This window comes from Prionailurus bengalensis, chromosome E4, assembly GCF_016509475.1.
Source record: "Prionailurus bengalensis isolate Pbe53 chromosome E4, Fcat_Pben_1.1_paternal_pri, whole genome shotgun sequence".
In the NCBI taxonomy this organism is placed as follows: domain Eukaryota; kingdom Metazoa; phylum Chordata; class Mammalia; order Carnivora; family Felidae; genus Prionailurus; species Prionailurus bengalensis.
In genome coordinates this window covers 59,448,833-59,592,263 of record NC_057360.1, presented here as the reverse complement: position 1 = coordinate 59,592,263, position 143,431 = coordinate 59,448,833, and the positions used below count along the sequence as shown (strand labels likewise).

Genomic DNA, 143,431 nt, shown 5'->3' with positions numbered 1-143,431 from the left:
ACTGTGGATTCCAGTCTGGTGGTGACCAGAAGAGCCCAGGGACACTGGGGATATGGCAGAAACAGCTGAAGGCATTCAGACGGGGGTGGGGGGTGGGGGGAGCACCCCGACAGTCAGAGACTGCGGTGGTCAATGAGGAGATGGCGTGAGCTCCCTTGGATCCGGCCACCCTCTCTGGCCCCTTCTCCCCCATTCAGTGACTGGCTATGGAGTCCTGCACTGGAGCCCCCAGGGCGAGGTCTCCTGTCGAGTGGAGAACACTGGTTCCCATCAAGATGCAGAAAGAGGTCACGGAAGCAGACTGAAGCCATGCAGGAGCACAAGCCCTGCTGGAAAGAAGAGACCTGGGCAGACAAGTTTCATAATCCCTGCAACCCCCCCAGGGAGTCAAGGCAGCAAGGCCCTTGGGAGACAATGGGCTCTGTCCTGGTGGGGGCAGGCGGCACTAAGACCAGACCTTTGGCAGCTATCTGCTGGAAAACGGTCACCAAAATATACAAATCCCCTGCGGATTGTGATGTGAATGGCACCTCTAGGTTATGCAGCATACGGTATGCAGCAGCCACTGCCCCAGGCTGCCCTTCCAGGGGCCAGGGTATTTGAAGAGGATCAAGGCCTTGCGCAAAAGGACATCATGGCATTGCCCACTGTAGGTAGGAAATAGGTATTTTTTTAGGGGGGTGTCTTAGTCTGTTTGGGTTGCTCTAGCAAATTACTACAGACTGGGTGACTTACAAACAACAGTATTTATTTCTCATAGGAGGCTCGAGAGTCCAAGATCAAGGTGCTGGCAGACTCAGGGTCTGATGAGGGCTGATTCCTGCTTTACAGACAGCCGTCTTGCTGTATCCTCCCATAGTCAAAGGGACCAAGGAGCTCTATGGGGCCTCTGGCATAAGAGACCTGCCCCATTCATGAGGCTCTGCCCTCATGTCCTAATTACCTCCCAAAGTACCCCTTCTCTTTTTTTTTTAAATTTTTTTTTCAACGTTTATTTATTTTTGGGACAGAGAGAGACAGAGCATGAACAGGGGAGGGGCAGAGAGAGAGGGAGACACAGAATCGGAAACAGGCTCCAGGCTCCCAGCCATCAGCCCAGAGCCCGACGCGGGGCTCGAACTCACGGACCGCGAGATGGCGACCTGGCTGAAGTCGGACGCTTAACCGACTGAGCCACCCAGGCGCCCCGAAAGTCCCCCTTCTCTTAATGCCATCACATTGGGAGTTAGGATTTCAACATACGAATTTTGGGAAGACACAAACATTCATTCAGTCTATAGTGGGGAGTGGGGGTGATTGTGAATGCTGGCAGTGGGGTTCCCTGGGGCCCCTGGAAGAAGACCACGGGTGTCATTAGATGCGTGTAATGACAAGAATACAGCCTGGGGGATAGAGGTCTTCACTGGTGATCTGGTTCATTTATGCTGCTCCTTGGATCAAGGGTCAATGGCAGTCTCTGAGTGTAGAGCCAATATTCTGGTGTGGGAGTGTTGGTATGGCAAATTTTAAAATGACTACAGAACTGTGTGTGTGTATGTGTGTGCGTGTGTGTGTGTGTGTGTGTGAGAGAGAGAGAGAGAGAGAGAGAGAAATTGCGGTTGTAGCCTTGAATTAAGAGACACTTGAGCACCAAGGAGCTCACAGGAGGTAAGAATAGCTCATTGCTGTCTTGTGCACACAGTGTGGGAGACAACACAGAGCTAGCGACTGCTGAGACTCAGGAAAGGCAAACCCCGCAGAAAAGGCAAGTGGGAAAAGAGGAAATGTTTCCAGGCCGGAGGAGGGAGGAGACAGTTCCATTTGCTCATCCAGCCTCTCAGCCAGTGTCTAACAGAGCACCTTCCTCTGGAGCCTTCTCCCGCCGCGTTCAGGACTCGTACAGCGGGCACGAAGGGGGCCCGGCCCACGGCCCTGCAGTCAGGTGGCTGGGAGGTTAGCATAGCGCGGCCACTTAGCCACTTACCGTGTGCTCTGGGGCGAGTCCCCCACCCCCGCCCCGCGCCAGCCAGCCTCAGCTTCCTGACCTGTAAAATATGTAAAGCGGTCATTCTGTTACTTGGAGGGTTGTCCTGAAGGCAGAATGAGGGGCAGCTGGCACTTGCAAAGTCCGGCAGGCGTATTTTTCAGTGTTTCTTGAAAAGGAAATACACAACACCGGTATGAAAATCAATGTAAAATGTGGGTATGTGTGTATATATTAAATATGGTGAGTTAGAAACTTTTTGAAAAGACGTCACACACACACAGAAACAAATCGAATATAGCAAAAGGTTATCTTGCAGAAAAATAAAAAATAGGTTCTCTTCTTGCCCTGTTCTTACTTCCCAGCTTCCTTCTCCCGCGAGATGATCAGGTTCCCCCTCCTGTTTGGACCCGCCCTTACTTCGCTCTTGTGCTTCAATCACCTCAACCTCCAAGATTTTCTATGCCGCTTCTCTTGCCTGAGAGGCACTTTTACAGAAAACACGATTTGAAATGTCTAACACATAAATAAGCGTTCTCCACATTTGTTCTACAAAGGATTTGTTTTCTCACACCCTGGTGCCCCAGACAAACAGATCTGCCTTGCTGGCACCTTGGATGGCCGCTGGCGGGTTTCCGCGTGATGGCCAGGAGGCAGGAGCCCGAGCGTGAGGTGTGAATGACAAAGGCCACGCGGGAGGGGCCTGGCGGGAGGCTGTGGCTGCACCCTGGCCACCCCCTCTTCTCACTAAATTGCGACCTGCACTGGTAATTGGCTCTTGAGAAGAAGCCTGTTGTGTTGGTGGCATTTGAGAGTAAACCCTGGGCTTCTGAAGCAGCAAATACTGTGGCTAAAATCTCACTTTGGCAAAAGACAGGTGCGCAAAATCACTGAAAATTACCTTTCTCTCTGGGCCCCTAAAAACGGTGCTGATGTGGATTCCTGCTCAGGTTTATCCGCAGGCACTTAGCACCAGTCTGAAAGCAACACCTCCCCCCCCCCCGCCCCGCCCCCACCATGCCCTAGCCCCACCAGGGAAAGGCCAAGCCATGTGACTCCTGCTGGGTCCCCATGAAGACTGAGGGCTGGGCTGTGTTCAGTTGATTCCAGCTCCGGGGAGCCTCTGTCTGCCACCCCCACCTCCCCAAAGGGATCTCAAGTCCCAGGCCATTGGGGGATGGGACACACTGACTTTTCCCTTTCTGCAGGCCTGTCTGCCAGCTCACAGACACAGACGGGAAGGGAAAGGTACTCCGAAAAGGAACTCTTTTGCTCCAGGGTGGACGCTCCCTCCACGAGGCTGCAATAACTACCCTCAGAGCTCTCGGTTCTAGGGAAAGCGGTGATCTTGGAATCTCCTGTCCATGCACCCCGCGACCATCTATTCTGGGGTCCTGGGAATACGGCATTGCTCCTGACCTCAGGAAACAGTGAGCAAACTGCAGAGCAGCTGATGTGAGTGTAGCTGGAAGACCGAGCTCCTGCAGCAGGACCTGGGGGCAAGAGAGGGCGGGCGTTGGCACAGGGACAGCTCATACAGAGTCGCCAAGAGAATAGCATGACCTGCTTACGGTCCTGGCCAGATGTCCGTGGTCTTTCCACGGCCCCACATGTCCCATGCTTGCCTCTCCTTCTTATTCCTTCCTTCCTTTTCCCAGTACGGGTTCTGAACCCACCTCCCTCAGAGACTCAGGAACTACTGAAGAATTGTCATGAGGAAATTGGCTACCCGGCCAGGACATCCTCACCTCTGATGAAGACCAGTGGGCAGTGTGGGTTCAGACTCGGCAGGGCACTCCCATGAGTGAGACCTGGTGACTCACATGAGTCAGACCTGGCAAGCTGGGTCTGAAAGACAAGACTCCCTCCACTCTCACCCCACTGGCCTTCTGTATTTCCCCAATCATGTCCAATTCAGGCTCACTCCAGCCTCAGGGCCTTTGCACTGCCGGTTTCTTCTTCCCGATAAACTCCTTCTCTAGGTATCTGCATGACATCCACTTCTTTCAAATCTATGTTTTAATGCTACATTCTCAGTGAATCTTCCCTGACCATCCTATTTAATTTATTTCTAAAATAAACTGTTTAAGTTTATTTACTTATTTTGAGAGAGAGAGCACAAACTGGGGGGAGGGACTGAGAGAGAGAGAGAGAGGGGGAGAGAATAAAACCCAAGCAGGCCCTGCACCGTCAGCACAGAGCCCGATGTGGGGCTTGAACTCCCGAACCACGAGATCATGCCCTGAGCCGAAATCAAGAATCGCACACTCAACCAACTGAGCTACCCAGGCCCCCCCACCCCGACCATCCTGTTTTAAACCCATCAATCAATATTTTCATTTCCTGCTATATTCTCCTTCAGAGCACTTAACACTGACATAGCCTGTATCTTGCTTACTGATTTTATTATCTGTCCCTCCCCAGCCTCCACCTAGAATGTAAGCTACCGAAGGCAGAGTTTTGCCTGCCTTGCCCACTGCTGGGTCTCCCACACCTAAAGCAGTGCCTGGCACAAAGCAGGGGTGCCCTGCACGTTTGTTGGATAAATAATGAAGAAATGGGGGTTTCTGAGGGCCGAATAGTTGGACTGAAGGGAGGTTCATCTTGTACATCTGCTGAGGGGCGCTGTATGGCCGCTGTGGATTGCAGGAGGAATCACTGGGAAACTCCTTTGCTTGGTTTCCAAGCCCCTGCTCCCTTAACTCTGGGGCCCTTGTCCTCTTTCACAGAGGCCACATCCCCCTCCCAGACTCTGGTCATAGGTTTCCTCTCAGGCTCACCTGGGGACTTGGCACTAGGGTCCTCTTCATGTCCGCACAAAGTAGACCCTCCCAGGAGGTTTGCTCACCTGGATGGGCCCCCCTCCCTGTCCTCGCAGGGGCTGCCTCCCCACAGGCAGTATTATCCTAGCGTGATTTGGCAACAGAGGTGTTCAATGGAGATAGAAGCACGTCCTTGTTCACAGTCTCTGGCTTCTGCTTGTCTGAACTCACCAGCAGGGAGATCTTTCACTAGAGGGAAGCTGGGGTCCCTGGTCAGCTTTGTTGGTGTTTTATCTGCTGCTTTGGCAGTGGACCCCCATGTCCCTGGGATCCCAGGCTGTCTGGTTCCCGAGCAACTCAGCGCCCCAGACTTGCCATCCGAGTTCTATTTTCTCCTAAAAGGCACTGCTTCTCCTGGGGTGGGGGGACCTCTTAAAGACATGGGATTTTGGGGGGGGGTCCTCTTAGCCATCAGCTTAATACTGTGAGATTCAGAAGAAATAGCCAAAGTCAACTCAGAATCGTCCAGGGACAGGGGCACCTGGGTGGCCCAGTCGGTTGAGCGTCCGACTTTGGCTCAGGTCATGATCTCATGGTTTTTGAGTTTGAGCCCTGTGTCGGGCTCTGTGCTGACAACATGGAGCCCGCTTTGGATCCTCTGTCCCCCCCCCCCCCCACCTCTTAAAATAAATAAATAAGCTAGAAAAAAAAAAAAAGAAAGAAAGAAAGAATCGCCCAGGGACAAACTCTCCAGCCTGCTGTGTTTGCAGCTGCCTTACGGACCCCTCTATCTGGGGTGGGAGAGGCGTGTTAGGAAGAGAAGAAAAATTCCCCACCAAATACCATTTTCCACTCTCTCAGAATCTTAACAAAGGATCCCTATAGCTCTGGTTGGAGCCCATTTCTCTCCGTCTTTCCTCCGTGGCAGGAAAATAATTGTCTCCCGTCACCTCAAGGTAGATCATCTCGCTAGAGCGAACCATCACTACACTTCAGATCGCCCTGCTGGGTGGGGACACACCCAAGTTCCAGAACCTTGTGGATAGACTGTGTCGGGCTCTGGACGTGAATTTTCAGTTTGGAAACCCTGATCGTCATGATTCTAGCATCTCCCCCCCATGCCTCTTATTTATTCCGAGATTTGTTTCACCCTGTGTCGTGGTTCCTTCTCTGTCCTGCCCCATCAACACGAGACTTGCCCGGCTTCCTCCATGTTGACCCTGGACGTATCACGCATCTTTGTCTTTCGGGTGGTTTTGTCCAACCTGCCGTGGAATCTTGATGGTGAGGAGCTGTAGAAGCCGGGAAAGGACTCTTGTGTGCACCCTCCAGGCCGGGAGGGTGGGCGACAAGGTTACTTACTGTCTCCCCTTGTTGTTCTAAAGTCTCTCATCCTGACCCTGGGGAGAGGAGCGCGGGCAGCACCTGGCGGCTCTGTGAACCGCTTCGGAAAAGAGAGAATCCCTCTTGTCTTAGGAACACCACAAACTGAATGGCTTAAACAACACACATTTATTTCTCATGGCTCTGGAGGCTGGAAGTACAAGGCTGGGTGCCCGCATGGTGGGGTTCTAATGAGGGACTTCTTCCTGGTTTCCTTACATGATGGGGAGAGAGACAGAAAGAGAGAGAAAGAGAGAGAGAGAGATTGAGAGAGAGGAGAGAGAAAACACACAAGTGAGAGAGCTAGGGTCTTTTCATCCCTTCATAAAGGCTCCTTCCCCATGACGTCACCCAAGCCTGATCACCTCTGCAAGACCAAATACCCCCCAAACCTAGTTACACCCCAAAGTCTCCAAATACCACCACTTGGGGTATAGTCCTTCGACATATGTATTTTGGCCAGGGGAAGGGGGTGCGGGGGACACAGTGCATAGCACCTTCCTGCCTGTAGTTTGCATCTTCTCAGCTTTCCCAGAAGCTGAATTCAGTCCTATTTACTAGCTTAGACTGATGGGCTCAGTACCAGCTGCCTTTCAGGCCACTGTGACACTTTCTTTCTGTTCCGCAGTGGGTGTTCTCCAATGGCTGAGATAAAAAGGGAAACCACAGGCCGGGAATGGAACAGTAAATCCATTGGTTGTTCACAGCCACACCCACACCCCGGGGATCTGTCACAGGACTGTCCTTTTCTCCACACACAGTGCTTGGAAGTTCCTAACAAGGACCGTGCTCCAGAGTTTCCCCAGCACGTTCAGTGTGGCTGTGCACATGCTTTCGTAGAATACCTGAGAAGCAGGCTTGCTTCGAATCCGATTTGAATCAGATAATCGGTTTACAGACAGAAAATATATACTGTTTTAATTTTTCCAACGTTGAGTAAGGATTGCTTTGGGAGCTGCGTGCAGCATGCTGGAAAAAGAACTCCTTTTAATTATATTTATTTACTTAATGAATCACACAGATAGTAGGTAAGTGGAGTGTTGAGGCAGCCTGTGGAGTTGCCCGAAAGCGTCACTGACACCACGCCTTATGACTGAGAATGTAATTTCGCACCCAGTCTTGTCTCCTATTTGCAGGGCACTTGGTGAGGTGCTGTGCGCCTAGGAATGCTGGGTCTCCATTTGGGGTCTTCTGCCTTCACATCCTGTGCTCATTGCCAGGGCATCGGGAAAATCATACCGTGGAGTCAAGAGAGCCTCCTTGGAGTTCACACCCTGACACTTAGTGGCCATGGGGCCCTTGGGAGTCACTTAACCTTTCTCAGCAGTGGTGAATGATGGCTTCGTGCGTCGCTCCAGATAGGAGACCGTCAACCTGAGACTGCTTCAGAATGTGTGAAGTGTGGTCCTCAAGGCTTACATGTCCCAGGATGCCTGTTGATGCAGAGATTAAATGGGAGAGGCCCTAATTACTGTTTTCTTAGTAAGTGCAACTGACAGCTGTTTCTTGGTATATGGCGCAGACAGAAAAGCACCTGGAAGCTGGTCTTCCAGAATTCTTTAAAAATTTTTTTTAACGTTTATTTATTTTTGAGACAGAGAGAGACAGAGCATGAACGGGGAAGGGTCAGAGAGAGGGAGACACAGAATCCGAAACAGGCTCCAGGCTCCGAGCTGTCAGCACAGAGCCCGACACGGGGCTCGAACTCACGGACCTCGAGATCATGACCTGAGCCAAAGTCGGACGCTTAACCGACTGAGCCACCCAGGGGCCCCTTCCAGAATTCTTGATCCCCCTATCTGTTCTTTTCCCCTCCCATCGTACCTCTCACCACATAATGTATACTTTCCTTATTCACGATGCCCATTCTCTCTCTCTCTCTCCCTCCACTGAAATGGCAGTTCCAGGAGGGATGGGATTTTGTCTGTGTTGTTCTGAGGAATGCTCACCATCTAGAATAGTGTCTGGTATATGCTGGTCACTTAGTAAGTATTTGTTGAAATAAGCACTCTCTTGTTCTGCAGACCACTCCAGTGGTCTCCTTGTGCAAAATGGAGGCTTCAGAGATGGGGCATAGCAGAAGCGGGTCAACTTGCACAGGGCACCTGGGCCTTTCCGTAGGACGGGAAATGGGAGCCAATCCCCATTCCCCAGGTTTGAAGTTGGGACACCCGTTGGGATCTGCAAGGGACCCAGAGCTGGGCTCAGAGCAGGAAGAGTGACGAGGTCACCGACCTGGGGCAGGGGAGGGACAGGGCTTTAGGCTGTTGAGCTGGGTTTAACATAGAGGCTTAGAAATTTGTGAGGAGCGTGGTTTCAGCACAACATGGGACTGGTTTTGGAAGGGCCTTCTGTCCCAGCCCCTTGGCATCGTTTTTCTTTGAGAACAGTGACTGAGCCGAGTATGGTGCCCAAAACTGTGCCAAGCTGACAACGCGTGTCTTGGCTATCCTGGCAGCTGTGAGCTGCCTTCTTCCCTCAGCTAGTGGGAAGGGAAGTTGGGAATGGATTAATACGACCCTGTTCTTTCTGCTTGGTGCTTCGGCTCTCTATGGGATGAGTTCAGGACACAGGGTTCTTGAGAAATCGGGGGTGGGTGCGCTGAGGAGGCCCAAGAAGGGGTTACTGAACTCTGTGACAGGCCCTAAGAAAGTTCAAGAAATTAATCTGGAATATAGAAGAAATGTGACCATATTAGTACTCTAGGTTGGTTACGCAGGTTGCACCATTTCTCACAAAAGTAACAATATAGCTTTTATTTGAATGTTCTGTCTTTGCTCCCCCAAGTTTCTCTGCATGTGTGTGTGTGTTTAAAGAACCAAATACATCCTTGTTTCCTTTTCCAAACCGTTGTAGAATTTTACACTTTCTTTTAGTGAGAAAGAAATGCCACTTATTTTTCAGTTTGCCTCAACTGTCACTAGGCTCCAAACCCTCATTCATACATTTGAGCTTACTACATGCGCGTGTGAGCATGCACACACACACACGCCCGCACGGTGTTCAGCCATCGCCAGGGCATTGTTTATTCCCTAAAATAAGTGAATTTAGGAAAAAAGTGCCAATTGCTCTTTGACAGATGGTGTACCTCAGATCACGCTTTTTAATGGAGAAGAGGCAGGAATCGCGTTTTCTGAAATGTCCCTTTTTCCGAAATATGCTTCCCATAGAATTGGACATGTGCTGCTTGGTTCACATGGTGATGGTGGGGTGTCCTAGTTATAAATAGATATGTTTAAAAATATGGGGCGCCTGGGGGGTGCAGTCGGTTAAGCGTCCGACTTCAGCCAGGTCACGATCTCACGGTCCGGGAGTTCGAGCCCCGTGTCGGGCTCTGGGCTGATGGCTCAGAGCCTGGAGCCTGTTTCCGATTCTGTGTCTCCCTCTCTCTCTGCCCCTCCCCCGTTCATGCTCTGTCTCTCTCTGTCCCAAAAATAAATAAACGTTGAAAAAAAATTTAAAAAAAATGTGCTCCCCTCACCCCGTGAGATGCATGATAGACTGTTTTTTTTGCTGGTAGTGGAAAGTACTATTTACCACTTTTTATTTGAGTATCTGGATCTCCTTCTTGCTCTTCCTCTTTTGAATGGTGTGTGTGTGTGTGTGTGTGTGAGAGAGAGAGAGAGAGAGAGAGAGAATGTAAATTTTTGACTCCTAGCCCCCTTAAAACTGCTGTTCCCTCAAAAGGGTCACAGCTCTTGTAGAAAACAGCCATGATAGATTTGAGCAAAAGGTCCGATGGAGAGAACAGCTATTAGCTGGATGACCCCGAGCATTTAACAGTCAGGTGCTGGCTTCCTGCAGAAATGCAGGGTGAGGTTGAGGCGGGAGAGGCAGGAGGGGGCTCTGGCAGGCTGGAGCTGGAAGAGCGGTGGTCCTCACTTCCTTCCCACCCCACAGAGTTTTCAGAATCCACGTACACACCAAGATCCCCCTCCCACCTGCACTTCCCACTGTTGCCCAGATAAGGTCTGACCATTAAGAAACACCCCGAAGGAGAGAAGGCAATGTCCTAGAAGGCTCGACTACTCCCGGGAGCATCGACTTTTCCCATCATCTTCTTTTAGTAGAATCCTAGATAGCGAGTGTTAAGCTAAAGAAAAATCACTTAGCAAAAGCAAAGCAGAAACTGGCCAAAGGGTGCCCTAGAGAGGAGTGGTGGTGGCCAGGGTATGGAAGGACAAGGCCTGCCCTCTGGGTTTCTAGAATGTTCTCTGGTCCCCAGTTTGCAGCACTAAGTTGGCCTCAGCCCACCAGTTGTCCTAGTGGGTTGGATTCCTGCATCTGCTGTCTGTATGTCCCTGAGCTGCTGGTTCTGGGGCCTTTCCAACAGGCTTTTCAGAAAACCAGCCGTTGCATCTTTAATGACCGAATTAAAGAGAAAAGATACTTTGTTGTTGTTGAATACATACTGTATTTAACTTTTTTTTTTAATCCCAGAGAAGTGAAATGCAACATCTGTTTGAGTTTATGTAACATCCGAAGACTGACGACTCAGAATTTCCTAATTAAAGTCATTTTTAAGGCACTCTGCAGAGCCAACGTCCGTCTCTTCCTCGGGTGGCTTTTTTCTCCAAACTGTAGCAGAATACCCAAGCAATACACACATGCTCATGCTTTTAACCTGCTCTTTGTCCAGACAACACCGAAAAACAGCACAATTCCAAGCGGGGAACAATGAAGGAAGGGAATACACTTGTTGGGGGCGGGGCACAGGGAGGACACTTCTGAGTAAATGAACTTGATAGGCCGCCCCAGAAAAGAGAAGGAACAGAAGGGAGATGCACACGGGCGGGGGGTGGGTGGGGGGGGGGTGAGCCTGACGGCTGGTGGCCAGTGGAAAAACAGGCTACATTTCCCAGTGAGGTTTAAATTAATTTAGTTTCTCTTCCTCCTCCCCCTCCTCCTTCGTTGTTTTTTTTTTTTTTTTTTTTTCCCATTTGTAAAGTTTGGACCAATAAAGAGAGGGGTCTCAAAATCCTGGAAAGTGTATGTAGGTAAGTGTGTTTGCTTGTGCTCATGTACTTATGAAGGGTTGATCTTAGAGATAGGTATGGTTTGGGGGGCGCTAAAAAGCTCCCCCGGTTAAAAAATACTCTCCCTTACTGGCCCACTGCTGTGCCCGAAAGTCCCACCATTAGAGCCACTCCTTCAGATTAAGGCATTTATCTGTAGCCCCAATTAAAACATGAATGTCACCTGGGAGGGGTAACACTCAACTCTTTAGCACCCACTGACTGAACTGTCACCTATCAGAGAGTAGGACCCTGAGAGATGGGACATGGGGCAGGGACATTCTGATTAATGGGAAAAGAAGGCATGGAGGGAGAGAGCACAGGAGGGGACAGGCTGGGCAGTGGGGAGGGTAAGTGTGAAATAGTACTTCCCCCAGGAAATCGCCCAGATGGGGGAGATGGAGCACTAAAAAAAACTCCTCCCACATCACAGGTTTCCTGAGGCTGTGTGTGTGTGTGTGTGTGTGTGTAACAATTTGTATATGTTACAACATTCTTGTGTTTGTATCTAATATGGAATTCACCTGGGCCCGTTATGAACGTAGTACATCTCTATGGACCTCGATGGTTTCTACGCAGCATACGTATACGCATTCACACATGCATTTACTCACACTCAGCAGTGGAGGTCTTATAAGTGTAAAGGGTGAGATGTCTCTTCTCAGCCCTTTGGGATTTGGATGCCTACCGACTGTTGGGGAAAGAACTGGCTCGGGGCAATGAGACTCTTTCCTCTCTTACCAGTAGACCCTCATTCAATTCAGGTGGCTCTGCAGACATGGCCAAGACTTGGGTTATAAAGACCGAGCATGGACCTTCCCATCAGGGTTGGAATTTGGAGACATAAATGTCACCCAAGTGCCCTTTAAGCCTTTGGAATTGGGGAGTCTGGGGGAGGTGGAGAGAGAATTCAGAACGGAGTAGATTTCTGCTTCTGTTCCTAGAAAAGCTGGAAATCGTTTGAGCGCCCCCGGGCTGGGTGCAGGCACCAGCCTCGAGGTACAAATGGTGAGATCTGTTAACTCTGCAGGGAACTGCTCAGGTTGGTTGACCTGATGGGTAAGGTTCACTGAGGAGGAGGGGCTGGAGAAATGGGAAGAGAGTTCTCATTCTCCAGTGGCTGCTCCCTTTCTTGCTGCGGCAGGAAGCTTGGAAGCAGAGGATAAAGGATGTGGGTGGGTGGGAGGGACGAAGGAAGGAAAAACACAAACACTAGAAGTGCTTTTCAACCCTAGTCTTGCGTTGGGATCATCCGGGCTTTTAAAAACACCTGCTCCCAGGCTCTATCCCCAGATGCTGCTGTAATGAGTTGGGGAGGGGACCAGGTATGGATGCTCCTCAGGCATCTCTAGTGTGCATGTGGCGTTCAGAAAGTGGCACCAGAGCAGAAAAATAAGTCTAGTTCTGAGGTGGCCAGGCTGCAGATGACTGGCCACCCCCACCTGCGCACACAGAGCGGGAAAGCAGGGCTGTTACAAAGGGGAGGAGATGGTGGGATGCTAGGAGCTTGTATGTGGACGGTTGAGCCTCTGCTGATTTGTGTGGCTTTGTGACCTCACTAGCTGGTGGTTTCAGGTCCCATTTCTGGCTGAAAATCTAGTTGGGGGGAAAGTGTTTGGGCACAGAGTTCCCCTCCCCCCGCCCTGCTTTCTGTGGCTTCAGAGAGGAGTAACTCACTGTGCTCTATGAGGCCAAGAAGACAAATTCTGGGGCTGGATGCTTCAAAGGTGGGAGTGGTTTTTCTGCTGTATAACAAATAACATATTTCATAATTCAATCAACCAGTAAGCAAGCCGATCAATAAACCAACAAATAAAACAATGCACACCATTTTTGCCCTCCGAGGGTGGTTCTCCCCTCACCCCACTGATCCTGCTGACATACACTTTGCCCTTGGTCACCTGAAGACACCCAGCCTGGTGGTGCAGGGGAAGCAGGACTGCTTTGGCCCTGGCTCCAAGGGTCAGAGAAATCTCGAGAGAGTATCAACTTTGGCCACCCATGTGGAGACGGGAGGAAAAAGGGAGATACACATTCCTGCTGTTTCCCACCCAAAAGTGTAGGGAGGGAAAGTGGAGTTTGAGAACCAAGGCTGAGCCATTTTAGGTGTCTAGGTTCAGGCTGACCAGCTCTTCTCCCTGGGCAGCTTCAACTTCAGGGTTGGGGATGGACTTGAGATCTGGATGGACCCAATCCTGCCACACAAAACGATACAGCCCGTAAAGCTCCCACTTGAGCACAGCCTGCTGAGAGCCAAGCAGCCAGCTCAGCCAGTCCATGGGGAGCACTGCATGGCATATGGTGGGGCAGAAGGGGGTACAGGTCACGGGATGGGAGGGTGGCAAGGAGACACATGGGATGGCATTCGTTTTAATGGGAAATCAGCTGTCCAGGTCTTCAGCTTTTAGAGCCACCAGCCATGGCTCCTTTCCTCCTCTTTAGTCTCTGCCATGTGGTTCTGCTTGATGGACGTGCCTTGTCCTACTAGGTAACCTGTATGTGGACACAAAAACATGTAAATAAAATGGGCATTAAGACAGTGACTAAAGAATGTCATTCCTTATAAGTCGATGTTTATAATCGAGGCCTTATAAATAGATTTTAAGGGGACAATGACCCTGAAATTCGATGCAAAATTATTGGGACTTATTTACTTATGTATTTCTCTGCAGAGATGGTCTATGGCATTTATGCGGGTCTTGAAAAATGATTAAAAACGAAAACAATATTAAAGGATTCCAGATCAGCCATCGGCGTAACCACTACCAAGGCATAAAGGGATCTAAAGAAATGGTTGGGAATTCCAGGGCCCCACCCCATGGCCTTGTTTTTCAGCCTCTGAATGCACAGGAGGATTCATCAGGACCCTGTGGCTTACCCCGTATTCCTCCCGTGCACGGGCGCACACTTCAGCCGCACTAAAACTTCTTGAGTGTAGGTCTACCCTACTCGAAGTTGGCAATCAGTTTTTCTTTAAAGAAAAAAACCAACGTGCTACCACTATTTTTGTTTGGGAGTGGGTATTTCTATCTATTGCTTTATGTAATAGTTGAGGTCCCAAAGCAGAAGTGGGTGAACTAAGTCTTTCGAATAAAGAGAATAGTTTTAAATGCATGGAAGGAGTTGCTCCAAGGTAAACCCAAGCACCAGGCATCCTTCCCTTTCTTCCCTGAATGGCAGAACAAGTTTTTATGATAACAGATGAACAAACACTGTTGCATTTTCAGAGTGTATGCATGGTTTCAATTTCAGGAAGAAAACAAACCTGAAATTCTTACATAGACTATTGTCAAATAAACTTGTTCCAATTGTTTGAAGTTTGCAAACGACCTCATCATGCATACAAATGGGGGGACTTAATAGCCTACAAAGCCATTCTAGAAATGGTTCCTCCATAAACCCTATACTCTGAAAGAACTGCCATGCTCTAGTGTCGGCGAATGCCAGTTCCCCTTCCTGCAATAAGCGAATGGTCAGAGGCACTGACTCTGCCAGCCCTTGATGTCTTGCATGGGACAGAATGTCAGGTATGGTGGGTGATGGGGGAGGATGGGGCACCATGTGGGCTCATGCAGAAGCCTTGCCACAACCTCCGAGTCTGTCCGCTGCTCATGGACCATACTGGAGAGATTCCTGTGTGCAAAAGTCACATCATTGGGACGACTGCTTTTATGACCATTATAGTCATTATTATAATATTCATATTATGTTAATTGTATTAAACTTGCGATACAGTAAGGGTGACTTTGGCTTAGCATAGTTTTTGTACAGGAAATATTTTAGCTGCATGGTTGAGCTTTGTCTCTCTGTTTCCCCAAGGCAAGGCACAGGAAGCTCAGGGCTCGCTGCCAATGTGTTCTCACAAGCTGAAAAACGTTGAGGGGGGTGACTATGGCACTGAGAACAGGCCTTCTTCCCTTTTCACAGATGGAAAAGTGAGGGTGCCCTGCATGTGACCTGCATAATAACAAAGTCAATTCAAAAGTATGCCTCGGAGGTCTGAGGTCCCCTAGTCCATGAGCCCCTCCTGAGCCTTTGAAAGAGGGAGCTGGCTTGGGAAATGCCTCCTCCTTTCCTGAAGAGGACAACAGACAAGTCGCTCTGTGGTGCGGGAGGTTTGGAATCTGAGTTTAGAGCTGCTTATTCTCTCCCTATTTCCTTTCTGATGAAGGTGCCCAAAGAAGGCGTTTTCCTTTGTTTGATTTTGTGAGTGACTCTTGGGGGCAGGTGTTTTTATTTTTGGTGTTTTCAGAAGACCCATGAAACTCTTCAGGTGAGACAGTGGACGAGTCTTAGTCCCTGATGCGTGTGTGTGAGTGTGCACGCGCACACTTGTGTGTGCGTGCGTAGACGCATGCGCACTGTACGCGAAGAGAGAACGTGGTGTAGCGCCCGGGTCCCTGTTCATCTGATATGCATATGCGGAGTCCTTCTTTCTTGTCTAATTAATTAGAAGTAATAGCTTTCTATGGTTTCTGGTACGTGAGGGAGTGAAGTGGGAAATAATTTAATTGGCTGTCTTGCTTTCAAAGCCCAGTTTAATGAAATAGTTCTCAGCCTGAAGCGCATGTATTATCCTTCCTGTTATTTTTCCAATTAACATCTCATTGCATCATGTCTGCGAGGAATATTCGAATTGGTTTGAAGGGTGAGGGTGAAGGGACAAGAGCAGATGGAGAGAGAACCAGCGGTTTCTTCCCCACCAGTGCCTGCGTGTGTATGGATGCGGCTGGAGGGCTTCCCCCAGTGCCTTTCCTTGGAAGAGATCAGACGACTTGACAGAATGCTGCCTTGTCACCTCACCCACCCTCACCAAGTCCTGGGGCCGGAAAGGCAGCTTCCCCTCGCGGGCAGACTAGGGGGCCCCTTGTTAAACTTCTGGGGTTACTTGTGTTGTGGGGTTCCCAAAGGGGGACAATGAGTGCGCCCAGAGCCTTCTGCGAGCATCGTCTCCCTCTGGGCTCTGTTCCTCCTGACGCACAGTACACGCTCTGTATAAATATTTGCTGGAAGAATGGGTATCCAGAGGGATCTCACGGTAGCCGCCCTCATCCACCCTTCCTGGGAAGAAAACCACGCGTAGAAGGTGGCAGAGAGCAGGGCTGGGACCCAGGCGAGACAAGCCAGGTGTCCAGAGTGGACACTGGCAGGGGGGGAGGGGGTTCACTCGCACCAAGCACAGTGCTGGTCTTTGCACAAACTGGCATTAAAGGCCTTCTGAGATTTTGCACCCTGGGCACTTTGGTTGGTTCCCCTGCATCCCTGGCCTGGCCTGAGGCAAAGCATTCTGTCTTCCTTCCTGTCTCCTGCCTGTTCCCAGAGACACTGGGCCTCAGCTGGCCTGAGACCAGCCCCCCGTGCAGCCGTCTTGTCGTTTGTGTCACGCGCACTTTCAGAGCCCCTCCCGGTCCCCAGGGAGGTCCAGGGGCAGCTGGGGCCCTTGTTGCTGTAATTCTGGCATCTGTTTTCCCTTCTCTCGGGCTTTCTGACCCAGGACACAGCGGTTTTAAGGACTGAGCCACGTTTTCTGGGTTAGCCAAGAACCAATGGGAGCCCGGAGGCAGAGGAGAGGCTCCTGTGTGTGGCCGTGTGGCCCGCCGCCCAGTGGTCTGGCTTCATATTTATCTTGGTGAGAGGAGCTAGCAGGCTCTCTTCTGGACCACTCCCCAGCTGGACAAAATGACCTCTCTTCAGCCTGTGGCGGTGGGCCCAGCTGGGAGGGGGGCACAGTGATTTGTGGGGACAGGGCACCTTGGGCAGCAGTCCTGAGGCAAGCTGTGTGGCTGGTCCAGGTGGGGCCATGTGCGATGGGGCCACAGCAGGCAGGGGGGGCAGAGAGAGGGGCCATGACCAAATATGCCTGCAGTGTGGTGGGACAGCCTGGGGGGGGGGGGCGGCGGGGATGGTGCAGCATTTGAAGAAGTATTTCCTCCTTCTATGAGTACTTTGAGGGTCAAATCTGTAATGCGACCTGCAAACTGTGGAGTCCCGGCCAAGATCTGCGGCATCAGAAACTGTGTAGAGACTGGCCAGTGGGAGATTCCCCCGCCCCAACACACACACTATAGATATATAATTATATATAATATATATCATTATTTTCCCCCTGTATTAGTGGAAACCCACAAAAAGGTGTGTGTGTGTGTGTGTGTGTGTAAAATTATTATTATTATTTTCTGCCTCTGTATCTCTTGCCTGAGTTCATGACAAAAACAACGCAGCTGTCCCTGGCTGGCTTCTCTAGGCGGCTTAGGTGGCAAAGTGTGCTGGGATTTCAAGTCTGGCCCAGATCTGATATTCAGCCTCCTTTTCTTACCAAAGGCTTCTTGGAGTTGCAGCTACTTAGAGTTGCAGCTACAAACTCTGCCCAGAGCTGCTTTCTACACGGCTACACAGTGGTGTCCTTTCCTTTCTTGACTGCCAGGGTCCAGGTCTCTGCAGCAAAGCGTCTGAGGACAGGGGGAGCTCAAAGCCCACCACCCTCCACTGAGCCAGGCTTACTTGGCAGGGAGCCTGGGTTTCCCTGAAATGGGAAAATGGGCTTCCAAGTAGATAGAACTTAATGAAGATCCTGCAACAAGCACTGGGCCCCGTGATTCTACTGATGTGACAATATGTTTACATCAGGAAGCACGTGAGACATTTTGGAGTGTTTCCAGACATCATCCCACTGTCCTTCCTGACTTGTGATGTCGGCTGATTGTATTAGTGGCTCAGTTAACAGAGGAGGAAACTGAAGCCTGGGTGAATGAAATGATTTGCTCAAGGGCTATTTCACCAGCTGAATCTCAAGTCATGCTGAGGTCCTGGGCTCTGGCCTCCAACCTCAGAGCACCCAGACGAACCTCCCTAATCACCTGAAGGCACAGAGCCTGGGAGAGTTGAACCCAGACTCCTCAGGAGAGCTGATCTGTCTTGTCAAACTGGATCCAGGGATCAATCAGGGCAACTCTGCAAAGACTCCCTCCCCTTGTTAGTCAGTCCTGCTCGAGGAATAGCAGTGGCCAGAGAAGCAGAGAACACTGCTTGTGTTTAATGAGGGAGAGAAGTTTCCGTGGAAATGGAGTGAAGGTGTGGAGTCAGAAGACTGAAGCTCAAAGTCCTCAGAGCATGACTCATATTAAGGACCTTGGACAGCTCACATGACCTTTCTCCTCAACTCCCTCATCTGCAAAATGGGGTTATAAAGCAGATCTTATAGGGTTGTTGAGACTAAACGACACAATCTTTGGGTCCGTGCTGTGTAAACTGTAGCATACTAATCAAACGGGAGTCATTGTTGTTAATAATCATAAAGACAGAAAGATAAGGCCAGTCCTCAGATTTCCTATCTTCAACAGAGATGTTTTTTACTCTATGTAAAGGACCGTAAAAGCCCTTTGTAAACTGTGAAGCCATGTACACCTCAGAGGAATTGTTAGCGGGACTGAGGTCAGTGGTACGATCCATTATGGGAGGGAGCACGGCTGACCGAGGAGGGCAATGGCACTCACCTCCCCAGATGCGTTCCCATAAAAGTGTTGGAGGAACAGCCCAATAACCTTGCCACTGAGCTGGCAACTCTCCTGAAGGTCTTCCATAGGCAGATGTCCTACCAGGGAAACTGGAACCAGATGTACTCAAGATCTCAAAAGAAATTAATGGCAATAAGACTCTGGGGTAAAAATATCTTTGTGCACCGAGCTTGCTCACTCAGCTCCCTTTCTATCTGAGGATCATTTAGGCTTAATTATAGAGTTCAGGCGTTCACTGGGTTTTTGATTAATTTTCTTTTCAGCTCGAGGAGCGTGTGAGTGTAGTGGGTCTGTGTGTGTGTGTGTGTTTACATCTTTCTTTGCAACTCAGTCGGGAGCTGGCTCTGGTAATGTTTAATTGTGCCCTCCATTCTAACAAGATCGTCCAATGTGCCAACCGGAGCTCGGAAAGCCATTGTCTCCGCTGCCTCCACCCCACGGGCTGTTCCTGCCGTGTTGAGGGATGGTGGGTGGCAGGCCCTTGCTCAGCTGAGACCCTTACTGCAGGATGCCTGCTTTCCTCCTCCTTTTGTGCTTATGGTGTTTAAGGGGTTCTGGGACCAGGAGAGCAGATTTCCTCCTCTACTAATTACCAGTGCCGTGCCGAGAGCTACCGACTGACAGCCAGCTCACCCACACTGCAGCCCCTGACAGGCATTTTTCTGGGCCAATCTCCCTGGAGATTACAAGGTTCTCTGCATTAGAAAACAGTGTTAGTTCTCTGATTTTTAATACATCCACTTAGTAGGTGGTAGAGACTACATGACTGTGGGTGAAAGTGACTTGCTTTCTCCTTTGCTTCCTTGTCTTTTGTGCCCTCCAGGCAGGGAACATCTGGGGAGGCCGCGCAGGAGTGTCCTAGCATGGGATTTGGAGCCCAATGGCCCAGTTCAAACCCCAGCTCCTGACATTTTCTGTTTGTTTGCCTATGGATGAGTCACTTAACCCCTCTGGATCTCAATGGATTTTCTGTAAAATAGGGATAATAATACCAACAACAATATTGCACTCCTCCTAAGACTATCTGGGGATGAGAAAACGCATGTGGAAGCCTTTGGTAAAATACTCTACAAATCATAATTCTTTTATTTTACTGCTCAGAATTGTTGCTTCGAACATGATTTTGACCTCTGAGATATCATTCCTAGTACCAGAGACAGAGAGTTATTAAAGGCCCATGGAATGGTAGGTGGAGTGAGGACCAGCCTCCAGCCTTCTCATGTGCTGTGCACTAAAGCACTGACCTGGGAATATAAAATCCATGCTGCAAAGGGCCCAGATTAAGAGCTCAATCTTGAAACAGCTGTCATGGATAAAAGGGAATCTGGAACATTCAGTTTTTGACATAACTGTAACGAAGATTTCACCCTATTTTTTAAAGGATGAATTTAATGGTCTCTAGTGCTACAAAGGTAAATGGTTCAGGGATGGAGATGAGGAGAGGACTGTGGGTGTCAGGTAAGTGTGACCATGCTGTGCTATGAGATTTAGGGGACCCAGGCTCTTCTCTTGGCTCTGCTGCTAATTAGGTCTCTGACCCTGAATAGATGAGCTAATTTAACTCTCAGTTTCCGTGAGATCGTGGAAGAAAGGATCTCAAAGGTGACTACATTTAAGATCTATGACCTGACAAAACAGTCTTTTCCACACGGGAATCAAAAACTCTGGTGTCACCAGAAACCATTGCGTATGTGCATGTTCGGAATCCAAGTATAGTCCTGACACCTCCCGACTAAAACCTGATCAAGGCACTGAGTGAACTTCTCTAAACTGACAGCATCTGGTATCAGACCCAGGGAGTCTCAGGGGAAGAAAAGCCGGGTGGGAAGATGTGACCCCAGTAGAGATTTCAAGGTGAATTCTCTCTTGTTGGAGAGCCTTTCATTTGACAATATCCTGACTAAGCTGAAAGGTAATGATCTAAGGATCAGAGAAAGAGAAGGGATTGTTTCCTTGTAAAACCACTATAACTTTAAAATAATTGGCTGCAGGGCAATGGAGCATTCTTCCAGGCTCATTCCAGAACCAAGAGACCCAACTGCAGAGCTTGCAATGGTATCACCAACAATAATCATAATGTACATTTGCCCAAGGGCTTTTAACTTTTATAAGCACTTTCCCCTCTATTTTTCTCATTTTGGTATTACATAATTTTCCAGAAAACTGTCCAGGTCATTTCTTTTCAAACTCTGAAAAGTGTGAATTTTCAGCAAGAGCAAGTCTAGTTAAGTATGCTACCCTTGGCTTTATACAGCTATGCCCTTGAAAAAGTTACATTATATGTAAACGTGATTGTGGAAGTCATCTTGTTTTAATGGATGGGCAAGGGGAATTTAAAAACAGAAACTTTGTATAGGATCTTGTAATTAAGTGATCATTTTTACCAGCTGTTTGGTACAATGTTGGTTTTTTTAAATATTAGGTTTTCTTAGGATAGGGCCATGTGGGTTAGATTCTAGGATCAGTGTCTTAGCATCCCATAAGGTTGACATCTAATTCATTTAGAGGGAAAAGTTGTTTTGAACATCAGAGTGAAAAATAAGCAGCTTTATTTCAGCCATGGCGTTCTTTGGAGCTCCCTTAAAAAACAAGGAAGCATGGGAAGGACAGACATAACAGCTGAATTATTTTTAAATGGAATGTCTCCAGGTCTCCTGTGAGTCACTGATGTGTCATTAATGTGCTGTTATAAATAGCTCAGCTTGCCATCAATAACTAATCTATAAGACAGTAGCTGGTGGTTGGGGTGTGAGGTTAACACTACATGATTTCAAGTGGATCTGTTAACCCTCTCTTGTAAATAAGCACCATCCCCTGAGACTAGAACCTGAAAGAAATTAGACTTAATTGCATTTTTAATAAAAATAATTTAAAAAGTCCTCTTGCTTTTCCTTCTCCATTCCTAGACCCTGGGAGAAGATCTCATTGGAGCCAACCATAGGACTGTAATAATTACTCTGACCCTCAACTCTTTCACCTCTGAAATTAGGCTGCCTGTATCCATCCATAAAATCCACAATGACACTGTGGCAGTTTTATAATTATTTTGCTTGGGGGATTTGGGTGATGGAAGCTAGAAGAGCTGGAAAAATTCTTACTGTAAAGACTAGAAACTCTTTAAAATGTTTGAGATTGGCCTAGCTAAAGGAAATATGGTCTCTCATCCTTGATGGTTGGATCTCAGCCATAGAGTCTTGCTTAATGTGAGCAGCTCATATTTTCATTAAAGAGCTCTGAAGTTAAGCATTATGAAGCACTTTCTCACAAATGCTCATGCAGTTAAAGTTGAGCTTCTGTGAAATTGAGCTAAAATAAACATATATAGATAAAAAGCGTATGTACTTGGCTACAAGTACATAGGTAGGCACTGCTGGCAAATGTGTTAGTTATGCTGTCTCCATCCTGACGTGTATGTTTGAATGCGTGCATGTGTATACATATGTGCATTCTGTATGTTCACATCATTCAGAAACTAAAAAGAAAAAAAAAAACAAAAGGAATGAAAATAGTATTCTTATTTGTTAAAATGTTCTTGAAATTCTACATGGATTCCATGGTTTAGAAACAATGATCTTTTTGTAAATTTAGGGCTGGAAACGGGGAACAGAATAGGCAGCTGTAAACAAAATTGCAATTAAGGTTTCACTAAAAACATGGCAAAGGCCCCAAATATCATAGCTACTGTAGAATACAGGAACTATCTATCCAAATATTGTGATTAAGGAATACTCTGAACGATCAGATTTTGGAAAGAAGTGGGTAGATGGAACCATTGAGAGTCTCCATCTGTCTGTGCACATCAGGACCTTGGACAGTTCCAAGGAGGCTCTCCAGAAGGGAGCCCATATCACTCTATCTCTTGTTTTTTTTTTTTAAGTGTGCCTTTCATTCCACTGAGTATGTTGAAGAGCTGATGGCCTACCAATAAACTCACAGGTATTAATTTGTAATAACAACTTATTTCTTTCTCTCCCCATTCTCTTCGCCACCTGACTTTCATTCCACCCCCATCCCCAGCACCCTCCAGTCAGACAGTGGGACTGTCTGTCTTACAAACACCTGGTGTGGATGTTTTCACTCCCACTTCTAATTGGTTGGGAAGCAGCATTTGCCACAGGCACTGTTTAATTTTGTTTCCATCCCCTGCATCTCGCAGGAAAGCAATGGTCAATAGTTCAGATAAAAGAATCATCCTGGTCAGCTCCAAAATATGGCTACTTGCATGGTAATCACAGCAAGTCTGTCAAATCAGCGATTTCTTTATTCCTAAAAGGAAGGGAATTTTCCTAAGGATTATGGTTCTACCACCCAAGAAGCAGCCCTACTCTTCACAAGTGGCTGCAAAGGCTGGCAAACCGAGAGGTCTGCTTTGGCTCAGAAACTCAGTTTGGCTCCTGCCACCCTGGCAGCCTCACTGCGTGTCTCAGCGTCATGTGCTCCACACACAGTCAGGCCAGTCTGCTTCTACTTAGGAGGGATCACAACCAGAGGTGGCCCTCGTTTGGGTCTCCACATGAGGACCTGGGCATCGTTGGCATTGGGTTTCACTAGTGCATTAGGGGGGATGGGCTCCATCCGGCTCAGGATCCGGGGCTGCTCCTGCTGAGTCCTGCCCACTAGCCGGGCCCGTTGCCCCAAGAGCTGAAGAGGGTCCACCTCAATGTCCACCCTCATCCTCCACTTGATGGTCTGCAGAATGATCTTCTCCTTCGTGGTGGTGTTCATGGCCACCAGCCAGGTAGTGAAACTTTGGTCCCTCTTGATCCTTGTGAGCAGTGGCACATTGCTGTCACTCACTGGCACTGCCCACGTCACACTTGGGTAGAAGTTGTCATTCATGCTGACGGAGAACCTGGAGATCTTGTTGGTGGGACCAACCAGGGTCACAGTTTCTGTGGTGTTCCCGTACCAAGGGTAGCTCACCCCATCTGAGTCACTGATGGCTTTTACTCTCCCTTCCCTCAAGTCAGGTAGTTCCCAGCTTGACCTGGCAAAGCAGAAGAGATGCACAAGAAAAGAAGAGGCTGTATGAATTTTTCAAAAGATGGAGAGGTGCCCAACACTTACTAACACAGTCAACTTGGTCAAAATGGGAAGCTCAGAGGGGAATTCAGGTCAGAAAGTTCTATGCTGTGCTGCTTTGGGATGAGATAGGGACAAATCGAAATAACACAAAGATTAAAAAAAAATACCAAAAAGTTAAATAAAATCATAGCTGGTTTAACTGGCAATGGGAAGCTCAAAGAGGCATTTGTGAGCCCCACAAAGAGGTATCAACCACTTGGGATGGTGGAATTGTAATCAGCTATTTAGAGTCATTCCATTGCAAGAACAACTTTCTTGGGAAGTATGAGTGTGTGCAAGGTTTGTTGGTTGGGAAGAAGTGGTTACGGTTTGATGTACTTGAAAGGAAGCATCAGGTGGAAAGGAGGGCAAAAGGAGGCAGAGTTAAGGGTTACACAAATTTCCCAGAAAATCACAGTCTTAGAATTTCTACTCAACAAAGAGGGTTGCTTAAATTCCAATCATTGGCCAATCCAGCACTTGGAAAACAGACATAGAAACTGACACACAAGGAGATAATGGTCACCTTCTGGAAACCACCTCAAAGCAAACGTGCTGTAGGCTGGCATACATAGTCTCTAAAGTGCTATTGTCCCATTGACTTCAGGTCCAGACTGGAAGTCTAATTGCTAATTTTATTTTATTTTTTTAAAGATTATTTTAATGTTCATTTATGTTTGAGAGAGAGAGAGAAAGAGAGAGCGAGCCAGGGAGAGAGAGTGCAAGAACGGGAGGTGTAGAGAGAAAGGGAGGCAGAGAATCCCAAGCAGCCTTCACGTTGCCATGCAGAGCCCAATGTGGGGCCCAGACCCACGGGTCATGAGATCATGACCTGAGCTGAAACCAAGAGTCAGATGCTCAACTGGTTGGGCCACCCAGACACCCCATTAATTGCTTAGTTTAGCGAACCTGCCATTCTGGGCACGTTGCTACTTCTCTTGGGTACCCCTGACTTTAGCCCATGTCTCTTCCCCCAGCTCATCATCATCATCATCACCACCGCCATCATTGTCACAGCTGATACTTATTGATTGCTGCTCTATTTCAACCACTGTGCTAAGTACTTTAACTATGTTATCTCAGTTAATGCTCAAAATATCCCACAAGATGAATGAACTTTTATTTCCATTTTACACATGAGAGGATAGAGGTTTAAAGATGTTAAGGCCCATAATGTGGGTTCTACAGATTGTAAGAGGTGGAGTTAGGCGTTATTTGACTCCAGACTTTGTGCTTTTGACCACTATACCATATCACTTCCCCAAGTACCCTTACATGATTCTGGAGAAAGTCAGAGTGGAGGGGACTCTGGCTGTCCATCTGCTTGCAGCTCCCAGAGCAGCCACCGGGAGCTGGATTGAATCCAAACAGAAGCAGAAATTAAGTCGGCAGAGCCTGAGTGTGCATTCTCCATATATCCACTGCTGGGACTAGGAATGATTCTTAGTAATATGAGAAGATTTTTTTTTTTTAGTGAAAGGCAGAGGGAGAGAGAATTTTTTTAAAAAATTTTTTAATGTTTATTTATTTTTGAGAGAGAGAGACAGAATGCAAGTCGGGGAGGGGCAGAGAAAGAGGGGGATACAGAACCTGAAGCAGACTCCAGGCTTTGAGCTATCAGCACAGAGCCAGACGTGGGGCTCGAACTCACAAACCGCAAGATTAAGACCTGAGCCGAAGTTGGATGCTTAACCAACTTAACCAACCAACCACCCAGGCACCCCTAGAAACAGAATCTTAAGCAGGCTCAATGCTCAGTGAGGAGTCTGACACAGGGCTTGATCCCACAACCCTGGGATCATGACCTGAGCCAAAACCAAGAGTTAGATGCTCAAACCACTGAGCCACCCAGGAGCCCCAGAAGAATGTAATAATTAAAGAAATAAAAGAGATGCTCCACTCATCAGCTAAGTTCTTCCTCTTATGAAGTGACAGAAGATCCTACAGGGCTTTATACAAATGGCTTAAGAGAGAGCTCCACTGTCAAGTTGATGCTGAAATGTCTCAGCATCTTTTACTGTCACGCAGGGACATTGAGACACTAACTACTGCCTCTGGCTGGCCTCCACAGCACTTCCAGTGTGGCTTCCTGGAGAGGAAGTGAGCGCACAGCTGCAAGAACCTTTTCTCTTGTCTGCATGCCCTTGGTAGCTGCCGGGAGTAACTGCAGTGTATCATGATTGGCAGAAATGAAGAAGAAGAAATGACCTCAAATAGAAAGTCAGAGAGATACCGTTTTGCTGCACATGCTGGTTGTAGCTGAGCCAAGGAGTAGCTCACCGAAAATGCTGTGGCCATTTCTTACTGTACAAAAGGGAGTGTTATTTGAGCAGGACATATTCATATATAGGTCAGAGGTCAGGTGAAGCCCAATCTGCTTATTGGGTTTATGAAATGGCCAGACTGGAGTCAGCTTCTTGCCTCCAGCCAAAGTGTGGAGACAGTTAAGTCACCAGGCATTTACTTCCTGTGTTGCCTCAACTCTGATCTCTGTTTAGGTTACAGTGACGAGACCTGTTTGGGGTTGTTTTGTGGGACTAGAGGACAAGTATTCTCAGCAGTGTAAAACTGTACTTAGACACTGTGCCAACTGTGGCACATTGGCTGGGGAATTTGGTTTTTGATTCTGTTATAACACTGTCCTTTTAAAGACTGGCTATCTTGCTGGTTGATTAAGATACTTTGTCTATAGGGTCTTCATGGTTCCTATTTTTGCCCCCAACTTCCTGTCCAGAGCTACATGAACAGACGTAAGCCCAGGGTCTAGAGGTCAGTCAAGTGAGAAATTTACAAAGCTTAGTTTGGTCCCAGATGTTCCGCAAACAGAGATAACATAATAAGGCTCTACTCTTGTGTCTGTCTTGGGAGAGAAGGAAGACACCCTTTTCTTGGAAGATTCTGTGGAATAGAGAAACAAGCTTCTTATTCATCACATGGAAACAAAGGGACATGGCTGAGTTTAGCCAATGGGTGCAGTGACCTTGGGAGGCTACATACCCCATCCATCCACATTGCTGTGACTTTGGCCACTGCTCTATTGGAAATCCTTTGGGTCTGAGGCATGTTGTCTCCCACAGCCCCAGGGAGGGTTTGATTTTGGAAATAGCCAAAATTCACTATGACTTAAATCTAGTGAATAGGGAGTAGGTTTCTTTTCCAAAAATATCATAGTTTTATTTCTTTTATGAAAAATGGGTACTAATGCACATTCTAAGGTAGTGGCTTTTTTTTTCCTCCAAAAAGAGTTATGCCTATACAATGCATGATTGGTTTATATAGCTGATAAACCAGTTTGATAATGGTTTTCAAAGAAGTCCCTGATGAATTTCAGGAGTGATAGTACCGTGGAGTCACTCTCTCTTTTAGAGAACTACTTTAAATGAATGCTTGAGGCGCTTCAAATTCTACATGGTCAAAGTGAACTCACCACCTCTAGCATACACTTGGCCCCTTCTCCCATCTCTGCTGCAGCGGGCGACCCACTACTCACCCAGTCTTCGAGGCCAGAAATAAGGGCCATCTTCCTATGCTCTTTCCTAGACTGTCTCAGCTACCGCATCACTGCATCCTGTGAATTTTGCTCCATACGTGATGTTTGAATTTATCTCCTTTTCTCCAGTTCTCACTGCCGTCATTTAATTCACACCCTTAGCATCTCCCACCTGGTCTACTGGTAAGGGGCCACAGCTGGGCCTCTCTGCATTCAACCCCAATCCCTTTCAAATTCATCTTTTAGCTGCATTGGTGTTCCCACATGCAGACATGATTCTGTCCTTTCTACACCCTTCGAAGTTTCCTCTGAATGGGCATCAATGGCATCATCTACATGGTAAGATTCACGTTTCTTAATATATGGCTCTCCATGGACTGGCCTTCCCACCCTAACATGCCATGCTGTTCTTCCCCTCTTCCTTTTGCTCATGCCGTGCCCGCTGCCTGAAGCTCTCTCTCCCCTGCTAAATAAAGTCTCACTGGACCTAAGTACTCTTTTTTGAGAATCATTACATGCGTCACCTCCTCCAAGAAGCCTTCTCTTCCAAGCTCTCCTGGATATATCCAGCTCTTTACAAGTCCCAGGTTATATTATAATTGTTTGTTTATGTGTCTGCTTTCTCCATTAGATTATTCTTTCTTTGAGGCTTGGGATTATGACTTATTTTTGGATCATTAGTACTTAGCACATTGTTGGCAGATAGTAGATCTTAATACATTTTTGTCGAAGGAATATTTTATTTAAATCATTTTCATGCTTGTCTTATATACAGCTTGTATATAACAAAGTGTTTTATCTCAGTTTTATACTTTATATTTTCCCTCACCTTAAAAGAAACTATTATCTACCATTCATGTATTCCAATATTACAATTGCACCATGTTTAACACCATGTTTATCGTTGAGGGGGAGGCAGACAAGACACACACAAATAAAATGAATGAACTGGTGACTACAAATGTATTTAGTGACTGTTCATGCCATAATACACCTGCATACAAAAATTAATGACACAGACTTAGAGTGATACAGGAAGTCAGAAACATGGACATCCATGCAGGCTATAGGGGGAGGGTTTGGGGAGGAAATGGAATTTGAGCTGTGAGGAACAAAGAAGGGCACACCTTGGCGGGAGGTTCCATCATGGACAAATGTGTGGCATTAAGCATGAACATGGAGTGTCCAGGAACCAGAGGGACCACCTGGGAAGAGTGGAGACAAGGCTGGTTGGGCAAGGCAGTGTCAGTCTGGGAGGAAGTGCCTTTAATAATGGGCTTGAGCACTGGGCTTCGTCCCAGGGATGGTGGGACTTTTCAGCGAGAGATGATGAGCCAGGAAGAAAGGTGATGTATGAAGAAGAATTAGAGAACCAAAGGGAGGGAACTCCGGAGCTTTTGCAACATTCTAGGTGATCTTTAGTGAAGCTTTCATCTAGGCTGGTGGCTGAGAATGGAGAGGAAGGGCCACATATAAGAGATACTGCAAAGGTAGATCTACTGTGGCTTGGCAACTGATTGCCTCTCAGAGACAAAAGAGGGAATAAAGTAAAACATTCACTCAAACAATTATTCAGAAGAGCCAAGCACAGTTGACTGGTGTGTGTGTGTGTGTGTGTGTGTGTGTGTGTGTAAAATCATTCTCAGAAGTAACAAGGTGTGGCCTCACTGTGGCTGACATGCCACACCCATCTCCAGACTCACCCACAGTGGAATTTCAGGGTGCAAAGCTCTGACTCTTCCATTAGGCAGGGAAGACGGAGTCGTGTTTGTCTTTGTGTCTTTGCCCAGGACATGGTGGTTAGAACATGGAGCACACACACAACTCTCGTTTCTCCTTGTGTCTCGCTAGCTCTTCCTCACCATCCTTTGCTGGTTCTCATGTCTCAACCTTCTACCTTCGGAGGGCCCCAGGTCTCAGTCTTTGGCCCTCCTCTCTTTTCCATCTTGGTGAATCCAGTCTCATGGCTGTAAGTACCATCTACATGCTGACCACTTCCAAATTTCTATCTCCAGCCTGGATTGCTCTCCTGGGCTCCATATAATCCCTGGCCCACCTGCCAACAACCCTGGAGTCACTCTTGACCACTCTCTCACCTTCCACTTACTAACTATTGGCAAATCCTGTTGATGTCATCAATATCTATCTAGAATTCAACTCCTGCCCATCCATCACCTCCATCGCCACTACCCTGATCCAAGCTACAGCTGGCTCTCCTGGATTGCTGCACTAGCGTCCTAAACTAGTCTGCTTGCTAATACTTCTGCTCTGCTGCTCTGGTCTATTTTCAACATGGCAGTCACAGTGGTCTTGTTAAACAAACGTGAAATTATGTCACTCCTCTGCCCAAAACGATTCCACGGCTCCTAAACTACTTAGGAAACGTCAATGTTCTTAAAAGGACCTAGGTGGCCCTGCATGATCTGGGTCTCCATTTCCTCTTGTATATCATTAACTTTTCTCTCCTTCTTGCCCATTCTGGCCTCTGTGCTGCTCACTGAGCATGCCAAGCAAACTCCCACCTCATGGCCTTTGTACTCTTCATTTCATCTGAAGCATTCTTCCATCAGGATCTGTAAGGTTTGCTCCCTTGCCTCCATCATTCCCGGCCCAAGCATCGTGTTCTCAGTGCCACCTTTCCCGTCAACCATATTTAAAATTGCAACTTCCCGACCCAGTGTTCTTCATCCTATGTCTCTGGTTTATTTTTCTCCACTGTCTAATATAATATATAACTTATTTCGCTTATGGTCTCCCAACTCCCCAAATGGAAGCCCAAAGTATGTCTTATGTTGTGTTCACTGCCATATCTCCAGTACCTAGAACAATGCCTGGCACATGGAAGGAGTTCAAAATTGGGGCCCCTGGGTGGCTCAGTCGGTTAAGCATCCAACTTCAGCTCAGGTCACGATCTCACAGTTTGTGGGTTCGAGCCCCGTGTTGGGCTCTGTGCAACAGCTCAGAGCCTGGAGCCTGCCTCAGATTCTTTGTCTCTCTCTCTGCCCCTCTCCTTCTCACACTCTGCCTCTCAAAAAGAAATAAACATCAAAAAAAATTTTTAAAAAGGAGTTCAAAATTATTTGTTGAATAGCTAGGTATTGAAACAGTCTGAAGTGAAAGGTAGGAGGAGACTGAGTTTCAATTGGGACGCGATGCTTTTGTGGGGTTGCAAAGTTGGGTCTAGAGCTTAGGAGAAAGTCAGGGCTAGAGGTGTAAATCTGGCAACTGTCTGCATGGAGAGGGTCAGCTGACCTGACGGTGATATTGGCATCACTGGAGTTGAAGGAGATGCCTTAGGAGGCTCGTTCAGATGGCCAGAAGACAAAGAGGAAACTAAGAAGCAGAAGGACCAGCAAAAGGGGACGATGAACTTCCAAAGTCAAGAGAATTTCAGGAAGTCACCGGTGTTAAAAGCCACATGAACTGGAGAGAGTGGGGTTAAGAAAAAGACCATTAGATTTATTATCAAGACAGCGGTGAAGATATGCTGGTGGAGGCCTTTCGGTAAGGAGTTATGGGGGCAATGAACAAGCACAAGGGGAAAAAAAGAGAATTCAGGTAATTCCTTCAAGAAGTTGGGTACCAAAGTTGGAGAGTTGTCCGAGCAGAGGAACCGAAAGCAGGATTTCTGGAGCCAGGTTGCCTCGGCTTGCAAACTGAGTGCTACCACCTACTGGCTGTGTCAGTTAGATAAGTCACTTGCCTTCTTTATGCCAGTTTCCATCTCCAAGCTAGGCATAGTAATAGGACTCCCTTGATGCACTTGGTGTGAGCCTTAAATGAGATAATGAATGTGAGGCGTGTGGTCAGGCATGGGGCGCGAGTAAGTGAGATTTAAGTTCAGATATGAGTAAGGAAGCGAGACGCGGGAAGAGAGAGGGTTGGGAAAGAAGGAAACTCAACAGCCGTCAACCCTTCCAGCTGCGAACACTTGACAGTAAGCATGTGAGGCAGGGATTATTGTACCCTGGTCACACACAAGGAACAGAAGCTCAGAGTGAACTGTGCAAACTCCTCCTCCCGGGGAGGGCAGTGCCAGGCTTTGAAGTCAGGTCTTTCTGGCCCCAAACCCTGCTTTCTCTCCTTCACCATGCTTCTGGGAAAGCTCCTTAACCTTAACCTTCAATGAGTCCCCAATCTCATTTTTTTCTCTTTGAGGTCTTCTTGGTGGTGAGTGGAGAAAGCACTGATTTGGGTGTCAGTGCCAAAGTAACAGCTGGCTGGCCTCAGACAAGACACTCCTGTCGGCCTCAGGCTCCTCATGTGTAAAATGGGAAGGCAAATTAGAGAAGGAAAGTGACTCCAGGCAAGTTACATCTCGAAGCCGTTACAAGGATCACACAGAGCAATGGCAGGTGAGCAGACGCTTTGGAAACTATAACACACGAGACCCACATTAGTTATTATCTCAATTCCCCTCCTTCTCTTACAACCCTCTCCTCACGGGATAAACACAGTGTTTTCATTTTGGACAATCAGTCATTGACCCAAAGAGCACAGCTAATGGACTCGCCAATGGAGCTAATAATGAAAGCATCGATTATTGCAACCTTCATGCTTTCTGCAGCCCAGTTTTAGAAGAAAAAGGCAAATCTTCTTTAAACAAGCTCGTGCGAAGCATTTCATTCAAATAAGTGGCCCCTGGGTTGAGGTCCTGTTTCTACCCGGACCCAGCCAGTTCTCCCAGGGCCCACGAGGAGCAGAGCAACCTCCCCGAAGGAGCCCCTCTTTGCTCCCCCCACCCCCCCGAAGCCCCATGGTCACCAAGGAGATCGGGAGCCAGCAGCAGCATTCTTGAGGGCAGGGAGTGGGCAGGTATTCGGGGGGTACTGCTGACACTGATGTCCCCTGATTGATGGGTGGTTTCAAGGGTGTTTCAAGCTCCCAGGGAGGCTGTGAGATCCAGGATGATGCTGTCCCTCAGCCCAGGCGACAAGAGCTCCTGCCTGGCCCTCCACTTTAAGAGACCCACTCTGCTATCTTCTGGCTATGCCATTTCACATTGTGGGGCTAAGCGGACGTGTCCATCTGGAGCCAGTGCCCCTTCTTCTAGACCATGCTCTGGGTATCTGGGATCTCAGTATTCCCAGCCCATATGGCTCCACACTCGCCTCCAGGGTTGGTGCAAGGCCTTTTTCCTGGTCTGTCTTCTTAAGGGTAGTCTACTCCACCTGTGTGAGCCAAAGCATGGTTGTTTGTAGGGGGCATGTATGGAGTTTGGACAGGTGTGTTAGGTGGTTAGGTGTCTACATGCATATCCATGATGGCCCGTATCTCTCTATATGGTACAGAGCCAGGGTGGGAAGGAGAGTGGGGCCAGCTAGGGGCCGGCTCTTATCTTCTTATGCCTCTATACCCTAGCACAGAACTTGGAGGAGTCTGAGAATTCTAAATCTGAACCTCGCTTTCTACGTTGTTAGAAAGGTGTATCTGTCAAGGTAAGAGGACAGAAGCGATGTGATTTAGCACTGCCAGTCTGACTTACACCCTCAGCTTTCCGTATGTTGACTTAGAATTAAAACTACTATTTAGAAATATGGTATATAGGCCTTCGTTTGTGCTCCTACCTTGGATCCCACGAATACTGGGGACAGGTGGAGGTGGGAGATCTGGAGCCCCGTGGCTTTGGAACTCTGGACAGCTCTAATTCAAAATTTTCTTTTACTCACATCTGTTCAGCCTTAACATTTACAAAGTGCTCCCGGAAATAGCTCTGTACCCACTTCTTATATCGGTCTCGTGAAGTGGGTACCATTCTACCTTCCGTTACACAATAGGGAACTTGCTCAGGGGTCACACAGCTAGCGATGGGCAGAGCTGAGTTGCGATTCCGGCATCTGATTCAAAATCACATGCTTTCCTCGCAATGATGCCCTGGTACCAAATTAGTGGTCCAAGCGTTCTGAAAAATAATGATAATAGTCATGGGTGATATCAGCTGACAGATGCCGCTGTCACCAATAGTGAAACATTTTTTACACAACTGCTAAACAGACACCCTCCGCCCTCCCCAGGTGCCTCCTCCCTAGCCATCCAGGTTCCTTCCCAGGGCCCCGGATCTCTCCGAAATTCACCAACCAAACACAGGGTTGGACTGGGGACCTCCGAGACCCTACTCTAGCTCCAGGGCTGCGTTTCAGCCCTGACCTTATCACAGGCACTGCTCTGAGTCTGTGATCTCTCCACCTGGTTGAACCTGCTCTTACAGGAGACTGGCTGCTGTTAACTTTACTGCCCTTTGATGGTGGGAAGGGGCTCCTGCCTTCTCTCTTTACCTTCATGGCTCGAACCTATGGCGTCACCACTTGGGAAGGTGGAAAGTTAAAGAGAATGCCGTGTTTCCTGAGGATTCAGACTTTTCCCCGTCTAGTGCTGGGAAGAGCAGTGCACCCACATCCCGGAGAGCCTCCTGCTCAGTGTCACTTCTGACTTGGCAAAGGCAGCGCCCGGCACCTCTGCTTCCCCGGAGCCCTTCCACGTGAGGAGCTTGAAGTCACAGCCCATGGCGAGTGAGTTAAGGGAGAGGAGAGAATGGAGAGAAGCCCCTTTCCAGGAGCGGGTGGGGGCAGGGCTCAGGGCTGCGAAGAAAGCTGCGGTGAGAGGTGGGGGAGGCAGGGGTTCAGAGCCAATGCCCTACGTCACCTGGTGGGTCCAGACGCCCACTGCCTCTAGGCAGCCTCTCAGCCTGTTGAGACACCAGTCCCAGTCCCGGCCCTGGCACGGGTCCCGATTCTCAGATGGTTTGCACCATGATTACAGAGTAAGTTTTAAAATTAGGTCTTTCCTCATTCTGCACTGTTTATGTCAGACTCTGAGAAGCCGCCCACCTCCTCTTCCGCCCCTTCCTTTCTGACCACATCCTTTTTTCTTGGCACACAACGAAGCATTTTTTTTTCCCACAGCAGAAAAGACCATTTCCAGTGTTTTTAAAGAGCCATCCGTGTTGGGAGAGGCTCCATGTTTAAGCGAAAGGCTTCTGTTGCCGCCGCATTCATGCTCTGTTTTGATTGGGTTTCTGTAGCATTGGAGACGCCTTCTCGTTACGTATCTACCCTTCACCACTTGGAGGTCAGTCTCTCCCGCAGACCCCCTGTTCCAGCTGGGTTCCCAGAGGCCTCTGCTGGCTTGTTCATATTTGACAAGCCTGAAGTCTTGGGTCAGTGGCCAGTTTTCCGGGTCACGTCTGAGGATGGCTCGCCTCCGACACCAATTCTGGGCTTCTTGGAGCGAAGCGGCCTTCCCCACAGACAGGTGCAGGCCAGGGCCGCCTTAAACACCGAATGTCCTCACTCACACCCGTGGGCCAGGCATGCAGGGCCAGACTGTGTCCCTAGGGAGCATCACGCCCTCTGAGCTAGGCACGGCAGGGGTCCATGCCCAGCCTCCAGGGGCTCACAGCCTACTTGCACTCAGAGGCTCCCCACACCCTCCTGTCCTCCAAATGAGGGTCCTTCCTCCATCTCCCAGAGGCTGCTCCAAGGACACAGCCTGGAGGGGGTGCTGTGTGCTTCACATTCATGATGTGCAACCCTGTGAAGTAACTCCTCACTTTCGATTACAGAACAAATACAAACGAATGATTTTTTAAGTGAGAACGTAGGCAAAACAAAAATAAAGGGAAATGCCCATAGTCCCATGATCATCGATTACTACTCTTTTTCTTTCCTTCTTCTTTTAGAGAGAGTGAGAGAGGGTGCATGTGTTCCTGAGCTGCGGAGGGGCAGAGACAGAGAATCTTAAATAGGCTCCGTGCCCAGCACAGAGTGTGACATGGGGCTCAATCCCATGACCCTGAGATCATGACCTGAGCTGAAATCAAGAGTCAGATGCCTAGCCAGCTGAGCCACCCAGAGGCCCCATCATAGATAACGACTTTTACCATTTTGGGGTGTCCATTCAATAACGCCTTTCTTAATTTTAATTAAAATCTATCTGTAGTAGCGAAATCCCAAAATGAGAGGGAAACAACACGTATCCACTCTCCTCCTCCTCTTGTCCATCATTTGTCTGGCCTCTAGGGGACTCAGAGGATTCAGTTGGCTTCCATGGCTAGAGTGTGCAGCCCATGCCTCCCCCTCCCCGACACCACCACCTGGTCCCTCTGAACTCTTCCAGGGCCTCGGAGCAGAGCTCCTGGACAGTGCTGTCACATGGAGGCACTCGCTCTGCTGGCCGGTGGGGTTTTCAGAGGGGGGGGCCTCAGAGGGAGGAAGTCTGATTTCTGAAGACAGAAATACAGTGGGTGTTCTCCCCAGAAATGAGCTGCTCCTCCCAGAACACAGGACCCCACACAGCTGGCTTTCTTTGGGCTCCACAGACCCTGGGCACTCAGACGGCTGCCCTGGATGTAAGCCGGACTTTGGTCCCCATTCACTTCTCCTCTCTAGGGTCCCTGAGTCCTCCTGATTGAGTCTCCCGCACCACCTGCAGCTCCTGACGGGGGGATTCTGATCTGCAGGTTACCACACTGCCAACCTATGCATTCGGGGTGCGAGGAGCCATGGCCTCTTCACCCCGCCTGGTCCCAGCCCCAAGCCAGGCCTTCCCGGGGGCTCCTACAATCTAGAACCCTGCGGCTGCTGTGACAGCGAAAAGCCTCTGACCCTGTGAGCACCCCCCCCCCCTTTGCTTTTGTCCCTCCTGCTGTTGTGTCACGGACCGGGAGAAAGTGTGGCTCGCTTGTTTCTTTTTGTGTTATTCAAGTGAGATTCCTAGTTTGGAGTCTCCCAGTGGATCCCTGGGGGAGGACGCGTTGGGGTCTTCCCACCCTGCCAGTCCCGGTGAACTGACAGCCTGGCATGCTGTGTGGTCTCGCTGACTTTTACACAGAACATCTGCAGCCTTTGCTGTTGTTTGTAAAGACGCAACCAGTTTTCTGGGGGCCGGATCCAATGATGACGCATGCATCTGATGGAGACGATGAACGCTGAGGACGGCTGGCAGGGGGCCCCAGGCAGCCCCGAAAAGGAGACAGCCTCTCTGCCACCCCACCCTGACATCTGGACCTAATGCTGATGGAGGCCGGGGCCACAATTCAGAGCTCTTCCTATCTGTGGCCTAGACAGTGGTTATGATTCTTTCCTATCTGGTTTGGGAATCATCAAGGGGGACAATTTCTCGAGGTCAAGGAGATACTAGTAATGACATGATTGCTAAATCTTCTGCACTACGGATAGGAAGTAACTAGATATTTACCAACTGAATGAATGAACCACGGCAGGGCTTCTGGGCACAAGCGTCTGAGCAGGAATACGGGGGCACCACCAAGTCCAGAGCTGTCTGAGCCTCACTGATCCCAGCCTGGGGAAGAGAGATCGCCCCTTCCCACTCCTGTCCTCCCCACCCCCTGCCATAGCTAGCCGAACAGAATGGCCCACAGGGCTCAGGCTGCTTTGGGGGACCAGACCTGGGGAGTTAAGTAGAAAGACCAACAGATCAGGGAAGAGTCTGAGAGACCTTGGTCTGGGTCACCAAGCCAAGAGCGAGACTCAGGAGTGGGTTCGGGGTGGGCGGGGGAGGGGGGAGTATCAGTGCAGGGTCTAGGGTGAAGGCTGCTTGGCCCGAGTGGTCTTATGGGGCCTACAGTCTGGAAACCAGAAAGTGAAGTCAAAGGTCTATTTATTGGATCAAGAATAAGACCAGAGGAACCAGACTGAGCAAAACAGCTGTGGTGATGAGGTGGAAGTCACGGCAGACAGAGGGGACTCCGGAAAGTCAGATGTTATTAATACCGCTATTAATGGCTGATATTTCCTGGGGACTCACTGTGTGTCCAGCATTCTACTAAACACTTGACACAGCACCTCAAAGGAGGCACGAGTTACTCCCCTTGACTTTCCCCCCCCGCCCCCAAATAGGGAACTGAGGCTCAGGTTAAAGCATTTGGCAAAGTCACAAAGGTGGCCAACCTGGTCTGAACCTGACTTCCCAGCACCTGGGCCCACTTGTGGCTCAGAACCCAAGGCTGTTGGCAGGCGGTACTGAGCTGAGTGCCCAGCCCGATTCCCTCTCCCCCACCCTCCCAAAGCACTGGTTCTCCGTCCAGCTGCTGGGAGTGGTCACCTCTCACCAGCACTGGGCAGGATGCAGGCGGGAAGGTGGGGAACGCGGACATGCCCGTGCCCCTTCTCCCAGTTGCCAAAGACATCGGCTTCTTCTTCAAGGACATCCGAGCTCCTGCCAAATAATACCCAAGCAGGGGTCAGGGGGGTGGGTGGGTGGAAGGGTTAGGCTCATGAAGCTAAACGGAGGAGGGATGCAGACACAGGTCCACGGAAGGGACGAGGTTGAGGACCGAAATGGTGTGGGCGAGCGGTACAGACTCTTAAAATCAGAGTTTATTGTTTTCATTAACTTTCCGCTGTGTGTTCTTCACACGCCACATTTCACTGCACGCTGAGCCGGGCAGATGTGGGGAGTTACCCGCACCAGCTAAGCGGGGGGGGGGGGGGGGGCAGGCAACATGAGGCTGCCGACACCTCAGCCTGGTGACACGGCCATGAAAATGGTTTATTAGGCAGGTGCCCCGCTTCACACACAGAAGGGACGCCTGTCTGCAAGGAAGTGGATGTGGACACGTTTGTGAGCACAGAGGAGTTCGCATGGGTATTGCCAAGCGAGAGGGACAGAGAGGTCCTAAAACGTCCAGGGACATCTAAGTGCTCCCCCCGCCCGGCCATGTGCGCTCGGTCCAGGTGGACTGACCCCCTCGGCTATCACCAGGGACATCCTCCGCACACCCGCCCTCCTCTAATCTGCAACAACACTACCAGATGGCCGGTGGTACCACCCCGCTTTGCAAAGGAGGAAACTGAGACAGAGAGATGAAGTCACACCGGGATCAGGCAGCTGGGCAACCATGGAGCCAGGATTCACATCTGAGCGGTCACCTCTTGGCCCAAATTTCAATACTCAGCTCTCCAGAGATGGAGAGTTCTCAAGCTCCTTCCATGCTCCAGACACCATGCTCGGTGCTGTGATTCAGCTCATTCGGTCTTCATAACCTCCTTGTGAAGGAGGCGTTGCTAACTAACCCTGCCGGCCCCAGGCAGCCTCCCGGACGGAGAAGTTAAGGAACTTGTCTGTATTCCCCCAGCTGGGAAGTGGCTGAGATGGGATTTAGACCCAGGAGAGACCCCACAGTCTTCCCCTTAAACTGGGTGCCTGCCTCCCACGTGACCATGTTGTGTTTTCAATTTTAAAAAGTTACATTATTGATCTGTGCCTCCCGATCTGCTCTCCCTGCTCAGGGATGAAATCCTTTAACACCTTCTTTTTGAAGTCCTTCCACCTCCAAGCCCATATGGGGGGAGGGGACACGAAGATGGCCTTGGCTTGGCTCCTGGCAGGTGTAAGGGCTACACAAATAGCTTCAATGCAAAGAGGGAGGTGAGGAGTGCGCTCAGGCCGGAGAAAGTTTCTGGGGTGTTGGAGATGCCAGAGGGCACCTGTTTCTTGGTATCGTATTCTTTTTGATGCTATTGTGAAAGGCATTGTCCTCCTAATTCCCTTTTCAGAACACTCGATGCTCATGCTTAGAAACAAAGTTGATTCATGAAGAGTGCGTGTTGGCCATTGTGTCCTGTGCTCTGGGGAAGGTGGCACCGAAGGGAGTCTCCCCCATGGTGGGGTCCAGGCTGCGGGCGGTTTGAGCCGATGCCGCTTAAGCTGTTGGTCACCTCCATCAAACACCCGGGGGACTGGCTCTTGCCCCTGGATGGATCATGTCCTCTCTGAAGATTCTGGCATCAGCCTGAGAGCCAGCAGGAGAGCTGACTCACAACAGAAACCTCTGGAACCTCACACTCTTTAGATGTGAAGTTGAAATCGGGAGCTTTAGGACTCTTCCTGTCTTTGGGAGCCCATCAAAGCTGTGTGAACCAGAAGGAGCACCGACATCCATCCACATGCCGTGTTCCCCTTGGTCCTAACTCTCTTGCCAAGGGACTCTCCCTCCTCTGCAGACCCTGCTGGCGGGTCAGAAAAAGCACTGTACTTGTCAGAAGACCCAGGCCTGCATCCTGGCCTGTCACTCAGCTGCACGGCCCTCGTGAGCTACACCCTGGCTGTCCTCGGCCTGGGTGGCCTGAGCTGTAAAATGATGCCCCCTGACGGAGCCACGGTGCAGGTTCCATGGCAAGTGTGTGGAATGCTAGGTTTTTTTTATGCCCATTGCAATTTCCGGGCTTCATCGAGGGACATCCAGCTCTGGCCAAGCCCTTTCCACCCCGCGGTCCTCCGGGAAGTGCTTCGTGACCATTTCAGCTCACCTGACTGCTGGTGACTTAGCCACCCAAATGTAGAGGCAGACGAGGCAGATGCTGGCTTGGCGCCTTCCCCGGTTTACAACTCTTCCCATGACAAGGAGAATGAATCCCAAACCCCTCACTTTGCCCACTCACCCTGCCTAATCTTGTCTCTGACCCTCCCCCTGGCGCTCCACCCCCACCAGCTTCCCTTATAGTCCTGAAACATGCCGACTCTTCCCTGCCCCAGGACCTTGGCACATGCTGCCTGGAAAGCACTTTTCCCCATTATTTACTTGGGTAACTCTGAATAACCTTAGCTCTAAGTGCAAGTAGTACCTCCTCTGGGACCTTTCCTGATCTGCACTCATCCTCCCTTCCCCGACGCTGAATTAAACTAGGTTTCTGCCACAGAACTCTGTTCTTTTTCTGATTTCATACAACACATCACCATTTGCAATTACACATGTATGAGCGTTTTCATGGTTTAACGTCCGTGTCTTCAGGTGGGTTCGAACATGCAGACTCTGGTTACTACGACAGACCGAGTACCTGCCACACTGTGGCACACAGTGGTGTTTCAGGGACATGTGAGGGGTGAAGGTCTGCAGAAGAGGCAGAAGGATGGAAGGTGTTGGAGACGGAGTGGCGATGTCGACTGCCTGAGAGGGAAGGAGGAGGAGCAGGGCGGGGTGGGCAGGAAGAGGGCCAAGGGCTCTAGGAGATGAAAGAAACCCGGTAGGAACCCCCTGAGAGGGACTGATTGAATTTAAGGTTTTGGAGGAGCAGCGTGAGGGATGGTCTGTCCTGAGGCTCCCAGGAGGGGTGGATGCTGCCTCCTGAAGGGGTGCAGTTGGAGTGTCCCGAGTGCCCAGCCGGCTAGGAAATGGACCAGGAAGTAGGAGAGGGCTCCACGGAGGGGCCCGTGTTGCCCGTGTCCCTGCGGTGGGGCCACACCTGCCCTCCAGGTGTCCAAGGGATACACAGGTGCCCCTGGACTCTGCAGGAGGGGGCTCTCTGGGAGGCAGGGGGGCTCCGTTAACATCACTTTGGTGGGGGTCGAACAGCAGCTTTTCCCCGTGGGCCGGAGCCCCGTGGTCAACCGTGCTGCAGGGATTCAGGGATACTTGGTTCACACAGTTCCTGAGCCGCACGGGGCACTTGGCCCCCCCTGGCAGCCCGTGTCAATCCCAACGGCAGAGGCAGGGATGGAAAGCCAGACAGGAAGCTGGTAATGGCCACTTGCAGAAGTAGCTCTTTCAACATATAAAGGTTCATACCAAGGTCAGTTATACAAGGCTCCTCCTGGCCCTCCCAGGCCCTACTGTCCCCAACACCCACGTTCTGACCCCATGCACTCATGAGGGTTGAAAGATGTCAACATGAAGACCGGGGGGCAGCAAGTCCTATCCCTCATGCACCACTTCTTGGGGCTCCTGAGCATACAGCCTTGGAGAGCATGCTCTCTTTTCCAAGCCAGGAGCATCCAGCCATCTGCCCATTCAGCGATGCCGGAAATGGCCCAGCCCCTGGACGGGCACAGCGATGCCCAGCCACCGAAACCGACCCCTTATTCAACAGGAACACTGGGCTGAAAAGTAAGTCACACGGGAAGTATGTGCCATGGGCCAAAGGAGGAGGCTATGTCGATGAAGACAATGGGGTAAGAGCTTTCCAGCATCACAGCTTAGTCCTTCCTTCAAAGGCTACATCCCAGCCCCACTGAAGGGAATGTCTCCACAATCAGAATCAATAATAAAGGAAAGCCACCTCAGAGTTATGGCTCATTTTAAATTGGTTCCATGATTTCTCGAGCACTTGCCATGTGCCTGGTACTGTCCTTAGTGCAGGGGACACCAAGAATGAAGACACGCCCCCCCCCCCCCCCCCGCCAGGGAATGACAGCCTTAGAGGCAGATCACTTCAATATGGTGTGGGATATTTGGGGACAAAGCCATGTCACCCTAGGGGACATAGAAGAAGCATGGACGCCAGCTGAGGATAGGAGCAGGTGGTGACAATGGTGACGGCCAATGCGGATTGAGGGCTTGCTCTGTGTGGGCATCGTTCCCCGCACTTCGCACGCTACTTATCAATGGTCACAACCGCCCAACGAGGTTGGAAGTAGCACTGTCCCACGGGACTGGGGTTTGGGGGGGTGAACGAACCAGCCCGGGGTAATGAGGGATTTGAACACACCCCGCGTGGAATCCCAGGTGAAGAATGGGTGGCAGAGGAGGAAGCGGCATGAGTGATGGGCTCAAGGCGGGGCCCGGGCAGAGAGGATACCCGAGGTACTGCTGAATGACTTCAGATGACTTGAACATCAAGCGGGGCCAAGAACGAGGGGAGACAGGAACCCTCTTGCGCTGTTGGTGGGAATGCAAACTGGTGCAGCCGCTCTGGAGAACAGTGTGCAGGTTCCTCAAGAACTTGGAAATGTGACTACCCCACAATCTCACAACTGCACTACTAGGTATTTACCCAAGGGAAACAAAAGTACAGATTCAAAGGGGTATATGCCCCCCGATGCTTACAGAGGCATTAGCAACAATGGCTAAACTATGGAGAGACCCCGAATGTCCATCGACTGATGAATGGATATATATATATATATATATATGGACTCTTACTCAACCATCAAAGAGAACAAAATCTTGCCGTGTGCAACGATGTGGATGGAGCTAAAGTATATTATGCGAAGCAAAATAAGTCAGTCAGAGAAAGACAAAGACCATGATTTCACTCATATGGGGAATTTAGGAAACAGATGGGCATATGGGAGGAGGGGAAAAAAGAGAGAGGGGGAAACAAACCAGAGGAAACTTAATGATAGAGAACAAACTGAGGGTTTACAGAGGGAGGTGGGTGGGGGATGGGCGAGATAGGTGATGGGTGCAAAGGACGGCACTTGTTGGGACGAGCTGATAGAGAACAAACTGAGGGTTTACAGAGGGAGGTGGGTGGGGGATGGGCGAGATAGGTGATGGGTGCGAAGGACGGCACTTGTTGGGACGAGCTGATAGAGAACAAACTGAGGGTTTACAGAGGGAGGTAGGTGGGGGATGGGCGAGATAGGTGATGGGTGCGAAGGACGGCACTTGTTGGGACGAGCACTGGGTGTTGTCAGTGATGAATCACCGAATTCTACTCCTGAAACCGATATTGTGTATGTTAACTAGAATTTAAATAAGAAATTGATAAATAAGATAAAATACAATAAAATCCCTGAATGAATTTTTTTAAAAAATGAGGGAAGATGAGGCCGGGGACCTGGTGGGGGGCGGAGGGGCTTTGACCACGCCCCCACGGCAGGTTGGTGCAAGCAGGTGGGTTCTCAAGCATAATTCTTCATGGGTCCTGCCCTGCCACTCACCACTGCCATGGAGACACCCCACAAATGTTTGGTGACTGGGAACACAGCCATAGCCAAATCCCGGCTTTATCTCCTCCTGTCAATGACCTGATCCAATCCTTGCAATAATCCAGTGAAGTTGATAGTATGTCCCCCATTTTTAAAAAATGTTTACTCATGTATTTTTGAGAGAGAGAAGAAGCAGAGAAAGAGGGAGAGAGAGAATCCCAAGCAGGCTCTGCACTGACAGTGCGCAGCCCGACGTGGGCTGGAACTCATGAACCACAAGATCACGACCTGAGCTGAAATCAAGAGTCGGAAGCTTAACCGACTGAGCCACCCAGGCGCCCTGTCCTCCATTTTAAAGCCAAGGAAACTGAAGCTCAGGAAGGTTAAATGATTTTTCTTAAGGTCCGACAGTTAGTAGGGGACGGAGACCGGTCTCGAACTCGCATCTGCATTCTGTGTCTTGTCTACCACACTCGCCCTGCTCTCGCTGAGGCGGGACAGCTGGAAAACCCAGAGACGGGGGTTAACATGGCCGAGCTATTATCTTTTCCGAAACACAAAAACGGGGGGAGCCTTATGGACCAAGATTCTATTTTTCTGAAGAATTTTCCGGAACCTGGCTCTCAGGGAGAATATCTGTCCAAACCGCCTGTAATACACTGAGCAAACATGAGCCAGAAATAATGAGGTAATAAGCTGCCATCAATGCTAATTATCTGTGCTAATGGAGGCAGCACTGGTGCGGAGAATAAAGAGCGGGGGAAAAGTGTCCTCTGATGGCGGGGCATGGCCCTGCTCCCCGCCCCGCAGGGGATCCCGGGCTGGCTGCCCTCTGTGCAGCCTGCGCTCCCAAACCTGCCTGGTGTTGTCAACCCTCTCCAGCAGGGACCCCCTGCAGGTGGTTGGTGCTCCCCACCGCCCCTCCCCCTTTTCCTGCGCCCGGTTGTCCTGCTCTGCCTCTCCTGCCTCTCCTTCCATCCTGGATTCCCTTCTGGTTCTCTGCCTATTCGCTGCTTGTTAGTCTTCCAGCGTCCGGCTTCCTTAAGCCTGTCATCCAGGACCTAGACCTTGACTTTCCTTTACAACATGTTCCTCAGCTGCCAGCCAGCCTGGCCCACCCAGAAAGCTAGTCTTCAAATCCTTTGACGCCCCAGTGAGCTCCCCAAAGGGACTTCCATGTACGCGGCACAGCTTTTGTTGTAGATCCAAGCATCCCAAACATACTTAAATTTGGTGCAGCCTGTCTGATTATTTTTGCATGAAAGGTGAGAGCAAAGAGGTCCTAAGAAATGTCATTCTAATTCACGTTTTTTTTTTAAGTTTATTTATTTTTGAGACAGAGAGAGAGAGAGACAGAAAGAGCAAGCAAGCACAAGCAGGGGAGGGGCAGAGAGAGAGAGAAGGAGACAGAGAAACTGAAGCAGGCTCCAGGTTCTGAGCTGTCGGCACAGAGCCTGACGTGGGGCTTGAACTCATGAACCACGAGATCATGACCTGAGCTGAAGTCGGACGCCCAACCGATTGAGCCACTCAGGCGCCCCTACAAGTTTTTTAAAGTTTATTTATTTATTTTGAGAGAGAGAGAGAGAGGACGAGCAGGGCAGGGGTAGAGAGGAGAGAAACTCCCAAGCAGGCTGTGCTGTGTAAGCACAGAGCCGGATATGGGACTTGATCTCATGAACCGAGAGATCATGACCTGAGCTGAGATCAAGAGTCAGACACTTAACCTACTGAGCCACCCGGGTGCCCCCTAATCCACACTTTTGCCGAATAAGGGAATAAGTAACTTTAATCCTCCAACAATGCCCATTTTATAGGTGAGCCCATTGGGTCTCAGGATCTCCCAACCTGCCACTAAGCAGCCACTCTAGAATTAAAGCTGGACCTCTCTGAGCCCCAAACCTGTGTGCCATTAAGTCCACTTGTAAACTTCAGTCGTGGTTCAGGATAAGCAAAGAAACAAGTATACAGAGGCAGCCATTCATTAAAGAAATCTTGCAGGGAAGTGTTCTGGAGAAAAATCTTGATGTGACAGATAAACAAGCACCCATTCATTTTCCCTATTTTACAAGTTTCTTTGAAAATAGATACCCAGTGTCTTAAAGCGGGGCACGTCAGAAAAGCCCCAGGAGAGGTACTGGGTGGAAAGGGGTAAGGAGACACGGCCAAGGGGTCCATCAAGTCTAGCTTTGCATGGCGGTTGTGAACAGCAGGAGAAACACGCAGAGGGTCATAAATTCTAATTTTTTATGCGGCTACTCCTCATACCTGCCCTTCCCATGACTTCTACCAAGAGAAAAGGGGTCTGATGGGACGTCTGTCTCCTTGGGTTCCCTTTTCTCCTGGGCCAAACGCAGAAGGAAAAAAGAACCAAAGCGTCACTCTCCTGCCATGCTAGCCCCTGTAGGACCCCCCCGTTAAAGCAAAGGGCTTGCTTTCTTTTATGTAACATATCTTTCTGGACCTTCCCACGTGGGATCGTGCGATAGCCAGGCAAGAGGGTCATAAGGAAAGTGCTCTTTATTATTATTATTTTTTTTTAAAGAAAGCAACAAAATTAGCAGACACAGATGAGGCAATGGAGGTAAAGCAGGCATTGGGTTTTAGGGAAGATTTGACGCCTCCTGATTGGCTGGGATGATACAAGGACAGGGCTGCTGGGAAGGGAAACTGCCTAGTCCTGGGAATAATGATGATGCCCTGGGGAGAGGAGGGGACATGGGAAGAGGGAAGAGGTCCTTGGGGAGTGTGAATGAGTGTGTTCGTGTGTGTGTGTGTGTGTGTGTGTGTGTCTTGAGGCCACATTTTATAGAGCCAGAGGTTGGAGAGGAAGCAGGAGGTTGGGATCAGGGCTGACCTCACACAGGAAGCTCCGAATGCAGCCCCAGAGAGGCAGCTTTCTGGAGGGGACAGAGCCTAGGAAAGCACCCGCAGTCGCAGCCAAGAGAAAAATGTTGGCAAGTGAAAAGGAGGAACAGGGTGGTGGGAATCAAGGTCGAGTGGCTCTGGAGGGAGCGAGAAGCTGTAACCGGGAGGTGGGGGACAGAAGCAGAAGGGCCCCCTGCCCCTGCTAGGGAGGGGAGATGCGCCCTGCGCTCCCCGTAGGAACCCGTCCCCTGCCGGGCTGGGACCTCTGCATCTGGAAGGTCTGCGTGGCCGTGGGCATTTTGTAATCGGGGTGGACCCCGCAGAGCCCTTGGCCGCCCTGCGCTGGGGCTGAGAGAAGTCTGGCCCCATGCCGTCCTGTTCCATCGGGGCAGACTTTGCTCCAGTCTGTGCTTCCCTTAGAAGGCTGACAGCCCAGGCGTGTCCTGTAGGTGTGGGGACAGCATGTGCCTTGATTTTTCTGCAGTGAACATGCTGGCCTGTATGGATGCTGCCGTGAGTTGAAATGGCTACATAGTCTAGAAGGAACCCTGAGAGTTGCAGAGGCCGGTCAGGGCCCACAGAGAGAGGGACGGGAGGCCTTCAGTTGTCGTGACAGCAGGGACAACGGTACTACTGTGGTTTATAAACTATTGCCTGCCAGGGGGTGGACAGCATTTTATACTGGACTCCCCGTAACCACTCTTCTGCGCGGTGGGTATTATTAGACCCTTTTACTGCGTAAAAACATGAGAGCCAAAACCGCCTGCCCAAGGTGACGAGTCAGAGTGGCCAGACTGCCAGCCCGCTCTGACGCTCCAGATACCCCTTCCCATCCTCACTCGGGTCAGCATACTCCCTCCACCTGTCCCTTCGATCGCAGGGGTCCTGCAGGGGCAAGCTGGCGGGCGCACATGGCCAAAGACGGGCGGCATTCCAGCCCCACCCCCAAAGGGCTTGCCCAGGCCCTGTGGGCAGGGCGGCTGCCCTGGGGGGAGGGGCACTGCCTTTCCTTTGAGCATGAACAACTCAAAGACAGGCCCTCCTACCCTCCTAGTCCCACAAGAGGTGGCGGCCAGGGTGGCTGGGGTGGCCAGGCCGGACGACTTGGGTAGAGACACGCCCAGGCATCCCGAGGCTTGGGCCCTTCTGGGGGTGTGGGTACTCTTCACGGCTTCCCCATTCTGCGGTGTGGGCTGTCCGAAGCCACCAGGGGAGGGGAGGGACCGCACCAGTGGGAAGGCCACCACCACTGTTTTCCAAGGCAGCTATACAGCCTTTACCTCCACCGCCCTGCCTCTGGCCCAGAACTCCTGAGCCCCCAGGGGCCCCCAGGCCCCCTCAGTCATGCCTCTCCTCACCCCTGTTGACAAGAGGGCAGGAGAGATGAGCAGAGAACTGCCCAAGTGATAGATACGGTGAGTTATGCCCACAGCCTCCCAGCAGACGGTCTCTGGGGCTGGAGGAGGGGAGACATTAGGAACGATCTTGGGGGGGGGGTGGGTGATACTCTCCCAACAGAGAGGAGTGAGGCGCTAATTCCCGAGGACCAGTGACAGAATAAACGCAGAGAGGATCAGACCCTAAACGCAGCAAGCCGCACACAGAAACGAATTCCCCAGCTGGGAACAGGCGACACCTAAAAATACGGAGCTGTGGTTCCCACAGGAATGCTCAACGGCCCACGTTCAATCGAGAACGGCTCTGGATTATGGGTTAGAGTAAATAAAGAAGATCATCTAAGTAACATAACCATAGGTTTTTAGCTTAAAATGACATCTGGTACCAACATATTGTCTGTCTCTGAGAAGCTCAAATTGCCAGTCGTCCTGGGAGCCCCTGCTGCCCTCAGCAAGTTTTCATCCCGAGTCGCTCTGACTGGTGGGAAGAACGCGTTTGGATTTCCAGCCCCTCCCCGCCCCCCCCCCCCCCTGCTTTGGGCCTCTGAGTCTCTGAGGTGACCCAGGAGCCACTGCTGGGATGACAGGCGGCCATCGTCGAACACGGGCTGATGGCTCTGGCAGGGGCAGTGAGCTCAGCCTGCTCCCCCCCCCCCCACCGTGGACAGGAAGCCCACTGGCCCCCACGCATGTCACTGTGCACCTGTCTCCTCTCCAAGAGAAAGAGTTTTTTATTTATTTATTTTTTAAAGTTTATTTATTTATTTTGAGAGGTCGGGGAGGGGGAGAAAGAGAGAGACAGAGTGAGAATCCCAAGCAGGCTCTGCATTATCAGCACAGGGCCCGACACGGGGCTCAAACTCACAAACCGTGAGATCATGGCCTGAGCTGAAACCAGGAGTCGGGCGCTTAACCGGCTGAGCCCCCCAGGCGCCCATCCAAGAGCAGGAGCTTTAAGCGCACCACGTCCGCAAGGTTGGTCAGTGGCTGCAGTTTCTCGGGAAGGAAGGCAGACTCACTCTGCAAGAGATCCAACTCCTGGTTCCACGATGTACTATCTCAAGTCACTTAGCTGCTTTATGCCTCAGTTTCCTCGTCTAAGATGGGGGCTAAGGACAAGAACATCTGACTGGCCTGCTTTCATGTTCCGCTGCTCCTCTCCTCGCCCGGGGGTCCTTCCTCCCCAAACACGACCGGGGCAGGTCTGCTCGCACCCCACCGCACGCTGACCTTTGCCACAGGAAGTCAGCCTAGTTGCCCGGGAAACCAGGCTGGAGTCCTAGGATCAAGAGAAGGGGAGGAACCATCTTCAAAAGAAAACGGGCGGGGATTTATCACCGGCCCTGGCCCTGGGTGTCATGAAATCCTGACTTCACATCCTCCCAGCGCCGCTGGGCATCTTTGAAGAGTCGGGCGGCAAGAGACTGTAACTGCTCTCCTCCTCCTGCTGCTCTGGACATTGTTCATTATGTTTCCTTCCTGCGGCCGAGGCCCGTGCAAGTGAGCAATCACAGGCTTTTCCTCTCCTGTGCTGCTGTCCCAAGCCTGGCTAATCATTAACGTCCCTGCTCCTTTCTTGCTTGGCCAGTCCCCGACACAGCCAGCCTATGTCACACGCACGTCGGTTAGGGGCAGGGTGGGCATTGGCCGCTTTGGACTCCATGAAATCGGGAGCTGAGTTACACAGAAAACCCAGGGAGTCCCCAGGTTGGGAGAGTAGAGTTGTGGCCCCCAACTCGGAGAGACACAGCTTCTGACACCTCAGGTAGCAGGGCTCCGGGACACCGTGAGGAACGAGCCAGAAGATACACTGGGATGACACGGTCCTAGGGCAAAGCGCAAGGTCCATGGGCCTCTGCACATAATAGCAGGAATTAGTTGTCAGATAAGCATACTAGCCCTACACAGTCATGCTCTGGAAGGTTCTGTGCCCCATAAACACGAAGGATGGCAGAAAAATCCGCAAGGTCCCTGTGGAGCAAACAGGAAGGACCCAGGAGTGGAGAGAAACAAAGTGACCAGTATGAACTCTTTGATGACCAAGCCTGGAGGGTGGGAAGGCAAGGTATGGGGCCATTCTCTGACCTCTCCTTCTCCTGACTGGCCCGAACTCGACCCTTCTCTTTCATTGGTCCCCTGGATCAAGCAAGCGCAGGATCCAGGTGGCTAGGCTCTGTCCAAGGGGGGCCCTGCTCAGTGCACCTGCTGCTCCATGCATCGAGGAGACCCCGCATTTATGGGGTTTGTTAGAGGTAGGACTCTCTCCAGGACTGATGGGCAGGGAGAGGAAGGATAGGGTTATAATGGGCTCATATTTGCTCTCTGCACCCCAATAAGTGGGTCTCTGCTTTCAAGTGATGGGTCAAGTCAAGATAGTTGATGTGAACGATCTCACCAATGTAGAAAGCAGGCTAGAAATCTCAGATATGTTAGAGAGGCCAGAACAGCCAGCATCCAGCAAGGACACATTGACTGTGGCTCATGTACGGTGTCCCTGCTGTTCTGGAGATGCACTAAGTCTCTCGCGTTCATTACAGGTAACTGGGGATATCGCTTCTTTTTGGCCACCTGAAGTGGGGGGAAAGTCCAACTCAAGAAAATATCTTTATATGTCAGAAAACTACCACGTGGCTGCTGGTCTGGGATACCTTCTGCACAGAGCTTTTGAGGGGACCCAATGAATGCAGGTCCTTAAAGTTTACAGCACAGCTCCTGGTACATAATAAGCGCTCAGTAAATGTTCAGGATCCTCTAATTTCCTGTAATATTTAAAATATAACCAGCCAGAGAGCAGGGCTCCTGGCTTCCCAGAGGCTAGTTCATTACCTGGGGCTTTCCATTCTTTATTGCTCTCTGGCTAAATTTCCATCCAGGTCATAGTGATTTTGCCTAAGAGAATATAAATTGAGTTCAGTAAGTTGCATGATCCAGGTTGTCACAGACTTGATTAACATCAGGAGACATTACTCAGCAGCCTGGACGTCCCTGGCTAGATAATTCTGCAACTCATCTCCTGAGGCAGCCAGGCCGCTCTGGCATTTCTGCTTCTGTGTCAATTCTTGGGGCGTATACCCCCCTGCCCCCCCGGCCGCTGCAATTCTCTTCCGGCTTAGTCGTTCCCACCTTCAGAACGTATGTACGACAGATCAGCTTTCCTAGTGACTTATCATGTTTCTATTATAATTGCACTCGCGACCCTGGTCCCCAGACAGACACAAGAACGAGACAGATGGAGGGAAATACGAGTGTGAGCCCAGGGCAGCGTTCTGCGAGGCCCAACCTGTGTGTCTGCTTCTCATTCTCACCTCACTTTGCCCCATTTATATAAAAGCACTAATCCGGTGTTTGGGGCCGACGGTCTGCGTTAGCCGAGGAGAGGAACTGTGGAGCCCGAAAGGGCTCTCTTCCCTTAGAAGCCCTCCAAGGGCTGCAAGACCATTCTAGCCACGGCTTGAAGGCCTCATCTGTTGGGCTGAGGCAAGACTGGGAGGGGGGACACTAAGTCCCGGATCTCGCCCATGCAGAGTAGAGCCCACACTAACCTCTCAGTCTGCACCGCCCTCTGTGGACGCCTCGTTCTTCAAGCGATGGTTAGAATACACCTGCTGCTCTGTCACCCAAGAAACAGGTGTTCCCATGCTCCTGCCCTCAAACCAAGCAGGACAGGGATGCGGCTCCAAGGCTGTGGCCCACCTATGCTTTCTACACTCCAGGCCCCACACTCAGCACCCTGGACAGTCCCCTCATTTCTCTTCCCAACGACCCCATGAAGTATATAACTAGGGCTACGACCACCTCACAGATGCGGAAACTGAGGCCCACAGAGGTTATGTCATTTATCCAAAGTCGTACCACTCATAGGTGCCAGAGCTAGGATATGAACACAACTCACTAGACTCTATTCTTGGGAAATCCATTTTCTAAAAAAAATTTATTTTAGAGAGAGAGCGTGCACAAGTGGGGGAGAGGGACAGAGGGAGAGAGAGGGTCTTAAGCAGTCTTCATGCTCAGTGCAGAGCCCAATGCGGGGCTCGATCCCACGACCCTTGGATCATGACCTAAGGCTAAATCAAGAGTTGGATGCTCAACCAACTGAGCCACCCAGACGGCCTGGAAAATCCATTGTAAGTGCATTGTTAAACAGGCTAAGTTATGGAGATGAGAGCTTTTTTTTTTTAAATCTGTTTTGTAATTAAAAACTAATACTGTGGAAAGTAACTGTAGTGGACCAGGCTCGGCCGTGCCCTGTCCAGAGACTTTCGGTCCTTAGCTGGTCAGTGGGTCCAGACCTGCAGGCCTTGTCCAGGCCAGGGCCGGGAGGTGGGTGTGGGCCAGGGGAGCAGGTTGGCTGTCACAGTGACCCTCTGTTTCACTGTCCACAGCCGGGAGGCCCCTGCAGTGGGCCCTGAGGTCACAGCCCTCCCCCATCAGCGTCCTGCCCCCACGGGCTTCTGGGGAGACGGTGTGGCACAGAGAAGGGGAACCTGCTCGGCAGGAGGAACACACTCCTGGCTCTGGAATCCCACCTCCCTTACTTGTCGCTGTGTTTCCAGATGACTTCACTGCTCCAGCCTCGATTTCCTCAGCTGTGAAAGAGGGCTCGAAGCTGCATCACAGGACGATGAAATTAACAGTGTGATGACAACAGACACGCCAAAGCTTTATACACACCGGCAGTTAAATATGTAACTAAGTTTATTTCATCAGGGTATGAAGGACCATTAGGGTTTACCCTCCTACATTTTATTTATTTATTTTTATTTTTTACAGTGTATTTATTTTGAGAGAGAGAGAGAGAGAGAGAGAAAGCATGAGCAGAGGGGGACAGAGAAAGAGGGAGAGAATTCCAAGCAGGCTTGGCATTGTCGGCGTAGAGCCCGATGCGGGGCTCGAACTCAAGTACTGTGAGCTCATGACCCGAGCTGAAGTCAGACGCTTAACGGACTGAACCACCGGGGTGCCCCATCTCCTACATTTCAAAAGAGGAATTTGCTCAGGTTAGTGGGTTGTGGACGTGACATCAGAAAATCCTCCCAGCCTGCTGGAGGCTGGAATCATCCCCCCCTTCCCATCACCCCTGGAGGCTCTAGCTCTGCTGTGCTGCTCTAGCCCGCCTCCCCTGCAAGGTCACTCAGTTCCTCTCCCCCCGACAGCCCTGCACAGGAATGAGTGGGCATCTCCTGGCGCAGAGGACTGCGGGATGGGGGACAGGTGGGCACAGCTGTGAAACCACAGGCCAGGCCTTCGTCAGCTCTGCCACGTGGCCGGGGAAGCCAGGGAACTGGCCACCTCCCCCAGGAGCAGGTGTCAGGATCCAAACCGGGGTGAAACCATGAAAGCCAAAGAGTGGCCAAAAGGGGGCAGCGCATTAGCCCCGGTGATGTGGTCTCCACAGTGGGACCCACCACCCCGCGGGTACCTACTGGCGTGCAAATACTTCATATGACAAGATGTGGGGCGATCCCTAAATCATATAGACCCCATTTACCCTTTCAACCTCCAGCCACAGCCTCCTCTGTGCATGCTCCATGCTGAGCACCTTTGGGGGGGACGGGGGGTGAGGGGCAGGTATGTTGATAACAGGACATTTCTGTTGCACGTTACAATTTGGGAAGTGCTCACACAGGCACGACTGGACTGAATTCTTGAAACAAACCTGTGCAAAGCATAGTCTAATGCCCATTTCGTGGTCGGTAAACTAACGTTCGGGGTGGAAAGGTGTCCTAGGTCATGGTAAATGGCAGAGCTAGGGTTAAAAAGCCATTTGTCCCTTCAGTCAGTCAGTCAGTCAGTCATGGAGTGGTTGGAAGTTTCCGGAATTGATTTTGGTAAAGATCTGCCATTGAGGCCAGAGGGTCCAAGGCCCTGAGAGAAGCGAGGATATTGTTTCGTGGGTGTGGCCTCCCCAGGAAAGTGGCAGAAGGTCGAAAAGGAAACTTTACCTCCTTCAGACTGTGCCTCTCCCTTTTGCTCAGCCACTACTAGTCCGGGACTGATCACACTGGGCACTGGGGAAACCGAGGCAGCCGAGCAGCTGTCAAGGACACCGGCGGTGAGGGGCCGCTTTCTACTCTCATTTCTCTGCGACACCGCCGTGAGCAGGTGTTAAAAGCTCCGCTTCACGGAAGAGAACAGCACAGAGGAGCAGGGAGCGGAGTTTCACCACGAGCACTGACAAGCCATGAGGTCTGCCCACCCCCCGTGTCTCCCCTCGACCCCCGTTCAGCTCCTGCTGTCAGCGCCCCAGCTCACCCGGGCCCCAGTTTTCTCTCTCTTGCGATATTCAATAGTTCCATTTGACGTTTGTGAAAAATATATATGTACGCGTAAATGTACGAGTGAGCTCCAGCAGCATTCCAGGCCCTGTGCTGGACACGGGGGGTAGAGGCGAGCCCGCCACAGTGCCTGGCATTCTGGCGAGGAGCAAGACGGAACAGGCAACCCTAGCACGCAGGGTGAGCGCTGTCGTAGCAGGGACAAGTCCAGCTGCAGCGTGAGCGCGCGGGAGACGCGCCCGGTAGGGGACGTGGTGCTCGTGGGGCAAGGGAGGCTTGGGACCTCCGTGACGGGTCCCGGCCAACCAACGTCCTAATGACCCCCTTCTGAAAATGAAAATCCAACCAAACCACTCCCCTTCCCGAAATCTTTCAGAAGCTCCCTATTGCCGCCAGAATGATGGACGGGCTCCTTAGCAGGCCATGAATCCTCTATGTTCTGACCCCCTCTCCCACTATGCATTCTATCTCTCTGTCTCCATCATCTCTCTGTCTCCAACTATCTCTATCTCTATCTCCATCATCTCTATCTCTATCTCTCACTCTCTCCATCTATCTCTATATCTATCTCACTCTATCTCCATCATCTCTCTCTCTCTCTCCATCTATCTTTATCTCGCGCTCTCTCTCTCCATCTATCTCTATCTCTATCTCTATCTCGCTCTCTATCTCCATCATCTCTCTCTCCCTCTAGCTCCATCTATTTCTATCTCTATCATCTCTATATCTATGTCGCTATCTCCATCTCTATCTCTATCATCTATCTCGTTTGCTCTATCTCTATAATCTCTCTCTCTCTCTCTCTCTATTTCCATCTGTATCTCTATCTGTATCTGTATCTGTATCTCTATCTCTATCTCTCTGTCTCCATCATCATCATCTCTCTATCTCTATCTCACTCTCTCTCTCTCCATCTATCTCTATCTCGCTCTATCTCCATCATCTCTCTCTATATATCTCCATCTATCTCTATCTCTATCATCTCTATATCTATCTCGCTCTCTATCTCTCTCTCTCTATATCTATGTCTCTCTTTCTATCATCTCTCTATCTAGCTTGCTCTCTATAATCTCTCTCTATTTCCATCTCTCTCTCTATCTATCTCTATCATCTCTATCTCTATCATCTCTATATCTCTCTCTCTCTCTCTCTCTCTCTATATATATATATGTCTCTATCATTTCTCTATCGCGCTTGCTCTCTCTCTAATCTCTCTCTCTCTATCTCTATTTCCATCTCTATCTCTACCTATCTCTGTCATCTCTATCTCTATCATCTCTATCTCTCTGTGTCCTCCGTAACGGAAGCACCCCGAAGGCAGGGCCTGTGTCCAATTCAGTCCTCCAAGTCCAGGGCCCAGAACAAGGCTGCCTGAGGAATTTATTAGAAGAATGACTACATTCCTGAGGTCTGAGTTATCATCTCCAGAGAGAAGACCAATTCTGCTTTCCCTTGGGTCTCACGGTAGGGAGGGCTCAAGGCCCCTGTCAGTCTGGTCAGTGAGGGGAGAAGGGGGTGTCACAGGCATGGGACGCAGTTCCGCCCCTCCGGTTCCTGCGGAGAACGCTAAGATGCGAACGGCCAGTTCTTCCTGCCTCTTGACACAGAGGAGTCCAGAGCCAGTTTACACGTCCTCTGGGAGAGGAGTCCATTCCAACCGCTTTGCATGAACTGCCCCGTTCCTCATCCTTCACTTTCCAACCCCAAGAGCCCCCAGCCCCTGTGCAGTGCACACACCAAGCATTTGCAAAGTTCTGTGTGAACACTTTGCACCTCCCACCAGGACGGGGTTTATAACAGAGACAAATTCTCCTGCACTAATTTTCAAGGAGAAAAGAAATGCACTTCAAGCAAGAAAATTGGGTATCTGGGAAGGTTTCCAGCCAGGAGATTTCCAGCAGGACTTGAAAAAACTTCGTCCGTCCTGCATTATAACAGAGTGGGGGTGGGGAGGCGACCTTTACTCCTCCTTCCTCCAGCTCTATGCTGGTCACCTCGGAGGACACCGAAGAGGAAGGCACGGGCCCTGCCCAGGAGAATATGACCACGTGGGTTCCTTATTTCCTAAGAAATATATAGCGTAGGTTCCTTGCTTTTTCCCCGCCAAACTCAGAAACCATGACTGTGTCATTAGCGGTTAGATCGTGTCTGACCCACGTCTACACCAGGGGCTCCGGACTCCCTTGGAGATAATCTGGTCTTGTACTGATGGTTCCCCTCAGCCTTCCTCATTCTATAGCACAGAGATGGTAATCTTTGGGGAGGAAGAATGAGGCGTGGGAGGTTTAGGAGGGGCACGTGGCGATACCATCCGATCAGGAGGTAACAGAAAGCAGCTTTTGGTGCCTTAACTTGAAGCGTGGTTTCATGTTTCCTTAGAGGCTGTTCTAAGCTCTGGGGTCACAGCAAGGGACAAAACAAAGCTCCTGCCCTCAGGAAGCTTGCATGGTGGGGGGAAATAGACAAACAGGAAAAAGGTAAGGAGGGGTGGCGGCTGCTTCGTCAGACAGGTGCAGGGAAGGCCTCTTTGAGAATGTCGTCTCGTCATTTTAAGCCAACGGCCAAACGAAGTGAGGGAAAGAACTGCACGGATATGTGGAGGCGGAGGGTTCCAGGCAGAGGGCCAGCAAGGGCAAAGGCCCTGGGGTGGGAAAGCACTTCCTGCATTTGGGGAAGGTGGGTGGAGGTGGGGCCAAAGAGGTTGTCGATATGGCATCGGCCCAGCTCCGATGGGCCCTGGAAGCCACGGCGAGTGAACTCTGGGAACTTATTGTGTATCTTCTGCATGCCGAGCAGGTCCTAGGAGTTGGGGATACTAAGATGGTCAAGTCACAGCCCTCGGTTCCACACAGCTTAGGATCTAGCGAGTGATGATGACAGAGGGCTGAGTCCGGGACCCCGTGGTCAGGGCCGGGGACGGGTGGGGCACGTGCAGGGGCCGAGGGCTCAGGAAAGGTCTTCCAGAGGAGAGGACACCAGGAGCGGCTATGGAACCAGCCAGAAGTCAGCCTGTGTCCTGGCCCCAGATCTGCCCACTTGCTGTCCCAGTCAGGTCCCTTGATCTCCCTGAGCTTCTGCTTCCTTGTGTGTAAGATGGGAACAACAGTACCCGTTCTCTCCAGAGAAAACAAGGTCACGGGCGTAACAGCGCTTTGAGAACTGCAAAGCCCTAGCCAGGTATAAAACGCTGCTATGATCTCACCACACTGTCTTCTCCTGTGTGTTGTGTGGCTCCGTGTGAGGGCACAGGCTCCTGCCTCTCCCCATCCTCCTGGAAGCCACGAGAGCTGGTGGCTCAGCTGTGACGATCCAGAGCTGGGCATCTCGGCCGGAGGCCCGGCTGCATCCCTTGCCCCCCGCACATCCTGCGGCCGTCAGCGGGGCTGCTGCAGACCCTGAGCTTGTGGTATCTGCTCCATTGGTAGCTGGGATTGCTCAAACGTGTGTGCAGACCCCTGGTCCCCAGGCTCCAGACGAGCGTGGCCGCCCCGCATCTGCCATTTGTCCGTATCCAGGAGGGGGATGCTGTTCCCCGTAAGCCACGCGTGGCTCTGTCCAGAGCGGAGTTTCTCTGTAGCAAGAGGCACGCAGTTCAGGAAAGTGAGGAGCCTGCATTCTCTGTAAAGAAGGTGGATTTGGGAGTACATTTCCATCAGCAGGCTGGCACGGTCATAGCTGAACACCGAACAGGCCCCGACAAGACTGAAGTGCATTCCGCGTACCCTCCCAAGTTAAAGAGCCCTTCATCTCTAGGTCCCTGTAGGAAAAGGAGAGTGTCCTTCCACTAAGCCCAAGGCTTTATGTCAGCTGCGGTGTGTGTCTTCTGCAGAACTGTCCTACGGGAAGCTCCCTCCCTCAGCTGGGATGCCCACACCCCACTCACAGGGGAGCACCGGCAGGGTTCCAGTACAGCTTTTGTTCTATCGCCCTGAGCATGAGCACCCCTCCAGCCTCAAGACTATCTGGAAAAGGGGAGGGGGTGACAGCAGTCGACTCCAAGGTCCCACGACGCTTCCTCCCTAACGGCAGCACCTGCCATATCTACTGCTTAAGGATCTACCACGTCCCTTGGATTTTACCCGGACTTCTGCCTGTCCATGGTCTCCTTCTGCTTCCCTCCCCAGTTTAGGGAAAGACTTGTGCCCCTGGGTAGGATTCTTGCCTAATTTTGCATTATTTCACACTTTGTGAAGCCCGAGGCTTGCTGTTGGAGCTCCATAATTACAGGAGCAGAATAAGAGACTCCCAGATTGCAAGTTTGTCTTTTTTTAGCCGATCAGCCCTTGTCGTCCTGGCACTGCACCCCCCCCCCCCCAATACCACGTTTCCTGGTCAGCGCAAGTGGCCGCGTCTCCAATGTGCTAAGAACGTAAGTATCCATTTACTCCCACCTGAGAAGTGCAGCTCCCAGGGCTTCTGTTTCATTCCAGACTTTATAGCACTTATTTTTCTATGGATAAATGCTTTCATGAGCATAGATTTTGGTCGAGATGGCCGTTAGCTGTTTTACTCATGGCAGGAACGTCTGAACTGTAGGTATATATGTAGGTCGAAGGCCCTGGGGTCTGATTGGTCTGGGAAAGAGATTTAAAATCCCTAAAGGATTCTCGGACGTTCTCAACCTTCTTCCTAGATGAATGGGGGCCCGGGGGCTGGACTTGGGCAGGGCTTCCTGGATGTCTGGGAAGGGCACAGGGATTGAGCCAAGTGGGGTCCGAGAGAGTCAGGAGCGCAGCTGAGGTGGAGAGCAGAGCAGGCAGACCCATGGGAGCACTGACTCACGAAGGCGAGCAGACCAGACTGAGGCAGCCGGGGAGGGGCCTGGGGCCCAGGGACGCCAGGCCAGGAATGGATTGGAGGGAAGGAGGCAGAGCTGAACTGGTCCTCTGAGGCAAGCGTCCTGGGCTCTGCAGGGGAACTGCAGTCCGTCTGTGGGGAGGAGGGGAGAAAGAGAAGGCAGAGCGAAGGAGCCTGCATGGGTAGGACCAACAGGGGAAGCGGCGAGGGTGCAGCATCTGCCTTTGCCACCGAGGGGCTTGGGTAGACTGGGCTGCCTCCTGGGATGATAAGTCCTTCGCAGGCTGCGGATAAGCGGATAACTGGGGCTCACGAGGCAGGAGGGGGGGCTTCCAGCGTGTGGGGCTGTGGCGCTCTGTGATCCCGAAGATCCCTTGCTGCACTGAGAGTCTGACATTCCATGAAATTTTTATCAAGTATATCCCAAGAGAGTCATCTAATGTATAATTTCAGTTAATCACGCAGCAAGTAAAAGAACCAACAATTTCATATTCTAATGGGGTTTATGCCTTCATTAGATACAACATAACTTTATTAAGTTAGAAAAAACTCTATTGAAATATTAAATATGTGCAGTTTATATCTATATCTACATCTATCTATGTCTGTTGAGATATATCAGTTACATCTCAATAAAGACGTTAATTTTAAAAAAGAAATGTTGTGAATTAAAAAAAACACAAAAAGAAACTCCCTGATCTTCTAATCCAAGACCTACGGCCTGCTGCCTGTTTTTACGAATAAAGTTTTACTGGAACAGCCACACCCATTCACTTACATGTTGTCTTTCGCTGTTTTCTTGCCACGGTGACAGAGTTGGGTAGTTACAGTGGTGACCATATGGCCCATGAAGCCCAATATATTTACTATCTGACTCTACAGAGAAAAAGTTGGCCACTCTTCCATTTATCCAATCCCCCATTGTATACGTAAGAAAACTGAGGCTGGCAGAGTTTGGTGACTTCCTTTAGGTTGAGTGAGTTGGTGGCTGAGAGGGAACAAGACCGTGACGTTGGCTGCCCAGGCCCGTATTTCTGTGCTGCAGCTCCCAGCTTCCCATTGCTGGCTCTTCTGTTGAGGGGTACCTCGTCACGTCATGTCGTGTTCTCATTTTACAGACACGAGGGCCGTGGGCAGAGATGAACTGATGGGTCCTGGGTCACTCCTCCCACCACATGGCTGCAGGACAGGTCTCAGCCCCCAGTGCTGGCTCTCGTCTGCTGCTCCAAAAAGGCTGAGGCTTGGAGGGCAGAGAGAGCTTCTAAGAACTTCTAAGACTAGAACTTATCTGGCTCCCCAATTCCCTCTCAGCATTAGCATTCACCTTCTGTTATCCAACAAAAGGACACATTTACAACTGTCTTGAGTTCAACTTGAAAACCCTTTTCACAGGTTTCCAGGGAAATTACTCCAAGCAGCCCTGATGGGTTAAAATGATTTTAACATACCCTGTTGCCTTCCGTTCCTTCCGCGGCATCTGCTACAAACAGCAAAACATAGGAGTACTTGATATTTATCTTCTTTTGAAATAAGAGATTCCAAAGGAGACAATGCAAAGGGGAAAACTACCCTGTCTACCCACAATCATATTTAAAAGAACAAACAGCCAATCTGAGGTCCAGATTGGGCCTCTGTTTTCTGTGTGGGAGATTTTTCAGAGCTACGAGATCAATCGGCCATTAGAATGATCTACATCTGTCCAGGAGAGTACACATTGAAAGCTGACCCTCGCTTTCTCCCTTTGCCCAGCGATAGCCCCTCAGAGGACTGTTTCCCTCCTTCTTGCCATTTACAAGCCTTTACATTGTCTGCATTTCCACGTCTATTACACATCTCTCTTGGACAGACAGTAATGAATACTCATGTGAGAGATTAAAGAACATCGGCTTTCCCAACAGAAGTGGTCAAGAGAATAAAGGGTGCGTGCCGTAAGCAGCCACGAGAGACCCCCAAAGCCTTGCCAAGGTGAGATATTTGACAGGTGCATTGTTCCCTGTGCCCATAGAGCTCCCGACCAGCTCAATACAAGTTTGAATTTCAAGGGTGACATTTCCCTGCTAATGGAGGAAAGCCGAGGATGAGAGAGAAGACCAGACAACAGAGGTGGCTTTGCATGGGCTCAGCCAGTGGTTCCTCTCTTACTTGTCCCTCTAAACTCAGCCTGCCCCTCTCAGTGGAGTCAGCTCCTCACGGCTTAAAGACGATGACAACCAACATGCATCGTGTCAGGCACCGGGTAGGGTGCCGGCAGTCAAAGACGGAGAGAGTCCTTGTCTTTACATTTTTTGAGAATCTGGGCCAGGTACTTTGCTAGGGACTTTACCTGTGTCATCTGTTTAAATCATCATACAACAAGAAGGTCAGCATTATTATCTGCATTTTATACATGCAGCATTCCCAGCTCTGAGAAGGTAAGCAACTGGTCCAAAGACACACAGGAAGTAAGTGATGGAGCGGGGCTTGAACTCATGTGTGTCCGTGTGCTTTCCATCAAGTGCCACCTCCGAAGCCTGGGGACTGTCTTTCACCGCGGTTGCCATCCAGCTGTGCCTCAGCCGCTTCGTAGGGTGCCCAGAGGCTGCAGGAACGTGGGTCGAGACACAGATGCATTGGAGGTACCGCACGTCGTGTTGAAATGAGAGCAAGTTGGAACGCTGAAGGTCATTTGGAGAGGAGTGAAATGAGGGAAGAACAGACGCGATTTGTGTGGAAATACAATTGTGCATGCTACTGTGAATTATTGGGATCGATCTGGGCTGGTGGGGTTGCTGGAGCTACAGACAAGGGTGCTCATTCAGACCCCAGGGGCTCCTGAAGAGGCGTCCCCCAGGGCCATTGCAAGGGCTGCCCAAGACAGCAAAAATGCAAGATTCTGGCTGATCCTGGGGGAGGTGGGCGCATAAAAACAGGAGGCGCTAAGCTGCTTCTAAGAGAAAGGGTGGGTGGTGAGCAGAGATCACCATGGTGAGCTCACAGGTAAGCGGATGCAGGCTCTAGACAGAGGGGTGGGCCTGGCTCCGGAACCCCAGGCCACGTCTGCGAACACCATCTATCGTTCTTTACAGCTAAGTTGCCGGCACCCCTGCCTTCCATCTGTTTGGCAACAGTTAGCAGAGGGAGGAAGTAAGGATGCAAATCAGTACAATAGTGCAGACGAGCCTCAGAGCTTCAGCTCCGATGATCCGTCCTTGATCTCACTCCTCACCACGATTATCACCACCAGGCCCACCGCCAACATCTTCAGGGCCTGGGGCAAAAATAGACTCATCACGCCGTACGAGTAAATATTTAAAAGTTAGAAACCAAGCCTACAAACTGCTAGATAAAATACGTGCTATTTTCCTACCTTAGCTACTATAGGTCTTCCATCTGGAAGATCAGATCTCCATTCAGAATTTTCAGACTCCACAGAGTTCTGTGTTGGACCAAGGTGGCGAGGGATGGGACACCCCTGGATGAGGGCATCAGGGGCGGTGAGGGGCCGCACCCACATGGTGGGACACTGAACTTCACAGCCCAGGCTCCACCCACAGCCTTGCCTTCAGGCACCTGGAGCCTCTGAGGATTCCCAAGGCAGTGGAGGCCACCCACAGGAGGCTCCCCTGGGGAAAAGCTCCCCATGGGTCCTGGAAGCAGGTGGGAGGCCATCTCAGTGGGGAATTCTGGGGTTTGGGGTACCTGAAGAATGGCCTAGAAGGAGGAGGCCTAGAAGAATGGTCTTCTTGGCCATTTAGAACTCCATGCCCTGTGGAGTGCAGGGCCCTCAAAGGCACAGGGTCCAGGACAACGGTGTAAGAGTGGTAGAGACGTTTGCTGACACCCACCAAGTGCCCCGTACTGACAGGTGTCTGAAGCATTTTACCTGGGCTAATTCACTTAATTCTCATGACTCCAGGAGGTAGGTACCATTCTTATGGCATTTTCACAGCTCAGGAGCCTCCGACACACAGCAGGTGAGCCAACGCACCCAAGGCGACAAGCGATGGAGCCCAGTTGTCGGGCTGCTCCATCGACTACCCCGTGTCCCCTCCTCACGTGGCAGAGCTCACCTGCAAGGCACGTAGGCTCACACCGCAGCCTCCCAGAGAGACACAGAGCCCTCCAGACAACTCCCAGACAGGTGCTATGGAGCACTGTTGTATTCTCGTAGCTGGAATGTTTGTGACAACTCTCCTCCACATCCCCGTATCTCTGACTGCTTTGCTGAATCACAGATTAACTCCCAGATCTGTGAGGTAGATTTGCTGAGGCATCATTGTGAAAGAGTTGGAAGTCAGTGAGGGCGTGGATGTGTGTGTGCGCCTCGGCCAGGATGAGGAACGGAATCTTCCCTAAGGGAAAGGAGAAGCTCGGTCAGAGGGCATTTGTGGGTTGATGCCACGGCTGATGCCAGGAGAAGGTGGCTCCGCCCAGGGCACAGATCTGCCTGAAGCATGAGCGATGGACGACAGCCTGGATGAGTGAAGTTTCCAGCAGCCAATCATGGTGGCTGACCTTGAACTGGGGGGAAGGTCCAAGCCAGAGAAAAGGAAGCCACTGCACCTCATCTTGGTTCTCTTAGAAGCCCAAACCCTCACCTCTACCTGAATGAGTAAGCGTGAAGGGAAAACCCCACGAACGTGGTATTTACAAGCTTGTAAAGTGTGGCATCCAACATTACGTCAGTAGACATCTATCTTAGGTAGCAACCGACCTCAGAACAGAGGTATCTGGAACCCACTCACAAATGTTTGAGAAATCGGTCTGAAGGCGAGAATCACCTCAGATCTGGGTTCAAATTCTCCTTCTCTCCCTCAGTGGCTGTGTGTTGTTGTATATTTCATTTTCTCTTCCTGAACCTTGGCATTCTCGCCTGTAAAATGGTGACAGAATGTATCCACCAGGATTACCGAGAGAATTCAGTGAGGTGACATTTTTAAAGTCTCTGGGACACAGACTGTACTTGGACAAAACGGTATTTTACCCTGCAGGCCATCCTGGGAGCCGTGTGCAGGATCCTGGGCACAGGTTGGTCACAGCTATGGGAGGCCCTCTTGTGTGGAGGAACCAAGGTCCAGCCAAGAGCTGGGAGGGGGGTACAAAAGCAGCAGAGGGCAGGGTTTGTTTTTGATCTGGAGCCACTCTAAAGGAAGGTGGGAAACCAGATAAATACATTTATCTGTCTATGTATCTATCTATCTATCTATCTATCTATCTATGTACCTATCTATCTATCTATGTATCTATAATGTCTATTTATTTTTGAGAGGGGGGACAGGCAGAGAAAGGGAGACAAGGGATCTGAAGCAGACTGCACTGACAGCAGAGAGCCCGATGTGGGGCTCCAACTCACAAACCCTGAGATCATGACCTGAGCCGAAGGGGATGCTTAACTAACTAGGCCACCGAGGTGCCCCCAGACAAATACATTTACAAGAAATCCCTCCCCGGTAACAGCGGAGCACTGGGGGCCATACCCAGGACCAAGGTGACAGTACAGTGTGGCCCAAAGGGTCTGCTGCATGGGGAGGGGGGACAGCGCTTCTTACGGCCTCTGCCAGCAGCCCACTCCTAGGCCTTCACTCTCAAGGCCAGGCCGGGCCTCTCCCCCACCTGTGACAGGTCCAAGGACCTCATCCTGGCCTCACCGGCAGAGACACAGCTGACAGTCAGGGTCCGGCGCCAGCAGCTCAGGGTACTGCCTCAGTGTTTTGGGGTTCAGTCCGCCTTCTCTGTTGCTACTTCGGGTACGTCAGGGAAGGCCTGGCATGCCACTCCTGGACTGAGGCAGCGCCTAAGGGGCACCCTGCTCCACTCTTCCTAAGTCGGGTTCTAACAGCGCTGTCAGCACGATGGCTCTCAAATGCAGACCCCAATTTAACACCTTCAATAGCTCCCTCACTGCTCAGACAATGAAATCCCAGCTTCTTAGTGTGGCCTATTAGTCAGGCCTGTTTCATTTGCAAATGTCACAAACCAACTTGAGAAAGCAGGGAGGTTTTCAAAAAGGAAGAACTTGCGGGAATCTGGGCATTTCCTGGGATCTCAGGGGCCCAAGCTGGGGACTTCTCCATGGGGCGGGGAAGAGGGGGGGGCATGGCTCCAGCAGAAATCCCAGGGATGCATTACGATTGGCCACTTTGGGTCACATGCCCATCCCTCGCTCACTCTGCGGCGGGTGGAAGTTGGGGGAGGTCCCACTGCGGCCAGTGGAAGTTGGGGGGGAAGTGACTGGTACTTGGGTTCCACTCCTGGGCCTAACAAAGCGGTTAGAAGAGTGGGATCTGGGCTAAAAGAAGCCAGAAAGGTCATGACAAATCCCCCTATGATCTGACCGCATGGCCAGCCCAGCACCTTGTTTGCTGCTCAGTATCCAGCCTGGAACCTTATGCTATAGCAACATCAGGCTCCTTGCACTTTCTAGCACATGCCATTATGTCTTGCTCATGGTTTTCAATGCTCCCTTCCTGGACTCTCTGTACCTTCTTTGCCTGGATCATGCCTCCTCCTCCTTCTAGATTCAGTTCTTTGTCACCTCTTCCAGGAACCCTTCCTAGAGCTTTAGGTTAGATCAGACATCTCCTGAGCTCCCAGCACCCCTGCACATCTTCACAGGGCTTACCCCAGAATGATGCTAAACCATAATAATGATAGTAATAAAGACAAACATACATAATGTTTACCATGTGCCGTGCACGGGTCCAGGTACATGATGCATTTCATTCATTTGTTCCTCACAACGACCCTACGAGGTAGGCATATTATCAGTCCCCATTCAAAAAAGTTTTTCTTTTATCTTTATTTTTGAGAGAGAGACAGAGACAGAGAGAGCGCGTGAGCAGGGGAGGAACAGAGAGAGGGAGACACAGAATCCGAAGCAGGCTCCAGGCTCTGAGCTGTCAGCACAGAGCCCGATGCAGGGCTTAAACTCACGAACTTCGAGGTCATGACCTGAGCCGAAGTCAGCCGCTTAACCGACTGAGCCACCCACGTGCCCCTATCAGTCCTGATTTTATGAAGCAAAGAAACTGAGGCCTCAAAGGTTTATGTAACTTCCCCAAGATCACAAAGCTGGCAACCTGCAGAGCTGAGCTCAAACCCAGGCCCCATGGCTCTGAGTCTGTGCTCCTAACTACTTCATCTAGAAGTGGCTTGCAGGGCCGCGGTCTGCCCTGCTGGGCTGTGAGCCCTTAAGGGCAGGGCTAGTCGAGGCAGTCAGCCTCACACTCCTGGTGACGAGGGAGTCAGTACTCACGCGCAATACCATCTGAGAACTGATCAGGACTTCCTCTGTTGGGTGGCGGAAGGATGAAGAGGGAAGGAGAAAAGACCACCTGGGGCCCTTGGAACCTCCTTTTGCAGACCTAGGGAAGGAATGGGGTCCGAGGAGTCCCGCCCCAAGCTGCCCGTGTCCTGGCAGACCACACAAGCTGGCCAGAGCCCTCCTGCCCACCGGGCCATTTCTGTGAAATGCCTCTGGCTGACTCAGCCACGCTTTTTCTCTCCAACTTATGTCCATATTCTTGAAGCGGATTTGGTTTTCTCTGCGGTTGACTGAGACTTGCCCAGTGGCGCAAAAGGAGCTCTCCCAGTTGTAGTTCTTTCCAACACAACGTGGTAAGGCCAGTGTCGGGGCCAGGAGGCCTGGAGCTGTGGCATTCCTCCATTTCGCTTCACTTTCCTTCGGTTGCCGGCCCGGGAGGCAAGCAGGTCTCTGACTCGCGGCCTTTGCTAAATACGCTATCAAACGTTCCCTGACTTGATTTCTCCAGTTTCGTATTGAAGCTGGCTCTAATACCCTGCCTCGGTAGGCCATGGAGCTCAATGAAAGGGCCTGTTTCTACTAGGAAGGGTGGCAAGGAGGGACTGTAGCCATAATGGGCGGGTCATTATATATGGCCCGTGTTCAGTAGGACCTGAACCCAAACTATAACCCAGCGGCAAATCAATCAATATTAAAGATAGGCACAACGACAGCAGCGTTTTATTAAGTCCTTCCTATGGGCCAGGCTTTGAGCTAAGCTATTGCCAAATACTATCTAATTTAATCCTCACAAACCTGAAAGTCAACCCTTTCAATGGTATGACGAGTACCCATTTATGCCAGAGTCAGTACCGGGTACCTGGGTCACAGCAGTGAACAAAGCAGACAGAGACCTGCGACTTGTATACAGACAGCAAGCAATGGACATCACACCCAAGTAAACTACAAGGCAAGCCATGTGGTAGGTTAGAAAGAATATGGACCGAATAGTAGGGCAGGTGAGCGGCTGGGAGTGCTGGGGAAATGGCCTCGGTGGGCCGCACTGAGAAGATATTTGAGCGAAAATTTACTGGGAGTGAGCCAGTTGGCCTTGTGGATATCTGGGCGAAGCTCATTCTGAGCAAAGGGGATGGCCAATGGGAAGACCTCAAGGCGGGACTGTTCTCAGGGTGCTCAGGGAACAGTGAGGGGGCGAGAGAGGCTGGGAAGGTGGGAGGAGAGGCCATATCAATGCAGCCCCTTGTAAGTCACGGTATGAGCCACTTTACACGTGAGGAAACTGAGGCAGAGAAAGGTTATGTCCAAGGTAATGTGACCTGTAAGTATTGAGTGTCAGAGCTGGGACTGACCCACCCCCCCACCCCCCCACCCCCCCACCCCCCCAGGTCGTCTACATCAGAGTCCAGGCCTATATCCCAATGCTAGATACCTTCTCCCCACACACGGCAGAGCAAAGCTTCTGGACGTCCTCCCATGTCAACCAAGTTAGGCCTGGTGGGACCCGAGACTCAGAAATTTCCGAGCTGGAAGGAATCCCCGAGATCTCATCCAATTCTGGTGCCATGGGTGGAACGACAGAGGCCTGGGTCTTGTCCCCTGCTGGGTGATGGGACCTCCGACACAGGACAGGATTCCTCACCCATACGGTGGATGCCATCCCTCCTCATCGAGTCGTGGGGATTAAATGAAATGATGCGTGTACAAGGGCTCTGACAAGTGCCAACAGTTCCTCTTTCCTTTCCTACCTCCTTCCCCAGCTTCTTGGAGCTGCAGTCAGTGCCCGTCCATCCCCGAGCTCAATCCTGCCCCAGTCGGACACAGGACAGGTACCAGTAGCCTCCAGTCGATCACCACTAATCCAGTGGGGAGCTTGGGATTCTCCTGGGACCGCCCTCTCATCTGTCCCCACACACAGCCCTTTCTTCCCAGACGGCCGGGATCTGGTGCCCCCGGTGTCCCCAACCTTGAGTCTCTACTGTTCCCCTTTCATCAGCTGGGGCCCTACGGGATGTGCTCAGAGCTCTGCTCAGAGTACTACACACACACATACACGAGGTGCTCCGGAAGTGGTTGCCACTGTTATCAATAAAAGTACCATGGGATCTGCTGCCACCAGGAATGTCTGGGACAAGTCACACACACCCCTCTGCACCCCACTGCCCCCCGAAGTTTGGGGTTAACACCCACGCTACTTTCCATCACGGCAACTGCCAGGGCTCAATGCCAGATCACTTGTGAAAAGCTATCCACATGGAAGCCAGTGTTTTCAGGTATCGGCTGGAGAACAGAGGGGAGGAGATTTCAAGCTGGATCCCACTGCCCACGTCCACAAGCCAGAGCCTGCGGGATCTGAGGCTTTTCCTCCAGCTTCCCCAGGGGGGGCAAAGCTGGCACGGGACTGTCAGCCAGGGTGGCCAAGGCAGGACCTCCTTCTTTCCTGTGGTGGACCCACAGACGCATGGAGCAGCCCTCTGGCTGGTTAGCAGATAAATATTAATGACTAAATATGTACGTAGGACGGAAGATGGATGGGTGTCCTGGGAGCCATCGCTTTGATTGTCCCTTCTTAGATGCATTTAAGGATCTCAACGTGATAATTGTAGGGAGCTGGAATGAATAGTAAAAAGCGTAGGGGGAGGTAAAGCAAGGTCTAGGGGAGAAAAGAAGAAGCCAGTCGGGACACCTGCTGAGAGGACAAAAGAAACCGTGACTGAGGTGGCCCTGGGAGGGCAGAAGCCTTCGGTGGGGATACCCGCTCACACACCGAGAGTCCCGGCTCTGTTTGCGTGCCCGGGTGCGTGAGCAGTGGCGGGACGCCCAGCGGTGCCCGTCCGGGCCCCGAGCCCCTGCTGTGGGCACCGTATATAGACCCGGAGCGTCCCGGTGTATCGTTAGAAAATTCGGAAACAACAGCATATGGCATATACTCCGCATGCAATTCTGCTCCCGCTGTTAACTAACTTAATTCCAAACGCCGATTCTCTCTGCTTATAATAAAAAGGTGCTTTGCACAGGGACTAAGGCCCCAGACTGAGCTTCGCTTCTCTCTTTTTTTTTTTTTTTTTCACTGAATGTTATTTAGTCCCGAAAAAATTCTAAATAGATTTGAGAAGCCCGGCCGCACTGGAAAGAAACAAAGCACTGAGCACACAAGCATGTGTGTGACAGCAAACAGGAAGTGTGTGGGACGGGTTCAGGTGCAGACGTGGAAGCTTCTGGGAAACCCGCATGTTTAATGCTTTGCCACGGCCCCTCCCCAGTGCCCATAGCTCCTGATTCCCGGTCCTTCCTCTGCCTCTCCTGGTCTATGGACGGCCACCTCCTTCTCAGGGATCCAGATTCCACATTTCAGTCCTCCATCGCCTCCCCCTCCACTTCCCCCCTTCCTTCTCTCTTGGCACCTCCTCCCCCGTTCGGCCTGTGCTCCCCACTCCCACGGACATTACTCTCGTTCGGGCCCTCAATCACCTTGTACTTGGCCTCCCCTCCCCCCAATCCACTCCAGACACTGCCACCAAACAGCCCTTTAAACCCGGCTCTGGCCACGCCGCCCCAGGGCTCAGACACCCCCCGGGGCTCTCCACTGCCAACCACATCAAGGACAACACAGCTGACCTTCAGAAACTGGCCGCCGGCTCGTATCTCCTGCTGCCTCGTGCTGTCATGCTCCGTGCCCCTCGGCCTCCATCACACCGTTCCCGTTGCTCAGACCACCTGTCGACTGTGCTGTCTGCCCGCCGCCACCCCGTTCAACCCCCAGGGCCGATCCCCCAAATCACCTCTTGCACAGAGCCTTTCCTCTCTGCCTTCTGCACCTCTGTCGGGTCTCAGGTATGCGTGTTCTGCAGTCCAGTCATTTCTGGGCAGAAAAATTCCTCCCACTAGAATGTATCATCCGTGAAAAGTGGCTCCTCATTTTTTCTGGCTCTTCACTTCACAACACGGTAGATATTAAACACTTTAAAAGAAGGAAACTTACTTGAATTGCATGAAGTTGAAGCACAGACCTATCAAGCTCCCCGGTGGATCCCATAAGAGTCTAGTGTGGGCTACGCGGCTTCTTCTCTCTGCTTCTGCATAATTATGGTCAGATCAGGGGGGATCAAAGTGCTAAAGGGTGCTGAGGGTGGCCCTCGGGGGGTCCCGCGTGGGCACACACTGTGTATCCTGGTAATCCCAGGAGTTAATGCAGTGGTTCTCAGCTTGGGGGTGATTTCGCCCCCCAGGGGACACTTGGCAGTGTCTGGAGACACTTTGGGTTGTCACAATGGGGAGGTGCTACCTGCGTCTAGTAGGGAGAGACCCTGGGATGCTCTAAACATCCTACAATTCACAAGACAGTCCTCCTAACAAAGAATCATTCAAGCCAAAGGGTCAAAAATGTTCCTGTTGAGAAACTCTGATATATTGTAAAACAGGCCTTCTTAACCCCATGAAGGAGACGAGGAAACTGAGGTGCAAACGAGTCAGGTGATTTTCCCACCATAACACAGCTGTTTCAGTGGCAGAACGAGGCTGACCCTCAGGTTCCCGGATTCCCAGCCCTGTGTCCTTTCTTCTAGGTTATGTGCCTATCTGCAGAGCCAGACAACATGGCAGGAATTCAGAGGCACCAGACTCGACCGAGATTGCTGTTGTTAAGCCTGGTAGATGTCAAAGTGACCGCAAGGGTGTGGGCTGAGGCAAAATAACTCAGTGCACCACCCACTCTCCTGAGCCAGGATGCTTTTCGCTAGCCCTCCCAATGAACACAGTGGGAGGCAATACCAGAAGTCCAGTGGGCAGTGAACCCTCAGCCCAGTAGGCAGGGCCAGACTGCTCTGGGGTTGAAGCAACTCCAGGGGACCATGCTGGGAAACCCGACACCGTGCCTCGCTTACTGGATTCCTTGACTCAAGACAGCAGAAGGGTGACAGGCTGGCACGGAGCAGGAGGGGCCTGAGAGACACAGATGCCACTTTTTCTGCGTATTTGGGCCCGTGTCCCAGAACCTGCCATCTGCAGGAGAGCAGTGAGATGGAAAAGGGCTGCGCAAGACTGATGGGGCAGAGGAGACTTAGGGACATGAGCGCTTCCTCAAGTGTCTGCATGGCTGCTACGCGAGAAGATGGTCTTGGGGGCTCTAGTGGGCAGAAGTGAGATTCCTGGAGAAGACCACATTTGGCAGATTTGGGCTCCATGTGAGGAAGGATAGGGACAGCTGTATAAAATCACACGCAGTTCCGCGTCACTGAGATCCAGGGTAAGTGGCATGATCTCTAAGGGATACTGAAGAGGTTCCTACTCGGAAAGCTCCAAAGTTCTGTTTTATGAAGGGAAATGCAAGGGTGTGCGGCTATGTGCTAACAGTGGGGCATGAGCTCATGACCTCAGCGGCACAGCTGCCCAGGACGGGAGGTGTCACTTGAAAAAGCCCAGCTCCACATAGCAGATGTTCAGCGGAATGCAGAAGGCCTGGGTCTCACAGTGACAGGGACAGACAGGCATTGCTTTCGCTCTGATCAAAGCTACCGACTTCAGCTGAGAAAGACTCCTTCACTCCGAGGCTGAAAGTCAAGAAGGCCATAAAACCTCCTCTAAGTACAGTTTTCTCCAATTTTGAGAATTTGTGAGCAGGTGTGTCTATAGTAAGAGCAACGGGCTGTGAAGACTGGGCACGTATTAGCTGTCACCATGAAATAAAACTTCTAACAAAGTGAATATAACAGGCTCAGTGATATCATTACTATTGGGTTACATGGGGGTTCAGTAAGCAGTTCACACAAATGACTGCAAAGTGGCTTTTCGGTGCTCACTTGGTTGCTTAGAGGGGTAGTTCCAAACCTCTCCTCTCCCCCGACACTCAGGGTGTTGGAATAGGACACTGGCGTTGACAGATATTCAAAATCGGGCACTGCAACTGAACAGTGTGACCTTGGACAAGTCACTCAATTTTCACGTTGTAGTTCCCTCATCTGTCAAACGGGGAGACTGCTACTACTTACCTTTACAGGGTAATAGTTGACGATTAAATGAGGCGTTGGTAAAGTGCACGAAATGAGGCGTTTGTAACGTGCATGTGCCAGTAAGTGACTGGTGCACGTCAGCCATCAAGGCAAAGGGCTTTCGCATATGTCCTCTCTCTCCCCTTTTACCACCATAAGGTGCAGCAGTAGGAGATTCCCCCACCTAATGGTTGCTCACACTTGCCAAATTGTTCTACCTAATTAGACAAAGACTCTCATGTTAGGATGAGGGCACCAAGTTCTTGCTTCGACTTGTTTTCTATACAGGAACCACTATACTATGCTATACTACAGTTTCTATAAAGGAGCCACTACACTACATATATATATATATACACACACATATATAATCTGTTTCATATGTATCATATATACATATACACATACGTGTATATACATGGCATCAACTATGTGCACCGGTAAGGTCAGCTTTGTTGCTAACTGCCTGGAAGTATTATGAGGTAAGTAGAGGCTTGAGTGACAATGCCAGCTCAGCCACGTGATCAAACAAGGCACCATGGCGTCCTTTGGCTTTCCAATGTGAACCGTGATGAAAGCCGTAAGGGCAGTTTGTAGGGGTGTCCACAGTGCTACTCAGGCCTTCTGGGATATGGAAACAACCTCTGGGGCCAACCTAAGGTCACCAGCAGTGCTGGGAATTTGCTGGAGAACTTGCACTCCCGACATCGAGGGGAGGTATGGATTATTTGGAAGGGGTGGATCTTGGCAGGACGAGAGGCTTCGCTGGCTCTGGGGATGGTAAAGCGGCCGTCTCCTCTTTGACAACAGGGTGCCTGCTGGAGTCTGCACCTCTGCTCTTCTCTTGGCACCGCGTGGGGAACGAGGGCTGAGCTTTGTAGAGCTGCCCGTCCTGACCCAGCAGCTGCACGCCGGGCTGGCAACTCCTCATAAGACCCCTTTCATCTTCCTCAAAGGCAGGTTATGAGAACTCTAGGAGAAGGTGCTTGTTATTGTATATAGACTTACACTTTCCCAAAGATGCACGTTAGAGGTGCGATACCTTTTTCTTTTCTCTTTTTTTGTCAAGTTGCCTAACATACAGCGTAGTCTTGGCTTCAGGAGTAGATTCCTGTGATTCATCACTTACGTACAACACCCAGTGCTCATCCCCACAAGTGCCCTCCTCGCTGCTCATCACCCATCTTCCCCACCCCCGTCAACCCTCGGTGTGTTCTCTGTATTTAAGAGTCTCTTATGGTTTGCTTCCCTCTCTGTTTGTATCTTATTTTTCCTTCCCTTCCCCTATGGTCTTCTGTTAAGTTTCTCAAATTCCACGTATGAGTGAAATCCTATGACCTCTGTCTTTCTCTGACTTATCTCACTTAGCAGAATATCTTAAAAGAAACAAAAGAACCTGCAATTTGTATATTCTGCCAGCAGGGGACAGCCATGTGACCCAGACTCAAAGATGTCTGCTTTATGCAGGGATCTTTCCCCAAACTCCCCAGGTGTGCAAATGTGACTCCCATGGATTTATTAGAATGTATACAACTTTAAAGCAATATTAATCCGCCACACTGAGAAATCTTAAAGACAAAAAGAACTGTGGCCAGAAGGCAGAACACGGAGTCGGATTTTTATTGGTTAGAAACACTTTCTGATGCAAATCTCATGCCCACTTAATTGGACTGGGTTTTGCGGATTTATTAGAACGTATACAACTTTAAAGCAATATTAATCCGCCATGCTGAGAAATCTTAAAGACAAAAAGAACTGTGGCCAGAAGGCAGAACACGGAGTCTGATTTCTGTTGGTTAGAAACATTTTCCGATGCAAATCTCATGCCCATTTAATTGGACTGGGTTTCACACAACTGCAGTCTGCTCCTTCCCTGCCGGCTGCTGGCGAGGGGCTCGCCCTCATAATCACCCTGGTTCGGAACCCCTGCCTCCTTCCCGTAAACATTATGATGTACTGGGCACTTACGTTACACCAGGAACCGGGCAAGACACTTCATGCCTCTCATTTTCTCCTTGCCACAATCCCACCAGCTCCACGTCATTATCTCCATGCCACTGATGACAGATGGACTCAGCTGGTGACAGAGCCGCATCCAAACTCAGATTTGCCCAATCCCCACACACAGAGCTCTCCCCTGTGTTTCGCTCACTTCCTCTACCGGGGGTGGAAGAAAAGAAAGATACCAGGGTTTCCCCAACGCTGACCGGCTTTCCCGACACTGTCCCTACAATGTTCATCTCCTGTTAGAAGGGGGAAGCCCTCTACTCTACCCTTTCTGAAAAATAAGGCAAAGCAGCCCCCCCCCCCCCGCCTCTCTACGTTTTCATTTCAGGCACTCCCTGAATGAGCTTGCAGACTCTATTTATTTATAGGTTCCTAGAACTTACCCACCAGGGGAGATTTCACCCAATTCCCTCTCTTTGCCACACAAAAAAACAAGGTAGGAGAGGTATAGGGACACCCCAGGGCCAGGCAAGGAGTTGGCAGGGGCAGGATTGGAGCTCAGGGGTTTCTCATTTTATGGTTGGGCTGTAGGACCCTCTACATTTTCCAAATCACTTCAGAGAGTTATGAAGAAGTGGTCGACTGAAAGAGATCAGAACATCCAAAAAATAAGAATAACAGAGGTTCAGCTGGTTACACTGGCTTATAAAGAGTGGAGCATGAGAATTTAAAACCCCTCGGTAGGTCAGAGCAGCATTCACCCCATCTTACAAGGAACCCCTGACCTTGGTGTCCCAGAGGGTCATGGGAGAATACGGGAGACACATCTATAATGTTGACTTTCAGCATTTAGGAAATGTCCCCTAACTTCCATTTAATAACCCCATTTATATCTGTCATCCACGACTCTCTAAAAGTTCATTCCTGGAATCTATTTATAATTTCAGTCCATACTGTTTCTCGGAGTAATGATTTTTGCACATTTACTACCTACAGCGTAAAGTACTACTTTCTTTTATTTGGCCTAAAACTATCAAGCTCTCTGGCTCTGCTCAGCAGGGCAGGACGAGAAGCCATTAACATCTTTCACCTGAAGAATTATTTTTAAAGAAGCTAATTAAGTCTACAATGCAAACAGGTATATTACTATGCAAAAACATTAATTAGGCCAATTTTGAAGTTCCTACAAGTGCCCTGAAAAGAGTTCAGTTCACCAACAGTTTACCTTCTCCAGATGACTTCCAGGTGGAACCCACTTTAGTAGGAATTTTTTTTTAATGTTTATTTTTTGAGAGAGAGAGAGAGAGAGAGAGAGAGAGAGAGAGAGAGTTAGCAGGGGAGGGACAGAGAGAGGGAGACACAGAATCCGAAGCAGGTTCCAGGCTCTGAGCTGTTGGCACAGAGCCTGACCTGGGGCTCGAACCCATGAACCACCAACCATGAGATCATGACCTGAGCCAAAGTCGAACATGTAACTGACTGAGCCATCCAGACGCCCCAGGAGGAATTTTCTTTAGACACCTGTGAGGACATGATTTATGTCTGCCCCAGAAGAAAAGTGGTAAAAGGGAGCTGAGGGGCAGGAACATATAATCTATAACCACAGTGAAATAATCTATAATGGCAATGGAATCTTCAAAACATATTCTTTTGTTTTCAAAGCCCAAAATTCTGAGAGCAATTCCTTTCTGAACAAAGGGTATATTGGGAATGACTCCAATATCCAAGGCTGGGAGATGGGATAGTAGGGAACACCATGTTGATGAGGATTCGGGTTGCATTACCTGAATCTTCTTGATTACCATTTAGAATGAAAGCATCACCCCTTGTCTGGTTCACTATCAACAAGGGATAAGCTTTCATTGCTTTTCTTTTCAATCCAATAGTATGAGACACGCTGGGTGAGGATATTCTCCTTGAAGATTCAAAGAAAGGGCAGCCGGATGGCACCGTCTGCGTCTCCTTCTGTGGCCAGGTGAGGAAAGAGACGGAGAGGTACCCAAGCCAGAGAGAATTCCAAGTGGAACAATTTCCATCGTGGTCCCAGGGTTCTGGGTCACCAGCTCCCATGCAGGCCCAGACATAGCGCTTAACTCAATATAACGGCATCTGTCAAGTGGGGAGGGGAGGTTGGGGCCTAAATGAGTTTCTCCTTCCCCCAAATAGTCACATTCTGTGTGTATTCTGCCAAGATAGTTCAAAGGTTAATAATCCAAGGTATTTTAGAATCAGTACGGACCAAACCCATTTTCTAAAAGTTGGTTTTGATATATTAAGAAGAGATCTAGTCTCCCAAGACCACAGATATCCCCAGGGGTTCCTGCATTTGCAAGATGGAGCAGAAAAAGCGAAGAAACATGGCAAGCCTCAGCACTAAATCTTTTTTCAATGAGCCCCTTTGAGGGAGATTTGCCACTCACCAGTATTTTTAGGTAGGCTAAGTACAGTGTCTTAACCAAACTCTGCCAGTAATGTCTTGTCTGTGGGGACAGCTGAGAACTAGGAAAGGACACAGAGGATGGTAACAGAACAAGGCTGTAAGAATCCTAGTGCATGGAGCGAGTCAGAGATGTGATAAGAGTTCAATCTTCTACCAATGTCAGAATTCACAGCATGGCTTTTTCCAAGAAGCGCAAAGTGCTTTACAGATGACACGTTAATCTTCCCAGAGCCCCGGGTAATGGAAAGCCTGAGGCTTGAGGGGCAGGGTGTGGGGCTGGGGAAGCAGACTTCTCGCTGTGTGCTGGTCCCCCGGGAGCGGATCAGTGATGTGGGGAACAGGACGGCCAGATCTGGATGCCTCGTCCTTCTGCCCAGACTGCTGCCTTCCTCTCTGCCAGTGTCACTGCGGACCGTGACCCTTCCTTCCCTCTGTACAGCAGTATAGCTTCACCGATAAGCAATAATCCAAAATAAAAGACTCAAGAGTGCAGCTAAGAGAGTAAAGGGGCAACAGGAAGATTTGCCAAAAGAAAAAAAAAGCAATGAGCTCACGGAGTATGAGCTTCCCACCTTCTGTCCCAGGCCCGGGGCCACCTTGCCCATAATTGGGGCGGTGTGTCTGCTCCGGATCAAGAGGCCTGGTCCCTGCTCAGCCTCTTCATGGGGAAAAGGGTTTAGATGCCTGGTGATGTGTTCAAGTTGCTGCCATGACCAAATACGAATAAGGCGCTACCCCACATGTTAGTTCAGTGCCTGCCACAAAGCAGGTGCTCTGAGCGCGTGCTACGTGAATGCTCTTGTATGGCTTCCTACAGTTTTGAAAGGTGCTTCCTCCCCACCCCTCACGCCTCATAACTACTGCACGGTCTGCCATTACACTCTAGTTAAACATCAGGAAACTAAGGGAGGGAACGGACCAGAACCCAGATTTTCTCATTCTGTTACTCTTTCTAATGGTCTATAGAAAAGGAAGGTTCCAGGCTGACCTGGTGGAAAGTGCATGGGCTGGCAGGGAGGAAAATGGGTTTCTATGCCCAGCACGACTAGAAAAGAACCTGGAGATCTAGTGGAGGGAAGGCAAGCAATTTCATTTTATGCGTGACTCCGATTTTCGGCATCAGCTGCTGGCTCCTGGGCCAGGAGGATCCTGGGGCTGCCCAGAGGTGGCGGGGGGGAGGGGGGGGACGGACAGTGTGCTGTGATCGATTAGCCATGTCTGCCTCAAGCATGGAAAGGGCTAACGGGACCCCAATGTCACCTAATGGCCGTATTTTCTTTTTCTTTTCTTTTTTTTAAAGTGCAGAGCCCAATGTGGGGCTTGAAGTCACAACCCAGAGATCAAGGCCCGAGCTGAGATCAAGAGTCGGACCCTGAACCAACTGAGCCACCCAGATGCCCCTATTGCCTCTTTCTAGCACACCTATTTATTTTGTAGCTAATAAAGTGTACCAGAAAACTCACGTGTTCTACATGACATGGCTGGACAGCAGCAGAGATGGAATCTGAACCCAGGACTCTCACCTATAAGTCCAGTCCTTTTTTCACTACGTCATGCCATCCTGGGCCTAAGACCAGGTCCAGCTCCATAAATATGGATGAATGAGTTCTCCACCCCGCCCCCCTCCCCACTCCTTTTCTTCACTTGTAGACTGCAAGAGATAATTCCTGTTTTATCTATTTCACAGAATTACTGACTCAAATGAAAGGCCAGAATCCTAGCACTCCGAGCTCCCAGGCCCGTGCTCTTACTGCTGCGCCATGATGCCATCAATAGACGTGAAAACACTGGAAGGCAGAGGCAGAGTAGCAAGATGGGAAGGGAGGAGTCTGGAGCCCTAGATTCAGCTTCCGTTGAATACGCTCCACACCTGCAGAGTGGGGGGTTAGGGAAGCAGACTTCTCGCGGTGTGGTGGCCCCTGAGAGTGGATCAGTCATGCAGGTAACAGGGACAGCCGTATCCAGATGCTCTCTCTCTATAGCCCCAGGTGCAGGAGCTCAGGAAGAATGGGAATGGGAAAAAGCCAAGGCTAACAGCGGCAGTCTCCAGACCCCTGGGGGCAGCTGGTTCCAAGTATGTCGTAGAAGGGAGCATGTGGCCGGAGGTAGAAGCTGTGTTCTCTCGTAGCCCTCATCCCCCGCATCCTGCTCTCCAGAGTGGCTGTCCCAGACCTCATCACTGCACGTGAGTGATGTGACTAGAACCTGGGACACTGCAGCTCAGAAAAGATGATGATGGCAGTAGGGCCTAGGAGGGGGTGAGGCTGGGGGCGCTGGGTCTCAATTAGGGGGGTCCCCTTTGTTTCCTACTTCTGCTCCCTCCTCGTCAAAGGCTCCATCCACACTTCCACTGCTCTTTCTCTCCATCCTCCTGACACCCTCATTGGTCCAACCACATTGTCCATCCTCTGTAGTCCTCTCTTCAGCCTCTACATCACAGCGACCTCAAGGAAAGGCCTCTCTTCCTCTTGCCCTGCACACGTTCCAATACCAGTTTTTCGTGCCATCCATTAAATAGCTGCCGTATCCACCTCATCTCTTCTCGGGGAGTGGGAGTTGCCATAGAGTGGAGGTCATGATTTCACCCAGAGGTGTCCAAATAAAGAGAGATCACTCATCTAAACTAGCCTGAGACTCACAGGATTGTAGGGCTGAAAGGAACTTGTAACAAGGTCATCTTGTCTAACCAGTCATAGAAGTCCTACAAGTATCCTTGAACACAAGGTCCTGCAGAGCTCCCAGGCAGCCCATTTTGGGGTTCCAAGAAGCTCCTACCCATTACGTTTATTTTTTTTATTGTCTGCACTCACTAGAATGTAAATGACATCAGGGTGAGGCTTTTTTGTCTGTTTTTATTCATTACTGCATCCCTGTTGCCTAGAATAGCGCTTGGCATACGGCCGGTGCTCAATAAATATTTGTTGAATTAATTAATAATTGGTTTTGTTTCTAGCCTTTGGGGTCTTTCAAAAGAGTTGCAACTTCTTTGCCTTCTATATGACAGTGCCTCAAATAATTCAAGACAGCTGTCATATCTTCTCCTTACCTAAGCACTTACAGTCCCATGAACATTACGGGAAGAATATCCAGACCCTTTACCACCCTCAGGATGTTCTCTGAATGTGTTCCAGAATCACAAAGCAAGAAGGACACCTGAAATTTCCCGAGCTAGCCCATGCTCTCATTTTACAGACCGCTCTCTGGTCTTCAGACACCAAAGCCCAGGCTGCCTCGCTGCCTCGCAAGCAAAAAGTAGCTGTGCTAGAGGGGCATGAAGGGTTTACAGCATTCACGCCCTCTTCATGTGGGGGCCGTGCTCCCCTGAAAGTGAAGGTCAGGCCATTGAACAGGTGGAACACTCACACAGGGCTCACCTGTGGTGGTCCAACAAGTGCCTTCTGGAGGAAGGACATGTAAGACGCATGAAGATGGTCTCTGCCCTCAGGGTCTCTAGCGGGGCAGATAAGTCAACGCGCAGTTACATCATAGCGAGTCAAATGGCTGATGGGGCAGGTGTCCCATCATGAGCACACCAGTGGTTTGGGGACATGCAAATCTCTCCGGGTTTTACTCTGGTGATTGGGCAAGACATTCCTCTCTTTGAACATCCTAAGAGCGTTGAACAACTGAAGGGAGACAGTGGAGTATTTCTACCTGTACATCTTCCGCATTATTTTGAACCCCCATCGAAGACAGATTTTCTTAAAGCTGTTGTGAGTGATTACTACGTGTTGGGAGCTGGGCCCACAACAGGTACTCAACAACTATTTGTTAGCCAAGTACATGCAGGATCTTCACAAAAACTCTACAAGGTAAGCATGCTTATTCCCATCTTATAGAAGAGGTGGTGGTGATCTAGTTTATTGGAGGTGATGAGAAGTATAGATCTACGTGGGGCCTGGCAAAGGGTGGTGACCAGGTGCTAGATGCACCACCCATGACAGCTGGCACTGCCTTTTGCATGCCCTGGTGGATGCAAAGCTGTGCATACCAAGCACAGTCTGCAACTGATCTGGACTCTATAGGAAGGAGACCGCCCTGGGCTGGATTGTGTGGAGACCTGGGAGGAGGCGGGCTCTAGGGCCTGGGTGGGTCCTGCAGAGCTGTGGTCTCCCTGCACCCTGGCATGGCATGCTGTCAGAGATCCTGGTTTCCTTGCCCTGGGCACAGATCCCCTGTGATCAGACTGGTTGTGAGGGTGAGTGGCACGGTAGCAGCCAGCCCTGTCCTGGGGCATGTTGACATGGAAGGGGATCGCTGCCTTGTAGAGATCTATACTGAGGTAGGTCACTAGGGGACACTGTGCAATGGAATGTGATTGTTGGGGATGGGGGGGGGGCAGTCAGACTACACCTTAAAGGAGGTTCTGGTGTCCTCAACAACTCAGGTCTATTGCCGTTGGGCTCTGCCCTCAGAAGTCCGCTTCCAACCTAGGATCTCCCAGATGCCCGATTCCTTTGAGCGACCTCTACCATCCAGGCCTGGGAAGACTGTGTCACTCAGGCCAAGGCACAGCACAGCAGCAGGAGCCTTGAGCCCACAAAGAGGCACTTGGTGAGCACTGGGCACATGGTCCTTCAAGGGACCTGGAGTCCAGCTGGGACAACATGGAGACTCTGTATCAGGATAGACCATAAATCAAAGAAATTGGCTTTGTTTGTGCTTTGAGGCATTATTACCATGGCTCTAGATTTGTGTATAATCTTGTTTATTTCCTCAACCAAATCACAAGTTCCCCAAGGGGGAAGGGTTGTGTTCTAAGTCTCTGACCCCACGCTTCTAACACATAGAAGGCATTCTAGGCCTATTATGGAATGATGGGTGGGCAACTGGCTGCATAAGGTGGGTTAGTCTTCAATCTACTGAGCCCCATGGGCCTAGAAGGCTGGATTGGCTGAAGGGTTAATTGGAAGGAGATGTGCCCCTACCTGGAGGCAGTGTGGCCGGCTCCAGGATTCAAGCACGCAGAGCACATGGCCTCTCAGGCAAGGAGTCCAGTAAAGGACATAGTTTGATCAACAGTACAGGAGACCACAGAGCCTGGTGGCTCTGAACGCAGACTCTGGAGCCAGATCATTGGGTCCCAATCCTAGCTTTGAAGAGCTGTGTGGTCCTGAGCAAATCGTTTAATTCATCTATGTCTCAATTTCCGCATGTATAGGTGTCCATAATAACAGTGCCCAGCTCACAGGACTGGTGTGAGAATTGAGTTAAGATGTTATGAAATACTTCGGAATGTGTAAGTGCTGGCTATTAATGTATGGTGGAGGCTGGGCAGTGGGAGGGAGGGAGACCTAATCCAGACTTGGGGTGGGGTGGATGCCAGGGGGGCTCTCTGGGGAGACTCGCAGGTGTATTACAGAAGGGAGGGGAACCCTGGCTGTGGGCGGCATGCAGGGTACTATGGCTCTGGCTGAGGCAGGTTAGATGGCCTGGGCTTCCCTGGCAGGGAGGACCAGGTCTCCGGACGTTGGCATTATTTGGTAAGGAGTTTCAATTTTATCTCGGAGGGCACGGAGAATCTTAGGAGGTTTTTAAGTAGAACGGGTGAGATGATCAGATGTATACGCAGAGATGCAGAGGCTGCGTGGCAGAGGGAAGGGCATGAAGACGGGAGGCAGGGGGGCCGGCTGGGAGGCCACGGAGGCAGTGGCAGAGCTGAGAGGAGCTGAGGCTTGCACTAGGGGGCGGGGATGGAGAGAAAAGGGTGGGCAGATCTGAGAAGGTTAGGATAAGACACAGGACTGCTTCAACACCACCACCAGCAATGCGTATGGAGCCCTTCACTGCGACTCAAGCTCTGTGCTGATGGCTGATGGGCCATCTCTTTCAGTCCTTCCTCAAGCCCTCCAATCCCTGAGCAGGTGGGGTGGCAGGATGAGAGGGACTGGGTGCCCTCAGGGGCTGAGGGACAGATGAGGCACAATCTGCTAACTTACCTTTGATGAGAATAAAGAAGGAAGGGGATTTTATGTGGGAGCAAGTAACGACGAGGCCAAAGAGCTGAGGAAAGGCAGCAAAGAAATCCTGAACCCAAACTAGTGGGTCCAGCAACCAGGGTTCCCAAGGGATAAAGGGATCGGTGAGTGCCTACTTCTCTTCAGGAAACAAATGCCAAAACTCTAAATTGCCTGACGGTCTGTCAAATACGCGCACCTGCGTGTGTGTTTGGAGAGACGGAGACAGAGAGACAGAGAGAAGCGAGAGTGGGGAGAGGAAGGGGAAAGGAGGGAGATTATGCCTTCACAGACCCACACAGGCTCAGACATTTGGATGGGGGAAAGGGCTGCGTAAGCGAAGGGTCTAGGAATGGTTCTGACCCTCCTTATGAATGATCTCGATGTGGGTGTCATAGGAATGAAACCAACAGATGGCAATAAATTTGTAGGAAATGAAAGAGACGGATGTAAATCCAGGATCACAAGAACCCTGAAACTGGTTCTATGCAAGGGAGGCATAGGAACATTAAATATTTCCTAAAGCATTAGCTCAATTCCAAAAGGTGGGAGGCAGGGATGGGGAGGAGGCAGCTGGCTGTCCTCACGATGAAGCAGGAAGCATCAGAGTGTAATGGGGCGGGCGGAGAGGGGAGCAGAGAGAGGTCTCCCATTCATCTCAAGCTGTACTGGCTCTTGACAGACAGGGAGTGGGTGGCTGTTTCTCTCTCCAACCTCAGCTTTTTTCTTCAGTAACAAGGTGTAAACTAACTTTCCTCAGGGCAGACTCTTCAGTTTCAAGGGGGAAAGAGTACATCAAAGGTAGCCCACAGGGGAAGGGGAGACTTGCCATTTCTTTGTGGGAGAAACCCCACTCTCTTCTCCCCCTGGGACCTCACCTAGAGATTTCTCTAAGACACCACTCATCTTCCCACTAAAAACGCAACCCTCTCTTCCAAAGAAAGTCTTCCAAACTTTCTCCTGCCTATGGAAAGGAGACATTTTGCATTTTTTTTTTTTAAAAAGCCTCAGATGGGGGTGGGGGGGAGGGGGGACCCAACACCACCTTCTAGGCTTGACTAACATTGAAATGTTAGACCCACATCAGACTTCTAGTGCTTTGATTCTCAAACTATGCCAAAAAAGACAGGTGGTAGGGCACCCGAAGGGGTTGAATCTGCTTTAGTCAAGGTAAAGGCTGTGCTCCCTGGGAGGCCCTGGGACAAAGAAGGTGATCTCTGTCTGATATCCACAGACTCAGAAGGCCCAAGGACTGTAGGAATCACCATTCCTGCCTCAGACTCTCATCTTTTCCATCAAGACTGGTTCCAGCATGTTTGTTTTTCCAAATCAAAGCTGCCTTCTCAGAATACAACCATGGCAAGACTTTACATTTTGGAAGTGCTTGCACCTGTCTCGCTGCCCCTGCCCAACCTGTCTGAATGGCAAAAAATTGTCCCAGAGCGCATCTGGTGTCCTGCCTTCCGGGGCATCCTGGAGGTTGGGTCCAGATGCCATCATGGCATCAGCACTTTGCTTGGGGTTTCAAAGGGCAAGGAGGCTTTCCAATGGGTAAAGGTGGCGGGGGAGGGGGGTGGTTGCAGAAGGGGCCGCATCATACAGGACACCCACCTGCTTCTGGGTTTCCTGGGGAGAGTGAGGGATGGGTCAGATGTTTTCCCCAATTCCTTTTCCGCTGTTTTGTGACTTTAAGAGAGCCCAAAAGCATAATTTCAGCAAAAGTCAGCAAAATGCCCATCTTGGATCCGTATATTCTCAAAGATAAGCTCAACTCGGACACATTTTTGGCACCAAGTGGAGCCCATCTATGCAAGTTTCCCAAATGAAAGGTGACTGGCTCTTCATGGTTAGCTGCCCATCAAGCTGATGCTCAGAACCCGGGGCCAGCAGGATGGCAAAGTGGACAAATCGTGGATCACGAGTTAGAAGCTTGTTTAGTCCTATGCCTGTGCCTTCTGGCCTTGGACATGTCACATAACTTCGCTGAGTCTTGCCTTCTTCATTTGCAAAAAAGAGATGATACCTTCTCTACCTTCCTTTTATGACCATTGCCAGGAGCAAAGGAAACGTTATGAACAGAAGCACTTTGTAAGTTTCTATTACCAAGATGAAGAATGGTTATTATTAACATGGCCTGGAGGTCCAGAAACTTCCCTGAGGACAATTCATGGGAATGCGCTGGGCCTTTAGTTCAATGGACTGATCTTTCAGAGTTACTGCCATGGCCATTTTGTTGAAAAGGCTTTCGGCCTCAAGGGCCAATTTCTACCTTCTCCATGCAGGGTTTTATGACATCTGGGACCACAAAGCATTATGTTTATTTAGGATCGTGTCTGAATCCCTCTGAATTAAACTTATTGATTACAGGGTCAGAGGGTGGCACATTAAGCTGGTGTTCAAATTCAGAACCCAGAAAACCAATAGGATGGTAAAGTGGACAAATCGTGGGGAATGGGTCTCAGGGGACATCTCTGTCAACCTCTCGGTGCAGGTAAACAGCCCCCTGAGCATTAGCGTGCGTTTCACTTTGCCTTCTACTACCTGCCGTTATCCTGAGCTTTGTCTTGGATGCTCTGGGTCCTCTGCCTTCCTCAGTATCAGTGCTCAGGCTAGGTTGATGACTCTGTGATAATGACCTTGTAATCTTTCTTTGCAGGTCCCACCCCCAGCCAAGCACACACACACACAAAGCCATCAGGATTCCTAGAAATCCTGAGCTTATAATCTAATCCCAGAGCTTTGAGCTCTGGGTCTGCGGTTCAGGAGACACCAAATCCAGGAGGAGAGGAGCAGAGAGAAATCTGTCCTGGGAGTGGTGGTCAGGAAGGAAAACAAGGAAAGCCAAGTAAGTGCAGCAAGGGACACGGGGCAGGGGAGTGTGCTAACACCTAGAACAGGGACGTGCAGGAGGTGAGGATGGCCAGAAAAGTCCTCGAGGCTGCTGAAGGTAACAGCCGCCCTCTTTTGCTGGAACGCTGTGGTTCTGGAGGCTCAAAGCAGGCACGATGCCGGGATGACAACGCCCGGATGGAAGTCCTTCATGGCTGCTGCCCGCTCGTGCTAGACCTTCTCTGGGAATAGGGCCCCAAGGATGAGCAGGTCTGAACCCGTAAGGACACTTTAGGGAACAGGTATAATTCTGCCTGGGAAAACGCAACTGACGGTGGTCTTTAGGCGGTCTCTACTGGCCTATCAGGTTCTGCCGCCTCTGGGTGGGCCTCCCTAGAAAGTTCACGGTGGACCCCGCACAGTACCGAGCACCCAAGTGCTTAATACCGGGCTGGCTGATTTAGCTGGAGGAAGGGCTTTTACCCAGTGTTTCTGCACGGTATGAAAGATTTCCGATCCTAGTTCCTGGCATGTCCCAGGTATTCCATAAAGCCTTGTCCATTCAGTTATTTGTTCGCTCATTAAAAAAAAAAATTAACAGAACCACAGAGCACCTGCGATATATCAGGCACTGCCATAGGCACTTCACAAACGTCAACTCATGAAATCTTCCGAACAACGTTCTGCAGGAGGCACCGCCTTTTATGGGTGGGGAAGCAGAGGCACAGAGAGGTACCCGAGATGTCTGAAGTCACACAGCTAGTAACAGCTACGTATGGACCTATGTACACAGCCTCCATCTGGAGGCTCCAAGTCCATGCTATGTGGCCTTCAGCCAAAGAGGAGTCAAGGACAGTGAGTTCCAGGAGGTGGGCGGCTCTGAACCCCATGCCCTCCTCCACCGTGGTGCACTAATCTAATCTCCTGGGAATCTAATACTCCGTCTCCAACAAGGACACCAACGACAAGGAATCTCTAGCTCCACCCAATTCCGCCGCGTGGAGACCTCACCTGAATGCAAGTAAAGCCATGAGGGGTCTAAAGAGCTGGTAACACAAAGAGCACAAACCTTTGTATCTTTTTTTTTTTTTTTTTCTTAAAGAGTGTTGTGTTGGCCCTCAGAAGAATCCTGAAATACCTCTCCTGTACTTACAGCTTGTAAGAGTGTGTGCAATAGTCCTGTCAATGGGTGTTCACATTACTTGCTGTTCCCAGCCTTCTCCAGCCCTGCTTGGAATCATAAGGTTAACTTTTCTCTTGTAGGTGAAGCAACAGTACGAGAAATGCTGCACTGATCTCGGTGATCAGGAGCAGAGCCCAGCAGTCCTTTGAACCTGCTCTTCGATTCTGGTTCTAGAACTGCAAGGTTGGGCAAATCACATGATCTCTGAAGGGCCTCAGTTTCCTTATGTGTGCAATAGAGAGAATATGAATTTATTTATTTAGTTATTTATTTAAAAATTTTTAAAAATATTTATTTATTTTCAAGAGACAGAAAGAGACAGAGTGCAAGTGGGGGAGGGGCAGAGAGAGAGGGAGATACAGAACCAGAAGCAGGCTCCAGGCTCTGAGCTGTCAGCACAGAGCCCGGCGTGGGGCTTGAACCCACCAACAGTGAGACCATGACCTGAGCTGAAGTGAGACGCTTAACTGACTGAGCCACCCAGGGGCCCCCATTCATTTATTTAAAAAGACTTTTTCTAAAGTTTATTTATTTGAGAGAGAGAGAGAGAGAGAGACAGAGAGAATCACAAGCAGGCTCTGTGTTGTGCTGTCAGCACAGAGCCCGACGCCAGGCTTGATCTCATGAACCGTGGGACTGTGACCCAAGCCAAAATCAGGAGTCGGATGCTCAACCTAATGAACCACCCAGGCGGCCGTAGACAATAGGAATTTAAACCAATATTAATGAGGTACATTTTTGTAAAACATCTTGTATCTCATGATCGTCCTGTGCCTATCAGGTGATGAATCAGTGAATCACTGTTGACTACATGGGTTAGGAAGGGACTTACCTGACAATCACCTGAGTGAAGTAGAACTCAGATCTCTGACGGGCACTACATGGATGTGAGGGAGGAGATAAGTCATTCTGCCCCTCAGAGCCAGGAAGGCCAGCTGACAGCAGAGACCCTGTGCCCCCAATAAAGCGCCTGTCCAGGCAAGGTCATTCCTGCAGACCGTTACTGCGTTACAGAGTGTGTTTCTCAGAGAAGTGATAAGCTTGTATAAAAAAATTAAACTCACTGAATTGTTATAAAAAACCCAGACATATTTTAAAATAAACTCAATCCTGGGGGGATCTCAGCTGGTCTGCCGCTTAGCTGTTGGTATGACCTTGGACAGTTCCCTTCACCTCCTTTCACATCTGTGTCGTTGCTTAACCTGCAAAGTAAAGCCGTCGGGTTGGGGGGCTCCGTGGTTTTTTTGGCGTCTAAAGTTCCATTGTGTCCCTCTTTTCTGGCATCAGCTACCTAAAGGGAGCAATCAATCTGGAATCAGATGGCAAGCGTGGCCACTTCCTAACCGTGTAAACCTGCCAAATCGCTTAAGCTTCCCGAGCTTTGGTTTTCTCCAGCGTCATGTGGACAACACCACCACCTCAAAGAATGAATCAGAACTTCAGCAGAAGTAACTACAGAAAGGCGCTTTTGTAAATGCGGAAGCTCCAGCCTCGCCTTTTGTCACCAGATTCGAGTTTTACGTGACTCCGACTACCTTGAGATCTGCACACCCCAGGGTAGCTCGACGCAGGGCGTCCCCACCCCCATCCCCACATGTGGAAAGAGTCAGCCCGAGGAGTGCCAGGGCAATGCTGGGCGTGTGTGTGTGTGTGTGTGTGTGTGTGTGTGTGTGTGTGCCCTCTCTGGGGTCCCTGGTTCTGCCTGACAAACAGCAGACAGCTTTGCCTCCCCGCCCCCTTCCTCCTCCTGTCGGTCCTTCTCAAAGCCATCTGGAAGAGAAGGAGGCAAACCAGCTCACCACCTGCCAAAAGCCAAATGCCAGCGCAAAATGAGCCTCAGGGGTCAGCCCAGGGAAGAAGAGCGGGGAAATCTGGAGCCAACTCCTTCTGAGTCTCTGATGCTACAGAGAGACATGGAGGGTGGCTGTGCTCAGGCAGGGTCTCGAGGCTTCCTAGGAATGCAGCTCTCCTCTCCAGAACATCCTGGCTTGTCCAGGAAGAGCTGGGGCCCTGAAGTGTGCCCGGATGGGGACAAATGCCATAGTGGTTGACCAGAGAGCACTTACAACAATGCAGAGAAATGGAGTCACCGAGACAACAGCACGCCTCAGTCGGCTGTGTCCAGTGCATGGCAGGGGTCTTCCCAGACCCCCCCCCCAATCCAAGACCCTCCCAGTGCCTTGGATCCTCTCTCCACCCCCAATGGTGGGCTGCTGAGAAACCTCAGTTCTTTTTACCAAAGGGCCTCGCCTGCACAAGCAGCTTGCTCTGAAATGTGTTCCTTCCAACCAGAAAAGGTAGCCACAAAAAGCTTACTTCTTGCCTTACTTTTGCTTTACAGTTAAGGAACAGAAGAACCTAGTAAGGAAATCATAATGTAGTGAAATAAATATCTTGGAAGACCCTCTGTTACAAATCTCTTATGGGATCCACAGTTGAGCTTGCAAAAACACGTTCCCCAGAGGTCAAAAATGAAGAGGAAGCGAAACCAAAGAAGCAAGCAGGCTCAGCCCCAAAATGTATAAGGCAAACTCGAGAACCCTGCAGGAAGAGTGATGAACACCCCGGCATGGAGAGAAATTTCAACAGACCTTCTCACTAACTAATAGATCAAGCAGATAAAGCTTGGCAAGAACACAGAACGTTTGCACAACACAAGTAACAAGTTGGGCCGTATGGACATAAATAGTGACTAACCAGAAGTTGGATGGAGGGACCCAGAACCAACGTTCTGAGTTTGTACGGAAGTTGATTGTCACCAAGGAGCTACAGGCCAGGGAGCTCCATCCCAGTTCTGTCCTGGGTCATGCATGCACGGATCAAAATGTTGACTGACAGGGGAGGCATCACAGAAGAAATTGAATCCTGGAGACTGGAAATGATTGGAGGGAGAGCCATAACAGCTCAAGAGTTTGATGCTAGCCTGTAAATAGTCTGTGTTCTTGGACTCTGGATATACTTAGCCCTTGACCCGTCCCCGTGAAGGCAGCCTCACCATCTACCCGCTTCTGTCTCTCTAGCTACTCTACTTCCATTTAACCAGAGAGGTTTCTAATGGAACATTTTTTTCAACGTCTTTGCTCTTTTGGAATAGCATGAAAACCCATTCCGAAATGTTTTTCCTTTTTTGTGGCAAGTCATAAATACGACAGTGAAACTCTAGATCCTAATTCTGATTGCCCAGACATTTCAAGAAGCACCAGATGCTGAGGGTAAATCTTAGAAAAACCACTCTCGGCATTCAAGTAAGGATGGATTTCTCCCCTGGATCAAAGCTAAACACACCTATCTGCTGACCCAGAAGCATCTCTACTCTTCTTGGCTCAGTGGTGGCTGTTCGTCCAGTTGTGGGGGTACCTGGCCTAGGACTCCTCCATCCTGAGTCTGTCGTCACCGACACAAGCCGCAGAGACTGTGGCGCCATGTGAGTAGAGAAAAAACCATCTGAAGCTCCAAGTGTTCACAAACAACCCCCAGCGGGGGCTGCTGCGCCCAGGTGCCCCGACTTCAAGTCCTGGATGCACGCCACCCTTCAGCCATGTGGCTAAAAGAGAATTGGCTGCTTAATGGAAAAGTATGCACAGATCTGGAGGTTAAAGGCTGACAGATAAAGTTTCCGTGAAAACCTTACCAGGTAGACAGAGCCACCTCTCCCCCCTTCCATGCTACGCCAAGGGCCTGGGAGTTCCTGCAGGAGAAAGGGGCCCTTTTGGCTCCAAATCTGCACAGTGACCCCTTTCAGGCAACCTTCAGGTCCAACCTTTTGTCTAATTATGCAATAATTCCACTTCTGAAAAGTCTTTTCAATAGTGATTAAGGGACCCCACAGGTACACCCAGGTGGTGAGATTCCCTGTGGGACTTGGGCTCGGAAAAGGTGACCTCTCTCAGAGACACCTGAGAGAAGATGAGACAGTGGCCGGAGCAGGAGGACGCCATCTTGGCCGCAGAGGGGCCACCTCGGGGTTCCCGGCCCCAACCCTCCCTTCTGTCTCTGGCATCCCTTAGTTGGGGCCACTCAGCTCAGCTACCTGACCAGAGACTGTTACCCTAGGGGCTTTTCAGCAAAGAAGACCACGGGTAGCTGTTCTTGGCTTTGGGGCGGGAGTGAGATCAGCACCAGCCCTGCCCGGGTCTCCCAAGTTCACACCCAGCAGGCAGGGCAGCACAGAAGGTCAAGAGTTTGTCTGGCCTTGCTGGGCAGGAACCAGGCTGACTGTGGCTTCCCTGGGCCCCATCTACACCTCATCAACTGTCCTCTTTCCCACATCTTAGGGTCTGCTCTTGACACCCAGGCCTTTCTGATGGCCACCAAGAGGACAAGGGCAGTGAACCATGTTCTCAAACTTCTTTCATACCCCATCCCTCTGGTACAGACTTCTGTGAGTGGACCGGCCCCCTCCCAGCCCCACCCACTCTGGGGATGTCCCCAGTCCTCTGGTCTTGTCTGAGTTTCAGCTGCCTTGCCAGTCTTCCAGAACTCTAGTTTGGTTGCCCCTTTCAGTCCCAAACAATTTTCCTTATAAAGAACGTTCCATGGGGGCACCTGGGTGGCTCAGTCGGTTAAGCGTCCAATTCTTGATTATGGCTCGGGTCATGATCTCACAGTTCACGAGTTCAATCCTCACATCAGGCTCTGCACTGACAGAGCAGGATCTGCATGGGATTATTCTCTGTCTCTGCCCCTCCTGTGCTCACGCTCTCTCTCTAACTAAATAAATAAACTTAAAAAAAATAAGGCTCTTTCCATGGCTTTTGAAACCCTCCCCGCCCCCACCACGAGACGATGGTAGCCCAGGGCAGGTTTAGAGGGTATGAGGAGGGTAGGGTGGCTCACGGGCTTTTGGGGCAAAGGACAGCATTGCTCCTCCGGCCAGGACCCCCTCTGCATTTCTCCCTCCCACCTCAGATGGAAAGAGGGAGCCCGACAGGGAGGACCCAGGAGGACACGGGGCTGGGGCAGGCATCTGGCTAAGGCCCAGCAGCTTGGCAGAGTAAGAGAGACTGACCCGAGATAAAGCAGAGGGCCAGAAACCAGGCAGGGAAATGTCGACACGGACTCAAGAGATGCTGCACGTGATGGACAGGGACTTGAAAAGGCCCCGCGCAGAGGCGCCTGGGTGGCACAGTCGGTTAAAGCGTCCGACTTCAGCCAGGTCACGATCTCGCGGTCCGTGAGTTCGAGCCCCGCGTCGGGCTCTGGGCTGATGGCTCGGAGCCCGGAGCCTGTTTCCGATTCTGTGTCTCCCTCTCTCTCTGCCCCTCCCCCGTTCATGCTCTGTCTCTCTCTGTCCCAAAAATAAAATAAAAACGTTGAAAAAAAAATTTATAAAAAAGAAAAGGCCCCGCAGGCCAAGGGGACACTGCCGAGGGGCCCAACTAGGCCAGGAGATCTGAAGGGGTGTCCTCCTCCAGGGAGGTCCAGAGGTAGGTTCTAGTGCCAAGTTTTGAGAGGGAGGCCCAGGCTGGAACAGGACCGTGTAAGAGGGGGACAGACCACGTGACATTGCTCTTTCTAGTCATCACGACTGACGGGCAGCCTGGAGTGGTACAAAGACACAGTTTTGGAGTCAGCAGACGGGCAGAAGTGACAGGCTGCTGAGAGGCACACATGGCCCCCTCTGCAGTCCTTCCTCTAGACCCTCCTTAAATCCCACAATGGGCAAACGGTGCGTTGGCCCTGACCGGCTCGTTTCTGTTCCCGTCCCCCCCCCTTCTTTACACTGAGCAGACAGCCCACTTCGATCATGCCCCCTGCTAAAGTGCCTCAAGTTAACAAAAAATAAGACCCCCCTCCCCCCCCCCAAAAATGGAGAGAAACCCAACTAAAAGCCACAACAGAAACAGAGTCTCCAGGCTGCTAGGATATCCCTCTCAGACTCTCCCCATCTGTTCTGCTCCACGGGGGCCTCCCAGCTGAGCCCTGCTATCAGGGGAGGGCCCCCGGCCCCTCACAATCTGTCATCTTTGACACCACTTGGATCTTGTCTCTTCTGGAGCTGCCAGGGGCCCTGAAGCCACCCTGCCTGTGTGTGGGCAGCGAGCCAGGGGGCCCACGTACAGCATCAGCACCTGGGTGGGAGGGGAGTACGAGGTGGGGGAGAGGGATTCTGGGCTGCTGGGCACCCAGGCAGAATCCCAATTTCTCCATACATCCCTCCCCCCCCCCCCCCCCCCCCCCCCCCCGCCATGGGCTGCCAAACCCTCCCATTTCCTGCCATCTGTGATGCGCCTCTCTGGGGAGACCCTCTCCTTTCTTGCTTGCTAATCACTGTCTGTGGACACTGGGAATAGGCTGGTCTCTCTGTTCCTGGCAGCTGTGTAGACATCCCTTGGGCTGATCCGAGCTCCCCCCTGTGCTGCCGAGGGCCGGGTTCTTCCTGTCCTCTGTGTGGCTTCCTCTCTTGGGCGGGTGGCCATCTCTGTCCAGAAACCTGGACCTTCAGCAAACGGCGTGCAGGGTGGTGGGGGCAGGGATGAAAAAATCAGACGTGGTGACCCAATTACTACTTTACAGACTAGGGCTGCGGGGAGTTGGAAGGACGTGGGTCTGAGGCCTGGTGGTGCCACTCACTGGCTGTGTCACAGCCCCTCTCTGGGCTTTGGTGTCCCTGTCTGTAAGATGAGCAGGTGGGCAAGATGAGCTCCCATGCTGCCCTAACACTCCGTGACTCACAGATGATTCTGCTGACCCACTACCTGCCTTTTTCTGGGTGTTTCTCTTCAGATTCTGCTGTGACTGGTAGCCGGAAGGGTAAAGAACACTGACTCGGGTGCCAAGAGGGTCCCCTGGGTCCGACCCCAAGACCCCGGTCTCATTAACGTCATGTCACGACCAGCTGAGCAAACCAGCTGGGAGGCGACGAGGCCGGTGATTTCCAATTTGATTAAACCCTTTGTTCCCCGGGTCTGCTCAGTAAGGACAAAAGCAAGCACTCAGGCCATCTCCTGAACACCCTGTATTTCCTCGTTTGTTCATTCATTCACTCAACCCTTAATGAGGCTTGTAACATCACAGAGTCTCTGGAAATCTGGCTTCCAATCCTGGCTCTGTCTCTGATTAGCTGGGCAGTGGCAGGCGAGTTACTCAACCCCTTCGGGCCTCAGTTTCTTCACCTCTACTATGGGGAAAGGAACGGCCCTGCTTCGCAGACGGGCACACGAGGCATTTAGCACTAGACGCATGTTCAACAAATGGCTCACTATCATTGAGTAAGCTGCTTATGGCCTCAAGGGCAGACAGACAACAGAATAGGCCAATACCCACCCCTTCCTTGAAGTGCACGTGTGGCCCAGCATAAGACAGCCTCCCCAGCATCAAAGGCCACGAAGAAATCTTGGGAGTGTGGGTTTAGTTTTATGGCACAAATTTATTTTTAATGTTTGTCCGTTTATTTATTTAGAGGCAGAGCGTGAGCAGGGGAGGGGCAGAGAGAGGAGGAGACACAGAATCCGAAGCAGGCTCCAGGCTCCGAGCTGTCAGCACAGAGCCCGACGCAGGGCTCGAACCCACGAACCGCGAGGTCGTGACCTGAGCCGAGGTCGGACGCTTGACTGACTGAGCCATCTAGGCGCCCCACAAATTTCTTATCTTTCTTAAAAATTGGGAAGCTTATTCAGGAAGGTTTGAAACAGATTCTCCATTATTTGAGTCACTGGAAAAAAAGAAAACTTTGGTCTTGGATTGAGTCAGCCGTAGGTGGAGGCCACCCCCTGGGGTTGGAGGCTCAGCGGGGGGCTCTCAGTAGGAGGACAAGAGGGTGGCACCCTGCTCGCCCACAACCAGCCCATCTAAGTCCCCTTCATGCCTTTCAGTCCCCACATACCCCAGCCCCTGACGCCGGCCCCCTACTCCCATTTCTAGAGCAAAGCAACATCTCATTGGCCCGTTTCTGGCCGTTTCCAATTTGCCAAAGCCTGTCGAGGCCACCCCTCATGCCCAGAAGCCCCGATCTCCTCAGCCCGCCTGCCTCTTCAAGATGCCGCAGGGCCTGCTGAGCGAGGATGCTGACCGGTTTATCGCTTCCCATTAGCCAGACCTCTGACAGCCTCGGAGCGCCCGGGCCTGATGCGGGCCCAAAGCCAGCTTGGAAAGGTCAGGCCCCAAGAGAGGAGGCCAGCCGGAGGCTTTCTGAGGCAGGCCTGTCACAGAGACCCCGCTGGGGTGCCATCAGACGCCAAGGTCTTATTTATTCCAGTTTAATCTGACAGCCCGAAAATTTCTCTTTGCTTTTGCTGAATGCATTTCGATGTTCCTCTCTGCCCCTCTCTGGTCTTCACAGGCCACAAATGCTGACTGACCCAGGGGTGCTCAGTGTGCGCGGCTCTCAGGATGACCTCTCTTGTCCCCGGCTCCTGTCCAGGGCTGGCTGACTGTGCACTTGGCACACAAAGGCTCTAGGGCAGGAGTTGGGAGGCCTGGGCACCAGGCCTGACCCAACCAGTGCCTGCCAGGGTGACCTTGAGCACACTTCGTAGTCTCTTTCTTCGGGCCTCTGCTTACTCATCTAGAATGGGAATAACGGTTGTCCTCAACGTGTCTGTGATCATTGTCAGGGTGCCTGTGTGAAGTCTCCTCTGTATAGAGACAGGATCTGTCTGTATGGAAAGAACCAAGTACATGAACGACAGCGGACACATCAGCCGTCATCTGGGTGCAAATCACTTCAGGTATCGGTCCTCATCTGCCCACCCGGGGCTGGAAAGTCCACAGCTCCTTCCTGAGCTGGAACAGCATGGGCTGGGAAAGGAGTGACAGTTCAAGGAGTATGTCCGCTGAGCCGACGCACAAGCCCAGGGTCCTTCCACCACCACAAGTGATCTGCCTTCGGTTCTTGATCGTCCACCCAGACAGCAACTGTCTGGAGAGTCTGAGGGCTGAGGGACAAACAGACTCTGAAGTCCAGCTAACTGAGGGGTCTGGGTGACTGTCATGCTGCCCATGAGGGCTGACACGGGACCCTCAAGGAAGCTCCTGGAGGAGCCACGGGCCTAAAACCTGCAGCCCAGACTGGCCGGCGTGGGGTCCCTGTGAGGCAAGGAGGCGTCCCCTTGTTCCCAGGGAACGAGATACTGGGCGAGGACAGAGCTGGTTCCCTGCCTTCTCTGCACCCCTCGCCCCAAAGATCCTGCTAACGTCTGCCCTCAGCGGGAGCTCTGAGGCACCCACATCCGTGACCTCAGGGCAACTTTCTCCGTTTCCCGAGGAGTGAGGAAATAAGACAGATCTGAGCAGACACTACAACTAGGTCCGCTTCGGAAAGGACCAGCGAACCGTCGGGGGACAGCAATATTCCACAGAGCGAGTTCAGAGCGCCTCCTTCCTAGGAGTTAAGGCCGTGGACCAGACACAGTGATGGGCTGATGGCAGCCCCAGCCAGGCCTCCTGGCAGGGCCGCTTGCCCCTGAGGCCCTGGGCCCGCTACTGACCCTCCCGGCCACAGAAGCACCCCCCTGGCTGCTGAGATTCCCGGAGGCCGTGTGTGGAAAGCACTCGGCGCAGAGACCTTCCGTGTCATCTTGTCCCCTGCCTTCGTGGCCCTCCCCTTGTGGCCCTCCCCCCCGTGGCCCTTCGGTAGCAGCATCTCCCAGACTCAGGAGGCTTTCCCTGATGGGAATGGTTCTCCCACCTCAACACACCGGCCCCTCCGTCTACAACCCTCGGCAAAACCTCCAGGGCGCCTCAGTGACAGGGGAGGGCCGGCGAGAAAGACGGGCAGCTTGTGCAGGACTGTCGGTGTGGGCACTTCTCTGTGGTTGCCGTGCAGGCCCTGACCCCTGCCAGGGACCCCGGCCCTCCACGGGCCCTGCCTCTCTGGGAGTGCTCACCAGAATGCTCTGTTACGGCGAACTTGACATCATTTCTTTTCTCATGATAGCCATTTATGAATCGCGGCCACTTCCTGCGACCTGTTCAGCGTGAACACATCAGAAAGGGCAGCCCTCTGTTATCTGTGACCCAAGTGGCTGAACAAGAAGGGAGCTACAGAATCACCTACTTGGGGCCTTTGGCAACACTGTGCCTCTCCTCAAGGAGCGCTGGGGGAGAAGCGAGGCCCTAGGCCGCAGCAGCGGCCAGCCTTCTCTCTTTCTTTCTCTCTCTCTCTTTTTTAAAGTTTACTTATTTATTTTGAGAGAGAGAGAGAGTGAGTGAGTGCGGGAGGGGTAGAGAGGACCCCAATGTGGGGCTCGAACTCACGAACTGTGAGATCATGACCTGAGCTGAAACCAAGAGACGGGTGCTTCACCGACTGAGCCACCCAGACGCCCCTTCTCTCTTAACCTGGAACATGAAGCGTCTGCAGACCGGGCCCCAAAGACAGCATCTGCCTCTGCTGCCCCGTGCAAGGTCACTGACACCCTGCCGTCCCGTCCACCCAGTGCCCGGTTGTATTTTAGCATCCTGGGTTCCACCAGCCACGTTTTTAACTCCCTTTCGAACCCTCTTCCTGAAATCTCCTCTGGTTCCTCCCACTCCCTCCAGCCCCGGGGTTGTGCTTTATCTCCAGTGAGCTTAGTGCTTCCTGATAAGGCCTGCTAATCTGCTGCAGCTCCCTTTCTCCCAGATGGGGAAGATTAGAGGCAAAGGGTTAGGCCACCGCCCCCTCTAAGGGCACTCAGGACTCTAAGAAGGGAAGTGCATCCTGTTTCCCATCTGATGCTCTAGACTGGGAGTCCCCAACATTTCCGGTGGGGAGAAGCTCCAGCTACTTCCAGATCATGCCCCCCCAACCCCCATCCAGTGATGAAACAGGAATGGGGGATGGTTGTTGGTGCAATGGCCTGGGGACTTATCAGATGCCCAAAGGAGGCACCTCTACGACCAGTGAGAGCCACCCACAAAGCCATACTGCACACGCAGGCAGCACGCAGCTGTGAACAAGAAGGGGCGTGCTAGCTTTGGGGGAAATGACGCTAAATGCTAAAGCACCCAGGTCCTGAGAGTCAGGCCACGAGTCAGCGATGCAGGTGACATGCTATGACAAGGTCTCTATGTTACCTCTCCTCGGGCAGGCCCTGGATGCCACTTTATCACAGGTGACAGGAAAGCGAGGCTTCCGCGTTTGCTGAGCGTGACTCGTGGTGCACAGATTACTGCACAGAGACAGAGGAAGCGACAGACAGAAGCCCTGCTCTGAGACGCAGTGGATCTGCTGGGGCAAAGGCAGGACGAAATGACACAAAAGCAAAGTGGCATTAAACCGTGTCCGTGCTAAGTGACGGTGCGTATGTCTAGAGTTCAAGAGCTTGGTAGGGTTAGCCTTGGGTTTACTATGAACAGCTGACTTTGAAGAGAGACAGGATTTGTTGAAGGTGACATAGCCTCACTGAGGTCAGAAAAAAATGGCTCATTTATTTTTTTCAAATGTTTATGGAGTATCTGCTAGGAGCTGTGCACTCTTCACCGGAAGAGAATGGATACAGTATCTGCTTTCATGGGGCAGAAGGGTCAGGTGTTAGATAAGTATACAATTACATTCTCGCTAACTGTAACAAGTAAAAGAATAGTGTCTCAAAGAGACCAGAAGAACCTGAATTTAAACTGTGAAATCAGAGTGGCTTCTGAGGAGGTACCAGCTTAGACGTGACTGAGAAGTAGGAATCTTCTAGAGAAGGGTGAGCAAGCAGAGGACGTCAGACACAGAGCGGCACAGGCAAAGTTCTGAATTGGGGTGAAGCTGGGTTTTTTGAAGAAATGGAAACAGGCCAACGCGGCTTGAGGACAGGCATTCAGAGACCAGGGAAGAGGCTGTCCCTTGAATTTGGATACAAATTCAAACTGTATTCTGACTGCAATGAATTTATCAGTAAAAAAGTTTAAGCAGGAAAGCGGTAACACTTACGTTTCAAAAGTATCACTTGGCTCCTGGGTGGGGAAGAGACTGGAGGTGGGGGGTGGGGGCAAGAATGGAGGTGGCAAGTTTGTCTAGAAATCCTCTGTTGGGGCAGATGATCGTTGACAGCGACCTGTCCTATGAGGGTATGCGTGGATGCAGATAGGTGGCCGGATTACAGAGCTATCTCGGAGATGGGGCCAGCAGGGTTTGATGATAGACTGGACATGTGGGAGGATATCTAGGGTGACACACAGATGTTTCAGCCTGAGCAGCTCAGGGGCTGGTCTTTACCATGATGGGGGAAAGACTGTGGAGGTGCAGATTTGGGGAGGAGGGAGCTATAGTGGCAATCAAGAGGCCTGGTTTGGGGGTGCCTGGGTGGCTTAGCTGGTTGAGCGCCCAACTCTAGACACTGGCTCAGGTCGTGATCTCGCCATTGTGGGACCGAGACCCACGTTGGGCTCTGTGCTGAGTGTGGAGCCTGCTTGAGATTCTCTGTCTCCCTCTCTCAAAAGAAATAAACATTAAAAAAAAAAAAAGAGTTCCAGTTTGGAGCCATTCAATTTGAGATGTCTTTGAGACGGCCGAGTGGAAACTACATAGACACACACACCTGTACCACAGGTGACTGCATATCACACAGAGGCTGCCGTTGGGATGGATAAAATTACCAGGGAGAGGATCAGATGAGTAACGTCCTGATGAACGGTACTTTGAGGTAAGACAGAGAAACAGCTAGAAAAATGGCATAAAGCTAAAAGATGGGGGTGATTCAAGATGGAGGAAGCTGTCATTGCTGAAAAAGCAAGTGTTTCTCAACGATGTCTCCTGGATTGGTCACACGGATGTCACAAACTGAGCAAGAACGATTCTGCGATGGATAGAAACCAGCTTGGGTCGAAATGAACAGACGACCAAGGTGGGTTAGTGGAGTCAGATTCTCATTAACGTTGGCTCTGAAGAAAGAGTAGACTAGAGAGACAGGCAGGAGTGAGCTACGATCTCCTAAAAAAGTTTCACCCGGGCTGACCAGAGCTCCCTTACAGCTCGGAAGATGCCTCCCATGGGGCTCCGAGAGAGTGGGGAGGGCTGCTGCTGGCTCTCGCCCCGCGCTCCGGCTTCACCTCGTCCGTCCTTGACACATGAACCCCATTCTTTGTTCAAACCTCACTCAGGAAACCTCTTGGGTGTCGCGCTCTAGCATTCAAAGCTGTTCCATCACAAAGATTTTTGTGTCCCTCTCGAAAAGCTCCCACATGGTCTGAAGGAGGTGGGAAGAGCCTCCCGACACTCTGTCTTGGCTCCTATGACCTGACCTCAACCTTCTCTTCCGGGTCACGCTGTTCTAGGCCTTCCCGGACAGACCCCAGCCTGCTTTCGGACCTCGTCTCCCACTGCTCTCCTACCTGACAGCTCCCCTTCCCCCAGCCTACTTATGTCCCCTTAGAACAACTTCTTTTTTCCTGACTCCATGTATTTGCTGTTCGTCCCCCTTAAGAATTAGCCCCCCCACCCCCCCAGGTGAGCCTGATCCATTCCTCACATCCAGCTCCAGAACACGCTGCCTCCAGAACACGCTGCCTGCTTTCCCAACCCCGTCTCCAGCATTTCTCCGACACCCTGGGGAACACTCCCTCCTACTGAGGAACAGTGAAGTTGCCTGCTGGTCCTCTGCTTTCTTTGCTGGCGCCCTTACCTGGGAGGCGCTTGGTAAATATTTGTTTACTGATGGGACGATTGAGAAAAGCCAGAGGCCTTTCATCCCCAAAAGAGGAAGGCTTGCAGCTGTCTCCCCAGGGCTGCATCGGCAGCATTCACCAGGGCCCAGGAGACATAAATAGGGGACATAAGTATTCCCCAGCCTGGGTTCTGTGTGGTCCTGGGAGGACGTTCCAAGTTACATGAGTTCAAGTTCAAACGATGCTCTGGCCATCAGTATCATCAACGATTTCAAATGCTCCTTCAGAAACCGACTCCTTCCTGGAAATGTTGAAACCCTAAACCACAAAAGCCCATGTTTGCTTTTTAAGCCTGTCACTAGAAGTTTCTTGCCATTTTCAATTGTGGATTTCCTCTGGCAGTCCCTTTTATAATGCCGAAAAGGCAGCTTTCTAAGCTAAACCCTCTGATCATATCATGCTTCATGGAACAACAGCATTGCACAGGGTGAAAATTCAGCCTGCGGTGTTCTCCACTCCCCCCCGCCCCCAACTCAAGACACTGGCTAAAGCAGGTAACTAATAGGCTGTGATGACATTCATGCAACGTGAGGTCCCATTAAAAAGTCTGCACTGGCTAAGTTTTCAGGTCATAAACATTTTGTGGAGATCAATTCAATCAAATCTGGGCTCCAAAGTATCCTTAAATACACAGCAATTGCTGCGACCACGAAGACAGGTAGACTCTGGGCACAGATCTACAATAACAGGCTTCATGATTTCTTGGGGACACTCCTGCTCCCCTGCAGCAAGATGACCACAAGAATCTTAAAATACTGATAGTGGCAGTTTAAAAGCAAAACTTTTCCCCAAGCCCCAAAGGCAAGAATTCGGTCAGGTAAGGTCGGGGAATATGTGTCCCTCAGACCCAACCCCAGCTCATCTCCATCACAGTTGGTTCCGTGGTGGGCACACCCTCCCACTGATCCAAGGAAGTTCAACTACTATGTCTGTTTATAGCTCAACTTGGCTCTTCCTGAGGCAGAATATATTTTCTTTTATGGAAAGAAATTATTTGTTTGTTGGCTTTTGATATACTGATTCACGAGAGATATGAGCAACAGAGAGGTTTGGCTGTGTGGTCTGGGGAAAAGTGAGGCTGTTTCTGTTCAGTCCCTCCCAGCCTCCTCTACAGAGGCCCCAGACTGCAATGACTGCCCCCTGCCCCGACCCCCGCCAAGGAGCACACTGCCATCAGAGCTGGGCCAGGGAGACAAAAGGGAAAGCCTCTGCTTGGTCTGGGGCTTGCTCTGTCTGACTTTGCTGGCAACAGTTTCTACAAAAGCCACTTTAAGAGACCCGTGTGTTCAGATATAATCATCCTTTTGAGGCTGTGTCTGGTTTTAAACGGCACGATCCACCTAAAATAATATGGCCCCCACCCCCATTTCTTACATCCAGCTGTCTTCCAGAAAGATAAGAACACACACTGAGCAGAGGCATTACAGGAAGAAACTAGGCTCTCACCCATCATCACTAGGAATGAGCTCTCTCCAGCAATGAGATCCCGTGCTTAAAGGAAAAAGTTCAAACTCTTTGAGGCGAAGGTGAGGGGAACAAAACGACCTGTCAAAATTTCTTTTAGCACCCACGACTAGTGTTAATTTACATGCTCTCGGAATGCAAGAAAAAGCCTGCCAACTGCCACTGAAAGGATAGTTTGACCTTTCGAAATAGAAACACGCTCGCCCCATATCAACATTCAGGAGATGGACCCTGGAAGTTCTAGAGTCTTCGGGTGATAAATGGCACGAGGCCGAATTTCCAGGAAAGGGTTTCTCCACAGCCTGCAGGTAGGGTGCTCTGGACCAACACCGCAACACAGGTAGAAGGCAGGCCCCCAAACCGTTAGCCGCTGCAGCCGCCCACTGCTCAGACTCTGCTCCTGCAAGGGAGCTGGCAGGGAGGTTGAGAAAACCGAGTAACTAAAAAGTCTTGGACGCGAGGGCCCGCAGCCTGCGCTGCTGGGGCAGGCTGTGGGCTCCTGGCCGCGGCCGCGGCGTCGCCGCGGCGCTGGGTCTCCCCGCAGCCGCCCAGCCCCGCGCGCACCGAGCGGCGCTGCTGAAGGAAGTTGGAGAGCTCCCAGCTCGCCGGCAGGATTCGCCGGTGGGCGCCGGGGAATCCCTTCCAGCGCCGCAGTTAGTGAGTGGAGTAAGTAAGGACCCTGGACAGCCAAGGGACCTGCGCTTCGCAGGAGCACAAGGAAAACACCGCGCCACGCCAGCCCCAGGCTGCTCGCACAAGGTGCTCCTCACCGCCGCACACCTCGTCCAGAGGGCGCCGAGCAGGAGAGGCGGCTCGGCCGGGTCTGAGGCTCCGAATGTTAACGCCGGCAGGCTCCCCGGCCTGGGGCGCAAGGTTTCAAAGCCAACGGTCGAGGGAACCAAGGGCAGAACCAGCGAGTCCCGCTCGGACGCCCGGGACCTTCTCCTCCAAGCCCGCTCGGGCTTTTCCAAAGGACGCGCGGCACAGCCCGTGCGCCCCCGGCACTCCACTCCGCTCCTCTCTCCACAGGTCCCCCCAAACTCTTCCCGGGAAGCGCCCACCAAGCCCAGACGGCGCCCCGAAACTCCCAGGGCACTCGCCAGCCACCCCGACGCCCGTCTCTCGAACCCTCCTCGTCGTGTTCTCGCCGCCCCGCACCGTCCTCCTCGCGTTCACGGAGAGTCAGAAGCAAACCACCAGAAAATGCCTTCGCGAGGAGCCTCCCTACACCCGCCCTGTCACTGAAACAAAAGCGCAGGGAGGAGGGAGGTGGAAGAGGAGGCGGGAGGAAGGTTTAGAAAGAGGATGGGGAGAGCGCTAAGAAGGAGCTGAGCGGGAGGGTCGGGGTGGGGAGGAGAGACGGGGCCAGGGACCCGGCTCCGGCACCGCGCCGCCGGTCGCTTACATGCCCAGGTCGCTGTAGGTGTTGAAGAACTCCATCTGGTTGCACGCCTGGATCCAGCCCACCACCCAGGTCTCGTGGCGGGGGATGGGGGGCATGACCACGCGGGCCGAGGCTTTGAAGTAGGGGGTCTTGTAGCGCAGGACGATGGGCGAGGTCTCCTCGATGCGCGTGGGGCACTGGTCGATGGTGGCGCACACATCGTACACCACGATGTTCTCGCGCCGGATCCGCGCCTTGCAGGTGATGCTTTGGATACAGCCCATCCTGCCGCCCGGCGCCGGCGCGGCGCGGCGTGGGGCAGCGCGGGGGCCCGCGCGGGCAGCCGGGGGCGCCCGTCACGCCGGCATGGCGACGCGCCGCCCGCTCCCGGTCCGGCTCAGCTCGCGCCTGGGAGCGGGGAGCCGCCGCCGGGCATCCTCCGGGGAAGCCCCCTCCTCCGGCCGCCGCGCGGGGTCCCCGCCGCCCCGACGCCCGCCCGCCGGCCCCCGCCCACGCCCGCCCCCTCTCTCCGGCAGGGCGCGCGGAGCGTGCGCTCCTAGGAGGCGGCGGGCGCCCCCGCCGAGGGCAGGGGGGGGAGCGGCGCTGCGCCGAGCGGTGCCCACCCGGGGCCGGAGCCCCCCGCCCCTCGCCGGAGAGGAGGAGGAGGCGGCGGCGGCGGCGGCGGCATGGAGCCGGGGGAGGGCGGCGGCGGCGGCGGCGGCGGCGGCGGCGGCGGCAGCGCCCGGTCTGTCTGCCTCCGCGGCGGCAGCAGCAGCAGCAGCAGCAGCAGCCGCCGCCGCCGCCGCCGCTGCATGAACCTCTGCACCGCGGCTGCCCCCCGCGTGCAGCGCACCCAGCGGCGGGCGAGCGGGCGGCCCGAGCGGCAGGCGGAGGCGGCGGCGGCGGCGGCGGCGGCAGCGGAGACCCGCGCGGCCGCCGGCCCCGCCCCGCACTCCCCTGCCCGGCCGCTGGGGGCTGGGGGGCGCCAGGGGGCTGCGACCGCGGGTGGAGGGCGCCTCGCGCGGGGCGGCCCGGGACGTGATCCGCGGAGGAGACTGGCTGTACGCCATGAGTTTTGTCCCTCTCCGGCTGCCGTCCGGGTGGCGGGGGGGGCGGGGGGGCGGCGGTGATGTGTAGGGTGGGGGGTGTTTAAAGGGCCGCGGGCGCCGGGGTGGGGCCCTGCACGTGGGGCCGGCGCGGGGCGGGGCTGCGGGAGGTGGCGCGCGGGTGGGCGTGGGGGCTGGGGGTCGGGCCGGGCCCGGGTGGGGCCGAGGAGGGCGCCGCGCTCCCGAGCCTGCTGGGAATCCGGCGGTGACGGTCTGGGGCAGCCGAGGGGCAGGGGAGCAGCTGTATCCCGGGCTGGTGGGGTATTTGTAACGCGGTCTGTTAGATCGGAGTTGGGCTGGAGCTCCCCGAGGACCCTACCTTGAGGAGGCCTCCCGGAGTGGCTCGAAAGGCGGTGGATTTACTACGGCTTTGCCCGACTGGGTTTGCTCTGGAAGCTTTTCTTTCCACCACCCTGTGTAGGGAGGGCGCCCAGAGAAACCTTCCGTGCCCCAACAGCACGTCACCAAAATGCCAGGAGTTTTCGGTTGTAGCGCGAGCTGAGCTTTTTACTCATCGCCTGCCTTCGTCCAAATCTTTTCCTTCCTAGAAAATGCTCTTTCAACAAAATCCCACACACTGGGGAATTAGAGCAGTGGTGGGCTTACCCTAACTAAACACCGCGTTTTGAATGTAGCTGCATCCTAGAGACAGGTTGTGCCTAGCACGACCATCTAGCTGGATTAGAGTGCTTAGCGGCCTTCCCGAGGTTACCCAAGGTAACCTGTGACCTGCTAAGTAGGAGGGGAACTTGGGAACGGTTTTGGAACCAGGCTGGATTTAAATAGTAACTGCTTAATGATACAAGCCCGGGACACCGGTGTGTACTAAGCCATCCACCTGATGGAAAGCCTGGAATCTCAGGGGCCCGTTCTTGTCTTTGCTTCTCCAGAGCCCAGCACGAACGGGCTGACCTGACTGTTGTCTGTGAATGAATGAAGACGTAAACAAAGAACAGCCTCACCCTAATTGTCCTGTGGAAACCCCCGCCACGGATATTGGACACCGTGTGCAGTCGGACCCAAGTCGTGCATCTGACATTGTGGTCTCGTGTGCCAAACGGAAAACAATAGTTAGCAAATGCTGTTGCTCTTACGGGGCATCTTTTTTTTTTTACATTTAAAAGCCAATAGCTTCCCTTTACCTAGTTCTTCTGTGACCATTGAACATTGGCAGGATCCGGTGCCCAAGTGTGAAACACTCACCTGGGATGATGGTCTTTATTAGCTAGGACAGATGTGATGAGTAAAAGTCAGTTGAGATCCAAAAGCATTCTTCATCCTTGTTTTAACTTTTCTGGCGCCTTGATTCACTTGATGGTTACCAAAAGAGCGGTTTTTGCCCTTTGGTGACGTGCTTCTGTCATTTTCCCACGTAGCTACGGATCTCAACCACTGGTCCTTTCATTCAGGAAACACTGACGGACTTCCTGGCAGGAGCCAAGCATTGTGCTAAGTGCTAGGATTCAAAGATGAGCGGGAGCCCATGGATCACCGAAGATAAACCTGCTAGCAAGTTGTTAGTGCGAACTGTGACACGTGCTTTTAATAGTGGCGTGTGTCCTGTGCCGGGGGGAGCCCAGATAGGATGGCCACTGAGAGATGTACAGGAGGCTCTGTTGGAGTAGTGGCATTTGAATCGGATCCTGAAGATAGTGATCGAGCTCTCCGAGAGGGGGAGTTTTCAGGCAGCGTAGGGCAAGACTTGGGCAAATCCAAAATGCGTTGAGGTATGAAAGAACCCAGCATGTTCAGGGAGATAAACAGCTCCCAGGCAAAGCGTTTTTCAGGGTTATGTGCAGACCATGGGCATCTGAGTCACTGGCCAGGAACTGCTTATTGACAGGACCCTATCTTGATCTTAAGTGGAAGCCACTGAGTGCAAAATTTGCATTTTGAGAAAAATTACTCTATCCTTTTGGAGGATAGGGCAAGGACAGTTTAGAGGCAGGGTGTCAGGGTATTGTGATGACAGATGATTTGGCCCTGAGCTAGGGCCGTGCCATGGGGCCAGAAGAGGCCTGGCTGCATTTGAGAGTCATTTAAGAGGTAAAATCGATTTACTTGGTAACTGATTAGATGTTGGAGAGAGAGTCTGGCCAACTCCGAATTTCCTGGCTTCAGCAATAAATACATTAGATCCTAATAGTCAGACCAAGAAGACAGAATTGAAAGCAGACTGAGGTTGTATATCGTCATGCTAAGTTTGAGGTACTTGGAGGGTATTTTGGGGAAGGGGCCAGAGTTTGAGTTTCCATGGTTATTAGGTTCCAGGAAATAGACCAAGAGAAAAGCACTCAACTGGGGGAATTTAGTTAATCTTTGTTGGCTTGAGTTACTTGTCAGGCTGCAGTTTTGTGGATAATACCATCTTCTGGTAGCACAAGCTAAACCTTCATAAACAGGGAAGAGCAGTGGTACCCTTCTCCAAAGTCTAGGGAAGGCATGTAAAGGAGAGTATACCTTCTTTCCAAACTACAAATGAGGCCTCGTGATATCCAGCAGAGTGCCAGTAAAATACAACTCATTATTCACAGACCTGGACCCCTGACATTCTCAAAGAGTTCATCCATGACCTTCACGAGTCTCCAAAATCATGAATGTCACCATGACTTATCATTTCCACTACAAAAAGCAGCAACGTGTGAAAAATGTAAGGGATCCTTTTAGACTCTTAATGGTTCTATAAATATGGGACCATAATTTCTAAAGCGACTTAAATAAATTTTGCCATTAAAATAAACTCCTTACTTCATTAGCTCTGTACCTTATTAACTCCATATATTAACTCCATATTTCCCTGGCTCTGCAAAGGAAAAAAAAAAAAAGTCACAATAGAATTACTACACAGATGTCAAGGAGAAGAGAAGGGCTAAGTTGTGCCAGGACATGAGTGCCAGGTGTTGGGCGTGGTCCATTCACAAGCTAAGTGGCTGGCAAGTCCTCTCTGGCCTTGTACCAGGCCATTCAAGTTTGTGGCCTAACAACTGCCTCATGACAGGGACCTTTCGGATCACTCAGCGGAGAATATTTTCATCCACAAATATTCAGTCTTCAAATGCCAACCAACCACTCCATGTAGCACGAGGGCAAATCCTCAGAAGCACCATAATGTCTCTGTGCTGTTCTTCCGAGTTCCTCTTTCTCCCTTGGCACAGTGAGTGTCCCCGCCCCTTTAGCATCAGCTCCCTGCCTCTCTTAGCACCTTCCGCGCTGTTCTGGAAGGTGGATCACTCGCACCCATCTCCTTCAATAAGCTCTTCACCCCTCTAGAGAATGTACCATCATGCCCGGTGGCCCAGCCTTGTGCCTGCCGCCCAGGAGCTGCTCAGTAAATGTTAGAATGTTTAAAATTATCTTTTTAGGATGATAAAACATTGTTTCCCATAACCTATGAGCTTTGTCTCCCTACCTCCAGCAAGCATAAATTTTGACCCTAATTCTTTCTGCACGGTCCTTCTTTGCCATCCCGCTCATTCCTCCCAACGTGCCTCCTTGGTGTTCAGTGATGCCCTTTGTCTCTGAGAAGTACACCATCTCCAGGGGTATCCATTCCATCCTAGGCACCAAGAAAGGGAAAAACTTCAATGACGAGACCTTGATGACAATCATTCCTTGTGAATAACCTCATTCGAGTTTATTCTCAGGGCACAGCACAAATGCTCCTTTGTACGTCCTGCTTTTGATGGTCTCGTGCATGACAGAGACCCTCAGTTCGCCAAGTTCAAGCCCCAGAGCACACTCCCCAGGATGCTGGCCTCTGCACCTCCTTTGCAGTCCATTCCCTTAGCCTCTGCTGACCCCACGCTCAGGCTTTCCAGAGGCAGGGCGATCTCTGACTTTCTTTTTTCCTATTGGTGGTCAAGTGTGCTTTTTAGAAACTCTGGGTTACAAGGGCCTATTTTCTATTTGACCTTGGCAAGGGTTTTCAGAAACTGTAGAACAGACTACCACATATTGTTGAGGAGTTGCCTCTGGAGCTGGTAAAAACGGACGTGGATTTCTACCTAGCTTCGATGCCCTGAAGACAGGCAAGAGGGCAAATGAATCCTCAAGCCCTAAGAGTCCAGGGTTAAAGAGACGACTCTGCTCTTTGGCTGTGAGCAACCTCCTACCACCAGTTCAAGTCAGAGTAATTGATTTCTCTTCCAGGCCACGCTAGGCTCAGCATGAAGTGGACCGTGGCCATAGACTCTTTGCAGAAGGCATTCGGCCCCAAGATATGGCAACTGCTTCACGTGGCCGGTAGCTGTCAAGCCTTTCCTACCAGCCTCACATTACCTTGGGCTACAAAGACTGTGAAGAAGAATGCTCTAGTTCCCCAGCTGTCCTGTTGAAGGGCACTCATGCCTGTCTCTGTCACGTGCAGAGTCCTTTTCCCAATTCTTGCCTGTAGGGTTTAACTCTCTCCCCTTCTTTTAATCCCACAATTCTGCAATCATGATTGCCCTCCCAGCTTCTCTGACTCCTCTCGCTTCCCCACCACCCCGCCACCCCAAGTGTCTCTCCTCACCCTACCTGAACTCCCTCAGGGCATTTACCCATGCTATTGGTTGTATTATTTTCCATGGATGTCTCCCAAGTTGGTGCCTCCAGCCTCAGCATTTCCTCAATTCAAGGCCAGCACATCCATCTGACCACTAGATGTTTCCATTCAGAAGTACTGCCATCTTCTTCATCTCAGCGAATTGACACCTTTCTCCCTGCAAGCCAGTGTCTCTTCCTGACTACCCCATTTCTGCCTGAAGGTTCCTCTGTCTTTGCCACTCCTTATTCACACACCAAGGGGGAACAAATTCTGGGGAGCCTGGGTGGCTCAGTCAGTTGAGTGCCCCGCTTTGGCTCAGGTCATGATCTGGTGGTTCATGGGTTTGAACCCGCATTGGACTCCACACTGGGCTTCTCGCTCCCTCCTCTCTCTCCGGCCCTCCCTCACTGGTGCTTTCTCGCTCTCTCAAAATAAATAAATAATCTTAAAAATAAAAATAAAGTTGAAAAACAACCCTCATGACTCTCCCTATCGTAGAAACTTTCAGCGTCTTCTTGTTACCATCAGATTCACCACAAATGTCACCAGTTGGTGTTGAAGTGCTCCAGGAGGGCACCTCAGGCAGCCTTTCTAGCTGTCTTTCCCTCTGCTTCCAACAGACCCTAGGCCTTGGCCTGAGCGGACAACTCACCATTCCCTCCACAGGCCTCCACCCTCTCCACTTCTCTGTTTTTGTTTAAGCTCAGTCCAAATCCGCCCCCCCCCCTCTCATGACAATGATGATGATGGCAACCATGTATGTGTAATGGTTCCTTACATGAGTCTGTGAGGTGATACTCTTACCTCCTTTGCCAATGGTGGTACAAAGAGAATGAGGGACTAGCTCAAGGTCACGTTGGTAAGTGGCTGGGCCAACACTCAGATCTCCGTCTGCCCATGCACTGTGACCCCTCTGACTCATAACAACTGTGAGCACTTCAGTCAGAAATGATCCTTTTCACTCCTGAACTCCTACTCACAACATACACTGGACACTGAGTAAGTGACACATGAATGAGTGGAATAACAGCATTTTATAATGGCTTCATAGAAAGAGCAAAGGAGAAGGAAGAGTTGAGGATACATGTAAGATTTTTAGGCTAATCACTTAGAATGATAATACCATTTTCTAAGTGAATCACATGAAAAGAGGAAGAGAGTTTGGTGGGTTGGGGGCTCTCAACAGGATATCCATGTATTCAAGTAGGGAAGTCACTGATGGAACCATCTTGTTTGAGTTGCCATTTTAGAAAGTATAGCTTTAGTGAAATTCCTTCTTTCTCTCATTTCACCCTCCTTCCCTTTTTCTCCCTTCCCTTTCTGCCTTTACTTTCTTCCAGAAATATCATTGAGCCTTTTCTTGGTATTACAATGCTGCTTGGAGACAGTGAGGCATATGAGATACTCCATCCTATTCCATGAATACATTTTCATCATCTTGAGTTTGTGTCTCACATTTAATTCGACTTGGTGTCCTCAGTTGTAAGCACAGTGCTTGGTACATTGTAAATGCTCAAGTGATGCTGGGTAACAGGTAGTCTGGTGAGGAGGAAGAGAAAAGACGTTTCAGGTTGAGACCAGTGCCTCTCAAATTATACATACAGACCACCTGAGGATCTTGATGAAATGCAGATTCTGATTCAGTAGATCTGGGTGGGCCTGAGACACCGCACCCGTGGTGAGTTTCTAAGTTCTCGTTACTTGAACTGTGGTCTGAGGACTAGCTGCACTGGCATCCAAGTTCACGAAGCATGAGCATGATAGAGAGGATGGTGTGTAGGGGGCAGTGCGAAGTTTAGCGTGGCAGGACGTAGCACATGGGGATGTGGGTATGGGCGTTGAGGAAGTCAGAAAGGGAAGCTGGGACCAGGGTGTGCAGCTCCCAGGGTCTACATGAGGCCAGGAGAGGTACAGTGAAAAGCTAATGCAGTCGAGTCAGACATACCTGGGTTCTAACCTCAGTTTGGACGAGAACTTGGTGTATAGTTTCAATGTCCCTTAGCTTCATTTTCTGTGTCTATCAAATGAGAATAAGCAGAAGACAATGTCTACTTCATAGGGCTGCTGTGAACATTAATTAAATGTAAATCTCCTGGGGTGCTTGGGTGGCTCAGTTGGTTAAGCATCTGACTCTTGGTTTCGGCTCAGCTCACGATCTCACAGTTTGTGAGTTCGAACCCTGCATCGGGATCTGCACAGACGGTCCGGACCCTGCTTGGGATTCTTGGTATCCCTCTCTGTCTGCCCCCCTCTCTCTCTCTGAATATAAATAAATAAACATTTTTAAAAATTAAAAAATGTAAATCTCCTTAATGCCATGCCCAGGGCATGGTAGGTGTTCAGCAAATGGCAGTGAGCATCACCACCGTTATAGAGGATGCCAGAGTCACCCGGGGCAGACGGATAAAACACAGTCCCTGCCTGTAGGAACTTCCAGGCAAGACGATCATCAGTGTGGATGGGTCTCCTGGCTATAGCCTCTCCATGTTCTGTTTTGGTTTTACAACTGGAGGCGATGGGCTGTAAACTGGTTACACAGCTTGAGGCCTCAGGCGGGATTGCCACTTGCAGGTAGACCCAGGTCAGTGAACACTCTCAGCAAAGGCAGTCACCTCTGGATTTGCTTTGGCCTCAGTCACCTTTCTTCTAGACGCCTTTCCTTATTCTCCCTTCTTACCTCACCACCGGGTTATCCTGCCAAGGCACCCGCTCATCTTGGATGAGGTGTGTTTCATTGCGATTCCTCTGCGTGGGTGAGAGAGTGGGGTTGCGATCTAGGGTGCAGGGATGACGTTTCAACGCATACCTGTGTGTATGCACAGGTGCTCTTTCGCACCAGGGCTGGCTGCTCTCTGGCTCTCGCGCGGTGTGGAGAACAGAGCCACCGCTTGTCTGCAAGTTCACTGCTGCCCTTAGTCTGTCTCCACCACCACCATCCAATCTGCATCGTCTAGAGCACTGGTCTCCAAACTCATCTCCACTGGAGCAGAGAAAGAAAATAATAGCATTTCTGTTTTCTGCTTTTCCTGTTAAAACCTCTATTTTTGTGTATGTTGTATTAAAGAATGTATCAGTATTTGGTGCTCACGTAAGTTATTTATAAACAAGTAAACAAGCAAGCCTACTTGGCAATGATTGATCGAGACCATTGCAACTTATTCTAGCTGGCTTCCTGGTCTCAATCCCTTCTTTTACATTACACTGAGAATTATCTTTCTGAAACACTCTGGTCACTGTTTACTGGCCTGTCTGAAGCCATTCATTCATTCATTTATTGTTTCATTCATTCATTTATGCATTCACTCATGTGCTGAGCAAATGCCATCTGACAGGCATCGTATGCGGGAGCTATAAAGGTGCCATGATGTTATGCTTCTCTGCGAGACGAAGAAGACTTTGAAGTCTGGCCCCTTCCCACCCCACCGCATAACCTCCCGGCTCCCCCCTCACACAGAGCCACATTGAGGCCCACACGGTTTCCATCCCATGTTCTTTTCACTGTCACGTCCCACAAACAGGCCAGCTCCATGAGGCAGGGCTCTTTGCCTTTTTGTTCACTGATGGATCCCAAATGCTTAGCATGGTACCTGGACTACGGTAGGCACCTAATAAATATTTATCAAACGCACTTGCCTTTTCTCTTGTGCAGGTGCCGCTCACACAGCCAACTCATCCCTCAGCGCTCATCCTAAATGCTCAACCCCTTCAGCAGTGTTTTTGGCCTCCCAGGCCCAGGGAAGGCTCGATATCGTGCATCCGTAAGGCCCCTGGACCTCTTCCTCACAGCCCTTATCACGATAGCCATTAATTAATCATTTCTGTGATCATTTAATTATGATCGCTGTTCCTTGCTAGATTATAAGCTCCATTAGTGTGGGAACCTTTTGCTGTTTGGGGTGGGAGAGAGATCCCCGAACTCTGCCTTGGTTTCCGAATCCTGTCCCTTGCTCGCAGACTTCCATCAGGCGGCCTGCCTTGTCACTGCTCCTGGGACTGGCCTGGCTCCGCCCCCTGCTGGGATGCATCCATCACTCTGGTGCGGAGGCCAGGCTTTCCTGACACCGAGCTGTACCTGTGGGACCAGACACATTTCTCTGAGCACCTGCTTTGGGATTTTCATGTTAAGCTCCAAGTCCCACCCCTCCTGGATTGCACTGACCAGTTTGTGGTGTGGACATGTGTCTGGAGATACAGCAGGAGGTTGTGAGGAGCTTATGTGTGGATCCCCGGGGACTGATTACAAAAGGAGCTCTAGTGTGTGCTGTATTTACTCAGAAAATTCAACCTGGGCCTCAGTCCAGGCTAAATAAACGCAACACGAGGGCACAAATCTTTGTGAGCATTTACCATCGGAATGAGTACTTATATTTATTACTGCTGGAAACTATTGATTTATGAATGGAAAGCAAGTCCAAATCACATTATAATAAAGGGAATGAGCAGTTTAGGAAGAAACCAATACCAAAAGGAAAGAGAAAGCCTGAGAATCCCTTTAAATTGGGTATTATGTTTACAGGAATAGAAACTAATTCTATCTGTATCACCCAGTAAGTACCACACACAGTGGAAGCAAAATAACATTAGTGTTTACACTTCCTGAGGCAGTTGGCAACACCCACAATCCTGTAGCAACAGACACAGGCATCCAGCAGGCCACACATCACAATTTCATTTCACAACCCCCCACCCCCACCCCCAGCCCCCGCCACGGAGCTGGGTGGAGAGGACCACACTGTTTCCCTAAAATGTTCGAAGTACAATTGATTGTGTCTTAAAATAGGCCCATGGCCTGGCTCGGGGAGCTTTATTGGAAAGTTATGTCTCTGAGGCTTTGTGTCTTTCAGGTAACGGAAGATTGGAAGTGATATCAACTCGCTAACCTTGGGCAGGTCACAGAAAGCCTTTGAGCCTCAGTTTCCTTGTTTGTATTTGTAATTCAAAGAGACAATCTTCATGGCTCTCTCCAGATTTTGTCCTGGTTTTGTTCTGGGAAATACCTTGATAAACTGCTTGGGGCGGAAGATGAGAATCCCACGACAAGGAGCTTGAGACCTGGTAAAAAGATGTTAGGTGGTTCTCCCACAGAAATGAAAGTGAATTGGGGGGATGGGAAGAGAAGACAGGGAGGAGAGGGTGGATGGCCTACCAAGCGGGGAAGGGAGAACAGGGAAATCTAATATCCAGTTTTCAAAAGGTTTGTATTAATTTTTCACGTAAAAGACCCTCTCTTCTGTGTCCCCAAATCTTTAACAAAGTCTTCTTTATTTATGAAGACTCTGTGTGTGTGTGTCTGTGTGTGCGCGCACGTAAATTAAAGAGTAAGGCTGAGTTCCACGTCTGGGGCGATTACAGGGCAGACAACTGTATGAGTTATTGTGGAGAGCAAGAGTTGAGAAGTGTCGTGAAGGCAGCGACAGAGGAGACTTCGAGGGCACAAGCCTCCTAGAACGGCAGAAATCTTGGAAAAGTGAATGGATTCTCTGAGGGCATGGGTTACGCGTTTGAGCCAATGTAGTCCTTCCTTCTCAAGGAGAAGGGAAACCTGAGTATGCCAGGTCAAATGCAAAATGGTGCCAATAAATGCGACACAAGGGCAGAAATCTTTGAGAGCACTTACCATTGGAATAAGCCAGTGCTCCTATTCTTGCTGGAAACCGCTGCCCTACTAATCTTAGGTGGTTGTTAAGGGTTGAAGAGTCTCATCAGTCAGAGAGTGTGAAAAGCTTTGCCAGTGCCTGATATCATTATCACTAACACTATCTTAGAGGCTTTCAGCCCTCTCTGCGTGTGTCCCTAGACTTTGTGACTCAATTTCCAATCTGCAAAGCACGACACAAAGATTATTGTTTGTTCTTCTTGGTCGTTGAAGATCGAGAGCCATCCCTCAGGAGAGCACCTTTGTAAGCATGCTATGGTGGTAACAAAGACGAATGTAAAACTGAATAATTCTGCAGAGGTATAAGGAGATTACACAGTTGTTTCCTCAAAGAGGAAGAAATTAAAATACCACATGAAACAGATGAAAAAATGATCGGTCGGAAGGAATTCAGCTCCTCTTTTAGACAGAGAGTAATGGGACCTGGAAAGGGGGGATATGAAGGAAATTCTCAAGGTAAGGAGTAGAGGTAAAAGCACAAGAGATTTTATGTACATTACCCAAGTTGCACGGGGACGTGTACACAACCGAGCAGAATACGTAAGGTTGAAGGTATATGAGCAGACGTGGTAGAAACCAAAAAACAGACTGGGGGGATCAGCGTGAGGAGGTATGTGTCCCACGTAAATAGAGGGGTCACTCTCGGGCACATTAGACTGGCCAGAGACCCCCCACCCCCAACACTTCCAAGATGGAAGATGCCACGGCCGTGGAGCCAGTGGACTGTGTCTGGTTATTAGGTGATTCCTAAGATGTAAAACGGGGAAGCTCACTGGGCTATTGGCTGTACCTACTTACGTTCAATTCTTTTTTTTTTTTTTTAGTTTATTCATTTATTTTGAGAGAGAGAAAGAGGGAGAGAGGGGACGGGGTTACCGGGAGGCAGAGCAGAGAGAGAGGGAGAGAGCTAGAGTCCTAAGCAGACCAAGCCCAGTGCAGGGCTCGATCCCATGAACTGTGAGATCATGACCTGAGTCAAAATCAAGAGTGGACACTTAACCGACCGAGCTACGTAGGCATCCCTGTTTTCAACTCAAACATATTCTCTTTCCCATTTTTGTTAGTGTTCTGACTGAGTGCTTTGGTAGAGGTGAGGGCAATGCCTAGAGGGTCTAGAGGTCAAGGGGCAGCAAGGGTTGCTACTAGGCTGGGGAAACCTTAGCCTGCAGTGGAAGTTATCCAGAGGGCAGGCAGTTCAGAACTCCAGATGGGATGCCTGCAGTCCAGCACAAAGACCCAATTGATTTTCACTTCCTTCAGGCAGGGGTGGGCAACTGCGGCATATGGGGTATCGTGAGCCACCTGGGAGTGGATCTCACTGCTCTGCCACTGTCTCACACCATAATGTTGGGTAACTATTTATTTCTCCTCAGCGTCAGTTTCCTCATGGAAAAGTAGGATTAATCCCATCTTCCTTATTGCCCTCAAAAAGAATATCGTATGTGTAAATGCTTCAGCATGCCAATTAGATGATGTAATTTTGAGTGGAAAGATGATGTGTTTCTTTTTGGACCGCTTCCAATCTCTGAGGCTCATTTCTTCCTTGTAGATTAGTTCCCTCTGTCCCGCAGAACACTAGACTGTATCTCAAGTGACTATCAACTACTCTCTATTAAAGTGCCAATTGATCAGTAATTTATGAAGGGTCTCCCACATGGCAGGCGCTGTGCTAGGCATTGAAGATTCAAAGAAGAATTGGACACCATTTCTTGCCCTGATGGAACTCATAGTCTGGGAGGAAAGTAAGAATTATAAGGGAAGGTGAAATCCTGTAAGACAGGTCCCATTGGAGTGCTGCAGAGAGAGATAGGGAGATGGGGAAGAAGAGCCTGAGGCTGGAGGGAAAGGTTTCTCAGAGCACAAGCAGAGATCTGCTCTAGGATGTGAAGGGTGAATAAGTGTCCCCAGGAAGAAGGCTAGAGAAGACAGTGTTCACAGAGGAATGGCATGAGCAAAGGCATGAGCACATGGAGGTACTTTATATATTTAGGAAATGGAGAGAAGTCCGATGCAGACAAATTCTGAGTGAAGAGTGAAATGGGGTGGAAGATGACATAGGATGGGATGCTGGAGACCAAGTCTATCAAAGGGATTGGGAGCAGGTTGGAAAAGCAATGGAACCTGGAACCGTAATAGCTTTCCTGGGTTAAGCCGTATCTGGTCATGAGGACTTATCTTCTTTATATGTTGTTAGAGTAGATTTGCTTAACTTTGCTAAGGACGTCTAGTGCTGATACTCTGTGGTTTACTGTAATGGCATTGTCTAGTTTTGATATCAAGATAACACGGGCTTCATAGGATGCATTGGAAGCATTCTCTGTTTGTACGACTTTTCTATTGCTGCTGAACTAATAAGCACAGTTTTATTGGCTTAAAACAAGGAAAATTTGTGAATCTTTCAATTCTGGAGGTCAGAAGTCTACAGTGAATCTTACTGGGCTAAAATCAACATGTTGGCAGGGCTGACTTCCTTCTGGGGGCTCTAGGGAGAGTCAGTTTCCTTGCCTTTTATGCTGCATTCTTTGGCTCACAGCACACCCCCCCCCCCCTTCCTTCTCCAAAGCCATCAGTATAGCATCTTTCAATCCCTTATTTCAACTCTCCTGCCTCTCTCTTTCACTTGCAAAGACTCTTGTGATTACTTTGGGCCCACTAGGATAATGCAGGGTAATCTCTCCATCTCAAGATTCACAGTTTCATCACATCTACAAAGTTCCTTTTGCCATGTGAGGTGACACATCTATTGGTTTCAGGGATTAGGACATGGGCATCTGTGGAAACCATTATTCTGCTTACCATACTCTTCTTTAATTTTTTGGAACAGTTTGTGTAGAATTGGTATTATTTCTTCCTTAAATGTTTGGTAGAATTTTCCAGAGAAGTTTTCGGGGCCTGGAGTTTCTTTGTGGAAAGATTTTTGGTTACAAAATCCATCTTTCGTAGCTTTAAGACAGTTCAGGTTATCTACTTCTCTTTGGTAGAGCTTTGGTAGATTATGCACTTTAAGAAATTTGCAACATGTCATCTAAGTTGCTGAATTTGTTGGCACAAAGTCGTTTATAATACTCCTTGTTATCTTTTTTTCTCAAGCTTTTATTTAAATTCCAGTTAGTGAACATACACTGTAATATTAGTTTCAGGTGTACGATTTAGTAATTCATCACTTCCACACAACACCCAGTGCTCATCACAAGTGCCCTCCTTAACCCATCACCCTGCCCCCCTCCCCTCCAGCAACCCCCACTTTGGTCTCTGTAGTTAATAGTCTGTTTCCTGGTTTGCCTCTATTTTTTTTTTAATTCTATAGGATCTGTTGTGATATCTACTCTTTCATTCTGATATTGGTCATTTGGGCCTTCTCTTTTTTTTTTTAATTCATGATCAATGTGTGTAGAGGTTTATAAATTTTATTGACATTCGCAAAGAATTGGCTTTTGGTTTCCTTGATTTTGTCTACTGTTATTCTTTTTAAAATTTTATTGATTTAGACTGTTATAATGATTTCCTTTCTTCTTACATGAGGTTTAATTTAATTGTTTCTAACTTCTTACGGTTATTGATTTGAGGCCTTTCTTCTTTTCTAACATGTGTTTAATGCTATCCATTTTTCTCTTAGTACTGTTTTCACTGTATCTCATAAACTTTGATATGTTGGGATTTGTCTTATTTCCATTCAAAATACTTCATATTGTCCCTCGTGATTTCTTCTTTGACCCATGGTTTACTTACAGGTGTGTTGTTTAATTTACAAATAGGGAGTTCTAGGTTGATGGGTTTTTCTTTCAGTACTTTAAAGGATGTTGCTCTACTTTCTTCTGGTTCGTGTTGTTTCCAAAAACATATTTCTTGTTATTGTCTTTGTTCCTCTGAGAGGAACTGAGCCACCCAGGCGCCCCAAAAATCTGTCTGTTTTTAAGATTTTTGTTTTATCATGGGTTTTAAGCAATCTGATTATGATATACCTTGGTATACTTTTTTGATAATGTTTGCTCTTTTGAATTTCTTGGGTCTGTGTCTATAGTTTTCACCAAATATGGAAAAAAGATCTCTTTGCTACCTCCTCAAATATTTTTCTCTACATCCTTTTCCTCTTTCCTTTTCCTCTCTTTTAGGGCCACCAATAACATATATGTTAGGCTGCTTGAAGTTATTCATATTTTGTGCACTTTTTCTAATGTTTTTTCACCATACAGCTTGTTTTGAATATTTCTAGGATTATTGCTATTGCTACTCACTAATCTTATCTTCTACTGTGTCTAATCTGCTCTTAATGCTAATACCTTCCATTGTATTTTTCCATCTTAGATGTTTTTCCCATCTGTAAAAGTTCGATTTGGATCTTTTAAAAATATCTTTCACATCTCTCTTTATCATGCTTATGATTTCCACTATCTTTTTGTTTCTTACATTTTATTTATTTGAGAGAGAGAGAGAGAGAGAGAGAGAGAGAGAGAGCACAAGTGGGGGAGGGGCAGAGAGAGGGAGACACAGAATCCGAAGCAGGCTCCAGGCTCCGAGCTGTCCGCACAGAGCCTGATGCGGGGCTCGAACCCACAAACCGTGAGATCATTACCTGAGCCGAAGTCAGTTGCTTAACCAACTGAGCCACCCAGGCGCCCCATTTTCCACTATCTTCTTGAGTATATACAGTATATTTACAATGTCTTTCCTTAATGATTCTTTCATCTGTACCATTTGTGGACCTGTTTCTATTGGTTGATTTTTTTTTCCTCATGAAAGATCATACGTATTTTCTTATTTGCATATCTAAATAACTTTTCATTGGATGTTAAGCACTTTGCATTTTATGCTTTTGGGTGCTGAATTTTTGGTACTCCCTTACAGGCTTTTGTGCGTTATTTGGGATGCAGTTAAGAAAAACCAAACAAAACAATGTGGTCCTTTTGAGGCTTGCTTTGAACTTTGCTGAGCGATACCAGCCAATCTTTTGTTTGGAGGTAACCTGGCAATTCTCTTTTGAATACGCTTTCTGATACCTCAAATATTTCAGGTTTCTCCACTCTAATTGTTGCAAATGACTCCCAGCTCTGTGTGAGCTTTGGGAATCGTTTCTCCTGTCTTTTCTGGTGGGTCTTTCTTCTGCCTCAGCTAGTTTCCTCACATGTAAGCACTAATCAGTATTCACCCGAATATTCCAGAGGAACCTTCTGCAGATCTCTGCAGTTTTCTGTCTGTGCAGGTCTGTTTTCACTAATGCTTTGCTAGGGTGCACGTGAACTCTAGGTGCCTTGGGTTCCCCAGACTCCCAACTCCACCTCCCAACTCAGGAAGACTCTTTGCCTGGGTCTCCTCTCTCTGTTCTGTGTTCTGGAAACTCAGACATGAATCTGGGACACCATAGGGCTTCTTTTGTTTGTTCCTTCTTTCCCAGGGAACCCTGTCCTTTACTGCCTGTTGTCCAATGTCCGAAACCTGTCATTCCATACACTTAATCCAGGTTTTTTTTAGCTGTTTATTTCATCTTATTTGGAAGTGAAAGTAGATATAAAATAACTTAAAATGAGATTGCTTAAAGACTTGGCTTTGAAGAAGACTCAGATCCCAAAGATTGGCACATGGTCATGAAAACCTGGCGTGTGGACACCTGCAGTGTGATAAGGAGCAAGGGACCAATCTCCATATGCCGAAAGTCTGCATAATTGGTTCCACTCTGCCTCAGATCAGAAATCCACTCTCTACCCTTTTTTTAAATTTTTTTTTGACATTTATTTATTTTTGAGACAGAGACAGGGTATGAACAGGGGAGGGGCAGAGAGAGAGGGAGACAGAGAATCGATAGCAAGCTCTGGGCTCTGAGCCATCAGCCCAGAGCCCGACGCAGGTCTCAAACTCACGGACCGTGAGATCATGACCTGAGCCGAAGTTGGACGCTTAGCTGACTGAGCCACACAGGCGCCCCTCTCTACCCTTCTTAAAGCTCTACTGGAGCAAGATACAGAAGCCCCCATTATCGCTGGGGGCTGGCGCATTGACCTTACCCTTAATTCTAGTGAACTCACTTGCCCTAATCAGCTGGAAGTTGCTGAAGGCAGCAGGCAGTGTCGGGCCTGGGCCCCTGGTCACAGTGGATTTGCCTGGCTTTCTTGAAGACCATTCCTGCCTGTGTTTCCAGGGAAACAGGCCATACCCCATGGGGCCTCCTAACACCACAACACTGAAACTCAAGACTGAGAAGTGAAGCCATCCGCCCAGGGCCTCACTTCTGCCCCTTGGGATCCTGACTAACTCTGTGGCAGAGTTGTGATAAATGACTTTCTCTCCTTCCCGTAATTCAGCTCTCCTGGGTGGAGCGGCCCTGCTGGGGTAAGGAATGAGTCGGGCAGCCCCCTGGGCTGCAGGGGAACTGGCAGCTTGGATGGCTGAGTGTCCCTGAGCGTTCCTCTTGGAAAAGACAGATTGAAACAGAGTTATCAGTAGGTTAAGCCTCTCCCACAGGCTTAGAATCCTCATTTCAAAGACTAAATGGCCTAGAAGGTCCTTTTCTTACGTCTCCTTGGAACTCAGTACTTTTTCCTTCTGGTTTCATTTTTTTTTTTTGAGGCAGTGTCCATAGAAACCAATGTCAAGTAGGTACAGCCAGGGTGGCCCTGCCCAAGAAGGCTCTTACCTCCCGGAATGACGAACGAAGGCCTCTTTCCCAGGACAAACTGCGATTGTTCCCATAAGGATGACAGGTTACCACAGTGATGACAAACGTCAGATGTCATCTCTGTGCACTTTGCATAGAAGGCCCTGTGACTACAGGGCATGAGCATACGTGTGTCCAGTACGTCTGCTAAAGCAGCTGGGGTGCACAACACGGTCAGGACACACAGTAGGTGCCTAGACGTACTCACCGAATGAGGAAGCACAGAGAGTTCTATCGTTGTTATGGGCTTGGACACAGACACATTTGTGAGCCCGTCCTGGGTTCGCGGCACCAACAACGCGGCACACAAAACAGAAAATGACACTTCACGTGCCACAGGGAGTTTTCCAGTCTGGGGAGGTGGGGGTGGGGGAGAAGAAAAACTATAGTACAAAGTAGAAGTCTACCAAAGCAGTGATTCACAAGCCCCAGGAGGAAGAGATCACTTAATTCCAGCTTCTTCTTCCAACGGTAGCCCTCTGGAGCTAATGTTTGTCTGCTTCCTACTCACATGTTTTAAAATCCCTCTTACGTTTGGGGTATTTTCTGCAACACAAGCCGCCCCTCCCCAAGGGAAGAGCCTGGCCCTGGCTTTCCCAGACTGCCTTGCGGCCGGGCTTCGTTCATAGATGCAAGTTCTGACGATCAGATACCCTGCCCGGAGACTTCAGTTAGGAAAACAGGGGACTGAGGAAGCAGGCGCTGGAAACTGCTTTCTGTTGAGGGAGGCTATGGGGCACTTGGCTCCTGGGGGCAGCAGAGCTCGGGGCTTCCAGCGCCCAAGGTCAAGGGTGTGAACTGTGTGCTGTCACGGCCCCACCCCACCCCCCGCCCCGTGAGACCTCCTCAGAAAGCCATCCACAGTGTGGTCCTCGTGTTGACTTCAGTCGTGGGGCCACCAGACCTGCCCTTCCAGCCCTCCTGGAGATTTTTCTGAGCTGCTCAGTATCTTTTAATAAGTTCTTTTCCTACTTACGGCAGCCGAAGGGGGGGGTTCTCTTGTGTGTCCCTGGAACCCTGGCTGAAAAACCTGGAGCCAGCATTTCCTGCTCACGAGAATGCAAACAGGACTCACCTGTTCTGTCGCTCAGGGACTACGGTCCTAACAGTAGCTGGGGCAGAGTGAGCGAGCGGGTCCTAAACTACCCTTGAAGGAGTGAGCACAAATCTCACCTCTGGAAGCTTCCTTGCAATGTCTGCACCCCAAAGATACTGTTAAAAACGAAATTCAGCTGAGTAAATTAGAAGATCTAATTGGCTTTATTAAGCAATTCATGAATTGGGCAGCGTCCCATCCAGCAAGTAGAAAGATGCTCTGAGCAGGTGTACAAAATAGAAGGTCTTTACAGGCAGGAGGGTGGGGCAGGAAGTTATCAGCTAAAGAGAGAGAGAGAGAGAGAGAGAGGGAGAGAGAGAGAGAGGAGAAGGATTGTTTCAGGCCCTGACATCTTCTTTTTGGAGGTAAGGAAACATCAGAATTTCTTTTTTCTTTCTTCTTCTTCTTCTTTTCTTTTCTTTTCTTTTTTTTTTTTTTTTTTTTGGCTATGGATAAAAATACAATTAAAAATATTTTTTTAAATTGAAGTTTGGTTGACATACAGCAGCAAGATTTTTTATTTTATTTTTTCATGCAGGTTACCTCACTAGGGCTAATCAGAAATTTTCTGATTAACTTTTAAAAGGTCACATCCCTGGGGAGGTCAAAACTGTAATTAAGTCTTGGTTTGCTTCTGTTGGGGCAAATGACGCTATTCTGGGCTGGTTTCTTTCTTTCTTTCTTTCTTTCTTTCTTTCTTTCTTTCTTTCTTTCTTTCTTTCTTTCTTTTTTTAAAAATTATTTAATTAATTAATTTATTTTGAATATTTTTTAATGTTATTTAAACATTAAAATATTGAGAGAGAGAGACACAGAGTGCAAGCAGGGGAGGGGTAGAGAGAGGGAGACACAGAATCCAAAGCAGGCTCCAGCCTCCAAGGCGTCACCACAGAGTCCAACACGGGGCTGGAACCCATGAACCGTGAGATCATGACCTGAGCTGAAGTCGGATGCTCAGCCGACTGAGCCACCCAGGCGCCCCTCTTTTTTTTAAAAAAAAAAAAAACAAACAGGGGCGCCTGGGTGGCGCAGTCGGTTAAGCGTCCGACTTCAGCTCAGGTCACGATCTTGCGGTCCGTGAGTTCGAGCCCCGCGTCGGGCTCTGGGCTGATGGCTCAGAGCCTGGAGCCTGCTTCTGATTCTGTGTCTCCTTCTCTCTCTGCCCCTCCCCCCTCATGCTCTGTCTCTCTCTGTCTCAAAAATAAATAAACGTTAAAAAAACCCAAAAAACAAAAACCAAAAAACAATACTGGGAACGAAGCCCTTCTGCCCGCATCACCCACTTTGGGTTAGTATAGCTGGATGTACAAGCTGGAGATGTGTGGTTGTCCCAGACCCTTCCTCTGTCTCATCTCCCAGTGACAAACTTTTAGAATCTGACCTTGCTGTTATTGCTTAAATCGCTGTGCCTCTCTCCGTCTCCACCGCTGCTTTCCCAGCTTGGATCTTCATCCACTATTATTGTCTCCCCGTTCAGTTCCCTGCCTCCAGCCCCTTCACCTTTCAGACCACATTTAATCAAGTCAATCCTCCTCTCTAGGGTAAAACCCCTCAATGGCTCCCTATGACTGGTCGACTAATGCCCAAGCTCTCCTGTGATCTTGCCCCCAGAAAACTGCTTTTAAACTCACTTTCTGCTACTCTCTCGTCACCTCCTATGTCTAGCCACCCACCAGTCTCCAAACACCAGGTGCTCATAACTGCATCTCCCATGCACTACTCTCTCTTCTTGAAATGTCCTTTGTCACATTATGCATTTGTCATACTCCTACTCATCCTTCAAGATTTAGTGAGAATGCCACCAACTTTGGGAAATGGTTTTTGCCATTTCCAGCAAAGTGTAGCGCTTCTTTTTTTGTGCTCCCCAATTGCCTTCTCCAGCCTTCTGATACAGCGCTTACCACATTGCTGTGGTAAGTATTGACTTACATGTGTATCCTCCCACTAAATGGTGAGGAGTGACGGGTAGGGCTGGAGTCCTCTGTTCATCTCTGCCTCTTCAGGGCCAAGGACAGTGCCTGGCACTTAGTAGCTACTCAGGTGCGCTTGTGAACTGACTAACTAACTAACTAAAATAAAGCTATTGCAGGAAAGAACATTGAAAATTATCTAAAACATTGGCAACCTGTATTCTCAAATAGAGGTTGTTATTCGAGTCATAAGAGTCTAGTGACTCCGGCCACCACCATTGCCTCTCCAGAGGGCTATATGCATCTCCCAAGGGGAATCCTTCTGCACAGGCAGCCTAAAGACAGACCGAGGAAAGTAAGTGAAGCACCTGCTAATTTACAAGTACCTAGGTATTCGGAATAGTAATTAACACAAAGCTCACTAATAGTTAGGCAGTAATTAATAGCTAAATGTTGGCATTTAGCAAAATGATGTTTTTCCCTTTTTCTACCCAAGCAGTGATTTTAAGTTGAGGATGCTGAAAATGGCTTGAAATGGGAGGAAATCATTCCAGACACCACGTGTATTTAAAAGGTAGTGCAACTTGTGGGCGTCCTTCAGTGCCATCAACCACAATGGCAAGTGCGAGCATTTACCGAGCCCCCGCCAGCCAAGGCAGAGGTGTAGGGCTGAAGGCAGGCCCACTTTCTCAAAAACCTCTCCTATGAGAACAAATTACACTTGCAAAGCAAATGAATTTAGAGGGAGGTAAGGTTATCATTCACAACCCAGAAAGACCCTTTGTTACACAAAAGGGTCTCCCACAGGGCTCCTTTTAATAGGGAACTCCTGGAAACACTTAAAACATCATTGAGTTTATAAAGAATCAATTAAGAACAAATTCTTTCCTAAACCATTCTGTTGCACAATGGGGGTGGGTGTAGCTGCCTTTAGAATTGCTGCCCCAACCTTTGCCTTGCCGTCAGCCTTTGTCAGCAACCAGGAGGCAGCAACATTGTGTAAAGGAAAATGCACAGATGGGTTCAGGCCACCTGGGCTTGAGCCTGGCTTCTGACCATGCTAACTCAGCCTCAGTGTTCTCATTTGCAACCGGGGCCAACACTCTTGGGGTCAAGGAGTGGAAGAGAAAATGACTGGAAATGGCCCATGATATAGGGAGTTGCTGTGAGAAGTAAGGGAGATGACTCATTTTCAGAAATACCAAATAAAAGCTGTGCTGTCTGGTTAACAGTAAGTTTACAACCTATTGGAAATATGTACAACCCTTCACCCCCACAGAGGTACCCCAAACCCTTAGACACTTCACTTCCTGGTTCTTCTCCACACCCCCCCCCCCCTCCGTTTTCCAGGCTTGTTTCCCCAGGCTTTGCAATGAGCATGCACCAAAGAACAAAGGGAGGAGGGACTGAAAGTCTCTGGGTCACCTCAGGGAATGTACATTTATTCCAATCAGACTACTTTTTGCCTTATGTGGGCATAGGGGACTTCCACGTCAGGCTGCAACCTCTGTAGTGCTCAGCCAATGAGGAACCAGGGGAGGGACTTGCCTCTGTACTACTCAACCAATGAGGAACCAGGGGAGGGACTTGCACGCTAGGAGATAAACTGTCTGCTGTAACTGCCCCGAGTGTGCCTGTTTATCAGACACCAGCTCTTGCAAGAAGATTGATTAAAGCCTCGCTTCACTGGTCCCTCCTTTGATTGGGTCGGTGGGCTTATTTCTAACATTGCTCACTCCAGTATTGTTTTGCTAGGGCTACAGTAACACAAAGTACCACAGCCTGAGGGTCTTAAACAACACAGATGTATCATCTTAGCTCTGGAGACCAGAAGTCTGAGATCAAGGTGTTGGTGGAGTTGGTTCTCTCTGAAGGCTGTTCCATGCCTTGCTCCTAGTTTCCAGTGGCTGGATGGCAATCTTTAGGATTCCGCTGATTCACCACGACCTCTGCTTTGTCATCACAAGTCCGTTCTTTCTCTGTGCAGACCCCATCTCAACTAATTACATCTGCAATGACGCGATTTGCAAATAGGTCACATTCTGTGGTCCTGGAGAGTTAGAATTTTAACATATGAATTTTGAGGGGACACAATGCAACCCATAACTCAATAACAAGTTATTGTTCCGGCCTTAAGTCACTGAGAAGACAGACAAGCTGTGTTTTTTCTTGTTAGATATTTTGCCTCTTTTGGCTAGGATGTTGCCAAGTAAAAGACATTTTTATAGAAACAACAGCAAGCCACAAGGAGAAGATTTTGAACATAGAAATCAAGACAAAAGGAAACGTTTGCAGAGAGCAGACTGGGCGGCTGCTCCAGGAGCACTCTTCTTTCTCCTTCTAGACTCTTTCAGCCGTTCCTTCTCAGGAAAGGGAGTGCACTCATCAGGGATTTGGTCACATTCTCCTTGCCACTGACGAGTACGAGGGAGGTCTGGCACTCTATTCTTATCATGACTCACTTTTTACAGGAAGAAGATTTCTCACACCCAGCGGAACCATCCTTCTGTCAGATGGAGACGACTCTCTGCCTCCAGAGTTCTGCCAAACCAGCCACAGGAACAATGAATCGGTCATTTCCTCCCAAGCTTGGTTTCCAATAAACTCCAAAAAAAGCCAACCGATGCTGTTGCCCCACAGATTGTATTGCTATTGGATTGCTGGGGGTTTGGAGGTCAGAGCTGGAAAGTCAACAGCACACCTTTTTTTGTGTGCTCAGGTCTCCAAACAGTGATCTTTGGATATTGGGGTAGATTGATTGTGGTGATGACCACATTTGCTCCCACTTCCTGTATCCAGGCATTTGGTAGTACCCTCCCACCCCACTGTTGGCATAGCCACGTGTCTTAATTTGGCTAAAGGGAGCACTTTGAAAAGTGCCTGCGCACTGAAGTTTCTCCTCTCGCTGCTCTTTTAACCTCTGCTGCTGCCACCAAACCATCAAGCTCAGGTTAGCCTGCTGGAGGAAGAGACATCGTGCGGAGCAGAGGTAAGCCATTGCAGCCAAGCCATCATGGATTAGCCGGCTCCCAGGCGGCTCTACAGCTGAGCACAGCTGTATGAATGCCCAGCTGATATTAGCAGAGTCTGGTCCAGGCTGGAAGAACCACTCAGTTGTGGGAGGCCCAAACTGCAGTCTCTCCAAACCGTGAGCTAAAATAATGTTTTTCTTTGCTTTTTTCTTTTCATTGTTGTTGTAAGCCACTTGGTTTTGAAGTGGTTTGTTTTGTAGCAAAAGCTCCACAGCTATTTTTCCTGGAGTCTAGTACTACTGATGACATCGTGTGTGATGGGGTTTTAGGGACAGCTTCCTATCCAGCCAGGTGTAATTTGGGCAATCTGGAGTAGGAGGTAGGATCTGTTATCAGTCATGCTTCTGTGCCCTTTGGGACCACAGGCTTGGAGTCAAACTGGCCTTGATTCAAATTACAGCACTGTGTCTGTGTGGAGTAACAGCTATAATAACATCACAATCTCGGTTGCTTCACATCATAAAGGTGCATTTCTCCCCCATGCTGCCGCTCGTTTATATATTTATATATCAGGTGTCTCATACATCTGTGAGAATCTGCAGAGCTGATTGGGGCTGGCCAGTCAAAGACGCTCAGCTGGGATGGCTTGTCTCTCCTCCGTGTGGCATCTCGTCCCCTGGCAGGCTAGCTTGTGCTTGATCACACTGGCGTATATCCACATAGAATAGGACCTGGGCTCCTTCCATCTAGCACCTCCTCTGAGCCCTCCACTGGATCCTTGGTATCCAGCCAGGAGACAAGCAAAGAGAAAGAGCATGGGGTAGGTAGTAGGACTTGTTTTAAGGGCCAGGGCTGGAAACGGCACAGACTATTTCCCCCCTTATTCCCTTGGCTGGAACTAGTCACATGGCCCCACCTAGCTGCAAGGGGGCTGGGATCATGATGCAGCAGTGTGCCAAAGAAAGAGAAAAGACAGGTATTGGTGAGTTCCCCAAGTCTGTCTCATGTAACAACTCAGTAACTAGGTATTTGGGCAAGTTGTTTGACTTCTCTGATAGTCAGAGAGTCCCATGTGGGCTGTGCAACCTGTGGAGAAGGTCTGTGCTCCAATATGTGTCTCTTCATTCTGTCTGTGGCCATTCATACTGGGGACTTGAGGAGGTTTAGTGCTACCTCCCTAGGTTATTGTTTTTCAGAATCAGGCTCTGTTTGGCATGCCAATGACAGAGCAGTGAGAATGGTCCACCCTTGGTGTAGGTAATAAGTTGATGCATTTTCCATGGAGAATTAAAAAAAAATTTTTTTTTTAGTGCTTATTTATTGTCAAGAGAGAGAGAGACAGAGCACAAGTGGGGGAGGGGCATAGAGAGAAGGAGACACAGAATCCGAATCAGGCTCCAGGCCCTGAGCTGTCAACACAGAGCCCAACATGGGCTTGAATCCACAAACCGCGAGATCATGACCGGAGCTGACGTCGGACGCGTAACCGACTGAGCCACTCAGGCGCCCCTGTGGAGAATTTTTTTAATTACAAAAAAGAATGGAAGTGGGCCTGCTTTTTATTATCATCATATGCCAGCAATAATAATAACATTCTCCTTCCTAAACAACAATTGTTATCTGAGTGCTAAACAATCATGGCATTACCATTAAGACTTAATGATCTCCACAGCTACAATGGAGTCCTAATGCACAAGGTCCCAACCACACATTGTGGTTTTGAGCATACATTATAGAGGCATCTGGATTTCAGATCCATTTAAGCACATTTTCAAATGATCTCTCCAGCCACTGTGTTTCACTGTCTAAAACTTTTAAACACACATAAAAAGCTACAAGTGATCACATGGGGTGACAGAACAGAAGTAACTCCAGTTCTGTTTCGTCATCTTCATAAACATTGTTTATTTTTACTTTATGGCTTTAATGTAGGAATATCTAGTGCCACAGACATTGGAGGTACAAGCTGCTTCCCATGGGAGCTTGAACTATGCTGAGCAACTACGAGCTTACTAGGAGTTCACCAAGTTCATTTCCATGCAGGATACTGTATCTATTTAAAGGGCAAATGTCTTAGCCAGCTTGGGCTGCTATATTAAAGTATCGGAGAGTGGGAGGCTTGAACAATAGACATTTATTTCTCACGGTTCTGGAGGCTACAAACCCAAGGTGAAGGTGATGACCATTTGGCTCTTGGTAAAGGCTCTTTTCCTGGCTTGCTGATGGCTACCTTCTTGCTACCTTATCACATGGCAGAGAATGGAACCTCTGATGTATCTTCCTTTTCATATAAGATTACTGCACCCATCACGGGGGTTCTACCTTCATGCCCTCACGTAATCATCTCCCAAAAGCCCCACAACCTAATGCCATCACATAGGGGTTAGGGCTTCCACAAATGATTTTGAGGTGTGACATAGCATTCAGTCCCTAACAATAAGTAATGAAGTTGTACTACTTTGAAAATAATTTTGGGGCACCTGGGTGGCTCAGTCGGTTAAGGGTCCAACTTCAGCTTGGGTTATGATCTCATGGTTCAGGAGTTTGAGCTTCACATTGGGCTCTGTGCTGACAGCTCAGAGCCTGGAGCCTGCTTCAGATTCTGTGTCTCCGTCTCTTTCTCTCCCCCTTGCATGCTCATGCTCTGCCTCTCTCTGTTTCTCAAAAATAAATAAATGTTAAAAATTTTTTTAAAAATAATTTGGGGGGAAGTTGGAAAATTATTTGCCTTGGGTTCAAATTCACTAGCTTAGTCAATGGCCTCTCCACAGAGCATTGGTCTTTGGTAGGCCTTCCTTGCTAGCACTCTACTCTCCAATGGGGCTCCTGTGTCCACCTTGATGTGTTAGGATCTTCTTAGGAAGCAGTAACTGGAAAAGACCTGAGAATTCCAGGTCTTAGATCCAGACATTAATTGTGGCCTGGGCCACACTGTTCACTGGCTGGTGGGGGCAAAGCCATGCTAATTCCAAGTGGGCCAAACACAGAACCTCCTGAATCCTCCTCTTTTTCACCCATCGTCTTTTTTTTTCCTTTTAACAATCAACTGCCTCTAAAACAGCTGTGTTCAGTTGTTCTCTTGTCCAAATGAGTCCAAATTGGGATGGATCTGTTCTTCCCATACATGAACAATGCTTATTCCAATTGTCCTACATTCTTCCTTCTTTTTTTCTTTTTTCTTTTTTATCATTAGTTATTATTTTTATTATTATTAATGGCATCATTATTCTCCCAATCTCAGTAATCTTTGGCATGCTCTCTTTTATTTTCCATAGTTCACTAAGTTCTGTAATCAAATTCTCTCCTTTCCCATCTACCCTGGTTTGGACGCAGGTCAGCTTGAATCTGAGCCCATGCCTCATGGCTCCACCCACACACCCTGAAACCTGTCTGCACTCCACTGCCAAATGAAACTTCCCGAACATTACTTTATCATGTCACTGGTCCCCCTAGAATCTGCGATGGTTTCCTGTTGTGAATGCATCAAAACCATCTCCCCTCAGACCTGAGGATGCTCGAGCCAGTGTCAAACACACTAAACAAATTTGTTAACGTTTATTTTGAGACAGAGAGAGACAGAGTATGAACAGGGGAGGGTCAGAGAGAGGGAGACACAGAATCCGAAACAGGCTCCAGGCTCTGAGCTGTCAGCCCAGAGCCCGACACGGGGCTTGAACTCACGGACCGTGAAATCATGACCTGAGCCGAAGCCGGCCGCTTAACCGACTGAGCCAGCCAGGCGCCCCACACTAAAATTTTTTTAATTAAACGTTTCACTTTCCAGCTAAAGATTTTTTCCTAAATCTTAATCAAAGCTTGATTTGGGGTGAGAGAGCATGTAGGCGAGACAAAGGAGACACCATTTTGCTCCATGCACAAGAAGGATGTGTTGACAGACGTCAGGGCTCAACAAATATTTCTTACACAGAGAAAAGAAACTTATGGATAGCACATGAAAATATAACTTCCTCAGAGAGTATACTTCGCCCATATTCATCCACTGATGTTGTTTTAGTTGTCTAGAGCTACGCTAATACACTACTCTAAAGCATAGTGGCTTAAAACAATTGTTTTATTACCTTTCAAATTTCTGTAGGTTGCTCTTTTGCTGGTCTCTCTTGGGCTCTCTCTTGCAGCTGTACTTAGATGGAGACTTGGCTGGGATGCTGGCACAGCTGGGCCTCTTCCCTCCTTAAGTGGTCTTACCTTTCCCTTTCCACTTGACCTCTTCATGTCATCTCCCCATGTGGTCTTTCCAGGAGAACCAGACTTCTTATGTGGAAGTTCAAGGTTTCAAAAAATGAAATAGTGGAAGCTGCTAGACCTGTGAAACTAAGGCCCTACCTGGTACAGTGTCAGCTCTGTCATATTCTGTTAAATCGAGTCTCAGGGAAGCCCACCTTCAGTGAGGGAGGGGTCTACACAACGGTGTGATGCAGGGAGGTGGGGATCATTGGGAAATCATCTCTGGAGACTAGCTACCATACTCTGGCTTGTAATGATTCAGGTCCTTTGTAGATGAAAAATACACTTGCCCCTACAAATCCCAGTTCAACATGGCATCAGTTTAAGGCCCAAGATGTTGCCCACTAAATCAGGTGCCAGTATGGATGGGACTGCCCCCAGGGAGTCCCTATCACTTCTTCTGGTACAGAGAATAGCAAAAGATAGGTTATCTGTCCCCCAACCCCCACCCATCATATAATAATGAAAGATATAGAAAAACTACAATTGATTCCCCTGTTCAAAAAGAAAAAGAAAGGGAGGAGACACAAGCAGTCCCTGATTTACAGCAATCCTGAAAAATCCAGCCTGGCACCTGTCCCAATTTCTCTGACTCGAGGCAGGGAATGTTCCTTGATTAAGGCACAGTTTTGCTTTTTAGGAATGGTTCTCCTCAGCTCCTGGTTTCATCCTTGGGGCTCTGGTTCTGAGTCATTCTTCCTTTTTCATAAGGATGGCCCGTGATTGTAGCTATGTGGCTCTAAGCCTGCTTCCTGCCTCCTTGGAAGTTGCAGACCCAGAGCGAGGGCAAGCTGGGGTGACTAGTCTGCAAAAACTGCCCCACTGAGCCACACCTCCTGTTCGTATCCTTATTTGTGGTTCCTTCACTGCTGATTCTGGGCTTTAACCAATGACCCGCTTTAACCACTGGACTATGGCAGAAGGGACGCTGTGCCAGCTCTTAAGGAGCCTTGGTAGCTTCTCATTTTGTACTTTTGGAATCCCTGAGCCACTGGCTGCCCTGCCTCAAAGACCACACGGAGAGTCCACATGGAGAGGGAGAGGCTTGAGACTACCCCAAGAGGGAGAGGAGCCTCCAGATAACCCCATGCCAAGTTGCCACCCGACTGCAAGCACACGAGAGAACCCAAGTGAGAACACAAGAACTTCCCAGCTAGCCTGGTCAACCTAGGGAGATGTGAGAGATGAGAAAGTTGTTGTTTGAAGCCATTAAATTAGGGAGGTTTGTTATGTAGCAACAGATAAAAAAAACACACATGTTTACTCGCTGAAAGCTATTTCACCACCTTCTGTGCCTGATACTGTGTTGGGAACAGTGGATGCAAAATTAAGTAAAACACCGATTCTGAGCTCTATCTTATTTGTCAATGGAAAATCTTCAGAAACAAATATTTTAATTTTATACTTTAAAGGTAAAAGCTTTCTGCTTAATTAAAATAGACTTGCAGTGAATCCTTTTGTTAAAGAGGAATAATGATTCTGACATTTCTCAGATTTTTCATTTTCTTCATGCCAGAGTTTTTACCTAGCAAAGCACACCTGAACTTTTTAAAAATTTCTTTTAATATTTATTTTTGAGAGAGCGAGAGAGAGCGAGAGAGAACATGCGCACAAGTAGGGGAGGGGCAGAGAGAGAAGGAGACACAGAATCTGAAGCAGGCTCCAGGCTCTGAGCTGTCAGCACAGAGCCCGACACGGGGCTCGAACTCACGAATCGTGAGATCATGACCTGAGCGGAAGTCGGACTCTTACCCAACTGAGCCACCCAGGTACCCACACCAGAACTTTTAATAATACAATTGAATTCAGCAAATATTTTCTGAGCACTTACTATGTGCTTCCTCTGTATATTTTTGAAAAACTGTGCTTCAATTCAGGTGCTGTTTTCTACCTGGCATCTATTGGATTGCATGTGGCTTATCGTCCTGAGTTACTTGGGGGTCTTGCTTTTGTCTGTTAACATGTATTCTTGTTACTCTTATGCATCCCCTGGCTTTTTTCCTATTGCTTCAGCAGGAATCACGTTCAGTTGTTCAGTTTCTAAATGACCTAATTAGCAGTACTTTTCCATTCTTTCTTTAGAATTCTCAGTCTCCAGTTGGACTCCCTCCCGATTACTCGCTTTTCCTTTCTGAATTTTACTCAACATCCTGCTAATGAGTTCACGTTCCACTCCTGTCCCTCCATGGATTGCTGCCCGGGCATGTGGAGGCCTCCTTGCCTTAATTATTGGGGAAGAAAAAAAAAATCTCTTCTTGGTCTTCCCTTGCTAGACTCTGTTTGCTCTGAGTTTCCAGCTTCTTCCCTCTTATGTGTCTGTTTTTCACAGAAACAGAGACCGTAAAGGAGAGAGGAGCCCTGGAGATCATATAATTTTACAAATGAGCAAACTTTGGTCAGAGAGCCAAGTGACTTGTTCAAAGAACCACAACCAGTTCGTGGCAGAGCCAGGGGGAGAGCCCATATGTCCAAACTAAGAAATCTGGGCTTCACTCATGCAGTGAAGACCCTATCAAACCACATGAAATGGGTGCACGCAGACTAATTGACGATTGATCGATCAGGTCTATTTATAATTGATTAATGGGTTTTAGTTACATCTCTATTCTTAGTTCTGGACTAAAACTGGGAGAAAATAAGAGAGAGAAAAAGCACAGTGGATTCACAAGCTGTAAAATGTACGGCAGTAATTTGTAATATATTTTTTTAGGGGTTAGGATTTTGACGAATGCTCTGAAGCCCCTCGCTAATTTATTCAGTAAATACGCATTGAGTGTCTCCTATGTGAACACGTGTATGCATGCAAGTACACATGTACACATCTCACCACATCTTTCAAGGGGATGCTGCGCAAAATAGTGCATAATATCCACGCCGATAGTGATGTATCACAGATTTGTTCCTTTTTTTGGAAACATGGACACATCGATTCCATATAGATACTTTATCTTCCTAATCACTCTCATGTCCCCAGTACCTAGAACCATCTGATTCTTGCATTTCATAGTGGGTGACCTCAAACTCAAATGCCACTGTGTGGGTCAAATAAAACCCGTTTACCAAATTCCTGGGCAGACCCTTGGCCCCACCACCCTGGTGTGCCATCAGCAGAGATGGCAGCATCCAAGCTCCCTGGCCACAAGACGCTCTCATTTCCTGATAATTCTGTAAATGAGTGCTCAGGGGCACTAGCTCTTGCTCACTGACCTCTGTGGAGTGGTTAAACACCCCATCCAGTGATTTGCCCAGCCAGTCTCCACTGGATGTCACTGAGAAAAATTAAAGTCCCTTACTAAAGGAAATGAATGGGGAAACATTCCTTATTCCCTTCTGCATTTGCAGAGATCCAAATGTGGGATTGTCTTGCTTTTATTAGTTCAGAATGTATTGGTGAGTCTACAAATGAAAATGTAGCATTGGCCGTGCCACCCAATGAATGTGTTAGATGCCTGTTTCTATATGGGTCATGCTAACACAAATCTACATGTGGCATCTCAGATCTCAATGGTAAGTGTCTGGCATTAGCTCAAACTGTTCAGGTCAAGGTCCTCAACAATCTCCTCAACTTCAAATCTAATTGCCCGCTCTCATTTCTTGTTGTATTTCATTTGCTCATTTGTCAACTATTTGCAGAGTGCTTTCAAGGTGTCAGATATGTTTTAAGCACTGGAGATATTACATAGACATGGTCTGTTCTTTCAGGGAGCTTACTTTCTGTGAAGGTGAGGGAGACAACAGTCAAGTAAACACAGGAATAAGTAGCATAGTTTCACATAGAAAGTAAGATGAGGACATAGGATAAGAATGAGTGAAGAAAGGCTTGACTGCAGAGTCATTTGAGTTGAGACCTGAATGGTGAGGAGCAGAGGGCAATGCAAATATGTAGGGGCAAAGGGTTCCACTCAGGGGAAACATCTGGTGCAAAAGCCCAGGAAAAAAATGGATTCGAAGCTTCAAGAATCAGAAAGAAAATCTGTGACTGGAATATCTAGCTTGAGTTCTTTCCAGCATTTGGCCTCGTTTACAGTCTTGCCTCCATCTATTTATCTGCCATGTTGCTGGTTCTCTCCAAGGTCCTGAAGAATAAGTCTGCCCCTTTTGGAGAGTTCATCTCCTTCTACAGTCTCATTTATTACCTCAATGTTGTACTCACCTGAGTACACTTCCTAACCTATGAATTCAGGTAATTATAAATGTTTATTTGTTCTATTTTTGATAGAGAGAGAGAGAGCACAAACGGGGAGAGACAGAGAGAGAGAGGGAGACAAAATCTCAAGCAGGCTCTGCACTGCCAGTGTAGAGCCCAATGTGGGGCTCGGTCTCACAAACCCCTGGCATCATGACCTGAGCTGAGATCAGGAGTTGGAAGCTCAACAGACTGAGCCACCCAGGAACCTCTGAATTCAGGTAATTTTAAATGCATAGAAATGGCCAGAAGACTTACAGCATTTATGGCTTTCTTCTTTCTGGAACGCAGAAACACTGCAGTAGTTCAGAAAGACAATGTTCTGAACTAAAGTGGTGGCTGAGGTGAAATCACTGGTGCCTGAGAGCCTGTTAAGATGTATGTGTGTGGATGTGGATGTGTGTCGTGGCAGTGAGGGGACTATGGAGTAGGAATGATTCCAAAGTGTTAGACTGGAGTCCCTGGGTAGATGGTGTTGCCATTCACTGAGATTCAGAAGAGAAGTGGGTTCTGTTTTGGTGCAGATCAGGGTGAGTGGGCGGGTACAGGTAATGGAAGGTAAGACAGAGTTGAAAGAGGTTTAAAAAGGAGTTCTGGAATCTGAAACTGGGACTCCAGCAGAACAAGATCTCTTTCTGATATCTCAGATTGGAACTCCAAATAAATCTTGCCAAGTAAATATAATAAAAATGGGAATATGGTTCTATGCTGCTGTTGGACACTATTATAATTCTACATTGGGGTTCAAGAATTTTATACGTGGTCTAGAAACTTACCCACCAAGAATAGAATTGCTTTCATTAATGTCACAATGCTACAAGCCAAGCAAGTTAAAAGTTGAAAAAACTCCCTTGGAATTTCAGACCAGAGTTGTTTGCATCATTTTGATTTTCCTTCTGCCCAGCGAAGTAGATTTTAGAAGGACAGTCACTGGTTTTTGAGAATTGGAGCATGGTGGCAGACATGGTCATCATTACGCATTAGCTAACGTTCATCAATCATCATAAAAATTTACGGGGCACTATGTGTTAGACGTTGTGCCGGGTGCTGGGGTTGCAAGGATGAATAAGATATGGCCCTTGCTCCAAATTATCAACAAATCACACCTGGGCTGATTTTCTTCTTCATACTAGTGATTCCCTTCCAAACTGATGAATACCGCCTTTTTAAATGGTCTGTTATGTGTCAAGACCATATGGGACCAACTTGTGTTTACTCTTTTATTCCTAAAGTTAATTGCAAATCGCCATCTCACCAAAGAGTTCTGGGATGCCAAGAGATTCACTGTAGGTCACTTGGAAGGGAGAAGAAGTCTAGAAGGGGTCAAGACATGCTACAGTTATTTTTTTTAAGAGTTTGTATTACTAGGAAATAGTTTCCTGGTTATTACCTATGAATCCTCTCACCTAGTTCTCGATAAAGCAGCTTGCGGGCCTATGTTCTGGCATTTTGATGGAATGGGTTTATTTTCTCTACCTTGGACACCAGGTGTTACTTGCTAAAAACAGCAGAGGACTGAATCTCTTCCCTTACGGATCCTGGCAACCCTGCAGCAAATTTGGGCACCGAGCCTGCCCAGGCTCTGTTACATTTTGTGTCACACACCTCCTAATGGAAGTGTGTGTGTGTGTGTGTGTGTGTGTGTGTGTGTGTGTATGTTTGGTTGGAGTGGGGGGATGGGGAGAAAAAGAGAGAGAGTGTGTTTTAGTGTTCCTACTTTCTTTTTTTTAATGTTTGTTTATTTTTGACAGAGAGAGAGAGACAGAGCATGAGTGGGGGAGGGGCAGAGAGAGAGGGAGACACATAATCTGAAGCAGGCTCCAGGCTCTGAGCTGTCAGCACAGAGCCCGACACGGGGCTCAAATTCACGGACTGCGAGATCATGACCTGAGCCAAAGTTGGACGCTTAACTGACTGAGCCACCCAGGTGCCCCCAGTGTTCCTACTTTCAAATGCAGATGGTGCACTCTGCCTTAGTTGTCTCACAACCAGTTATTCTGAAAGTAAAATCAGGTAAAATAGGACAATAAATAGGACGGTACCTAGAAAAAAATGAGTTGTGACATGTTAAAACATTATTTGCTAATTTGTGGTATAAATGAGTATTACTCTGCATTCCCATGGGAGATAGTATAGTCTAGTGGTTAAGGACATGGACTCTTTGATTTGACCTTTGCTAGCTATGTGATCTTAGGCAAGTTATTTAATATCTTTGAGTAACTAAGACAATGAGTAACTAAGAGTAATATCTTGAGTAACTAAGAAATTGAGACCTCAATTTCTTTATTCATAAAATAAGGAAAGTAACTTTATCTGCTTCATATGGTTACTATGAGGATTGACTAACTTGTTATGGGTAAAGTGCTTACCCCAGTGTCTGACAGATGGAAAGTGTTTACTTAATCAAGTATGTGCTTTCTTTGTCCCTGCCATGCCCAAGGGGATCCAACACCTCTTTCCAAATGTATTTTTACAGAAACAACCACTTATATCCTCCCATGCCCTACTGAAAAGCCAAAACATTTGCAAAATGGAGAGACATCATGCACCCAACAGAACAAACTGTGAAAGGACCTGGATTTCAATCCTAATACTTTGGCCAGTTGGCCAAGGTGACCTTGGACACACTTTCTTATGGCAGTATTGGCATTTCTATAACATGCAGCTGAAGAAGATGAGGCCCCACCTCATTCCCCCAACAGAATAGAAATGCTCAAGTCTCTCCCACTGTTAAAACCAACCAACTAATCAATATCAAGCAAACATTTCATGAAAATATTTTCTCTTTGTGGTCATAGTCGAGCTCCTCTAAAGCTTGTCTGCATTAATTTCTCCCACATTTTCACCTGCATTCACTTCTTAACAAGGCTTGACAATTTATCCTTGGCCTCTATCACTCTATTACACCCTCTCCTTGTTGACAAAAGCCAGTGGCCATCTTTCAATCTTGATCTTCCTTAACTTTTGGCCACAAAGAGAAGAAGGCGAATGACCTTCCCATGTGGGAAATACATTTTCAAGTTTGAGTCCAGGCATAGCAATTCTTGTTGCTGGAATCAAAATTGCCATTTAAACGGACTTTGTTCTGCTGAAAACAACCCATATTCAGATACAAAATGTGAATTATTCAAGTAATCAAGGAAACTAGGTCTACTAAAATATCTTACGGTGACATCAGACACCAAAAGTGAAATCTGATGACAGGAAAATGATTAGAGCATAAAGCAATCTGTTGCTTTGTTCTGATGTGCAATGATGATGGTGAAGTAGGCACCTGCTGCCATTTGCACCTGATGGGTCCTAATACATTTCAGTCCATTGTCTAATCATTCTACCCCTGTCCAATCAAGACATATTTGTACATGTCACATTCCACCATGACCTTTGTCTTTGCCAAGGAGCTGCTACAAAGATAGAGCAAACTGTGAAATGTAGTCATTTGCATGCCAACAGACATTTTCAAGGTTTAATTTCACACACACGGGCAGGTGGATGCAGGCAATATTTTTGGTCAGGGGAACCTTTGGCAAACCCCCTGAAATCCACCATTCCTCCAGAGTTGACTGCATTTTAATGGGAGGTTTGGTGAAGCTGCTACTCTGAGCTGAGTCAGATCATCACGGAGAAAGTTTATCATTCTCCAAGGCTGTCAAGATGATTAAAGAGAGCTGTTGTGCAATAGGTCCCAAACGGCAGCATCAATGGAGTGGAATAAACACTGGACTGGGAATCAGGGGAACTGGTCTGGTCTGGTTCTGTGACTCTGGGCAAGCCTCTTTCATTCTCTCAGGCTGGGCATTGTTACCAGTAAGAGGAGGTTGGCCCAGTTTCTAAGGTCATGTCCAGTTCTATGATTCTGAAGTTATTTTTTAATCTCTTCTCTCTTGACTCTGTAGGTTTCTTCCTTATTTCCTTGACCTGTTTTTACCTTGCCTGATTTTACCACTACTTTTCCAAAGTGATTACTTCTTATCTCTCTGCCTCTTCACTTACTTTCTGGCTAGCTCCCTCAGAGATAACCCCAGGAAATATGTATCTCATAAGCAAATCATCTTCTCCTTTGGAGATAGTATATCTCCATGCTATTTCACAGCAGAACAATTACATGGTAAATTCAGGATGTGTTCAGAATATTCACTCTTACAAAGCCAGACTCTTCAGCCTGAATCCTGGGTCCTTTCCAAAGGCCATTCACTGATGCTCATGTGGCATGACAGTTGGGTGGCCAGGCTTCAAACCAGATAATTTAACTAGATGATCAGGCCCTATACGGAGTAGACTGTAGTCTTCCCATGCCTCTGTTGTGATAATAGTTTCTCTAAAGATTTTTAAACTCTAAGCTTGACAAAACTTTTTTTTTTTAATTTGCTCCATTTCCTCAAAGCCAAGTCTGGGGTGTGGAAACAACCATGACTCATCAGTTAAACATGTCAATAAGAACCATACCTTCTTTCTTGGGGCTCCGTTAGCATTACTATGATGAGGTGTTTTTTTTGTTTGTTTTTGTTTTTGTTTTAAGACTCACAACTAGAAATACTGTAGAGTTTCAGAACATCAAGTATAATGAGAATATCCTAAACACTTTCCAACAGGGTTAAGGATAAAACACAGGACGCACAACTAAATCAGAAGTTCGTATAAACAATGGATAAGTTTTCGGAATAAATATGTCCCAAATATTGCCTCATTTATCTGAAATGCAAATTCAATCAAGTATTCTCTGGTTTAGCTTGCTAAATGTGGCAATCCTGTTTTCCAGAATAAAGCTAGATCACCCAAATATCCCATCAGCAGCAAAGGATGGTAAAAGGCAATTTGAGTGATTACAGTTTTCAGAATTCTGAGATACTATGATTTCCTCCTAGAATTCCATACCTACTCATCATGAAGTATATTGGAGAAATTAAAATATTTTAAGACATTCAAGGACTTAGCAAAAATGACTTCTCAGAAAGTTGTCCAACATGTGTGGTAGTAAAATAAGAGAATAAGTAAAAAAGGAAGACATGGGGTTTATGAAAGTGTGACTCAGGTTCAGAAAGGCAGTGGGGGGATTCCTAAGGGCAGGTGTCCGGCAGAATGAAGGCAACAGATAAGACTGTTTGACTGCAAGTAATACAAAATCCATTGGCTTAACAAAAGCCACAAGTAGGGAGGTCCCCCAGATTGATTCAATGGTTCAAAGATCAACAAAGACCCAGGTTTTTGCCACGTTTTTGCTCTGTCGTCCTGGAATTCACATCATCCTAAAGCTGCTTTGCCTCCTGGTCCTAAGATGGGGCCAGAAGCAATCTGAGCAAAGGTGTCTTTGCTCATACCTAACAGGAGAGAGACTCGCTTCTTCCTAGCAAGTGTCTCCTCACATCTCATTGCCCCAGATTGGCCTAGAAGGGCTCCCCATTCCCAGAAGAATCTCTAGAAAAAGGAAATGGAGTCACTTTTATTCTTCCAGGCAGTCCCTACTCTGTGCCAGGCGCTGTTCTTGGCCCTGGAGGTAAAACAGAGAATAGATGCAAAACTCTCTGCCTTCATGAAGCTTCTGTTTAGGTAAAGAGACGATAAACACGTGTGTAAAATACCTGTATGCTCTATGGTGACGCGTGCTAGTGGGATAAACAAAGCAGGGGGTGGGGGACAAGAAGTGCCGAAGGGCAACGGAATTGTAGGGAAGACCTCCAGGAAAGTCCTCACCGAGGATGTGATCGCTGTCTCAAGTTTAATGATCTGTGGCGGGATGGGTTTGGGAGAATCAGCCACAGTGTCCATTGCATCTGCAAAGCACACAACCCAGAGACCCTGGGAGAGAGGTCGACTGGGAAAAAAGGAGACTTTGTAGACTACCTGACGTACTAGAACATTTTAAAGTAGTGTTAGAATCAGGAGAAACAAAAACACATGGAAGAAAGAAATTAGACTCACAGAATACAACTTGGCCCCCTGTGAATAACATTTACATAGTCACAATAATGTAAATGCTGTTATTAGTTTTCAGATTTTAGGATGAACTGACAGAGAAAGCACAGAAGATTTAATTATCATTACAGAACCAAATGTAAATGTTATCAATTTGAATGTTCTAAGATTGGAATGCTGAAGGAGATAGAAAAGCCAAGGGCAAGACTGGGAGCGCCCACGTTCTCATTGTACCCACGGGGATGTTAAGTGAGACCCACTACCTTTGGTGGAAGAGGAAGTGATGTTTATTCCCTAAACTTTCAAAGTAACCAAACAATAGGGAAGCTACATATGTGTTCTAACCATGTTGGGAAGTTAGGAAGGACAGGTGGGAGGTGATATAAGTGAGCTACATCTTGTGGCAGGAAATTCAATGTCTAAAATGGAAAAAACCAAAAATAGCATAAAAGCCCATGTACCCAGGGCACGGGTGGTTCAGTCGGTTAAGCATCTGGCTCTTGATTTCGGCTCAGGTCATGATCCCAGGGTCGTGGGATTGAGCCCTGTGTGGGGCTCTGCACTGAGCGTGGAGCCTGCCTAAGAATCTCTCTCCCCTGTGGCCAAAATGAACAAATCAGGAGACTATAGATGCTGGAGAGGATGTGGAGAAACGGGAACCCTCTTGCACTGTTGGTGGGAATGCAAATTGGTGCAGCCACTCTGGAAAGCAGTGTGGAGGTTCCTCAGAAAATTAAAAATAGACCTACCCTATGACCCAGCAATAGCACTGCTAGGAATTTACTCAAGGGATACAGGAGTACTGATGCATAGGGGCACTTGTACCCCAATGTTTATAGCAGCACTCTCAACAGTAGCCAAATTATGGAAAGAGCCTAAATGTCCATCAACTGATGAATGGATAAAGAAATTGTGGTTTATATACACAATGGAGTACTATGTGGCAATGAAAAAGAATGAAATATGGCCCTTTGTAGCAACATGGATGGAACTGGAGAGTGTTATGCTAAGTGAAATAAGCCATAGAGAGAAAGACAGATACCATATGGTTTCACTCTTATGTGGATCCTGAGAAACTTAACAGAAACCCATGGGGGAGGGGAAGGAAGGAAAAAAAAAAAGAGGTTAGAGTGGGAGAGAGCCAAAGCATAAGAGACTCTTAAAAACTGAGAACAAACTGAGGGTTGATGGGCGGTGGGAGGGAGGGAAGTGTGGGTGATGGGTATTGAGGAGGGCACCTTTTGGGATGAGCACTGGGTGTTGTATGGAAACCAATTTGACAATAAACTTCATATATTGAAAAAAAAAAGAATCTCTCTCCCCTTCTCTCTCTGCCTGCCCCCCCCACCTCACACTCACTTTCCTCCTCTCTCAAAAAACAAAACAAAACAAAACAAAACAAAACAAAACAAAACAAAACATGTATACTCCAGAACTGTAAAAAAAACAACAGTGTTTCTATTTGAGCACAGAATAAACATGTTAAAGAGTCAGTGGGTTGACTTTGGGGGTAAGACTGAGTGGGGAGTGAAGGACTAAGTATACTTTTCATTATTTGTCCTTTGGGAAAATTTTCCTTTTGAACTATGTATGTGCATTACTTTGATTTAAAAAAATGTCTGGTCTCCATTGCAGAAAAAAAAATTTTTTGTTTAAGTATCTCTCTCTTTTTTTTAAGTTTATTTATTTATTTTGAGAGAGACAGAGACAGCGTGAGTGGGGGAGGGGGAGAGAAAGAGGGAGACAGAGAAAATTCCAAGCAGGCTTTGTGCTGCCAGGGACCATGGAGCCTGACCTGGGTCTTGAATTCACTAAGCATGAGATCATGACCTGAACTAAGACCAAGAGTTGGTTGCTTTGCTGATTGAGCCACCCAGGCGCCATCCAGAATTTCTTTCTGTATTCCTAAAAGTGATCTGCGATCATTACAGAAAATTTGGAAACTCCAGAAAATTTTCCAGGATTTAAAGACAACTCTCAAAATATTCTTCTAGTCTTTTTTAACAATTATATTTACACACGTTTTCAATTATATGGAGTAAGGATATATTTTGATGAATTCAAGTTTGACTCTAAACTGATTAGCTTAGATTCCATAGGTAATTTATAACATTTTATATCTCTCTTACGACTGAACATAAGACCAAAACAAACATGATATTAAAGTCTTTATGTAAAGAGATCTTTGACATTAAACAGTAACAGTGAAACGTATCCTGTTCATCAAGGAGACAGACTTCAGCAAACTAAGGTTAAGTTCACTCTGATGGTAATCAGGCAGCAAGAACTATTAATTGACAGACAAATGAAATGATGTATTTGCTTCGTATCTGAGGACAATTACATAGGTAACTTGTATAATGAAGGCATGATATTCAGATCCTACCTTCCTCACTGGCCCCGCCTCCCATTCTTCCCTAACCTTGGCTCAATGCCCAAGCCTCTCTGATCTAGTTGTATGTCACAGAATGCACCAGGCTTCTTCCTGCTTTTGTGCTTAGGCAATGGTGTTCCCTGTGCTTAGAATGTCTTTTCCAAGCTAGTTTAGGTTTCAGCTCGAATGCTGTCTTTCCTGCGATATTTAACAAGTCCTTTGTGCATATTTTGCTGTTTCTTTCTCGTGCTGCCGCTAAACTTTACTTCTCCCTTGACTAGTGTACTCACAGCGTGGAGTAAAGACTATGTGTTGTGGGCTGGGCTGCATGACCTTGGCTCGCAGCTCCACCTCCAACTGGCCACAGGAGCGTGGACAGGTCACTTAAGCCACTTAAGCCACTTTGGGCCTCAGTTTAGACATCTATAAAACGGCATTAGTAATAATACCTACCTCAGTGGTTATGGGAAGGATGATAAGAGATAATACAAAGGAGGCACTTGGTGCAGTACCTGGAAATGGAAGGTGCTCAGTGATTATAATGATTAGCTTGCATGTCTAGCCATTGAGGTTAGGGACTGTTCCTTCTCATCTGTGTCCTCTGTGCCATGGTAGAACTTGGCATCACGTCCTTGAAAAAGTTGGTAAACTAAATG

General features: G+C 49.5%; 1 protein-coding gene and 1 long non-coding RNA gene across 2 annotated transcripts; both read right to left on the bottom strand.

The window, feature by feature from the left end:
• Window positions 1–22,134: 22,134 nt before the first annotated feature.
• FAM78B (family with sequence similarity 78 member B) lies at window positions 22,135–102,847 on the bottom strand. Its single transcript, XM_043567822.1, has 2 exons — window positions 102,165–102,847; window positions 22,135–23,624 (listed from the first exon to the last, which is right to left on the bottom strand). The coding sequence occupies exons 1-2, from the start codon at window positions 102,425–102,427 to the stop codon at window positions 23,102–23,104; spliced, it is 786 nt and encodes a 261-aa protein (XP_043423757.1). The 5' UTR covers window positions 102,428–102,847; the 3' UTR covers window positions 22,135–23,101.
• LOC122475733 lies at window positions 58,635–63,381 on the bottom strand. Its single transcript, XR_006295293.1, has 2 exons — window positions 62,187–63,381; window positions 58,635–60,791 (listed from the first exon to the last, which is right to left on the bottom strand). It is a non-coding gene; the product is annotated as an uncharacterized LOC122475733 (long non-coding RNA).
• Window positions 102,848–143,431: the final 40,584 nt, after the last annotated feature.

Excerpts from the sequence above, each read along its gene's own strand:
- FAM78B (XM_043567822.1), bottom strand. The coding sequence starts at position 102,427 with ATGGGCTGTATCCAAAGCATCACCTGCAAGGCGCGGATCCGGCGCGAG. Across the intron at positions 23,625-102,164 it reads ACCTACAGCGACCTGGGCAT|GTCAAGCTGGGAACTACCTG; the intron begins GTAAGCGACCGG and ends CTGCTTTGCCAG.